This window comes from Mercenaria mercenaria, chromosome 4, assembly GCF_021730395.1.
Source record: "Mercenaria mercenaria strain notata chromosome 4, MADL_Memer_1, whole genome shotgun sequence".
NCBI classification, from domain to species: domain Eukaryota; kingdom Metazoa; phylum Mollusca; class Bivalvia; order Venerida; family Veneridae; genus Mercenaria; species Mercenaria mercenaria.
The window spans coordinates 72037491-72181669 of record NC_069364.1 but is presented as its reverse complement, the minus strand read 5'-3'; the positions used below and the strand labels follow the sequence as shown (position 1 = coordinate 72181669).

The 144179-nt window shown below is 36.3% G+C and overlaps 4 protein-coding genes and 1 long non-coding RNA gene across 7 annotated transcripts in view; 3 read left to right on the top strand and 2 right to left on the bottom strand.

The window, feature by feature from the left end:
• Positions 1 to 926, top strand: part of LOC128556457 (uncharacterized) — a 4048-nt gene extending 3122 nt beyond the window's left edge. Inside the window, exons 3-4 of the long non-coding RNA XR_008370684.1 lie at positions 316 to 363; positions 668 to 926. This is a non-coding gene — a long non-coding RNA (uncharacterized LOC128556457). The remainder of the gene's footprint in view (positions 1 to 315; positions 364 to 667) is intronic.
• Positions 927 to 6778: 5852 nt separating this feature from the next.
• LOC128556664 (protein unc-93 homolog A-like) lies at positions 6779 to 11856 on the top strand. The gene is made up of 2 exons (XM_053542272.1): positions 6779 to 9732; positions 9801 to 11856. Exons 1-2 carry the CDS (start codon positions 9447 to 9449, stop codon positions 10178 to 10180), a joined length of 666 nt encoding a protein of 221 aa, XP_053398247.1. The 5' UTR covers positions 6779 to 9446; the 3' UTR covers positions 10181 to 11856.
• Positions 11857 to 16983: 5127 nt separating this feature from the next.
• On the bottom strand, positions 16984 to 68265 carry LOC128556663 (superoxide dismutase [Cu-Zn]-like). Its single transcript, XM_053542271.1, has 5 exons — positions 68074 to 68265; positions 45909 to 45999; positions 33251 to 33320; positions 31407 to 31521; positions 16984 to 17325 (listed from the first exon to the last, which is right to left on the bottom strand). The coding sequence occupies exons 1-5, from the start codon at positions 68143 to 68145 to the stop codon at positions 16984 to 16986; spliced, it is 690 nt and encodes a 229-aa protein (XP_053398246.1). The 5' UTR covers positions 68146 to 68265.
• A 3551-nt stretch (positions 68266 to 71816) lies between these two features.
• Positions 71817 to 101035, top strand: LOC128556456 (probable 28S ribosomal protein S6, mitochondrial). Its single transcript, XM_053541673.1, has 3 exons — positions 71817 to 71975; positions 97357 to 97496; positions 99883 to 101035. Exons 1-3 carry the CDS (start codon positions 71928 to 71930, stop codon positions 100118 to 100120), a joined length of 426 nt encoding a protein of 141 aa, XP_053397648.1. The 5' UTR covers positions 71817 to 71927; the 3' UTR covers positions 100121 to 101035.
• A 10515-nt stretch (positions 101036 to 111550) lies between these two features.
• On the bottom strand, positions 111551 to 130917 carry LOC128556453 (heterogeneous nuclear ribonucleoprotein R-like). 3 transcript variants are annotated; one of them, XR_008370683.1, is made up of 13 exons: positions 130803 to 130917; positions 123375 to 123513; positions 121873 to 122096; positions 120849 to 120956; positions 120193 to 120369; positions 119483 to 119618; positions 119000 to 119208; positions 117791 to 117964; positions 117418 to 117536; positions 116570 to 116658; positions 116050 to 116162; positions 113742 to 114185; positions 111551 to 111825 (listed from the first exon to the last, which is right to left on the bottom strand). XR_008370683.1 is itself a non-coding variant. In XM_053541657.1 (12 exons), the coding sequence occupies exons 2-12, from the start codon at positions 123511 to 123513 to the stop codon at positions 115372 to 115374; spliced, it is 1830 nt and encodes a 609-aa protein (XP_053397632.1). In that variant the 5' UTR covers positions 130803 to 130917; the 3' UTR covers positions 114636 to 115371. The 3 variants fall into 3 exon arrangements, 2 of the variants coding, with proteins under 2 accessions (XP_053397632.1, XP_053397633.1); XM_053541657.1 differs by lacking the exons at positions 111551 to 111825; positions 113742 to 114185 and adding an exon at positions 114636 to 115713; XM_053541658.1 differs by lacking the exons at positions 111551 to 111825; positions 113742 to 114185 and adding an exon at positions 115518 to 115723.
• Between the last annotated feature and the right edge of the window lie 13262 nt (positions 130918 to 144179).

The following is a 144179-nucleotide window of genomic DNA, read 5'->3' as shown; positions in this document are numbered from 1 at the left end:
TTCACTTTCTTATGTTACAATTAGTCTACTCCTCATCTATAATAGCTCTACCCTGAAAACATTTTCATGATTTACTTCATTTTCTTCTTCCTTCAAATTAGTGTGTTTCCCTATATTGTTTCTTAGAATTATTTGTAATTTAAGAAAACCTAGCAGACTGAAAGAGCATAACAATAATGTTGCCTTTCCTTTATAAGGCCATTATATTAATTTTATATTGCAGGTCTCTGCGCTTTTTATAGGACTGACTCCCTAATATTATAAGTATTAAAACGTGTCGTGTTGTTAAATGTTACATTATATTTTATATTGCAGATCCCTGCGCTTTGATGACCTTTATGACGAACATGACAGCAACTTAAGGTAAGATGCATTCATGTATTTAAAGATATTTCCTGTCTGACTCCCTAATATTATAAATATTAAAACATATCGTGTTGTTAAATGTTATATTGCATTTATAGATTTGACATAAAGATAATTATTGATGGTTTGAATATTCTGTACAAAGTCGCCATTGCAAGTAGAAATTATCAGATATAAAGACTCTCATGATGTAAATACGTAACGAAAACCTCAACAGTTATTTTCTTTGAAATGTTTATTCCCAAAATGCAGGACATAACGCTTGTGTGAAATGTTCAAAGAAAATATATTTTTTTTTCAGACTGCAGTAGGCAACTAGACTATGGTCATTTGTCATTGACAGTTTTAAGTTACATTGACATTTCAGTATTACAAATCTTATAACATTGTATTCACCGCGGGGTACTGGATGACTGCTGGATACGGAAAGCTCGAGAAGGGCAAGTTCCAGTAAGATGCTACCATAGGCAACGAATCAATGTCGTATATATGTACATAAAATGCTTCAACCTTTCATATTAATCTAGTTCACTTACATATAAATCTTGTGCTTTGAGTAATTTGTGTTTAGCCTTTTTGTATTACCAACAATAAGGGAACAAGTCTATTTTCTGCGGCCAGAAGTTATACAGACCAGAAATTGTTATGGATATATGTGTGACCACCCAGTCTAAAAAGTAACTTATGGGTGAATAGAGTGCTTGTTTTTTTATCATACCATTACGCTGTAATGTAGGAAATATTACTCCATTCTACATTTTTTACAAGTAGATCTATGAAATATGTATTTCCTTATTCTGAAAGTTATTGTTTGAGCAAAAATAACTATATTTCCCTTTCACGTATAACATAACTTTTAGCTCAACTGGTCACATTCATTGACTATTGAAATACCGGTACTTTTCTATAGCTATCACAAATGTGATTCATGCCTTCACCTGGACTTCGTTGACATAGAGCAAAACAACACCGTACCAAAATCCAGGAAATTAAAGAGCATTTTAAAAAAAATCCCTTATGCACAACTAGGTATCAATATTGATCGTTGCTGAAAGTTTGAATAAATTATATGAAATAATGAATGAGGAATTCAGGCCACAAGCATTTCTTTATATATAATATAGATTGCCAGATTTATTGCAAACACGGCGTTCCATAAATGCGATAAGCCAATCGCATTTCGGTAAAAATCACGTGATATCACCCATTCCCCATGCTACACTACTCGCGCACGGTATTTGTAACAATAACATATTTATGTTATTATTGAGAAAAGTGGAATCGGGTAGTGAAACCATTATCCGTGACAAAATAGTTGTACTACTTTTGAATCGTATTGACTATAAAGAAAACCCTGATTTACCATAAAGTAAACCCTGATTTACCAATAAAGACATAATCGACTTTTCGAGAATGTTTTTGTTATCGTTTTCTATTTACCTGCGGTCTTCAGGCAATAAATGTGACATAATTATTGCGTAGTCATGTATATACATTCTGTTTAAAGTAAAAGGCAATATATTCATAAACATGTTAAAGTCAACAAAATAGAGTGATTCTATGGTATAATTTTATGTACCCTTCTGCATTAAGCTAAATTTAGGAAATCTTAAAATACACATAAATATATACACTTTACAAAACAGCGAATTTATAAGCAAGCCAATTTTGAAATTTGATTCTTTACCCTGTCTTACGTTAGAATAAATTTAAATTAATATGTATATTTGATCGAATATATGTGAAAAATCAATTTATGGATCTATATAGATATTGCTGTGTTCTTATAGATGGTATTTGCTAAAACACTACTTTTATGTGTTTTAAAAATGGGTACCGATCAAAACACGAATGAAATGACTTGGATATTTCTAGTGTTTTTCTTTATTTTGTAACAACTTTTAGACTTTTAGAACAATAAAAGATGTCGCTAAAAATTTAGAATGTTAAACATCTACAATTTTGTGTACATTAAAATAATCGCTCATTTAAGCTAGTCCCGTACACTTTCAGTTGAAAGCCTTCATGTACTCAGAGATTCGTAAAGAAAGTATCTCTTGTAATAAAAGAAGTGAAATTTCGCAGTAATTACTTGTCAAACGTCAAGTTTTGCCGTGAATGAGCGATCTGAAAAGAAGATACTGCTTAAAATATTTTTGTCTTTCTGTTTTTCTTTTCAATATAAAGGAACTTCAGTATTAATATCTTTTTAACAACAAACAATATTATCAATACAAAAAGTGGGAAACTGGGCTTGCCCTAAACAAGAAAACAATGGGCAGAACTAAACAAAACAGGAATTTAGAAAGTGGATCTAAGGTTACGGAGCCTGTATATCACAGAAACTGTCAAAAGACAAAATTAAAAAGCAGGCATCATAAATCCAAGGGGTGCCATTCAAGCCGAAATGTCCAAGCTGAAAAATTAAACTCGAATTATCAATGACATGTGAAAAATGCCATAACAGTTATTATTAAGAACCACAATGTAAGGTGTTTGATTTCAAACAATAATAAAATGGACTAGCTATAGAACGCCGAAATCACCGATGCCTGTTGCGTACCAACTTTACACTGAAATACAACTTTTTCTGAAGGTGTCGATTCGCCGTAAAATCAAACTCACTAATGACCCTATTCCCTTCACTACCGAGTTATACAGTTGTATTTATTCTCATCCCATTGAACGATCCCATTGCTAGAAAGCATTGACCGTATCTTCCGGTAACTGCATATTAACTCAATTCAAAGGTACTTGACAAATCTCTAGTGAAAAAGAAAAGAAATGTAAGTAACAATCTGGAAAAGGTGTAATGTGTTTAAAAAGATAGTTTTATCTTTGGGTACCACATTAAGTTATGTAATGAAGGACAATACATTGTCCTATATCATGAGCAAAGTTTTCACTTGTTGATATACTAAGGGGGATATCAATATGATGATCATCCGGTTTATAACTGTATATACACATAATGTGCCAGATAAACAAGACGAGAACCAAAGTATACTTATGGTAAGAGGGGTTGTTAACCTGCGGTTCTGGTTCCTACGTTTTTAGACCATTTTTGTGTTTTACATTCCATGCGTTGTGTTACCATTGCGTGTGTTAAGGATTCACTTGGGGTGGATTACTTTTATTTAAACTGTCCCGTGACTTGGAACATGGGGGGGGGGGGGGATAAGAGTGGGCGCACACCATAAACCGTTTAAGCTCCTAAGTGGTCCTAAGTGATGTTTTGTCACCGACCGTTCCAGTGCCGTGTCTCACTGTGTTCCTTTATTTGTTCGTTTTGTTCTCATGTATTTGCTTTGTGTGCGAGTTGCGAGTAAGTTTCGAAGTCACATGACAGTGTCACTAACACACTCGATGAAAGTCTCCGATGTACCATCAAGTATATGACATGGCAATCACAACATGTTTCAAAGTCACAGGTGAGTGTCGCTAACATAATCAATGACAGTCTCAGAGTTACCATCAAGTATATGACATAACGATCTTTCTATGTTCTGTAAAATCAAATGTTCAACACGCTGTATAAATTAAATGGTAGACAAAGTATACATGACAAGATGTAAAGTTCCATAGTTGTGTGAGTCTGTTCGACTGAAATTTAAATACATGTAATTTGGATAAATTTGGATAAAGTTGTTCGTTCTTGCTTTCGAATAAGTCATACCCGTTTGATTCATTCTTATCTTCTGAACAAGGAAGATCAACCTGAATGTGAACCATGTCATGCAACGCTTACTATCAAATATGTTTTAATCGTCTGTGTAGACTTCGCTCCACAGCGCAGTACATACTATGACGTTCAATCTTTGAATGAGTTGTTTGAAAAAGTTTCAATCAGCAATATGATATCCTTTTTATTGCAGGCATTTATCACAAAATCTGAACATAATATTTTTTATTCACATACTTTACAATATTATTGTTTATCACTGATATTTTAACCCTTTGTATATATATATATATACATTTTTACTTAAATGTTTTAGAGATGCTTTAAAATTTACGTTTTCAGTACGAAAACCTTGTGTATAAAAATACTGACCTTTTTGTGTCGATTCGCCGTAAAATACAACTCACTCTCACTCAAATCTAATATTCTTTCTTTTCCTGCTGAAACATCAAAATTTATTCTTTCTCTATTTATTATAGGTCAAATCAGTCTCCAATACTTAAAACTTTGGTATTACACTAGTGTAATACCAAAAGTATATGACCTTATTCCACTTCCACGACGTCAAACATGAAATAAAGCAATGTGTTTGTTGGGTTTCAAACTCACCCTTGTTGCGTTTAAGCATATGTGAAACCACTAAGCGATCTTTTTTTTTTCTGGTGGAGTCATGATTGGAGGGGATTGCCTTGGCATGGTTAGTAACGTCAGAGTTACTTCAGTGCTTTTTTAATAAAATAATATCCTTATTGGCCGCTGCCTTAAACACCTAGTTGCGTGAATCTGTCTCGTGTACTTTTTATCATTGCAGGCATTTTTGCCCAGGAAATACATTTTTGTCTTAATAACAAAATAAAATGACTTCATTATCTCCTTGTTGCCTTCTAACAAAGTTTTGTTAGGACATTTGGGGCTGTTTTGTTGCTGTCTTAGACGTACGGACGTACGGACTAGTGTCAATCTTAAGTTCCATCACACCGCTAAATTGGAAATATACAAAAAGGTGACCATGAAACATAAAACTATGAACGATTCAATAACTTCTTTTCAACAACCATTGTTATACTAAATGAAATTCAAATTATATATACATAATTATATTGCAGCACAATTTCTTTCAATTGATTTATTGATTAATTTTTTGCCATAGTAATATAAAATGAGTTTGGGCCTCAATAGTATCACGCACCTACCCGTGACAATAATTTCTTTTGGAAAACATATTTAATAACTGGGATGGATCTTGTCTTTTTGTACTTCTGACTTTAATTCGGCGTTGTCTGTTATCGGTTCTCTCAAATATTCTTCAATATTTTTAACAAATGAATAATTAATGGATATCATCCTCGTGTAAGGCGCATCTTTTACAGAAATCAAGAAAGACAGGTCCCACGGTTATCTCGGCACAAATTCGAAATGTGTGCATGCCTTCGACGAGATACAAATATAGTGGCCTAGTCTGGCTACCGACTAGATAATCTTTTTTCCGGCCGCAGGCCAGTATTGATCTCACCTTTACTTCCTGTAATATCTGGGGTGAAGGTCATTTAACAGCTTATTAACAACTGTACATTTTGATTGGTGGATGGAAACTTTTACACGTTTTCGTGGAATAGATAATATTTTCTTAAGGGGTATGCAGGTGCTCTGAACTGTATTGTTAAACAGCATAATCATTTGCAAGACTCCTGTGGAAATAGCTTACGTCATAAACCTGAATCCCCTCGGTAGTGAAACTGCTATGTACAAACCTGCCAACTCTGCCACTCTGATACGGAGTGATCTCACGTAAACGATTTACATTTTAGTCGTCCCCTAGTCAACTAGTCCCCAAGCCATTAATGATTAATATAATTATGATGTAAAATATGTATTCTGTAAATACGTTCTACATAAAAAGCATGAAAATTTTACTACATTTTGTTTTGCTTTATAAATACCCGATCGCATGTAAAAGTACAGAGTGCATGCACATTTCGTAGTAGCTTAAAGTGTGCATTGACTAATGCGGTCGTGTATCTTTTTCAAAAGATACTTCTTGTTTAGTTTTTGTAATCATTACTATTATTTATTCTGACTCTGATAAGCAATGTTTTGAGAAGAAAAGGGACATAATTATACAGAATTTGAATAGCCTCATCTCGACAGCCCGAATACTAAATAATAAATAAAACGTCTGCTCATTTTGCACAGAAGAGCAGATTGAAAATTGTTTAATCTCAGCCTGTTATTAAAATAAAAAAGATTAAATTTCTCACAAACTAAAGTCATTTGAAAATAAAGGAAAATTATAAACAAGGAAAGATAAACATCAACGTGGGATTAGAGCCTTTTTTGTTTAGATCTGAAATCGGACTGATCTACCTTCCAGGCTATTTCGCATCTTTACATGCTTTTGTTACATAATTTATGTACAGTATTCAAAGAAATTACTTGTCATTGGGTTCCATATATGTTCTCGATTGTTGAAAAATCAGTTCTTAAATTGTTTACCAGTTTTGATTTCCCGTTCAATTTATCTAACGCTTTCTTTTGTCAATAATCACCAGACTCAAGCTTTAACAGTGCGAATTAAATAATGTTCTCGTTTTATTTCCTTGAAGGTCATGTAAAAGCCACGTGTTTGTGTACATTTTCATGAAGTTGACAGCGAACTAGGATAGACGCACGGTAAGCGGTATTATTGTTTCATAATCTTTCCAGTGTTAAAAAAATTTAACGGTTTTTTAACAGATGAATATTATTAATGTTATCGCATGAACATAGTAAAAGCAGTTCCATAGCATATTAAATTATAAACTGTTTAAAGACACGTCACAAAACAAATGTATTCTTGTGTATTTCCTTGATGGTAAACAAGAGGTCCAAGATGACCCTAGGTCTCTCACCTGAGTAACATACCATAATAACGTTAACATGTTTGACCTAATGACCCAGTTTTGATACCACTTGACCCAGTTTCAAACTCGTCCGAGTTTTTAAGGAGATGAACATTCTGGCTAAGTTTCATGAAGATTGGAGCAAAAATGTGGCCTCTGTAATGTAAACAAGGTTTTTCTTCAATTTGGCCTAGTGACCTTGTTTTTGTATCCAACCTTAACCGAATTAACCCATCCAAGATTTCATTGAGACAAATATTTTCACAAATTTTCATTAAGATTGAACCAAACATGTGACCTCTCGAGTGTAAACAAGTATTTTCCTTGAGCTGACCTAGTGACCTATTTTTTTACCCCACATGACCCAGATTAGAACTCTTTCAAGATTTTATGAACATAAACACTTTTTCAAAGTTTCGTGAAGATTGGAGCATAAAAGTGGTCTCTAGAGTGTTAACTAGCTTTTCCTATGATTTACCCTAGTGACCTTGATTTTGACCCCACGTAGCACAGGTTCAAAATTACAAAGACTTCATGACAACAAAAATTCTGACCAAGTTTTATGAAGATGAAATAAAAAATGTGATCCCTAGAGAGTAAACAATCTTATCTTCTTCTTTTATTTGACCTAGTGACCTAGTTTTTGACCCCTAGTGCCCCAGATATAAAATCATCCGAGATTTCACGGAGACAAACATTCTAGCAGCCCCTATTGCATACACAAGGGTTTTCTTTTATTTGATCAGACGACCTAGTATTTGACCTCAGATGACCCATATACGAAATTATAATAGATTTCATAAGATTTGATCAAATTATACGCATATCCAGTCAAAAATGCAGCCCCTATTGCACACACAGAGTTGTTCTTTGAATTGACCGGGTGATCTAGTTTTTAACCCCAGATGACCCATGTTCGAACCTGACCTAGATTTTATCAAGAGAAACATTCTGAACAATTCTCATAAGTTTCAACTTTAAAATGTGGTCTCTAGAATGTTAACAAGATTTTCCTTTGACCTGGCCTAGTGACCTAGTTTTTGACTCCACATGACCCAGATTCAAACCTGGACTAAAGATTACCTAGATAGATATTCTGATCAAGTTTCATGAAGATAGGATCATAAACAGGCCTCTAGAGTGTTAAAAAGCATTTCCTTTAATTTGACCTAGTTTTGGACTCACATGACCCAGAATCAAACTTGATCTAGAAGTCATCAAGACAAACATTCTGACCAATTCTCATGAGTTTCAAACTTAAACTGTAGACCCTAGAGTGTTAACAAGATTTTCCTTTGATCTGGCCTACTGACCTAGACTTTTACCCCACATGACCCATTTTCAAACTTGTCCTGAACATTCTGACCAAGTAAAGACTGGGTCACAAATGTGGCCTCTAGAGTGTTAACAAGGTAAATATTGACGGACGACGCACGTAGCACGACGGACGACGGACAATGACCGGTCACAATAGCTCACCTTAATAGCTCACCTTGAGCACTTCGTGCTAAGGCGAGTTGAACACTGAAAAATAACAAGTATCTAGTTTCAAATTGACAGTGACATATACAAGACAAAGACAATGTCTAAATATATTATTGAATTAATGTAGTAGTTTGCACAGTACTTGATGTATTAAGGTGAGTTTAGACCACACTTTGTTAGATAGCTATTATTCTGTGTTTTTTTTAAACTACTGACAAGAGATTGACTGAATAACTTTGCAGATGAAGTTGTGAAAACACATTAATTCAAGGAGGGCCTAAATTGGCCGCCTGTCATCTTGTAGAATAACTGTATTATACCAGTACTATCAGAATGATTGGCATGAAGTTTATATGAGAGATAAAAGTAGGTCACTAGGTTGTGGTGGGTCTTTAAGCATGATAGTACTGGATAATGACATTAAGATTATGGATTAATACTATATGTACTCTAACGGTACAAGCAATTAATATTGTATTACACGTTTTAAAATCAGTTCTTAACATAATGCGAGAGTTATGAGCAAAGGATCAGATGTATGGAAAAGTATATTAGTTATGAATGTATTAGTTATGAATGATTTATTTTTAACAGTCGTCCGAATTTACTTTTTTTTTGCAACCTTCATTGTTAGCGTGCCAAACACGTGGTTCCGGTTGATATTTTTAGTTTATCGCATTATTCTTTCGTTGACTCATAAAGCAAAGTATTCTACGGTTTATTAAGTGAATCAAGAACACGGACACTAAATGGCATTTTGTTAAAATAACTTAGAGAATTATTTCTAACGTCTGAAGCTGTTAACATCAGTCATAACATTATAGATTATCCTAGACATTCTGACCAAGTTTCATAAAGACTGGGTCACAAATGTGGCCTCTAGAGTGTTAAAAAGGTAAATATTGACGGACGACACACGTAGCACGACGGACCTCTATAATTGGTATTCTTTTTACAGTTTAACACTAGCACCAATCAGAAGAAATAGTATAGATACCAGCTCGTATAGCACAGAATAAATACGTTAATTCAAAATGGATGTAAAAGCGACAGGAAAAGTATACAGAAATACATTTGTGTTGTCAGGAGCCTTTACAGCAATATTTACTGCATACCTTGCAATACAAAATCTTCAAAGTAGTTTGAATCAAGAGCAAGGCCTTGGAATCATCTCCTTGTCATGTATGTACGCTTGTATAATCATCTCTGGCATCCTCGCATCTGCCATCATTCATGTTTTTGGGGAGAAAAAGATTCTCGTTATCTCGTTCATATGTCACGTGATCTATATAGGAACTAATTTTATCCAACCTTTGCGACGTTAGTGCCGTCATCAGTATTATTAAGCCTCACGGCTGGACCAATGTGGACGTCTCAAAGTGTATAACTGGCTGATATGGCATGTTCCTACGCAGACAGAACTTCGAAAGATGGTCATGCTGTTCTTAGTAAATTAAATGGAATTTTCTTTGCAATGTTTGAAACCACGCAAATAACGGGAAACCTGATTTCATCTCTATTTCTTCAACATGGCAGCTACGAAAGTAGTTCCTCAGCCAATAAAACAACTGTAAAGTTTTGTGGTAGTGAAGATTGTCCAATGGCGGTCAATGGCACTATAATTGATGAACCCGACCGTCATATTGTGCATATCCTTTTAGGTATATTTTTGATATGTGAAGTTTTTGGTGTTTTTCTTACTTCCTGTTTCTTGCCGCCGATGAATAAACTTGCATCGAAACAGAAAGTGAATCTGTTGAAATCTTAATGTGGAAAGGGTCTCACAGATTTAAACCTTGTATAACTGATTATAAAAAAGTAAATATAGATAATTACAATTGTGATTTTTGCTGATAATATATTACTTATTCTACTAGTTGATCAATTTGTTAAATTTTGCTTTGTCTATGATTTTTATTTCAGCCTTGGTTGCACTGCTATTCCCGGAAAAGAAAGACTCCGCCTTAGCCAACTACCATACCTGGAAAGCCATTGGTTTTACATTCACATTTATTTATGGAAACCTGCTCTGTGTGTCAATAAAAATTGATAATCGCCATAAGTTTACTGATGGTGTCGATGATTTTATATTTAATTGTAGAAATTAGAGTAAAACAAAGTAAATCTAGTAATGAAAAAGAGACAGAAGAAGGAAACCAATTAGATCCAGACAGCAATACTTCAGATGGTTGAAATGCTTACAAAATTATATAGCACATTTTTCTCGTATTTTGTAGATAGTAACATTAACGAAGCCTATTATGTAATTATATCTATTTTCATTGCAGTGATTGATTTTAACTTTTGCACAACACGAATTGCTCAAAAATAAATTTAATAATAAATTTGTCTCAAGACATTAACGCCATCTACATCACTACAGTACTTTCACTTTATTTAAACATATATAAAATGCTGGCGTGTTTGACATTTATGTTTATTATACTCCGCAAATTCCAATATGTGCTCGTCAATTAAGTTCCCGTGATATGCAATTTATCATTACCGGTGCCATTATAACCAGTAGCATGTCCACCAGCAACTGCAATCATTAAATTAGAATGGCATCACATGTACATACCTAGAAGCTATTTAATAGTCATAGCAACGTGCTAGCGGCCCAGTCGATGTTTCAATAACTACGTATTCGCCGCAATGAAAGATCACCTGAACACCGTGAATATATTTTAAAACACCTCAGGTTTGCAGTCAATTCATAGCCGAAATATGGAAAACCCTTACATTCCAAATATTCTTTTCAAGGTTAATGTACTATCTTTTAAAATGTCTGTCATGTTTTGTTCGGTTCCAAGTCATTTGGTATTAATGGAAACGAGGATGCTGATACTACAGCAAAGAAGTCCCTTTCATTGCCGCGATTATTATTCCAGATTGCCATATACTGACTTTAAATCAAATGTAAAAAAGAAAATATATAACTTTTATCAAATTGGCAAATCGTCATGGAACAATACTTCGTTCCATTAACATCATGATATTAAACCTGCTTTAGGTGAATGGCACCAAGTGAACATATCTGTTCGCTGTTGTTCTTTCTCGCTGTCGAATAGGTCATACTCGTTTGACTCATTCTTACCTCTGAATAAAGAAGATCAACCTGAATGTATCCCATGTCAAACAACACTACTGACTATTAAAAATATTTCAATTCATTGTGTGGACTTACAGTTACAGCTGTACAGTGCAGTACATACTTTGACGTTAAAACTTTCAAAAGAGTTGTTTGAAACAGTTTCCATCAACGGTATTTTATCCTTTTTAAAACATACAGGCATCTATCGTAAAACACGAAATTTTAATTCACATTTGTTGCGATATCGGTATGTTTACAGCAGATATTTTTTAACACTGTATATATGTTTTTATATAATTTTTTACAAATGGTTTTCAATGTATGTTTCAAATAAAATTTTTTCTCGGCTATTCATGTTCTTTTTGTCTCCATTTGCAGTGAAATCCAACTTACTCACTTCCTAAATTATTTAAATGATGTCTTCGTACAGTTTAACGTCAATCGGTAATTTAACCTTAAAATAAACAAAGTTTAATCTAGGGCAGTCATGCGTGGTCTGGCATTAAATGACGTCAAATGAACGTCTAAAAGTCTGTAAAAATAAAATCTGTGAAAAATAGAACGCAACCAAACAACATAATAGCAGACTCGGTTTGACTGAGTCTGTTTATGAGAGGTAATGAAATGTGCAACACCCCTCACGCCCCCCGCCCCCTAGCACCGGCTTAAGCGGAATTCTGTTAAAGTAAAAATGAGTGTACTCCACGATCCCAAAGGATCAGAAATATAACAACACAAGACATTTGGAAAAAACTGACACAAACTTTTGAATTACTGTAGAAAACAAAAGTTTAGGCTTACATATCTTAAAAGATAGTTCAGTTATCCACTAGTATTAATTTCAATAATTTGTTATGGCATAATGTACTTATATAGAGTTTGTTCTTTTTTAATTTTCCAGAGAAATAAATGACAGAAGAAATCGAATATGTACCTTTAACCGAGACTACTATCTTGTTCGAAACGAATATTATTATTCTTCAAATGATACACTGTTTATTGATTATACAAGTTGTTCTGTGTACTTTCTATAGAATTAAAAACATAATTAAAATTACAGAAAGTTGTAAACAAAGTTGACGTTATGAAGACGTCGCTGACGTGGACCGCAATGTGTACCCCTTCTTTAAACAAATTATCACCGCACAAACAATATATGGTAACAATTTGAGATTTGGTATATATGTCGCAAAGACGTTATATTTTAAAATGATACAAACGTAAGTCGTCCTTGTTGGCAAGTTTTGAAGGCATGGCTTCAGTCTTAAGTACTTTGTGAACGACCCTAGTAGTAGTAAACGTATAGGAATTTCTTATCATCTTGAATAAGAGGGAGTTTAAAAGAAGCGATCACAAGGCTCCGTTTGCCATACATCATGATTCGAGACTGTGGCAGAAAACACGAGACAGTGCCTTTTAGTCTTAGGTTCCAAGGCAGTTCCAAGGCGGTTTCAAGGCGGTGCCCCGCTGTGTTCCTTTATTTGTTCGTTTTGTCCAAGTGTCTTTGCTTTATGTGAGAGTGTATGTTGGTCGTGTGCACGTCTGCGTGCTGGGTTAACGTTTGAGGAGGCTGTGTTTTCCCTATTGAATATTTATCATTGTTTTTTTCGGTTCATACCAAGCTGTATGCTTATATTATTCCCTAATATAGACTTAGGAATGATTATGCCGAGTGTTCAGATTTTGTACTGTACCCTGTGTTATCTTGGGTAGTAGCCTAGTGGTATAGTGGTAACACATTTGACTGTCAATCCAGAGGTAAATCCAGGGTTTGAATCCGGGTTCAGGGACTGGAAATTCTGACATGATCTTGAGTGACTCCAGTCCATCTAAGAGACCAGTACTGGTTCTTTCCAGAAAAGGGGGGTGTACGTTCACCGGGTACATTAAAGAACCAGACTGTCTATTCATAAAGTGCTAGGCCAAGTTAGTCGAACATTCTAAAATCTCTCTTTCTCTCTTCCTCTGTTCCGCGGCATTTGCCATGTTTCGTCTCTCCTGTCCGATCACTCCTTACCGGCATTGCTAGAGGATAATTTCGCGCCCTATTGTTGATGCGTGTAAAGCATCTTTGAACATGTTTATCATGAAAATTGTTATAGGGTATAAAATAATATTTAGGCAATGGATCCCCGTCAGTACCGGAGCAGGAAGTCCTTGTTATAATGCACACTGCTGTGTTCTGAACAAGATACAGTATGTCCAGTTTATAATATTGGAATAGGAACACCACTCAACTGGTTCATTGTAAAATCTTGATTGCACAGCAACTTTAATGACAATAAACAAGCGACAATGAGCTAAGATTAGTTTATACTATCCATTACTGGCACAGGTACAATTTAGTTGTTTATATGAACACTAGTAACTGTTGTTATCTGTCCAAAATAAAACATATATGTACATACAAAAGAAAAAAAGTCGTATATACCTCTGATGCACGCGGCGGAGTCAAAACTACTACCATCAGAACGAAAATGTGCTGACTAAAGCAAATATATTAGTAGTGTAAAAGGTACAGACCTGTAAATAGATTTACCCAGATTCATTGTTTAATGTTTTGAGTTACTGTGACTATCCCTTCTGTAAAACTGTTGTGGAATTACTTTATTTTGCAGAAAAATAAACTTAGTTACACACAAAGTCATCAAAATTTTATATCTAGTTCATGGGTTTCTGCCACTGACATCACTGTCTGCACTGTTATTTTATGTGGATTTATTCAAAATGGAACGTTCAAAATATTCATTATTTCAACAAATTATTAAAACCTGAAGTGTTTCTCCATGACCGTGTTTCTATATATAAATAGAAAATAAAAATATCTGGTAGGAGATTAGACACGAGCCTCGGAATTTCCCTAGACATAATTGACTTTTGCCGAAACTTTAAATTTATAGATCTGTAACCAAAAGATGATATCAATGTTATTTGGTTACAATTTAGTGAGCTTTGTGGTTTTCAATGTCCATTTAACTGGCGAATCATTTGCAATATTTCTGTAAAATATCACAGCGTGAAAAGCAGACGACATTAGTATTGAACTTATTACGTTAAGAATACAAATATCTACAAAGCATGAAAAAAAGATCAAGTACTACAATAACAGAGTAGTTATATAATTAGGTTAAGTCTTGAATGTGTAAAAGTAGATAACATCAGACGATTAGAAATTCAATACAACTTTCCTTAGTTTGTATTGTACATGTTTAATTGTTATAGCTTATTGCAATGTTTTCTTTTCATAAAAAGACAAAGGTTGTGGATTGCATGTTCTTGTAAGCTGTTTGGAGATTTTAAAAACATAAACATGTTCAACCCTTATCGTGCTGGACAAGATTGATTCTGCCTTTGCGACCAGTGTAGATCTTGATCAGCCTGCACATCCGTGTACAATATCATGTCTGTCTGTTTCGATAATGACCATCTGATCATTCGTTGATAACATAATATAATGTCGGCCGATATGCTAAGAGTGCTAAATACGACGAAATAAACAGGTAAATCACAAACAGTTATTTAATCACAAGAAATGTAATTTATTTAACTAACATAAAGATCCTTTACAATACAGTTTATTAAAGCCGGCTTCATTTACTTACATGTTCATATACGATATGTATATATAGAGCGGCTACGTAGACCTTTAGTCTAGGTTGCCGGAACCGGCTACGTAGACCTTTGGTCTAGGTAGATGGTACCAGCTTGAACCAGCTACCTAGCCACTGCCTAGGTACAAAAAGAGGGGTTTAAGGCCCGTCAGTATGGTCCATTTCTTAGGGACTCCTGATAGTCCCGCAGACGTTTGGGTGCGAATCATATAAATATGCCATATTATACCTCAATACATAAAAGATACTTTTTAATCAGCCACACTGATATCTGCATATAATTAGGGCTAAAACTTCACACACCCATTACATTACTCCCGCTAAATTGCTAATACAGTTAGTCAAGTGAGCTTTTGGTTAGTAAGTTTCAGCAGGTTCAGTTTTAAAGTCCAATTATTTTCCAATCAATCGCTCGTATACGGCCTTCTGATTATATCCGATTAATCGCTCGTATACGGCCTTCCGATTATATCCGATTAATTGATTATCCTTATGCTATCCGATTATCTCCACTAATTAATACAAGGCTTTGACAAATAAAATACTATACATCTTTTATCTATAAGTACCGCACTGTATTATGGCGTTTTTATTTTTAGCAACATGTAAATAAACAGTCAGTAGGTAGCAATCTCTTTTAAAACAAAAGATACTGGAAGTAAGATCAATAGTTGGCTTGATCACGCAGTAGGTTGAGTAGATAGAAGCGTAATCATTTTGCAGTTATAGTTTTGATGGTTCGAACCTTGCATCCGTCATATTTTTTATTTTGCATTTAATCTATATACTTTGTGTAAGTTTGTTTTTCTCTGGTTTCTAATTTATACACGAAAGCCTCAAAAACAAAGATCATATTAAAGATGAAGCGTATTTAAACATGATTACGTGTTAACAGTGGCATATTTAAGTTAGTGAAAAGGTTAGTACTAGATTAACAAACTTTTGTTTTTTTCGTTGAATCGTATTGAAAAAAAAGGAAATTAAATACAGATTTCAAAATACTTGTTTACGGGAATCGAACTCCCGACGAAAAAGTGTAAGACGGATACCAATACCGCTCGGCCAACGAGGAATTACTATCTGAAGCGTAAACGTTGTGTATTGACTTAAATTTATGGTATTGTTTTGTTTGTTTACATTTCAAAGCGCCTTATTACAGTCCATAAAATAGACAAACATGGACAGATCCAAACGGAAGGGGAAGAACAATTTTATAGAAATATTTCAATGGCAAAATAAAATACATATCGAAGCCCTGACCAACCTATAAACCGGGCCATAGGTAACAACACGGTTGACCCATTTAAACGAGTTGTACTGTTCGATACCTATCCATGAATATCGTTCCTTAGGCAAAGTATGTTTATCGAAATTATACTTACGCTAAGATAACACTATCTTGTTTGGATAACCAAATTATAAAAATACCTCAAGTGAAAATCAACTCAGTGAACATAAAATAGTATAAAAGATTTGTTGTTAAAATTTCGAACAGATACATTTGCTGAAAATATGATTTACTTCCTTTATGAGCGCCGAGTATTCCACCTATGATAAAAATATAAATGATGGTATCTTAACTAAAGATGTTTAACTAAAATTCAAAATTATTTATTGAAATTTTCGTGTACGAGGGGTGTTCGAAAAGTACCCGGAAAAGTTTCATAACTTATCTATTTATACGGTTATTAGAATGAGAATTCTAAAAGTGATACTTTGATATATTTTGTACATAATTCAAATGACAAAATGATACAAATTGCAATCTTGCAAAATCCACAGTCACTATGGTAACGTTGGGTAACGTTGGGCGGGGCAGACTATTCATGACGGGAAAATGGCATCTGAAAACCCTGCCTGGCATCTCTAAAATTTACATCTTTTCGAAATATTCGCCTTTGCATGATACACATTTCTCCAACCTACACATCCACTTGTCAAAGGATGACCTGAAATGCTCCTGTCATCAACATCATCAAACCTACTGTCGCGCAGCTCTGATATCAAGGTCGGAAAGAGCCAGAAATCTAACGGTGCTAGATCCGGGGAATATGCAGGATGCTTCACTGTGTCAATTCCCAACACTCTCAGTGTAATTTTTGTGACCACAGAGGAATGGGACGGTGTATTGTCGTGATGTAATAGGAATTTGCCATCAAGTTCCTGACTTTTCTTCTCCACTGCTCGTACCAGATCACGCTTGATAACCTGAAATTGTGATAAAATTGTCGTATCAAATGCTTTTATCATGGCATGAAATATGTATATATATAGAATTCGAGGAATCCATCGAGCGCATATCTTAGACATGCCGAGCTCCCTAGTAACTATTCAATGGACTGTCTACATGCTAAGTCCAACTTATAATTATTACAGTTGTTGATATTGAATTGTTACGTTATTGCATGATCTAGTTTCTTAATCCAACATTTGACAGTGTCATAGAACCGTAGTTTTGAATCAAGAATCCTAATATTTGTTAATTTCATTTTGAGAGCTTGTGTCAATTGTTAAATCGACTGTCGCTCTTAGAAGTCGACAAACGACAATGCAAAGTGAGATCTCAACACTACTATATGACTACGCGCAATGCAAAACGACGCTCGACAATGCGAAACGACGCTCGACAATGTGATGCGTCTGACGAAAATGCGACGGAATAATTTCACGATGTCAGTAGCACGATATATCGCAATGTCACCTCGCGCTCTTGTGTGTCCTATCGCATTGATGTCGTATCGTATTGTCATGCGTCGTGTTCTGCACTTTTCCTGGCCTCTACACACGAAAACACGATAATACACAGCGACATTGTAGTAATTATAGTGTCGCATTGCCTTGCATCTAGTCTGCGTCAGCAACACGCGAAGCGACACTCCACAACACGATTAGTGTTGAAGTTCGGTTACACAGAATTTATCTTACAATTAGATTGTGTTTGCAATATTCCTTCAGCCATGCCCCAAATAACTTGCATAAAAAAAGATAAGAAAAACATCTGAATTTGGTACTCACATATATAACTTACCAAAGTTAAATAGACCAGCGAGTGCGTCCCGTATATTTTGAGATTCGAGCGAAGTCTACAACGAATGCTTTCGTGGAGCCACCATAGTAAAACTGAAAACATCTAAAATAAAAAGATTGAAAAGAAAAGTCTAACAACAATTGCACAAACAACAACTTCAAACTACGGTATATCGGCATAACGGTTACACTGCTTATATAAAGGTTACTAAAGTAAAGTTCGGAAGATCTTCACAAGGGATTAATAACACAAGTGAAATTCAGTCTGTTTATTTCATTCACAGAAGAAAAATGTTTTCTGAGGAATTAACAGTTAGGACTTTGCTTGACCATCATACCTAATTATACCATTATCGGTAATTGTCAGATGGCGACGGTAATTTCCAATGATTAGACCATGCCATTGTGAACTTCGGATTACCTAGGGAAACATAGCGTGAAACAACGTTGGTGAAAATAATGCAGATTTTTTGCGTTTTAAATTTTTGCTGGATGAATATTTTGCTGGAAATATTTTTGCGATTCTACGGAGAGACCGCAGAACTATTCCCCCCGTAGAAATAACCCGCTATACGGGTATGGGAAATTATATGTCGTTAAAGGTCTGTAAATAATCTAGCGTTTTGTTATTTGATTTCGTACACTATTGATTTTATCTATAGAGATATAACTGAACTGTGAATACCGGAGGCAGTAGTCCAATATCAAAATTGTTGCAAATGTTGAATAAAATTAGTTTATGTAAATCACCTGATACCAAGACGAATCCGAGATCTCCCGAGAGGATTATTCAAGCATGACGAGGAGATTTTCGAAAGCTTTGCTCTTGGTTCAAACTACTTTGAAGATTTTGTAAGCAGCGGAAATTGCTGTAAAGGCGCCTGCTAACACAAATGTATTTCTTAGTTCGTTCCCTGTCGATTTCCCATCCATTTTGTTTAAATCCATTATGTGCTTCATACACGTACTCTTTTAGTAACGTTACATTTTTCTCGATTTAAAGCGTTGTTACAAATGTATGTCTGTATTTCCCTATCGATTGTTTATCTAATTTGTTTAAAGTTAATTATTATCTTTCTGATATAAACAGTTGCAAAGCTCGATCTGCGTCGAGGACTTATTGTTAGATAAGACAAAAACACGCACTAGAACTCGTCTAAATGTTTTAATCTATGCTTGGTTCGTTTTAGATATTGGCTTTCAGTTATCAGAGGCGGAAAAGGAGGCTGGTGGTCAAGACCTCAAGTTCCTGTGCTTTAAATGAGGACATTGTATATGAAAATAGTCATTATCCGCATGGTCATTTTTTTCCGCCCTTTTTGTCTATGTACATTGTTTGATTTAACCATATTTTATTGCTCATATATACATGCAAGTAGATACATAAAATTACAAAAATACAAAAGCAAATGGGTTGGGCAACAAGGTCTAACAACATTACATTAAGCCCTTCCCAGCAGTGAAAAATTACAGAAAAATACTAGAATGGCGACACAGAAATTGTTTACATGTATATGCAGTAATAATTAAATGTTATTTGTCATTTAATATTAGTTTGAAAGGTACATGTTTGAGAATGTAAACTGAAAAATGTACAATTTATAAAGTAAAATTACTGGTAAACTGAAATAAAGGTACTGAGATCCCTACCGGTCACTATCCACGGCCTCGTGCCCCAAAAAAACAAAGACAAATATCAAACAGGGAATGCCACGTACCAAAATCGCAGCCTCCCCAAAACGAAACCTACAGCACGCAGACGTGCACACCACAAACACACATACACAAACACGTGCACACACACAAAGCCAACACACGAGGACTAAACGAACAAACAAAGGAACACATACACGCGCATAAACACAAAGCTTACACAAGAGGACAAAACGAACAAACAAAGGAACACAGTGGGGCACCGCCTTGGAACGGCCAAGTTACTGAATTCCACCTGGTATTAATAGTGAGCTACAGGGTTTGTTGTTATAAGTACTCTGAACACTTAATTTGTGTTGTATTGAGATAAGTTCAATCATTCTGTATTAAAACGTTTTGTCAGTTTGATAAATTTTTGAACAGCTTCAAAAATAACTAAGTTGTCCTCGTATCGTAGGTTTTCGTGGCCAGATAGTAGAAGGTTAATATTCAATGGATGGTATGGTCTTGTTTCGCGGAATAGAGTAATTCTCTGTTCCTTAAAAAGCTTACAGTGGAAAAAATAATGTTCAGCGTTTTCAATCATGTCAAACTAAAGTCTTTCATCAAGGGACAATACCCTGTATTTACCGTTGATAAGACAAATTAGATATGCGAGTTTCTCCCCTTATCTACCCGTAAGGTAACATAACGTATCTTACCACCAATCATTCTGATTCATCAGATGTTCGACATGGTACCCGAGACGAACCGGAGAACCATGGTAGAGCTCTGGTATGCGAGAATGCTCACCAATAAACAGTGTTGTCATTATCATCCATAAAAGAATAGGAAGGACGGAATAGGAGTCCGTATATTTAATGCAAGAATTTTATTGGATAAAATATTTTCATGAGTACAAACTATGAAATGGACTAAGGCAGTCTGACAGTGGAAAGTTTTACTTGCAGCAATAAAAACACATGTATATACAAAATGTAACAGTACAAAAAAAATGACAATTTAAGACACAAGTCAAACAATTAAGTACTAAATTTTTAGGTTTATCTGACCACTATTTCATTTACATTTGCTTAGTTAATTAAGTATAATATGTTGCGCAACAGAACATCTGGTTGTATATCAGTACGGATAGCACACACTGCATGCAGTTATGTAAATTCGCATTTCTGTGATCAAAAGTATTCATAAAAATTTCCGAAAAAGTCAACGCTATAGGATTGATTTTTAGTATAGAAATATGATGATTTATTTAAAAATCTAGTTAATTTTCTTTCATTTCTTTTCATCATAAAGTTTTTCTTTTTATAACTGACCCATATACAGGCGCGGATACCTGCTGTGTTTACAGAAGTTTTATGGTATGATCATGCTGACAGCTACTATACATAACACTTTGCTATTAATCAGAAACACATTGCACGCTTATATATGTAAATACTAAGCAAAAAGCCAACCTGCTATATGCTATTTTATTTTAAAAGCAATATTACTGTAATACTAAAATCCATTTTAAATTAAAAGATATCAAGTTAAAAGATATATCATATCAGTTCATCGTTCACATTTACACTTAGATAAGTTTAGACAATTATTTGTTCAACTATAAGCTTCGTAAACCTGATAATGAAACTAAGTACTCGAATCTGTGTGTCAGTAGCATATTTTATATACTTCCAGTAGTGCTAAATTTATCTATCATTCAATTATATCATATAGCAGTCTTGTAACACATATACTAGTAATAACAAAAAAAAAATAATAATACAGTCTTATGTTCATATAGCTTTAATTTATTCTGTTATGCATTAATCCGATTCTGATGAATAACTATGGAAGCGAAAACTCTGTAAAAGCCGATAAAAATTCTGATTTTTTTTTATATTTTCTAAACTGAATCTCAGAAGTTATACTATTTTTATTTCGCAGGCACTAATATCTCATTTATTTCACTTTTACAAAAATGCAACCGATATATTCTGTTAGTCACAGTGTAGCGCGGATGTTAAATACAAAACTATAAAATGTGATTACTGACATTTCACATGTAACAATCTGTTACATTCTAAGACCCCGAATATTTTAATGACACGTGGTTGCGACAATTTACATTTTTGACCGCAACAATGACAAGTGGCTTTGACATTGATCGCATTACACGGTAATATTTGACACAGTAAAATGATATATATTACATAAAATAAACGATATGGAACGCAAAATGTGATAAAGGCAATATTTTATCTTTTATTTTTAAACAATCAGTCAAAAAACTTAAGCTATGCAATTGTATTCCAGCTATGATAATTCTAACATCTTTGCCTCTACTACGGAATACTTCAAGCAAGGCTGAGACTCTTGTCAGCTAACAGAACATAACTCGGACATTTTGGGCAGTGGCTAAAATGCAATTTTAGCCGTTTTTAAATGCAAATGGAAGCAAGATGCTATTGAATTACTTTAAATATTTTTATATCAACATTCTCTTTGTTTGTTATACTTTCACGTCATAACAGTGATAAAATTTGTTTCAGAGGAGAAACAGTATTTAATGTCCTTTAAAGTTAGCGAAAGACGTGGTTTGCTTGCATTTTATATAGGTTACACAGGGAAATACTACGGTTGATTTCAAATGAAATTGGAAGCAAGAAGAAATAGTGTAACATTAATAAAAAATACACCAGTGGAAAGATAAGAAAATGAATTTTATGGTAGGAACAGTGATAAATTTAAATATCAAAGCAGGAAATAAGAGTGGTCAAAACAAAATTTAATCCTTCTATATTTCAATGTAAATCAGAGGTCTGTCTGATATCAGAGTCTCTGCGGCGGCTGTTCTCGCATCCCGCTGTGGATAGCTTGATAAGACGCCTAAGAAGAAAAAAGTTGGGTATGATTCGAACCACACTGACAGTAAGAATCTTCTCTTAGGTGATTTCTGAACAAGTCATCATTTAAATTACTGCATTTGTTTCTTAGACGAGCATGCAATACTGATAAGTTCCTTTGACCATAGAGAAAATGTTTTGGTACCTCTGTCGCTTTATATTATTGTTTTAAATGTACATTGTTTGGACAGTAAAAGCTCGAACAAGAATGTGTTTGTGAAACTGAATCAAGATTAAGTTACTATATACGAAGACTTACCTCGAAGAAATGGTAATGAAATAAAACTGAAATAAATGCCCACTATGACAATCCATAAAACAACCTCAGAAACTGGTCATGTTAAAATAATATTTAGTGCGATAAACATAAACAGCGGAATCATGCGCTTTCACAACAGGGAACTCAATATAACGGTAATGTATTACAACCCATGTATTCGGTAGGACAATGCGATCTGCTGCAAAACTTACATATGATACTATTTCATTTATGTGATATTTTGTATAACACTCGAGCAATTGTAATTACTGACAATCATACAGAATTTATCCATTATCTTAGTATTAAATACTATTCATTAGAATTCTTGTATAGTTGATGTTGCACAGGCATGGCAATTAACTAGTAAGTAATTTTACGTATACAACTTCTGTGGAAACTTTCAGATTTCTAATAAGAAATCCGCCTATCATGTTACGATAGATATATTTTAATGCATTTACTTTAAAGACCTGCTCCAGTCCTACCTTTTAACATTAAATTGTCACTGAATAAGCATGAAAATCCTGACTATGAACAGTGAGCCTATCAAAATAGAGTCAGGGTATAATAGTTAATATTATAACTATTATATTATTATAATGTTACATATTGTAATCATGGGTTGCATACACACAATAGAATTTGAATAGCCGTGGAGCAGGGCTTTAAAACCCTTTACATGGATGAATTGTACAGCAACGCTAATGTAAACATATGAGGATTTTAATTGTACGCGTTGATCTTATATTAAGAGATAGCTTCACATCAAATGCACACACGTTATTCAATGATAAACTGAACAGGTCAACTCAGTTCGTTTTAAAATGCTAAAATATATTGGCTGTCAGTAAGCAGGGGCGGAAAAGGAGGTTAGCGGTCAAGACTGAAATTATTATCTGCATGAGCAATTTATTCCACCACTTTTTTTGCCAACATACCTAGTTTGGACTGTTGGTTCTTGTTCTGCTTTATAACATTCCACCCCTTTTTGCTGACATACCTAGTTTGGACTGTTGGCTCTGCTTTATAACACTCCACGCCTTTTTGCCGACATACCTAGTTTGGACTGTCGACTCTGCTTTATAACATTCCACCCCTTTTTGCCGACATACCTAGTTTGGTCTGTTGGCTCTGCTTTATAACATTCCACCCCTTTTTGCCGACATACCTAGTTTAGACTGTTGACTCTGCTTTAAAACAATATACTTGAAAGAGTGCTAACAAATAATTTATTTATGAAACTGAATCAAGATTACAATTAACGATATACAAAGACCACCAGTTCACTGGATGGTCATTCTAAATCCGATTACCAGTGGATAAATACGATATGTACAGTGATCAAATATAGCATATCCTAAGGAAACTGTCACCATGGAAACTTTAAGCCGACAAAGATTCGACAAATAGAATATTTGATGTTCAACTTTATAGATATTTAATGACTGTATGGTGCATTCTGTCAGTATTACCAGTGTTATACAAACTAGACACTAATCAGTAAGCCACGGCATAATGACGCACCCAGCTTTAAGACCTGACATTACATAATACCAGGCAGGCTATTTAGGGTTTTGTTATGTCCATATAATACAATTCATATTCGAACAATAGAAGAATAGAGAGTGGGATGGACTGATTCCGTCCGTCATCGCGTAGAAAAAGCCGGATAAAGCAATTGTTATCGGTTAAAGAAAAGTTCTGAAAAATAAAATCGACATATACAGTTCGTTTTCGTAAACATCGTGTTTGTAAACATTAAAGATTGCGTTTTGTTACCTTAACTCAGGGTTCCATATTTTAGTGTGTCTTGTATAAGAAAAACGTGAGCTCAAGCTAAACAAAGACATAATAAAAAAGGAGAAAGGTTATTTTGTAAGTAGAGAAATTTTGGTTTGAAAATGTGTAAACACGGATGACCTAGTAATCGAACTGCAATGTCTGTTTTGAATATGCATAAACGTTATTTTGACAACAGACGGTGATAAAAATTGTTCCCTTTAAACGTCAATTAATGTTTGGTGTATATAGTAATTTTCTATTAATTGTATAAGAGAATGGGTTTTAATAGAGGGACTATAGATGTTGGCGAGGGCAAACCAACTGCTAACGAAACTTGCGACATACTTACGTACTTATCCGATATAGAGAAATTTTAAACGTTATTTATAGTCTAGTGGGAACATATCATTCTTTCGATCAAAAGAACCATTATTCCATTTAAAAGACTAAAACTCTTATTCAAGACGATTGAAATGCATTTAAATGTAACAGACGACACATTGCTAAATACATGAATAGCATATACATCAATTTGAGTTAGTTATGTAGACATAAGATATAATTGTAATTAATTGTTATAGTACTTTAATGTGTGTTATTCGTAGTATTTCGCGCAATAAAGCATCATTAAAGTAACAAATCTCTAATATAATTCCGCCTTGCATCGTTTCATAATGGAAGTATACTACATACGCATCAGCCGAGCGGAAACTCTTTTTGTTTCAAGATTTAAGTACATCAGTTTTCCATTTACGAAAATCGTAAATGAACATGCATAAGACTGGCAAAGAAGAAAAAAAGATTTCATCCATTTTCCGCGAAACAGGTGAAACGTGCCCAGAACAAGGATAATGAACTATATGTATTCTCTAACGTATTGTAAATGAAACTATTCTCTTACACAAGCCATTGTTAAATTAAAGAAACACGCACTGTCCTTCTCACTTGTTCTTTCTGAATACAGTTAGGTGCTCCCCTACACCATTTCTCGTTTTATTCTCATGATACAGTAAAGGTTTTCTCCTGACATCATTTGCCCAATCTCTTTTATTGCTATGAACACAGTTAAAGTTCTCTCCCGACACCAGCTGCTCTTTCTCTTTCATCAACCTACTGTAAGCCACAAGATCTTTCATTTCATGAGAACTGGTCCTTGGCCAGTATTAAACCATTAGCGGGACATGACAAGTGATTTCTAGTCAGTGACAGGACTTGTCAACTTGGTAGGATTTGGTATTATGACTTAAATTCAATTTAATGAAGGGAAATAATTACAAGTGACCAAAATTGAGTACTTGTTCTTGTACACTGCACTTCCAGTTGATGGCCTCTGTCAGTGCTTTAAGTTAAAAAAAATCTCTTTCATAGATTTAGAGTTTTGTTCCGAGCAAGAGTTACATGAGTAAATTAAATAAACTGACTGACCAACAGAGCATACTAGTAACATGTTAGCACTAAATATGTTTATTTACTGACTGACCTAAAGAGCAGGTGACCTCAAAACCATTGAGGAGTTTTGGACCATAGAATGATAGAAAGTGAAGGGGAAGAACCGGCTCTTTATTTCAGAAGGTTGTTTTGAGTTTTGTCTGTCACTTGTCTAAACAAGAGGGCCATGAAGGCCCTGTATCCCTCACCTGACCTATTGACCTAAAGATCATCAAGATTAACATTCTGACCAAGTTTAATAAAGATATGGTCATAAATGTGATCTCTAAAGTGTTAACTAGCTTTTCCTTTGATTTGACCTGGTGCCCTAGTTTTTGAACCCACATGACCCAGATTCGAACTTGACCTAAAGATCATCAAGATTAACATTCTAATCAAGTTTCATGAAGATACAGTTATAAATGTGACCTCTAAAGTGTTAACAAGCTTTTTCTTTGATTTGACCTAGTGACCTAGTTTTTGACCCCACCTGACCCAGATTCGAAACTGACCTATAGATCATCAAGATCAACATTCTGACCAAGTTTCATTAAGATACGGTCATAAATGTGGCCTCTACAATGTTAAGTAGCTTTTCCTTTGATTTGACCTGGTGACCTAGTTTTTGATCCTACATAACCCAGATTCAAACTGGACCTTGGGACCATCAATATTAACATTCTGACCAAGATTCATGAAGATAAGTCATAAATGTGGCCTCTAGAGTGTTAAAAAGCTTTTCCTTTGATTTGACCTGGTGACCTAGTTTTTGACCCCAGAAAACCCAATATTTAACTTGTCCAAGATTTTATTGAGGATAACATTCTGACCAAGTTTCATTAAAATTGGGCCAAAATTGTGACCTCTAGAGTGTTAACAAGCTTTTCCTTTGATTTGACCTGGTGACCTAGTTTTTTGACCCCAGATGACCAAATATCGAACTCGTCCAAGATTTTATTAAGGATAACATTCTGGCCAAGTTTCATTAAGATTGGGCCAAAATTGTGACCTCTAGAGTGTTAACAAGCTTTTCCTTTGATTTGACCTGGTGACCTAATTTTTGACCCCAGATGACCCAATATCGAATTCGTTCAAGACTTTATTGAGAGTAACATTCTGACAAAGTTTCATTAAGATTGGGCCAAAATTGTGACCTCTAGAGTGTTAACAAGCTTTTCCTTTGATTTGACCTGGTGACCTAATTTTTGACCCCAGATGACACAATATCGAACTCGTCCAAGATTTTATTGAGGGTAACATTCTGACCAAGTTTCATTAAGACTGGGCCAAAATTGTGACCTCTAGAGTGTTAACAAGCTTTTCCTTTGATTTGACCTGGTGACCTAGTTTTTGACCCCAGATGACCCAATATCGAACTCGTCCAAGATTTTATTGCGGGTAACATTCTGACCAAGTTTCATTAAGATTGGGCCAAAATTGTGACCTCTAGAGTGTTAACAGTCAAATTGTTGACGACGGACGACAGACACAGGGCGATCACAAAAGCTCACCTATGAGCATTTCGTGCTCAGGTGAGCTAAAAAACATTGGTTAGAAATTAACATGAGGGTAAGGAAAGTAAATGTCTTCCAAGAATGTATTTAATAAACAGTTTTCAAGCTTTCAAAGTGGGATATAAAAGTTCTTGTAGAAAAGTGCAAGTTCTTGAAGAAAAGCGCATGTCTCCCCCAAAGCATAGTAGTAATAGGCACTTCCCCAAAGCATAGTAGTAATAGGCAAGAAGTCAAACAGGGACATGAGCAAAAATCTAAGAGACATTGATGGTTGACTTAGTGACTGAAATGCAACAGGGATCATCTACTCAGCATGTCCAATCATCCTATGAAGTTTCAATGTTTTGAGTAAAGTGGTTCTAATGTTATAGATTGAAAACAGTTTTTCATGTTCTGGACCCTGTGACCTTGACCTTTGATTGAGTGACCACAAAATCAATAGAAGAACCTTAGAAGTTTAAACATTCTGGGTCAAGTGACTCTCAACTTACTGATCAGAAATGGTTTTCCATCTTCAGGCCCCTGTGACCTTGACCTTTGATGGAATGACCCCAAAAACAATAGGGGTTGTCTACTCCATAAGCCGTACCACCCTATGAAGTTTGAAGGTTCTAGGTCAAATTGTTCTCCAGTTATTGATCGGAAATGAAGTGTGACGTATGTAGGTACGGACGCATGGAAAGGAGAAAAAATTTGTCTCCCACAGTAGGGGGGACATAAATAGGTGGGACAAAACTGAAACAACTTAACAAAGCAGTTCCTCATAAATAAGTGGTAATTCTGAAGAAATTGCACCAACAATTTTTTTAATTTGGTCCTTATAACAACTGGAGCAGTGGTGTTAAGTAATAAAATCCCTTTGTTAGTGGTTCTGGGGAGAACAAGAGGGCCAAGATGGCCCTAGGGCGCTCACCTGAGAAACACACCATAACAGTGTAAACATGTTTGACCTAGTGATTTCATGGAAAAGAATATTCTGACCAATTATCATTAAAATTGGAGCAAAAACCTTGAGTATAAATAAGTATTTTCTTTGATTTGACCTAGTGACCTAGTTTTTGACCCCAGATGACCAATATTCGAACTTGACCTAGATTTCATTAAGTCTATCATTCTGACCAACTTTCATGAAGATCAACTGAAAAATACAGCCTCTATTGCATACACCAGGTTTTTCTTTGATTTGACCTAGTGACCTAGTTTTTGATCCCAGATTACCTATATTCAAGCTTGACCTAGACTTCATCAAGGCAATCTTTCTGACCAAAATTGATGAAGAATAATTGAAAAATACAGCCTCTACCGCATACACAATGTTTTTCTTTGATTTGACTTAGTGACCTACTTTTTGACCCCAGACTACCCATATTAGAACCTGACCTAGATTTCATCAAAGCAACCATTCTGACCAAATTTTATGAAAATCCAGCGTAAAATGCAGCTCTATTGCATACACAAGGTTTTTCCTTGATTTCATCTAGTGATCTATTTTTTCAACCCAGATGACCCATATTCGAACTTGACCTAGATTTCATCAAGGCTATCATTCTGACAAAATTTCATGAAGATCAGTTGAAAATTACAGCCTCTATTGCATATACAAGGTTTTTCTTTGATGTAACCTAGTGACCTACTTTTTGACCCCAGATGACCCATATTCGAACTTGATCTAGATTTTATCAAGGCAATCATTCTGACCAAATATCATGAAGATCAATTGAAAAATACAGCCTCTATCACATACTGAAGGTTTTTCTTTGATTTGACCTAGTGACCTAGTTTTTGACCCCAGATGACCCATTTTCGACCTAGATTTCATCAAGGTAATCATTCTGACCAAATTTCATGAAGATCAGTTGAAAAATACAGCCTCTATCGCGCACACACAAGCTAAATGTTGACAGACGACAGACAGACAGCAGTGACCTACTTTTTGACCTCAGATAACCCATAATCAAACTGAACATAGATTTCATCAAGGCAATCAATCTGACCATATTTCATGAAGATCAATTGAAAAATACAGTCTCAAGCGCACACACAAGGTTTTTCTTTGATTTGACCTAGTGACCTACTTTTTTACCTCAGATGACCAATATTCAAACCTGACCTTGATTTCATCAAGGCAATCATTCTGACCTAATTTCAGGAAGATGAATTGAAAAACAAGAGCTGTCTCCATAGGATGACACATGCCCCCGATGGCACTTTGAATGAATAGTTATGGCCGATGTTAGAGTTCAGGACCTTTGACCTACGGACCTGTGTCTTGCGCGCGACAAGTCGTCTTACTGTGGTACATATTCATGCCCAATAATTTTAAAATCCATGCATGAATGACAAAGATATGGACCAGACACGCCCATCAATGCACTATCATGAAATATGACCTTTAACGTCTAAGTGTGACCTTGACCTTTGAGCTACAGACCTGGGTCTTGCGTGCGACACGTCGTCTTACTGTGGTACACATTCATGCCAAGTTATTTGAAAATCCATCCATGGATGACAAAGATATGGACCGGACACGAATGCACTATCATGAAAAATGACCTTTAACGTCTAAGTGTGACCTTGACCTTTGAGCTGCAGACCTGGGTCTTGCGCGCGACACGTCGTCTTACTGTGGTACACATTCATGCCAAGTTATTTGAAAATCCATCCATGGATGACAAAGATATGGACCGGACACGAAAATTGTGGACAGACCAACAGACTGACAGACGGTTCAAAAACTATATGCCTCCCTTCGGGGGCATAATAAAGCCTCTATCGCAAACACAAGGTTTTTCTTTGATTTGACCTTGTGACCTAGTTTTTGACCCCAGATGACACATATTCGAACTTGACCTAGACTTCACCAAGGCAATCATTCTGACCAAAATTGATGAAGATTAATTGAAAAATACAGCCTCTATCGCATACACATGGTTTTTCTTTGATTTGACCTAGTGACCTAGTTTTTGACCCAAGATGACCCATTTTCGAACTCGGCCTAGATTTCATCAAGGTAATCATTCTGACCAAATTTCATGAAGATCAGTCAAAAAATACAGCCTCTATCGCATACACAAGCTAAATGTTGACAGATGACAGACAGACGGACGACGGACATCGAGCAATAAGAAAAACTCACCTAAGCATTGCTCAGGTAAGCTAAAAACCTATCAATATCTGACCTCCAAGTGTGACTTTAACCCTTTCAGCTATGGGTCTGATTTTGCGCATGACACTGCAACTCATTATCGAGAACATTTGTGCCAACTCATATGATAAGCCCTTGCTAGATGGCAGTTTGGTCTGGACACAACAAAGATCTTTTTAACCTTTGACCTCAAAGTGTGACCTTGACCTTCAAGCTAGGCCTTTGAATATTGCTCGTGGCATATTGTCTCACTATGGAGAAAATTGGTGCCCAAAAATATCAAAAGCCTTTGATAGATTGTTCAGTTATAGACCGAACAGGAAAAGAACGACCCTGGATCTCTATGTGTGACCTTGACCTTTGAGGTAGGGCCTAGGTTTGCACATGTGCTATCTCATTATAAGGAACATTTCTACTATGCATTATTAAAATTTCTTGATGGACAGGACACTAGCTAGTGTAGAAAGATGGACAGAAATGCGCAACCCAACAGTCACCGGAAAGTGGTTGTCAACCTGTAGGGTACTAAAACACTATTTGACCCAGTATACTGATAGACAATAGTCAGCTGTTAAAAAGCATTGACTCACCACAATTGTTCTGCCAATGATAGAATTTGCGCCTGTAAGACTGATCATCTTATCCTTGATATCCACTCTGCAGTCACCACCAGCACAGGTTACATTACCAAGGTCGCCAACATGTCTGTATATAATATATTTGATATAACATTATGCTAAATGGTTAGTCAAGGATTAATATGCAAAGTCATTCTAAATAACTGGGATTGTAAAACTGAGGGCCAAGATTGCCCTTGATTGCTGACCTAAATTTCACAGCTAGCTTGAACACTGTAAGAAGGCAGGGGTTGGGGGAGGGAGGGGGTGCGGTTGTAGGAAGGATGACACAGTATGTAGAAATAGCAAGACATTTTTTCTGACAGGGTTAGAGGGCTCGTAATGATTTGGAGGGTAAGGGGTAGGGGAGTTAAGAGGGGGTGACAATGTGATAGTAAGAGATATCAATACTTGATAAATTAAAGATCAGAAAAAAAAATGTGGGGTGTGGGGTAAGTGAGAGTGGGAGTTAAAGGGCAGACTGGGATGATGTGATACAAAGAGACAATATCAAGATGCACAAAAAACTAAAAGTAATAATAAACAAATTGCAGGGGAGGGGGCCAGGAGGCAGGTGCTTGAACTAATTGGTTGATCAGCTAAATATCACATTATTTTGAATTTGGGTAAACAGTTTTAGAGGAGAATTTTTATCTTTTCCATACAGCCATTGTTACAGTCGCTTACGCATAGCCTGTATATTTAAAGCCAATCTCTGACAAGAGTCAGCGAGTCAACTCTTTGTATAAGTGGTTAGAGCATTGGACTAGCACCTGTGTTTGAATCCTGCCTTAGACTGCTGGGGCTTTTCGTCATGAAAATGCTCTCTTTAATTTCTGATTATGCCTAAAAGTCGTAAGATGGGGGCCCAGACCAGGATACGGACTTTATCTTGTGGCGAAAATGGCTCTTTTTATACCAAAATGATTTACACATCATCATAAATGATGATATCTTTGAAGTGTTATGGTCGCTTACGCATAGCCTCTACTTTTAAAGCCAATCTCTGACAACTGTGTCAGGGAAATGACTCTTTGGCTTAGTAGTCAGAGCACTGGACTAGCACCCGAGCAGCTTGGGTTCGAATCCCGCCATAGGCAGCTGGGACTTTTTTTTGGTCAAAGAAAATGCTATGCTCTTTCATTTGTTACTGCTAAAAGTCGTATAACCATACAGAACACAATAGCTATCAATAAAGGTGATCAATACCCACAGACTCTACTTTTATACAGAGAAAGTAAATTTTTTTGACCATATCCTTTGACCTTTTGTCCCTCCATGCAATATTTCATCACAGCAGGCACATGGGTAGAACCACCCACCTTCCATAAGCCAGCTGGATGGCTTCCTCACATGAAGAATTCAATGCCCAGAGTGAGGCTCAAACCCACAATTGTGTACTCCGCACATAGTCTTGTTAAGGTTAATAACTGATGCTAAATTGATGAAGAGTTTCTCAGAAATTTTGAAGATATGGAGTAGATACGACATTATGTTATATGACATTTGACCTACATGTCTGATCTTGACCTTGGTCCTAGTGACCTGGTACGCTCTGCATGTTGTATATCAATGAGGTAAAAAATTGATGCTTGTTTTGAAGTCCTGAAAGGGGCCAACCTGAAACAGCTGAATAAACTTGACAGAGAATCATGCCAGGATGCTACTGACAAAGTCAGTGCAATTCTGACAAGTACTTTTAATAGAGATGTCATCTGAAGAAAAGTTTGGATGGACGGACAGACATAGGACTGTGAGCATTTACTTCCTATTCAGGTGAGCTAAACAGACATTCTGTTGTCAATCTTTATGCTTACCTTTCAGCATCATCTGGACCTCCATGTTCTTTGCCATCTGGGTTGAAATGGGCACCTGCACTTGTGCAACCTGAAACATTACATAATAATTGAAGAGAAACAAGTGAACAATCAAATAAGAAAATCAAGTTAAATGCATTGAATCAATTTCACTGTTGCTCTGGAATGAAATTTTGAAAAATCTGCTGTACTAGTATACTTTTAACTTATTGCGTAACTGTTATGGCATATAGTGGGTTGAATAAGTCAAACAGAGTGCCATGACGGCCCTAAATCGCTCATCTGAGTTTCCGAGCTTACAGTCTGCCACTTAGGAAGAGGACTATAATATGCACCTGGTGTTGAAAGTTCCAAAAGGTAGCAGAAGTAAATTAGTGTGACAGATGACAAACAGTTCAAACACAATATGCTTTTAAGGTCTTTAAAGCTGGGTGGAAAAATACACACAGACAAATGATGTTTTGGCAGGTCTCTTTATAATAGTTTTCTGCATCCAAGGGTTCATGAGAAGAAGATGGTTCATACAGACTTTTCATGGAAATATTCAGGGACTTTTTAGAGACTTTTCAGGGACATTGTATCAATATTTAGGGCTTCTCAATTTATCAACTTCTTCAGAAAATGAGTAACAATTCTTATATCCACCTCTGTTTTGTTACACTGTTTTGTTGTTGTTGTTGTTCTAGTTTGCTATTGTGTAGCTGTTAACTCATGTGCGGCCACATCATTGTCATCCTTTGTACTTTTTTAAACTCATGTACTTAAACTCATTTGCATATATGTCACTTCTGGGAAGGAGTTTATTCTGATTCGCTGCTGAAGCAACCAGAATTTTGTATATATTGGCTGAAAACATCTATCAGTTCTCTCCTTGCCTCAACCCTGTTATCAGCCAGTTCTTTTACTAGGGTAGCCGTTGATATGTTACCACAATTAATGTTTTCACTGTATAGTATTGTCTCTATGTCTCTTTCAAGTATCTCTCTCTGTTGTGTAAATCTGGCACAATGAAAAATGTAATGTTGTACTGTTTCTGGAACCTTGCATTGGCTGCACATTGCTGATTTTGTTGGATCAATTTTTGACCAGTGTGCGTTTAATACTGAGTGACCTCTTAATAACTGATTGATAATACAAAAAATCTTCCTGTTTTCCTCTCCTACCAAAGACCTAACTTCTGCTTTCTGATAAACTTCCTGAATATTTTCAATGTTTTCTGACAGGTTGTACTTGTTCCAATCTGACTAAAGTACATATCCTATAACGCTACGCATAGGATCTGAGAACGACCTATTCATTGCCTCGTTCTGACGACCCTTTCGCTAACCAATCAGAGCCTAACTTACAACATCTTGCAAATCTACCTGTTGCCTTGACTTTTGATATTTACAATTCTTATATCATAATGTATCAGATAGCCGGTTAGCTCAGTCGGTAGGCCACTTGCTTTGTAAGCGAGGGGTCCCGGGTTCGAGCCCTGGAATAATTGCACATTTTTCTTACTCTTTGACATTCGAACAAGTCGTTTGATTGGATAAAATAAAAATAGCAATACTGGAAATCCAAAATATACAGAAGACGAATGTGAATGGGTCGTTTTCAGATCTTCGTTTAGAAGATCAAGTACTTAAGTCAGATTGTACTTGTTCCATTTTTCTTTTATTTTTTCTTTCATATTTTTAACAACTTCCCTAGCATCCCTCTTATTTGTGACCTCTGTCTCATCTTTGGAGCATATTTCTATAGCTGCAGCTTTTGCCTGTTCATCTGTCAACTCGTTTCCTGTTATGTTTTTCTGGCCTGGAATCCAATGAACTTCAATTTTGTACTTTTTATCCTGTAGGACTGACAAATATTTCTTGATGATTAGAATATTTTCAATCATTTGAGTAGGGACCTCTTTACAAAACACTGAGGTGATTGCAGCCTGACAGTCAGTGAAGATGTGAATATTTTTTTATGTAGGTGTTTTTACCTCAGTGAGGAATTCCAGTGCAATTTCAATACCTACGATCTCTCCCGCAAAATTATTTCCAAATTTGCTTACTGGCTTCTTCAAGAGGACTGCAGATGATTCATACCCATTTAGATAAATTGCTGCCCCAGCTCCTGTTGGGCCAGGGTTCCCTATTGCCGATCCGTCTGTGAAGGCTAAGATACAATTGTCTTTACAAGACCCTAATACTTCTTTTATACTGGCCGCCTGTATTTCCTTAGAGTCATGAAATGTATATATTCTTTGGCTCTAGACAGCCCAAAATGTTCTTTACTGTATTCAAATTCTTTTTCAATATGTTCTAATCTCACATCTTCTCTAACCTCATTAAATCTACTGACTAGTAACTGGAATGTTTTTGGTCTTCCTCTGTGGTTATGACATTCTGCCATCCATGCATTAAATTCTTCCTTCAAAGGATCTGTCTCTCGTTTCTCAGCTATTCTTATCAACTCTTGACAATGCCTTAATTTCATATGCAGTTCAATAGGGGTGCAATTAGTCAGAACTTCTAATGTGTCTGTACTGGTACTTGATACACATCCAGTTGCTTTCAGCATTGCGCTTCTCTGGATTCCATTAAACTGTCTGTAATAACTGTCAGTTGCTGTAACAAGTAAAGGTGCTCCATAGTCTATTACTGGCAATACCAAAGATTTGTACAATCTCATATAGTTAGACAATGAACAACCTGTATTTTGATTGACGAAGATGTCAATATTTCTCAGTGCTGCAAATGCTGATTTTGTTTTTTCAGCTATATGTTCTTGGAAAGTCAGTTTATCATCTAGGGTAACTCCAAGCAGTTTGCCACTGCGTTTAATACCAATTTTCTTGTTGTCTAGTTTGATGTTAATTTCTGTACATGTATCCTGTATTTCATCTCTATTTTTGCAAAAGATTATTGCCTGTGTTTTTTCAGGAGGAACTTTCATATTCCATTTACTGCACCATTTACAAATTCTGTCTAGGTCCTCAATTGTTTTCTGTATCACATCTTTTATCTCTAATGCTTGATTCAGTAAGCCTGCATCATCTGCATATTCCACATGTTTTCCTTCTACAGCATCACGGGAATCATTTGTATATAAATTGCATAATGTAGGACTTAAAACAGATCCCTGCGGTATTCCAACTTTTGATGTCAGCTCTTCAGATATGTAACCGTTAACCTTTAGGTATTATTGTCTGTCTGTTAAGAAGTTTTTGAGATACAACCAAAGTCTGCCCTTAATTCCTAGATCTGAAGCTTTCTTCATGAGACCTGCCCTCCACACTCTTTCAAAACATGACTCTTAGTCCATTAGTACTAATGCTGACTTTTCATTTTTGCTGTATGCATCTTCTACAAGGCTGATGATTCTAAGCACTGCTTGTATACACGGCTTGTTTTTTCTGTATGCATATTGTGTCCTTGCTATTCCTCCCTCCACTTCTAGAACTGTTTTGAGTTCTTTTAATTTTTCGATCAACTTTTTGCAACATTTGACCTACTGACCTAGTTTTTTGAACCCACATGACCCAGTTTCAAACTTAGCCTAGAAATCATCAAGATAAACATTTTGACCAAGTTTCATGAAGACAGGGTCATAAATGTGTCCTCAAGAGTGTTAACAAGCTTTTCCTTTGATTTAGCCGGGTGACCTAGTTTTTGACCCCATATGACCCAGTTTCCAATTTGGCATAGAAATCATCAAGATAAACATTCCGACCAAGTTTCCTGAAGATAGGGTCATAAATGTGGCCTCTTGGTTGTTAACAAGCTTTTCCTTTGATTTGACCTGATGTCCTAGCTTCTGACCCGACATGACCTAGTTTCGATCCAGGCCTAGAGATCATCAAGATAATCATTCTGTGCAAGTTTGTATCAAATCAAAGCATAAATGAAACTTCTATATGGCTGAAAGGGCCAAAATAGAAAATTTGATTGGATCTGACGGATTCATCATGGGCTCCAAGATTTATTGTTGTTGAAGATATTTTGCAAAGTTGTATCAAATCAAACCATACATGAAGCCATGGCTGCAAAAGCCAAAATAGCAAATTTTGGTCATTTAAGGGGACATAACTCTGAAAACCATGACGGGATCTGGCCAGTTTTCGAAAGGAAGCAAGATATTATGCCAATACAAGTTGTGTGTAAGTTTGATTAAAGTTGATTGCAAAATGTGGTCTCTATCATGTTCACAAGCCAAAATAGCAAATTTTGGCCCGTTAAGGGGCCATAATTCTGGAACTCATGAAGGGATCTGGACAGTTTTCGAAAGGAACCAAGATATTATGCCAATACAAGTTGTGTGCAAATTTGATTAAATTTGATTGCAAAATGTGGTCTCTATTGTGTTCGCAAGAAATTGCAGATGATCACAAAAGCTCACCCTGTCACTACGTGACAGGTGAGCTAACAAGAGCTGTCACAAGAGACAGCGCTCGACTATTTCGATGCTGGATAGTGAAACTGGGCACATCTGAGGAAACTAGAGCTGTCACTGGAGTGTTTAATGACTCCAATGAAGGATAAAGATATTGCACACCAATAGCTTGAGTCTGTGTCAAAAATATTAAGTAATAAGAGAGGTAAAGATAAAGTGTATCGGACACTAAATAAGTTTAATTCTAAGCAAAAAGGGGGCATAATTCATAAAATATTGGTGCAAGAGTTATGCACCTTGTGTCATATGATGTGGTAGATGATGTGGAACAACTGAGAGTAATGGAAATGATGTGGAACAACTGAGAGTAATGGAAAAGCATAGAAATGTTAAAAAATACACTGTCACATGGAAACATACGGATTCTAGTCCTATCACATGAAAAACATTTCTCAACCAAACTCTTAAGCTATCATAGATGATCAATATTCCAACGAATGTACACTAGTGTGCACTAGTGGTAAATATGCCGCCAGGTTTACAAATACTGGTATGTAGTTTATAGTCATGAACTGTTTATGTCTCTTAATCCTCCAGGTACTTTCGAGGTTTACGACATCTTTGTGGCCTAGACTGTGGAGTTTCATCTATACCTTCATCAGAACGCCCATTGTCCAGAGGAGGGCTTTCATCAATTTAGCCAATTAACATTAATATATTTTGGGGTTCAGAAGGCTCACGAAGGACATTGTCATTCAGTAATGGTGTAGTTAATGTTGGAGGTACTGGAACCATCTCAGAAATGCACGTGTTTGATTCAGTGTCCTCATTATCACTCTCGTTTTCAAAATCTTGCAGACTTAAGGAATAATTAGAATGAATCTTACTCTCAATGTGGTAACATTCAGACAGTTTTATTTTGTAAGATGTAGCGCGTAACTGATTTCCAGTGAACTTTTTTATAAAGCACCATTCACCATCAATAGAAACAACAAGGTATCTGTCCCTCGCACGAGATTTCTGCTTATCTGAATATAAATATACTAAATCTCCTACACTGACCTGGTTTGAACTGTGTGGAACATTAGGACATTTAGTTTTCTCACTGTATTTATGATTCTTCTCACGTAAACTATGTTGATTCAAAACGATGTCATGATCTATTAATGGGATCTGTTCACGTGTGAACTGATCTCTATGAGTCAATAGTTCACGCGCTGACAAGCCCTGATTGAGAATACTTGAATTAAGTCGTGAAACACAGACTGAGAGATCTAAACTAGACACCGGTCCCCCTCTTGGTTCAAAACGCAATAGTTCAGTTTCTAGCTCTGCAATGGCTTTTTCAGCAACAGGGTTTATGTTGTGATTCTTAACCCGTCCAATCTGAAGTGAAATGTTATACTGTTCAAGAAGTTTGTTATCATTCAACGAAGTGAATCCTAGAGCAGGATCTACACGGACGACTGCGTTTGGGCCATTTAATGGATGCATTCCAACCATTAGGCTGACTAAGTTATCGCGTAATGTGTCACGTTTCTCATCTGCAATAATGCAAGCTGACGTGTAAGATGTGACTGTTTCACAAACGACGAGTACAAGTTGGCGGTTTCGCTTTAAGACATCTGCCGCGAAGTTGATACCGACATGCTCAGGTGGTTCCTCTGAGGATTGTTTCACAAGACTTTCAGGAAATTGCTTGAGTGAAGCACACATATGACAACTCTCACACACTCTTTTGAGAGATCCAATGCATAAAACTGACGCTTAAGAACTAATTGTAACTGATGTTTGGTGGGATGACAAAGTTTTAAGTGTAAAGCGGTGACCAAACCATTCAATACACTGCGCGGTACGATAATTAAGTCAGCTGGAGGTAACAATGGATCACTGCGTCTAACAATGAGTAAACCATCATTAGCGATGGAAGCAACACTGAGATATCTCTTTACGTCTTTCACTTTAGTTTGTTTCTTGGACGGACACGTGCCTTGCTTCAAATGAGCCATAGTGCGTCGTAAATCAGGGCACTCTGTCTAAGGGTCTTACTAGGCTGATCTTGATGTGAACTGTAAGCGACTGTTATTTTCAATAATGTCCTGAATGCTAACTGATCTGACTACTGAATCCTCAAGACGACTTATAAATGAATACACTTGACACTGTGGTTCCAAGCATTCGGCAGCATTTCTACTCGCGAAATCTAAAGGAAAGTTAGCTGACCCAGCAACATGTTGCATACTCACTTGATACCGACTAACCACGGAGAGAAATGAGGTAACGCGGGGACTTGCAGAAAATTCACCACGACCAAGTTTCAGTATAGCCTGTACGCAAGGTTTACTATCAGTTAGTACACACGGCTTATGTTTAGACTGAATTATGAAAGGAGCAAAATGCTTAATCACGGCCGCTATGCTCAAGGCTTCGATCTCGCACGGTAACCATGACACTTGGTGTTTCTTAAGTTTGGCACTGAAGAATCCTGCTAGTAACAATTTGCTGCCCCGATTAACATACAAAGTAGCACCTATACCATGTTTTGAAACGGATCCATCAGTTACAATCCATAACTGATCATCGGTCTTGGGAAGCGTTATAGATTTGTGTGTGCTCAAGGCATTTGTGCAGAACTGAAGTCTGAACGTAAGCTATCTGTCAACACTTGTTTATCACGTGACTCTTTTCCAGATGAAGCCGCTTCCAATGACACTAAGTATTCTGCACACCCTGGTAAGACTCTTGCAAGCATCTTATAAGCACCTATGAATGCACGAAGATCACGAACAGAAGTTGGCGGTGGACATGTTGACAATTTTAGACCGCAACCTTATGTGGACTGGCGGAGATTTGGCCATCCTTCCAAACCCAACCAAGTATGATAGTTGAATGCGGACAGATGATTGTTTTTGACAGAGATAATCTAAGGTTGCACTTCCGAAGTGCTTTTAGGACTCTGGTCCAGTTACAAATAAGTTCTTCAGGGCTGTTCCCCCCACAGTATAAATCACCAGCTAACTTTGCGACACAGCCATCTTGTAAACAGTCACCTAGTACGCAACACATTAATTCCTCTAGAGCCATTTCAGAACCAGACATTCCCATGGCACTTTTAGTGTACACTCGAACCCAGCGGAATGGTGTAGCAACACCGCAATATTTCAACGATGAACACAATAATGGTATCTGATAAAAGGCACTTGTAAGATCAGCAACAATGACATATTTCCACTGACCAACAGTTCTCAAAACAGAGTCTACATCTGACATTAACGAAGTTGTGGTTTACTGTACTGTCCAACTTCAGCAAAAGCAGTTACCAAACGAAATCCACCAGACGACTCCTTGACCAGAAAGGAGGGATTTAGATACTCAACTGAGACACCAACATCCTCTGGTCGCTTGAATACACCCTGACCTAATTCATCAAATTTTTCTTGTAGCTCTACTACCTTATCGCGATCATACTGAGGAAGATGACCTTTGCGTTGTGGGGGTTGAGTTGGTCCCATATTAACAACAGCTTCAAAAGATCCTTCCGCACCATTATAACCCTGCAGGTCAGTACTGAAAACTTCATCACGTTCCCTTAACAGTTCTTGAAACTGATGAGTGTCACTAGGAAGGATTTCATCAGGATCAAGCTTGACAGTGTCAGAGTAATACTTAGGAGAACTTGCTGCAGATACATGTTACTTATTAGTGTCATCATTGACAGAAGGAACACATGTATTCAAAATTTGACAGACATGATCATTTTTTCGTAACTGTTGTGGTTGGCAGGTATCGTTGCACAAACGAATTTTTTCCGCGATCGATACAGTAATACGAGGTCTCGGCCAATCAACAGTTCCAACTGGAGCATTGTCATTACGCGGTTCAATAACTATGATACAGTCCTCCACAAAATCTGATGGAACATCAAGTTCAACATAGTCCCCTGGCCAGATGGTACCGACTTTAGCTCGTAGGATGCTAGCTTGAGCTCGTCTCATGCAATTTTTGTTTTTATCACTAATGCGAGTTAAAAACGTCGCAACTATCGATGGTAATTTGCTGTTTAGCCGGTCTGACAGAAATGTCATTACACGTTATGAAAGAAATTCCGGCAAATATGTCACTGTTAAGATCGCCTACAACGAGAGCTTCCAAATACATGTCTTTATCTTGTCTGGATAGAGTTAGTCTTGTTTCTCCAATTACCTCTAAGGGTGTGAACCCATCAGCCTGACAAGCGCTTTGATTACTGTTAGTAACAATGGCACCAATACGCGCAGCAGTTGAAACCTTAATCATAGATATTTCAGCCCTAGTATCAAGCGCAAGATGTAATGGGAAGTGCTTATAAAATGCTTTGAAATATGGCGACTGCTTAGTGCTAACGCGTCCCGACATAGCGGCTACCCTAGAATTACTAGTGTTATCTGTGACTTGAGTTGTATCATCATCACTAACCTCCGACGAGGAGTAGTAGGAAACAGTCTGTCGTGCTTTACTTATATACAGTCTAACCTGTCTTAAGCAGCCAGCCAAGGGAAGCAGACAATTTGGCCGCTTAAGCCAGGTGACCGCTGATCGGAGGTGCAGCCAGTATATGTATTTTTCAGACTTCTGACCAGTCTATAGCCTTTAGGCCCATTTCTTTTTGGGTTTTCTTTAATTATTTTACCAGGATACAACGACGTGCATTTGCCTTCGCAATACGAATGGTATTCTTAGCAATCTAAAACTCCGGCGTGGTTTTTTTACTACAAAAATTGTTACAGACAATTTTCCAACTTCAAAACAAGTTTGTTTACAATTTTCGCCATTTTGGTAAGGGACGCTACTCTCGGCGCTTATTGTCTACGCTAAATCTAAGATTGCCGTTACGTTCCGTAAAAGATAGAGTGGTTTATTTTTTTTTTTTTCAAACACAATTTCGTATAAATTTAAAAGTATTTTGATGACAAAAGTATACAAAATCACAAATATTATGCTACTAATTAATTATCGAGTATTATCTTTAACCAAGGTCAAACTGTGAACAACAAATTTGACACGAGGTGACACGTTAATTGCCGATAATTACTGGCCATTTGATCATAACAAAAGGGGATTACACCTTTGGTTATCAGTTTTAATTGAGAAGCTCATGTCATTTTGTTGTTCTTATGGTGAAGTCACGCAAAACTTAGCAACCACGTGCTTCTCAAAATCGGGTATCTTCGGCGATTATTGCCTAAAAATAATTCGTTTTGGAAGAAAAATGGCCGCTGAAAGGGGTCAAATACGGCGGTCGGGAGGCAATTTCGCTGGCCGCAGACGACAGGTGGCCGCTGAATAAAGTGATAAAATAGAGGAAAATCCGTCGGGGGCGTCATAAAATGGCCGCTGAACGGAGGTGACCGCTGATCGGAGGTGACCGTTAGTACAGGTTAGACTGTATAACCGATCTTCCTCAGGGAGGTAGATACATGCACTCAGATAGTGTTGAGCAGGCCGTCCTGCTTGTTTGCACAGTACACAATCACGTTTTGGATGGTCTTTTGGATTCAGAGCTGGAAAATTTTTCTTGCCCTTATATGATGCTCTTAATACTTTAACCTCCGCGACAGAATGAATTTCGTCTAACAATGTGTCAAGAGCCAGAGATATTTCTGGCTTCAGAGAGGCAAGTGTCTGCAACCGTAGTTCTGTACCATATCTCTGTTTCACAAGCGCAGGAAGTTCTGGGTGAACTAGAGTTGTCACAGGAGTGACGAATTATACCCCCACAATATGGCCTTGTCACAGAACTAAGCCAATGTCAAAGCCGAACTTGCTTGACCTTTGACCTATTGACCACAAAATCAATAGAGGTCTGCTAGTCATGATCAACCTCCCTATGAAGTTTCATGATCCTCCGCCCAAGCGTTCTCAAGTTATTGTCCGTAAAAGGTTTAAATGACCTTTGACCTTTGGAACTCAAAATCAATATGGGTCATCTGCTTGACATGACCAACCTCCAGATTAATTTTCCTGATCCTAGTCCGAAGCATTCTCAAGTTATTGTCTGAAAACTGTTTAAATGTTCCGGGTCACTGTGACCTTGACCTACTACTCAAAATCATTACGGGTCATCTGCTAGTCATAACCAACCTGCCTATCAATTTTCATGATCCTAGGCCCAAGCATTCTCAAGTTATCATCCGGAAACCGTTTAACTGTTCCAAGTAACCGTGACCTTGAGCTTTGACCTACTGACCTCAAAGTAGAATTTGACCTGTATTTCACGGTTATACCCGTGTACCAGAACTTATGATCCTAGGCCCAAGCCTTCTCAAGTTATAATCCGGAAACCATTTAACTTTTCTGAGTCACTGTGACCTTGACCTTTGACCTACAGACCTCAAAGTCGAACCTGATCTGCATTTCATGATGTTACACCTGTGTACCAAAATTTATGATCCTAGGCCCAAGCGTTCTCAAGTTATCATCCAGAAACCATTTAACTGTTCCGAGTCACTGTGACCTTTGACCTACAGACCTCAAAGTTGAACTTGACCTGCATTTCATGATGTTACACCTGTGTACCAAAATTTATGATCCTAGGCCCAAGCCTTCTCAAGTTATCATCCCGAAACCGTTTAACTGTTCAGGGTCACTGTGACCTTGACCTTTGACCTACTGACCCCAAATTCAAACTTGACCTGTATTTTCTGATGTTACACCTGTGTACCAAAAATTATTTAAATTAGTCAAGCCTTTCTTGAGTTATCATCCTGAAACCATGCAAAACCAACAGACCGACCAACCGACCGCCAAGCTAGCTCACTCCTATTATACGCCCCACCCCCCCCCCCCCCCCCCCCCCAAACTTCGTTTTGTGGGGGTATAATAAGCCTCAGCCAGGTAAGTACGATTAAATTTTCAATGGTAGGTGAAATGTCCTCGTCACTGTCCGGAACCTCACCATGATATTTTATTGACCCATCAGCACGAAGAAGATTGTCTTCTATAAAACTGGTGAGTCGTTGAAATAAATGTTCCGGTCGTTCACCTGGTTCTAGTTTCAAGTTATTAAAGTTCATGAAATGCCCGCCAGATGTCTGGAACCCGAAATGTAACCGAATAGCTTGCCAGATACTGTTTACCGAAGTGGAATTTTTAACAATGGTGTTCCTAGAAATTACTGGGCAATAATTGGCTATTTGTCCCAACATTAGCTCAAGATGGGTACACTTCTGTGCAGCAGTGCATCTTTTTACCTCAGGAACAGCCTCACCATCATCATCAAAACCTCTTAAGTGGATGAGTTACGGTCTTCTTTGCCCAGGTGAAGCCATCAACAAGAAAACTGGCAAAATTTGGATCGAGGGATAGTGTGTAATGAAGATTTTGTGTCAATCCTTCAAAAGAAGTTATTGTTTCATTTTTAGTCAGGGATCACTGTTTTGGCGCCCTTACACCAGCCGCAGTGGTCAATTTGCGTTTAACAGTCAAAGAAAAACTGCCTCAGCAAATTGTTTTGTGCACTAGTTCAAATGTCCATGACCTCGCTCGTCCTCAGTGTGTAGGGGAAGAACGTGGGTTTGTTTTAGTGCTGCCACCACGCCAGTTAACAAGGAACAACGGCAACGATGCAAATCAACGTTTATTGGCAAAGAAACGTAAATCAACTCTTTTTGATTACAAATGGAGGAGATAAGTAAAAGGCCACAACCCTTGCAACATAAAGCTAACGACTGTATGCCGTACTAATACCGTACAACTGTGTATACAGTGGCGATGGAAGTGCATCAAAACTTTAACCGGAAATTCTAAGTAAAAAGGGGGGATAATTCATGAAATATTGGTACAAGAGTTATAACCCTTGTGCCATATGATGTGGGTGATGATGTGGAACAACTAAATTCAGTTTGAATCAAATCCATTTAGGAATAACTGAGATAGAGTGCAAGTGCATCAAAACTTTAACCTGAAATTCTAAGTAAAAAGGAGGGATAATTCATGAAAAATTGGTGCCAGAGGGACGCAGAGTGATTTGAGTAGCCCACCATCTGATGATGGTGGGCTAAAAATCCAGGTGCCCATTCGTTCATTATTTCATCACTGGCGGGCACCTGGGTAGAACCACCGACCTTTTGTAAGCCTGCTGGAGAATTCAAAGCCTGGGTGAGGCTCAAAACCCACATCGGTAAGGGCCAAGTGATTCAAAGTCAGCGAACTTAACCACTGGAACTCACTGGCTTTAGTAGCCAGTTATGGACATGATGGACAATTGTGTCCAATCCCTGAAAGTAACATACAAATATTTATACATACATACCATTAGTGTTGTCTCCAAACTGATGCACATGAAATCCATGCTTGCCATCTTCTAGACCTTTTATATTCCCAGTAACATGCACACAATCATCCTGTAAATAAAGTTTGTCATTGCCTGTTATTGTGATCTGCTTCACTATATGTTTTAACGTTTGACTTAATCTAATCTGTAAACTTTTAAAACACTGCTTTCAAGATGTCTGAATGACAATTCTACTAGTCCACATTAACATTGATTAAGGGGCAAAAAGTACTGTACTCCTGGAATGCACTGAAGTCCAATGATTCAGTCAGTTAAAAGTGGTTCATTTTTTCTCTACTTTGTCTTGCAATTGATAACATAAATGCATTGATTTAGTATATACAGGATATCTTCGGTCATTTTTCAATTATAACTCATGTCCCAGTAAAGTAAAATTTACCTCTATAGTTAAATCTAGCTACATCTAGCTAGAAATAGCTATACAAGAGGGCCATGATGGCCCTATATCGCTCACCTGAGTTTAATGGCTTGCTTGAACAAATTTCTTTGCTAAAGCTTCAAAAACAAAATAAACTAGAGATGCATTTGAGAAAAGCGCATGTCTCCCACAACTGCCCCTATGAAAAATGTTAGTTTCTCTAGATGTTTTAGACGAGTGGATCCAATTAGATGGTCTGGATGAGTGGTTCCAGTCAGTAATTCAAGGGCCATAAATCAAAAGTGCCTGGGCGGATTTGGCTAGTTATCAAACTTGGGTAAGGTCTTATGGCCAAACACATTTTGTTCAAGTTTGGTGAAGATCAGATGAGAAATGTTCGACTTAGAGAGCGGACAAGAGTAAACAGACGGATTTTTTCGGTAATTCAAGGGCCGTAACTCTAAAATGCCTGGACCGATTTGGCTAGTTATTGAACTTGGCCGAGGTCTCATGGTCAAACACATTTTGTTCAAGTTTGGTGAAGATCGGATGAGAAATGTTTGACTTAAGAGTGCGGACAAGAGTAAAAAGGCCGATTTTTCGATAATTCAAGGGCCGTAACTCCAAAATGCCTGGACCGATTTGGCTAGTTATCGAACATGGCCGAGGTCTCATGGTCAAACACATTTTATTCAAGTTTGGTGAAGATCGGATGAGAAATGTTTGATTAAGAGTGCGGACAAGAGTAAAAAGGCCAATTTTTCGATAATTCAAGGGCCGTAACTTCAAAATGCCTGGACCGATTTGGCTAGTTATCGAACTTGGCCGAGGTCTCATGGTCAAACACATTTTGTTTAAGTTTGGTGAAGATTGGATGAGAAATATTCGAATTAGAGCGCGGACAAGAGTAAAAAGACCGATTTTTGGTAATTCAAGGGCCATAACTCCAAGACGCCTGGACTGATTTGGCTAGTTATCGAACTTGGCCGAGGTCTTATGGTCAAACACATTTTGTTCAAGTTTGGTGAAAATCGGATGAGAAATGTTCGACTTAGAGTGCGGACAAGCTTTGTGACAGACACACACACAGACACACGGACACACAGACAGACTGGAGTAAATCAATATGTCTCCCACACCACTGTGTGGTGGGAGACATAACTAGGTGAGAAGGTCATTGTAAAGATTCTTCAAGATAAGTACTGAAATCTGTTAAAAAAATACAGGTGGTCCAAATCTCTTTGCTGTAGCTTCAAAAACAAGGAAGTAGGTCAGTAGGTCAGGGTTAATAATATTTAAGATGAGTATTAAAATCTGTATCAAAAGTTCTACATGTGGTCCAAATTTCCATGCTGTATCTTCAAAAACAAGAAAGTAGGTTAGAAGGTCACGATTAAGACTATTCAAGGTGAGTATTGAAATCTGTATAAAAAAAATTATACAGGTGGTCCAAATTTCTGAACTGTAACTTCAAAAACGAAAAAGTAGGTCAGCAGGTCATGATTAAGACTATTTAATATGAGTATTGAAATCTGTATCAAACATTATACATGTGGTCCAAATCTTTTTGCTGTAGCTTCAAAAACAAAAAAGTAGGTCAGGGCTAAGAACATGAAAGATGAGTATTGAAATCTTTATCGAAACTTACTGACGTGGTCCAAATTTCTATGCTGTTAAGATCGGTGTGCAAAACTGTATTATGTCATTCAAATTTCAAGGCTGTATCTTAACAAGAGCTGTCAGTTGACAGCGCACTAGACTATTCTCAGTGCTTCATAGTATAATACAAGAGGGCCAAGATGGCCCTAGGTCGCTCACCTGAGAAACACACCACAATACACCATAACAGTGTAAACATACTGACCTAGTGATTTAATGGAAAAAAATATTCTGACCAATTATCATTAAAATTGGAGCAAAAACAAGTATTTTCTCTGATTTGACCTAGTGACCTACTTTTTCACCCCAGATGACCCATATTCGAACACGACCTAGATATCATCAAGGCAATCATTCTGACCAAATTTCATGAAGATCAATTGAAAAATACAGCCTCTATTGCATACACAAGGTTTTTCTTTGATTTGACCTAGTGACCTACTTTTTGATCCCAGATGACCAACAATCAAACTCAACCTAGATTTTATCAAGGCAATCATTCTGACCAAATTTCATAAAGATCAATTGAAAAATACAGCCTCTATTGCATACACAAGGTTTTTCTTTGATTTGACCTAGTGACCTACTTTTTGATCCCAGATGACCAATAATCAAACTCAACCTAGATTTTACCAAGGAAATCATTCTGACCAAATTTCATAAAGATCAATTGAAAAATACAGCCTCTATCGCATACACAAGGTTTTTCTTTGATTTGACCTAGTGACCTAATTTTTAACCCAAGATGACCCATATTCAAACTTGACCTAGATTTCATCAAGGCTATCATTCTGACTTAATTTCATGAGGATCAATTGAAAAATATAGCCTCTATGGCATACACAATGTTTTTCTTTGATTTGACCTAATGACCTACTTTTTGACCCCAGATGACCCATATTCGAACCTGACCTAGATTTCATCAAGGCAATCATTCTGACCAAAATTCATAAAGATTAATTGAACAAGAGATCACAGAGTGATCTTGGCGCCCACCAATGTGCCATTTTTGAGTGTTCCAAATTTCAAGACTTAATGACTAGCTCAAGGTCAAATTTCATTTCCGTACACAACACTGTGCATGTGGTCCAAATTCGAAAGATGTAGCTTGAGAAATGTGAAAGTAGGTCACTAGATCAATTTCAAGGAAAAAGTTCTTTGTACACAAAACTATGCATGTGCATCAAGTTTGAAGGCTGTAGTTTGAGAAATTTGAAAGTAGGTCACTAGGTCAATCTTAAGATCAAAGTTTATTTCGGTACACAAAACTATGCAAGTGGTCCAAATTTGAAGGCTGTAGCTTGAGAAATGTGAAAGTAAGTCACTAGATCAAAATCAAGGTCAAATTTCACTTCACAACACAAATTTATGCATGTGGTCCAAATTTGAAGCCTGTATCTTCAAAAATGTGAAAGTAGGTCACTAGGTCAATGTCAAGGTCAAAGTTTGTTTTGGTACACAATCCTATACATGTGGTCTAAATTTGAAGCCTGTAGCTACAGAAATGTGAAAGTAGGTCACTAGGTCAATCTTAAGGTCAAAGTTCATTTTGGTACACAAAACTATGCAAGTGGTCCAAATTTGAAGGCTGTAGCTTGAGAAATGTGGAAGTAGGTCACTAGGTCAAAATCAAGGTCAAATTTTATTTCGAAATACAGAACTATGCATGGGGTCCAAATTTGAAGCCTGTACCTTCAAAAATGTGAAAGTAGGTCACTAGGTCAATGTAAAGGTCAAAGTTTGTTTCGGTACACAAAACCATGCATGTGGTCCAAATTTGAAGGCTGTAGCTTGAGAAATGTGAAAGTAGGTCACTAGGTCAAAATCAGAGTCAAATTGTATTTCAGAATACAGAACTATGCATGTGGTCCAAATTTGAAGCCTGTACCTTCAAAAATGTGAAAGTAGGTCACTAGGTCAATGTCAAGGTCAAAGTTTTTTTCAGTGCACAAAACTATGCATGTGGTCCAAATTTGAAGGTTGTAGCTACAGAAATGTGAAAGTAGGTCACTAGGTCAAAATCAAGGTCAACTCATGTCAAGGTTCATCTTGCCACTCAAAACCATACATGTGGTCCAAATTTGAATGTTGTAGGTTATTGACAAGAAGTTTTTAAAAGCTTTTCCCTATATATGTCTATATGAACCATGTGACCCCCAGGGCGGGGCCATATTTGACCCTAGGGGGATAATTTTAACAAATTTGGTAGAGAACCACTAGATTTCAACAAGGTAATCATTCTGACCAAATTTCATGAAGATCAGTTGAAAAATACAGCCTCTACCGCATAAACAAGCTAAATGTTGACGGACAGACAGACGACAGACAGACAGATGCCGGACATCGAGTGATCAGAAAAACTCACGGTGAGCTAAAAAGCTATGAGTAAAACTTTAAGCATATTCTAATTCGAAAAGGGGCCATAATTCAGTCAAAATGCTTGATAGAGTTGTCTGCTCCTGTTTACAGACTGGGGTCTTGATGGTAAACAAGTGTGCAAAATATCAAAGCAATATCTCAATGGACTTTGAAAATATTTGGGGTGGTACACAAACTTTAACATTACAATAAGCATATTCTAAGTCGAAAAGGGGCCATAATTCAGTCAAAATACTTGACAGAGTTGCCGTCTCCTTTTTACAGACTTGGGTCATGATGGTAAACAAGTATGCAAAATATCAAAGCAATATCTCAATGGACTTTGAAAATATTTGGCGTGGTACGCAAACTTTAACAGATGTGTGATGCTCACACTCATGCCGGGGCGAATAGGATAGCTCCCCTATTCTTCGAATAGTCGAGCTAAAAAACAAAAAAGTAGGTCAGTATGTCAAGGGACCCCTAATTACTTGGGGTCATCAGGTAATTATAATTAAACAGTATAGGAAATATGATAGATAATTTTTGAAGTATTTTTTCCTATATAACTCATATACAAGTGACCCCCGGGGCGGGGCCTCCTTTCACCCCAGGGGCATAATTTGAACAATCTTGTTAGAGAAACACTAGGCAATGCTACATACCAAATATCAAAGGCTTAAGCCTTTAACTTTCAGACAAGAAGATTTTTAAAAAATTGTCCTATGTAAGTCTATGTAAAACTTGGGGCCCCCTGGGCAGGGCCTTTTTCACCCCAGGGGCATAATTTGAACAATTATGGTAGAGGACCACTAGGCAATGTGACATACCAAATATCAAAAGCCTAGGCCTTGCATTTTCAGGCAAAAAGATTTTTTAAGTTTTTTCCTATATAAGTCTATGTAAAACTTGGGACCCCTGGGTGGGGCCCCTTTCCACCTCAGGGGCATAATTTGAATAATCTTGGTAAAAGACCACTAGGAAATACCACATACCAAATATCAAAAGCCTAGGCCTTGCAGTTTCAGACAAAAAGATTTTTGAAGTTTTTCTTACATAAGTCTATTTAAAACTTGGTACCCACTAGGCGGCATAATTTGAACAATCTTAGTAGACGTGTCAGGACTGTTAGGCAATGCTACATACCAAATATCAAAGGCCTAGGTCTTTTGGTTTCAGACAAGAAGATTTTTTTTAAAAATTCCTATATAAGTCTACATAAACAATGTGACCCCCGGGGCGGGGCCATATTTGACCCTAGGGGGATAATTTGAACAATCTTGGTAGAGGACCACTATATGATGCTACATACCAAATATCAAAGCCCTAGGCCCTGTGGTTTTCGATAAGAAGATTTTTAAAGTTTTTCCTTTCTGTTGCCATTGCAACCAGAGTTCTGTGTGGAATTCAATTCTTTGAACAATTTTGAAAGGGGGCCATCCAAGGAACATTCCTCTGAAGTTTCATCAAAACTGAACTGGTGGTTTAGGAGGAGATATTGTTTAAAGGAAAGTGTGGATGGATGGCCAGACGGCCGACCGCCTGACAGTGAGCGATCACAATAGCTCACCCTGTGCCTTTGGCTCAGGTGAGCTAAAAACCAACAAGAGCTGTTGGAGGACAGCAACGCTCAACTATTCAACAGCTTTGTCAACTGAATAAACAGAGCTCCAGATAAGCTTTTGGTGCAATTGGGTATTTACCCATCACTTTTTGTCTGAATTGGGTATTGGAAATTTGAACTGGGTAAAAATAATATCATTACCCAGCCTTTTTAGAAGTAATTGGGTATTTGCTAAAACCAGTTGGGTATTTTACCAATCTCGCACTAACAATTGAGTATTTTTTGCTTACAGTATACATGGTATATATCATTAAACAGGATTGACTAAGTACCTAAGTACTTTAATAGTGCCCTTCAGTATTTAATACAAAAATGTATTTAAAATTGTAATGAATGTTCCATACTGTTGTTTTCTTTTTCACTTTTAATGCAGTCGGAGATCAGTTCATCCAAAATATCCCGAACGATGTGATCTCCGCAATATGCATTCTCCCAAAAGATGTCATCCAGTATCGGTGACACTACATCGTCACAAACAGATAACTGTCATTGTTGAACAGCAAAATATCCCACTAATTTGTCTGTTTGTGCTGCAACAATGTTTTTTCTGCGACCTCTTTTACATTTTATCGGCGTAAAATTGTTTACAAAGCATCCAAATAACACCGATCAGCAGACTGAATGGTCCTGTGATTTTTTCGATAAATTGCAACCTGTTCTGCGGTAACGTATAACCAGTCAGTCAAATCTAGCGTTAAAGTCTCGTACCCGTTCTAGTAATAAGGAAAATGTGATACGCAAGCAATTTTTTACGAACTGGGTATTAGGAATTTGACTTGCGTTTCAGTATGCACACTGTATGAATTCAATTGGGTTTTCTGCAATTTTATTTGCGTAAATACGTAAATACGCAGCTTATCTGGAGCTCTGGAATAAATGTAGAAATTGAACAAGAGATCACAGAGTGATCTTGGTGCCCACCATTGAGCCATTTTTGAATGTTCCAAATTTAGATCAAGGTCAAAATCAAGGTCAACGTTCATTTCGGTACACAAAACTGTGCATGTGGTCCATGCATGTGGTCAAAATTTGAAGCTGTAGCTTGAGGAATGTGAAAGGAAGTAACTAGATCAATTTCAAGGTCGAAGTTCATTTCTGTACACAAAACTGCATGTACTTCAAATTTGAAGGCTGTAGCTTGAGAAATGTGAAAGTAGGTACTAGGTAAAAATCAAGGTCAAAGTTCATTTCGGAACACAAAACTATCCATGAGGTCTAAATTTGAAGCCTGTACCTTAAAAAATGTGAAAGTAGGTCACTAGGTCAATCTCAAGGTCAAATTTCATTTCGGAACACAAAACTATGCATGTGGTCCAAATTTGAAGCCTGTAGCTTGAGAAATGTGGAAGTAGGTCACTAGGTCAATCTCAAGGTCAAAGTTCATTTCGGAACACAAAACTATGCATGTGGTCCAAATTTGAAGTCTGTACCTTCAAAAATGTGAAAGTAGGTCACTAGGTCAATGTCAAGGTCAAAGTTTATTTCTGTACACAAACCTATGCATGTGGTCCAAATTTGAAGGCAGTAGCTACAGAAATGTGAAAGTAGGTCACTAGGTCAATCTCAAGGTCAAAGTTCATTTCGGTACACAAAACTATGCCTGTGGTCAAAATTTGAAGGCTGTAGCTTGAGAAATGTGAAAGTAGGTCATTAGGTCAAAATCAAGGTCAAATTTCATTTTGCAAACACAAACCTATGCATGAGATCCAAATTAAATGTGAAAGTAGGTCAATAGGTCAGTGTCAAGGTCAAAGTTTATTTCGGTACACAAACCTATGCATGTGGTCCAAATTTGAAGGCTGTAGCTACAGAAATGTGAAAGTAGGTCACTAGGTCAAGATCAAAGTCAACTCATATCAAGGTTCATCTAGCCACTCAAAACTATACATAAGTTCCAAATTTGAATGTTGTAGGTTATGACAAGAAGATTTTTAAAGTTTTTCCCTATACAAGTCATATATAATTAAACCATGTGACCCCCGGGGCGGGGCCATATTTGACCTTAGGGAAATAATTTGGATAATCTTGGTAGAGGACCGCTAGATGATACACATACCAAATATCGAAGTCCTAGGCCCTGTGGTTTTGGACAAGAAGATTTTCAAGGTTTTTCCCTATATAAATCTATGTAAATTATAAAAATAAACAAAGAGCCATAACTCACTCAAAAATTGTTGAACCAGTCTGATTATCAGGGGGACACAACAAGGGTACCATAACATCATTCTGACAAAAGTTTGGTCAAAATCCCCCTAGTAGTTTCTGAGGAGATGCGATAACGAGAATTTGTTAACGGAAGGACAACGGACCACGGACGCAGAGTCGCATCTGATGATGGTGGACTAAAAAGGGGCACAATCTTGTAAAAATGCAAAATATTTACATTTGCCCTATTCTATTCCATTGAAAATTGTGACTTTCATTTCCTATTAACAGCAAAACGAAAAAGGCGAAAGTTACGTCAATGCTGCTTAGTGATAATGGGCTGCTGTTTTGACGACGATTTTAATGTTAAATGCAACAAAATGTGTGCAATTTATAATTTAATCTTGTTTACAAATTGAAAGGAAATATAATTTAAATATAAGAAATGAAATTTTTTTCCGTGTTCATGTGAAATGAAGGACAGAATATGATCGACAAATTAAACATAAATATTTCATTTCTTAAGAAGAGTTATGGTATGAGAGTTATGCATATGGGTGGTTTTCAAAATAATGAAGCAAAAGTGTGACATAGGGGTTGAAAATTCAAACTTATTTGTTAGGGTGGTCACCTATTTTTTATGATAGCAAATACTTCAGATTTAAAGGAAATAACTCTCGGAAAGTGTTGAGAAATGCCAATAAGAAAATATTTCAGCCTTTAATTCGAAAGTTCAGTGAATTTCCCGTAAGATGGGTGATAAATGTTGCAGTGTTTTATGACAAGGAATTATGTATAACAGTAATTTTTTCAACATAAATGATAAGTAATGGGTGTATGTGTATGGTTTGAAACTTATTTACTCAAATGTTTGTGGACACTGGTTTTTAAAATCACAATTTCTGCACAAATCTGACATGAAAATAAAACTTTACCTAGAAAAATTGTTGCTAAATGCAAAATAACTAACATATAATTATTAAACCTATTTTTTTCTCTCACTTTGCATGTTTATAAACCACATGCCAAATTTCAAGAATGTCCAGTAATTCTAATTTCTAGAATTGTCAACTCAAAATTGAGTTATTGTACAGATGCACAGGGGACACATACTAAAAATCAGTGTAATATTCATCCATTATTAGTTTTCTATTCATAAAAGACTAATGGTGATCAACTTTAGTCAAATCCTATTAAAAAATTGATTTATTCCACAAAATAACTACAAAATTGAAAATTTTCACTACAAAACATGAAAATTCAACTGAATGTAATGCTTTAAAAGAAAAAATAAGTGACTTTATACATAACTAATACACTGAAATCATTTAGTTTACATGCAATGCTTATTCATAGTAGACAAATGACGAAATGCCATGCATGATAAAATGGAATAGTAAAATTCATACATACTTTATAATGTTACTAAAAAGGGTGCACAGGGGACAAATTGTATCAAAATATTTATTCATAGAATATGTTCATGGTAAGTAAAATTCTTTTAACTACACAATATTTACTAGTGAACATTAGATATTTAGGTAAATTTAAAGAGCTTAAGAAGCAATAAAATTGATGTATCCACTTTTAAACTTGAAAATTGGCAACTTCAGAAATAAATGCAAACAATGAATTTTAAATTGTCCAGGGTTTCTTATATAATGCTAAATTATCAAGTAATGCCTAAATTTTGCTTTCACACTGTTAAGAATATAGAACTGCCACCACAAATTACAGTAATGCTATGAAAATTGATATATGTCAAAAAAGGGTGCACAGGGGACATCACTTTTGGCTCTGTGAATGTTTAACAGTCAGTAATATGTGAAGTTGAATGCTGCTTTTGTATCTGTTGTAACTCCCTTTCAAGGAAAATAAAGTAAAATCCCATTTTATTTAAAGAATATAAGAAATCTGACACTTAACAACTGAAAAGGTGCACAGGGGACATTTTTAGGTGTATAGACATCCAGCAAGTTTCTGAGAAAGTTGATTTATTAAAGAAAAAAATCATACTGTGTCTTCACAGCTGAAGGGATAAGGATCTTAGAAAAACATTAAGACTTTAGAAAAGTAATAGGGTTATGAAATTGTAGTGTTCAACATTTAAATTTAGTATTTTTTTCACTATTTTTTGTGAAGGGGGTACCATCACAAGATGTGAAATATTGGTAACAATAAGATGTAGGTAATGAAAAGAAGTATTTTATTTAAATGTGCAGAGTTTAAGTTACACGAAAAAGCCAAAGCTGTTACAATAAAGCATGGTTTTAAAAAGTAAGCCACAGTTGAAAACTATACTTCATGTAAAATGTCACACTTTTTTGGGTGCACAGGGGACAAAATTAGCTATATAATTTAATATAACTTTAAAACTGTTTGATTCATTAAGCTGAAATTGCACACATTTATTGACTACATTGATTTGGATATAATTTGCCCCAAAATGCATTCTAAAGCTAAACTGAATTAAAGTAAGGTGAGAGAAAAGAAAAAGCTTCATTATTTTGAAAACCACCCATATAAGCTCATGACAGTGAAGTTTAAATCCATTCCCATTAGTGGGTACTGATATACCACCATCTTACATTTAAAAACTTAACCAAAAATTTGCAGTCAAAAACGGGGCATAATTTTGCAACAATGCAGAGTTATGGAACTTGTGCATTCGTAACAGATCATGACAGTGTGTAAAGTTAAAACTGTTCCAATCCATTTCCATAAATGGGTACTGAGATACCAGCTTACATACAAAAAATGGCCAAAATTTTGTAAAAAAGCAAAAATAGAGTTATGGAACCTGTGCAATGAAGGTCAGTTTATCACAGTGTGTGAAGTTTCAATCTATTCCCACAAGTGAGATACCAGCTTACATACAAAAACTTAACCAAATCAGAATATGGCTGTTTCAAGATAGGAACAGAGATCTTATGGTGATACAAGTTGCGTGCAAGTTTGGTGAAAATCCAATCATAAATGTAACTGCTATTATGCAGACAAGACCAAAATAGCCAATTTCTGGCCCTTTCAGGGGCCATAACTGTAGAACACATGGTGGAATATTGCTGGTTCAATAAAGCATCTGAGATCTTATGGTGATACATGTTGTGTGCAAGTTTGGTTAAAATCAAATCACAAATGAAACCACTATCGTGCAGACATGACTTAAATAGCCAATTTTTGCCCTTTCAGGGACCGTAACTCAAGATGGGATATGGCTGGTATACGGAACCAAGACCTTATGGTGATACAAGTTGTGTGCAATTTTGGTTAAAATCTAATCATAAATAAAACCACTATCATGTAGACAAGAAATAGCTGACAGACGCAGGACGGAGATCAAGTTGTCACAAAAGCTCACCTTGAACCTTAGGCTCAGGTGAGCTAAAATGAAAATGTTAGTTTAAATCTTGACAATATCAGTATTCAGTGTGAAGATGATGTGGTACTTCAGGCGTAACTATTGACAGGGCTCCAGATAAGATGCGTATTAGCGTAAATTATGCTTTGAAATAATGCATATACGCATGTCTGCTAAATTTTTAACATATAAAAACGTACATGAAATTACAGAAACGCATGCAATGACTTTTTACTAGTGTAAACAAAATGTGAATCGTCTGGATGCTTTACCTAACAGAGCACGATCGGCATTCATTCTGCCACATTGAACGTACACAGGCATTGAATGGTACTCTATAAACCTTTAACTTAAAGGTGGATAATCAGATTTTGGCCATGTAACGGATTTGTTCGAAACTTTAGCATCTGATTATTTACACTCATTTATGTTCACTTAACTTAATACAAATTAGATTTTCACTGGAGGTATTTTTAAAATTTCATTTTCCTATCCTGGTTGCCCAACCAAGATAAGAGTTATTTTATCATAAGTATAAATTTGATAAACATACTTTGCCTAAGGAAATGTATAAATATTAGACATATTGTAATATATTTGTAAAATATTTGCATTAAAAATTATGTATTTAGATGGAATTCATTAGAAACGCAAGTTTGAAAAATTATTATTACCTCCCTTTGCCTATCTTGGTTGCGCAACCAAGATAGATTGGAAATAAATGAATTCAGAAGCTACACACAGCTTTTAAACTTGCTTTTTGGTTCAGATTGTTCAATAGTTGATATGTCTATCAAATGCAAATGTAAAACTAGACATTGTATCGAAATAAAAAGAAATACCCAACTTTTTATATACTTTCATATTAAAGGGGAGTAATTACAAAATTTTATAAAAATAATAAAATATACATTTCAAATAGGAATCTAACTCTATGTAATCGGTCTTTTTGTTCCTTAAATAATTTTCTACCAGAATATACAAAAAGTAAAAAATGTCATTAAATGTTGTTTAAATGTGACTGACAACCTTTAAACTATATTATACACTCAATTCGTGCGTAAATCAAATTGTTGGGAATTAATATTGATGGTAAGGTAGTGTATTTTAAAGCGGTGTTGATTTAAAATATCAACTTCCAGTGTGGAGTAAACAACAACATGTCTCTTTCAAACAATGTATTAAGTGAACAAATGTGCTATGCATTCTTTAAACCAACAAAAAATGATTCCCAAAACATTGTTAAAGGTATATTGAATAATCTATTGGATTTGGCAGTGAGTGTGAAGCTAAAGCAAACCAGTGGAGAAAAAGAAGCAAAAACTTGAATGCTGAATTGAAACTGAACCTGCAAAAAAATTCATGGGTGTTACACCCAATAAATATGTTATAAAACTAATTTCTTTTTTTTTTTTCTCATTTAAAAATTTTCAGGAGTAAAAATACTTCTAGTTAATTTCAGACTTTACCATTTTACTCATTCGCAAGAATTATGATGAGTAAATACTCTTAGGCCAAAAAAATTATCTGCAGCCCTGTATTGACTAAGCTTAATTTGATGCACATGTTTGCAACGTCTGTAAAAAGCCTTCAAGGCAGATAAATGTCCTAAAAAGAAATGGAAAGTACTTAAGCCGATAGGGGAAATTAAGCATTTATCACTCATTCATTTTATCAATTTTAACTACTGTCCCCCTTACTTGGCACTTTTGTGGAGAGGTCAACACCTAAAAGATTGAAAAGAGTCAGGAAAGAGCACTCCGTTTTATTTAGTGATTAGTAGCAACCACAGATAATCCAATAATCCCTTTAGAATACACAGTAAATTCACGGGCGATTGTCTTTAATAAAATATATAATATATGATTACACTTCCGAGTATAATACATTGAATGCCCTCCTTAAAAAATAGAAGAATGAGGACCATAGCTCTTGTAGTCTTTAAAATCACAAACAAACAAGGGCCAACTTATTTACATGATTTTATCAATATTACAAGAGGGCCATGAAAGCCCTATATCAATCACCTGAGTTTTGTTGCTTGCTTGAACAAATTTCTTTGCTTAAGCTTCAAAAACAAAACAAGAGGGCCATGAAGGCCCTGTATCGCTCACCTGACCTATTGACCTAAAGATCATCAAGATTAACATTCTGACCAAGTTTCATTAAGATATGGTCATAAATGTTGTCTCTAAAGTGTTAACTAGCTTTTCCTCTGATTTGACCCGGCGACCTAGTTTTTGACCCCACAGGACCCAGATTCGAACTTGACCTAAAGATAATCAAGATTAGAATTCTGACTAAGTTTCATGATGAAGTCATAAATGTGGCCTCTAAAGTGTTAACAATCTTTTCCTTTGATTTGACCTAGTAACCTAGTTTTTGACCTCACCTGACCCAGATTAAAACTTGACCTACAGATCATCAAGATTAACATTCTGACCAAGTTTCATTAAGATATGGTCATAAATGTGGCCTCTACAGTTTTAACTAGCTTTTCCTTTGATTTGACCTGGTGACCTAGTTTTTGATCCTACATTTTTGGCCAAAATTGTGACCTCTAGAGTGATAACAGTCAAACTGTTGATGACGGACGGACTGACGGACGACGACTGACACAGGGCGATCACAAAAGCTCACCGAGCACTTCGTGCTCAGGTGAGCTAAAAAAAACTGGGCGAGTTGGTCATGGTAGAGATTATTCAAAATAACTACTGAAATTCATTAAAAATGGTACAGGTGGTCCAAATCTCTTTCCTGTACCTTCAAAAGCAAGAAAGTAGGTCAGCAGGTCAGTGTTAAGAATATTAAAGATGAGTGAAATCTGTATCAAACATTATACATGTGGTGCAAATTTCTTTGCTGTAGCTTTAGAAACAAGAAAGTAAGTCAGAGTTAAGAATATTAAAGATGAGTATTGAAATCTGTATCAAAAGTTATAAAGTGGTCCAAACTGTGTCACTCACCTGAAGAAAGTAGGTCAGTAGGTCACATTCATGGTCACTGAAGTCAGTTTTAAGATCGGTGTGCAAAACTGTACATGTCATCCAAATTTGAAGGCCGCATCTTAAAAAGCAAATAAGTGGGTCACATTCCACATGACCCAGATTCAAACTTGACCTAAAGATCATCAAGGGTAACATTCTGACCAAGTTTCATAGAGATACAGTCATAAATGTGGCCTCTAGAATGTTAACTAGCTTTTCCTTTGATTTGAACTGGTGACCTAGTTTTTGACCCTACCTGACCAAGATTTGAACTTGACCTAAAGATCATCAAGATAACCATTCTGACCAAGTTTCATTATGGTATGGTCATAAATGTGGCCTCTAGAGTGTTAACTAGCTTTTCTTTGATTTGACCTTGTGATCTAGGTGTTGACCCCACCTGACCCAGATTTGAACTTGACCTAAAGATCATCAAGGTTAACATTCTGACCAAGTTTCATAGAGATATTATCATAAATGTGGCCTGTAGAGTGTAAACAAGCTTTATATTTGATTTGACCTGGTGACCTAGTTTTTGACCCCACCTGACTCAGATTTAAACTTGACCTAAAGATCATCAAGATTAACATTCTGACAAAGTTTCATTAAGATATGGTTATGAATGTGGCCTCTGGCCTTTGATTTGACCTGGTGACCTAGTTTTTTACCCCACCTGACCCAGATTCAAACTTGACCAAAAGATCATCAAGATTTATGTGGCCTCTAGAGTGTTAACTAGCTTTTCCTTTGATTTGACCTGGTGACCTAGTTTTTGACCCCACTTGACCCAGATTTGATCTTGACCTAAAGATCATCAAGGTTAACATTCTGACTAAGTTTCATTAAGCTACAATCATAAATGTGGCCTCTTGAGTGCTAACAAGCTTTACCTTTGATTTGACCTGGTGACCTAGTTTCTGATTCCACTTGACCTAGATTTGAACTTCACCTAAAGATCATCAAGATTATCATTCTGACCAAGTTTCATACAGATACTATCATAAATGTGGCCTCTAGAATGTTAACAATCTTTACATTTGATTTGACCTGGTGACCTAGTTTTTGACCCCACCTGACCTAGGTTCGAATCTGATCTAAAGATCATCAAGGTTAACATTCTGACCAGGTTTCATTAAGAGATAGTCATAAATGTAGCCTCTAAAGTGTTAACAAGCTTTACCTTTGATATGATCTGGTGACCTAGTTTCTGACTCCACTTGACCTAGATTTGAATTTGACCTAAAGATTATCAAGATTAACATTCTGACCAAGTTTCATGAAGATACAGTCATAAATGTAGCCTCTAGAGTGTTAACAAGCTTTTCCTTTGATTTGACCTGATGACCTAGTTTCTGATCCCACCTGACCTAGGTTCGAACTTGATCTAAAGATCATCAAGATTAACATTCTGACCAAGTTTCATGAAGATATAGTCAAAAATGTGGCCTCGAGAGAGTTAACAAGCTTTTCCTTTGATTTGACCCAGTGACCTAGTTTTTGACCCCAGATGACCCAATATCGAACTCGTCCAAGATCTTATTGAGAGTAACATTCTGACCAAGTTTCATTGACACTGGGCCAAAATTGTGACCTCTAGACTAGTGTTAACAGTCAAATTGTTGATGACGACAGATGACGGACACAGTGCGATCACAAAAGCTCACCTTTGCAGGTGAGCTAAAAATAGGGGGTGGAGCCAGCCAAACAAGAGCTGTCACAGGAGACAGCGCGCTCGACTATTTCGATGCTGGATAGTGAAACTGGGTACATCTGTGGAAACTAGAGCTGTCACTTGAGTGTTTAATGACTCCAATTGTGGATGAAGATATTGCACAATAGCCTGAGTCTATGTCAAAAATATCAACTTAAGGTAATAAGAGAGGTAAAGATAAAATGTATCAAAACACTATATAATTATATCCTAAGCAAAAAGGGGCATAATTCATTAAATATTGGTGCCAGAGTTATGCAGCTTGTGTCATACAGTGTGGGTGATGATGTTGAACAACTATTTTAAGTTTGAATCAAATCCATTCTGTAATAACAGAGACAGAGTGAAAGTGCATCAAAACTTTAACCTAAAATTCTAAGTAAAAAGGGGGAATAATTACTGAAAAATTGGTGCCAGAGTTATGTAGCTTGCATCATATGGTGTGGGTGATGATGTTGAACAAATATTTTAAGTTTGAATCAAATCCATTCAGTAATAACAGAGACAGAGTGAAAGTGCATCAAAACTTTAACCTAAAATTCTAAGTAAAAAGGGGAAATAATTCATGAAAAATTGATCCCAGAGTTATGCACCTTGTGTCATATGATAAGGGTAATGATGTTGAACAATTGTCTAAGTTTGAATCAAATCCATTCAGTAATAACAGAGACAGAGTGAAAGTGCATAAAACTTTAACCTAAAATTCTAGGTAAAAAGGGGAATAATTCATGAAAAATTGTGCTAGAGTTATGCATCTTGTGTCATATGATGTGGGTGATGATGCTGAACAACTATCTTAAGTTTAAATCAAATCCATTCAGTAATAACAGAGGTAGAGTGAAAGTGCACCAAAACTTTAACCTGAAATTCTAAGTAAAAAGGGGGAATAATTCATGAAAAAAGTGGTGCCAGAGTTATGCACCTTGTGTCATATGATGTGGGTTATGATGTTGAACAACTATTTTAAGTTTGAATCAAATCCATTCAGTAATAACAGAGATAGAGTGAAAGTGCACCAAAACTTTAACCTGAAAATCTAAGTAAAAAGGGGGAATAATTCATGAAAAAATGGTGCCAGAGTTATGCACCTTGTGTCATATGATGTGGGTGATGATGTTGAACAACTATTTTAAGTTTGAATCAAATCCATTCAGTAATAACAGAGATAGAGTGAAAGTGCACCAAAACTTTAACCTGAAAATCTAAGTGAAAAGGGGGGATAATTCATGAAAATATGGTGCCAGAGTTATGCACCTTATGTCAGATGATGTGGAAGATGATGATGAATAAGTATTTCAAGTTTGAATCAAATCCATCAAGTAATTACAGAGGTAAGTTGAAAAAAGAGAAAGTGCACCAAAACTTTAACCAAGGTGGGGACGCGGAAAGACGCCGACGCCGATGCCGACGCCGGGGCGAGTAGGATAGCTCTCCTTATACTTCGTATAGTCGAGCTAAAAATAAGAGGTGCGCAAGTTTATATCATGATAAAGACTCATGCAAGTTTTCATCAATTTATATCAAATACTTTTTGAGCTAGGCGCATCACAAGGTGAAAATGTGCATTTTTGACTATTTCAGGGGCAATAACTCTGGAAATAGGGTCGGAGGCAGAGGCAGACGAAAAATAGGAGGTGCGCAAGTTCATATCATGATAAAGACTCATGCAAGGTTTAATCAATTTATATGAAATACTTTTTGAGCTAGGCGCGTCACAAGGTGAAAATGTGCATTTTTGACTCTGGAAACAGTGGGTGGAGCCAGATGAACAAGAGCTCGTAGAACACAAAATGCCCCCCTTGATGCCTTCAGTAATTGCACAAGGAACAGAAATTATTTGCTCACTGTAAAAAAAAAAGTTCTACTGTTCTGGTTCAATGTGACCTTGACCTTTGACCTATTGACCTCAAAATCAATAGGGGTCATCTGTTGGTCATGAACAACCTCCCTATTAAGTTTCGCGATCCTAGGCCCAAGCGTTCTTGAATTATCATCCGGAAACAGATTGGTCTTCATACCGACCGACTGCCCGACATCTGCAGAACAATATACCCCTCCTTCTTTGAAGGGGGCATAAAAACAGGAGGTGCACAAGTTCATATCATGCTTAAGACTCATGCAAGGTTTCATGAATCTATATCAAATACTTTGAGCTAGGCACGTCACAAGGTGAAAATGTGCATTTTTGACTATTTCAGGGGCCATAACTCTGGAAATAGGGGGCAAACCTAGACGAAAAATTGAAGGTGCGCAAGTTCATATCATGATAAAGACTCATGCAAGGTTTCATCAATTTATATAAAATATTTTTTTAGCTAGGTGTGTCAGGAACTTCGGACGGACGGATGCACATACACTGACCCACCAAAAGTGACGACTATATCGAGCTCACTGCAAGTGGGCTCAACAAAAACCAAGATCTTTGCGGTCACATTTTCAATAAATGCAGAAATATTTTGCGATAAACCGTCACTTGTGAGAAACATTGTTGCATAAGACAAATTCATATATGGTCCAAAATGTGCACCCCTGCACAAATGTGTCCATTTGTAACCATACTATATGCATTTGGTTACTAGGGTAACTTACTCTATTGCTTTGGTTACTTAATCTTCCAGCGTCAGTGTTGTAAGTGATCAGACAGGTTTCCATTTTTGACCCACTACATACCTTTGGTTACTAGGGTTACTTACTGTATGACTTTGGTTACTGCTGTTTGTATTACATTGAATACTGAACTTTTATCATCGGTTTCATTATGTATAAACGTATGCATAAAGTTTTCAAAGAAATTAATCAGCAGCGTTTACACATATCTAGACAAATTTTGTAATGACTTATCGCAGAAATTCGCAACATGTACTGAAACTGAAACTTCATAGATCTCCATTCTGTGTAATTGTCTTTTGCCTCAAAAACCTTTGGATTGGATAATAACTGTTTCATATTCGATATTCTACATCTACATCGTACGAAACTCTGTCATCGGTTTGAACATTATGTTTCGGCTAGTGGCAAGAAAAAGTGAAAACGCAATTAAGGTAAACAGTATAGATATAAAAGAATAGGCAGAAATAAGCATGTTCAAAGTAAGAGAATATAAGAGATAGTCCCAAGACTGCATCGGTTCCTCAGCGACAGACCAACCAAGCTAGCGTAGTGCCTAATGGGAATTCACCAACCGGTACAGCTGACCATCCTAGGTTCTTCGAACAGTCTGGGCTGATAGCTGCATCTAGATGGTAATCTTGGTAAGCTCCTGCTTGAAGTGTACCAAGTCAGGAGCCTTGGCTACTGTTGCCGGTAAAGAATTCCAAGTAAGTACAGTCCTTGGAAAGAAACTGTACTTATAAGTGTTGGTTTTCGATGGTAGTTGCCGCAGTTTCATTGCATGTTGACACCTTGTAGGCAGAGGCGTCTATATCGTCTGTGTCCCGGCTCTGTATAGTAAATTTGACTGCGCAACATCAAGCTGGGATCAATTCTTGAATTCCTTGGACAAGCTATTTGTGTTGAAAACGCTCAGAGTAAGTTGTCTTTAGTTTTTCTGAGCATTGATAGAATATGCGAGTTTTTTAAACATGTTATAATGGTAACAGAAGTTGTTGTATGACCGAGACATGTGCTCAAATAAGACAGGCATGAAAAATCGCTATTTTAATTAAGTTAAATAAGTAAGTTTACAACATCATTTATCCTAGAACCGGAGGCTAGGACTACGGTACCGTAATCTATCTATCTAATTATACTGCAGCACTCCTCTCTGCGAGTATTATGTGCAGCTGCGCGCCTGTACAAGTTAAAAGTAGATTGGATAGGAGGATAAAAGTAATACACGGTGTGTATTGCAGTATAAATACAGTTGATAGTGTTAAAAACAAGAAGGATTTACAGATAGAAGCAGTTTAAGAACAGGTCTATCATGTTAAGCATTGTGTACAAGTTTGGTCACACCCTGCTTAAACTGATTCAGGGTGGGGGCTTGCACAAGTTGTACTGGAAGGGCATTCCAAAGTACTATGGTGGCTGGGAAGAAAGAGTACTTATAGTAATTACAGGGAGTGAGGATCTGGGTATAGGAGTGGGGATGCATATGTCTAGTTAGACGGGATGGGGGGCTGACATGGGGGGGGGAGTGGCACAGCAACCAAACCATTCACTATCTTGTAGAACATAAGGAGGCGTGAATCAGATCTCCTATCTTCAAGGGTACGCCATCTCAGCTGACATCCGCTGAATCATTTCGATCTGGTGGATGTTTTGTTGGGTGTAAGGGTTCCAAAACACAGCTAGCATATTCTAGCTGTGGCCTGACTAGTGATTTATAAGCTACTTCTCGAACTTTTGGGTTCTTGCATGGGATGTTTCGTTTAATGAAGTTTAGTGTTCGGGTAGCTTTGGACGCGACTAAATTGATGTGTTTATTCCAATTTAGATCTGAGGATATAGTGACCCCAAGGTACTTCGCATCAGGAACTGTTTCCAAGACTTGGCCATGGAGTGTGTACTTTGATTTACAAGGGTTTCTTGACCTTGTTATGTTCATAACAGTGCATTTTGAGGTGTTAAACTCCATGTCACACTTACTTTCCCATATCTGTAACCTATTTAGGTCTTGCTGAAGGATGGTTTCTTGGGCAGGACTATTTACAGTTAAGTAGACAGCAGTGTCATCGGCGAATAACCGAACCTGTGAAATCAGATTTTCAGGCAGGTCATTAATGTAAAGTAAGAATAGAAGGGGGCCTAGGACGGAGCCCTGTGGGACTCCGGACGTTACTGGAACTTCTTCTGATGTTTCACCATTCACAAGGACAGACTGGCGCCTGCCAATCAAAAAAGACTTGACCCATTGCAACGTGGTGCCCTGAACGCCATGTTGATGAAGTTTATACTGAAGTTTTAGATGGTTAACCTTATCAAATGCTTTAGAGAAGTCCAGAAGGATCAGGTCCGTCTGGTGGCCTTGAATTAAGTTCCGGGATAGATCTTCTACAAGTTCGAGTAACTGCGTTTCGCATGACCTTTTCTCTCTGAACCCATGCTGTAGGTCATAGAGGACATTGTTAACCTGGAAGTGCTTGGTAATATTAGAGGCTATGATGTGTTCCAGTAACTTACAGAGGATGCAAGTTAGGGATATAGGCCCGTAATTTGCAGGATTGCTTTTGTCACCCTTCTTAAATAAAGGAGTGACATTGGCCTTGGTCCAGTCAGCTGGGATAGTGCCCGTGTCAAGGGACCTTTGAAAGAGCTTAGTGACTAGTGGTGAGATTTGTTCACTAAGATTTTTAAGAAGGATCGGCTTTAGACCATCGGGACCACATGCTTTATCTATTTTTAGGGACGAAAGGAGTTTCTGAACACCATTTATGCCTATAGTGACCTTTGGCATTTTGGGATAATTTGGTTGGTAATCAGTTGGTATGGAGAGAAGAGACTGCACTTTCATTTTACAGAGCTGGCCCAGTTTGAGAGGTGACATTGGGGTGAACACAGACTGGAACTGACGATTGAGGATATTGGCCTTCTTTTATCATCCGTATGAATTTGACCGTTTTCTAGGAGTGGGGAAATGCCTTGGGAGTCTTGCTTGGCATTTTTGGCAAGGGAGAAAAGTTTCTAATGAGAGAAATTTTGACCTGTTTGTGGGTTATCCGGATCATCTTGACATTCTAGGACATAATCTAGCTAATCGTAGCCACTGCCATTTTTTAAACATATTGAAATGGTAACAGAAGTTGTTGTATGGTCGAGACATGTGCTCAGTTTGATTTAAAAAGCGAAAATATATTGGCTGAAGGTTGACAGGGGCGGATTAGGAGGAGGTGCTGACCCCCAGGTGTCTGTGACTACGACTGTGTTTCGGAAATTATATCGATACCCCACCCACAAAGATCAAGTCAAACTATAGCTGTACCTCCTGGGATAGCGTAATGACACCCTCAACTTTACCGTCTCCCTTCAATACACAAACAGCTTTGACTGTCATTTTCAGGTTATTGAGAACTGTCACGCCTGAAATAAACGGGTACAGGTTGTTTCTGTTTCGGTTCTGTTAGGTAACCCGGTGACTTGTTTTTGCACACGGCTCAAATGTGTTTGTTATTTTCATGTCGGTGTGCCTTAATACAGTAATGTATATTTATGGAAGTAATGATGCAAAATGAGGCGTAATGAGGCGTAATGCTATATAAAGTATGGGGGAATTGGGCGTAATGTATATGTTACGCGCATATAGCCAATCTGCGCATTTGGTAAATCGCGCAGCGCAAATAACCAATTTGTTATCTGCGCAACGATTTGTAAATCGGGCAACCTTATATATTTCTTATATGCGCAGGGTAACTGTCTTGCGCGTTTGGTAAATGAGTCTGCGCTTTTAACATATGGATGATATCTCCCGATAAAATTGAATATCATTAGAGGGTTAGACTTGTAGGCCTACATAAAACTGTTTAATTTTAAAACTGATGGTGATCAGGCACGCGTAAAGGTGTGAATTGACTGTGCTTAATTTGTAAAGAACAAGAAAAACATTTTTTTTAAAGTAAATGAGCGTATTTATGCGGTAATTTCAATGAGATGCTCACGTCCCTGGTAGTTTATGGACTAAAAATTTCTGTTGACGACGGTATTAAGAGTCATTTGTCATAGGTGTTAAAAAACTTTAAAATGATACAAAATATCCAAAGTATATTTAATAACACAAGTTTTTTATTTTTTTATTTTTTTTAACTTTTAAACACCGTAGCCTGTGGGGGATGTCGATCCAGCACTAATATCAGATCCTGAAATGACACCGATATTTCAAATATATATTGATCATTTCTTACAGATCGTATTGATATTTTTTAATGTTTTGTAGTACAAAAGAGTAATTTTTCGCCAGAACGTGAACGAATTTTTGTTGCTGCGCAAGATGTGTCCTGCACTAATAGAAAGTCTGGAAATTACTCTGATAATATGAATAACTGCCATAAACCATGCTAACTTTTACATTGTTTAACAATAACAGACTGATATTGCAAATCTTGGTTTTAAAAATGTGTCATAAATTTATTTCAGCATCAGTAAATTCATGCGAGTCGGTCACCAGGTTTCAGTATCTGCAGTATGATACAATATGCAATAAAACTCAAACATGCGTGAAGGTGTGATTTCCTTCGGAAAGCCACATCGTCCTGTCTATTCTTTTTATAACTAAAGTATTTTTACTTCATTCGATCACACGCAGTCATTTTATACCGAATATAGAACATAAAGGAGACTTACATAAAAGACTGAATTGCCACATACTTACCATAATTCACCATATCGCATTTTTTCATCATATTGAAAAAGCGCAATTCTTTTTTACCAACGTGAGCATATCTCTTGACATGGCCAAGATTAAAAATAAAACAAAAATAAGCAGAATTAAAAGACGATTCTTACAGATCTTTTATACTTATATAATATTTTAATGTTTTATAGTAAGACAAATAGAATAACTAATAAGTTTCGTCAAAATGTGAACAAAATTTTACATTTTGTAGGTGCGCAAGATGTGTGTCCTGCGTTAATAGAACTCTGAAAATTACTCCAATAACTTGAATATCTTTTATAAACCATTTTAACTTTTACTTCGTTTTTCGATTACAATCTAAAAATGTAGCTTTTGAAAATCTGAATATAATGTTTCATCCGTAGCCTGCGCGGGATGTTGTTCCTGCGCTAATAGCAAATTCTGAACTGACGCCGATATTTCAAACATATTTCAATTCTAAAAGATACTATTTATGTAACTTCATAAAAAATGTTTTCGGAGTAGAAAAATAAATAGAAAGAAGCATGATTTCTGTCATAACGAGAACGAAATATTACATTTGTTATCTGCACAAGATGTGTTTGCCCTGCGCTAATAAAAAATCTGGAAATAATCCTGATAACTTGGATATCTTTCATAAACCATGCTAACTTTATCATTGTTTTGTGATTACCGGCTGAAATTGTAGCTTTTGCCAAATGAATATTTTGTTACATCTGTATCTTGCACGGGATGTCGGCCCTGCGCTAATAAAAAAAATCTGGAAATGATCCTGATTACTTGAATATCTTTCATAAACCATGCTTAATTTAACTTTGTTTATGGTTACAGACTAAAGTTGTAGCTTTTGCAAAGACACGTGTAATTTTAATTCTGTAACCCGCGCGGGATGTCAGTTCCGCGCTAATAGTAAATCCTGAATTTAAATATATTTAATTTATAAAACATATCATTTATGTACCTTTTAAAAATTTAGTAGAAATAATTAGAAACCAGAGTGATTTCCATCATAACGAGAACGAAAAATTATATGTTTTATCTGTGCAAGACGTATGTCCTGCACTAATAGAAAGTTTTAACGTTACTCCGATAATTTCATATGATATGACAAATTTAATTTTGTAATTACAATTAAAGACTAAAATTGTAGCTAGAACATATTTCTGATCAATTATTGAGAGATAAGGATTTATCTTTCATAGAAGATGTCATTTTGTATGTTTAATATCACATGTATTTAATTCATACATACATTACGCTTCTATCAGTATTATTGGCCACCATTACGCCGACTGGAGCTTTGAATGCTATCTAGATAATGTGTTTTACCATATATAAAAAATAAAATCTTTTCAAAATATGATAGAAAATGTTTTATATGCAATAAACCATGCCACTCTTCAAGTATTTTCGCTATAATATTAAATTTATATATACATTACGCCCCATTTTGCGCCATTGTTGTTGTTGTTGATCTTGAAGTTTCCCCCGTTGATTTTGCGAGGCACCCAAGGGGTAATCCTTGGTAATTGGCGAAGACAATGAATGGGTTAATCCAATGAATACATCACATATATCCAAGCAGAAAAATATATACACATATATACATACACTATGCAGATAACTTGCAGCCTGATTTCACTCTCTTCAAGATATTAAATAACAAATTTTCTGAACTTTTCAAATAATTTTCACTTGTATTTACTTCAAACTTCACTTTTCCAAAATTTTCATTTAATATTTCACAACTATTATAACATTATTATTTTCCTCATTTCTTTTCAATGGCACTCCTTATTTAACTATGTGTTATCTCCCCAGATAAATTCAATACTGATAAGTTAGGTTCTCATCCAGTATAAGTTTTATATGAATTGGTAGAAATTCTTTGTAAACATTATTTTACATTTTATGTCAATTTCCATACTTCTTGTTTTATGTTGTGTGTTAAATCACTACAGAGATATTTTGTTTTTGTCGTATTATTATTCCTATACTAATCCAAATTGTTATTTTATAAGTGAAAAGTGGTTGTTTTTCTTTTTTCCCCCAGTATTTCCTTTTTAAACTGTTCCAATATTAAGTCACTTGGTTTAATGTTTATTTATATATTTATTCTCTTAGTTTTTTTGTTTTTTTTTTTAATATACTGAAATGTATATTCACTTTGATGAGTACAATACACATGTGTTTCTCCCATGTCATTTCAAGCTTTGGGTGGGTAACAATTACCAGGTGATGCAGTTTTCTAAATATATTTGAATTCTTTAATCCAGTTCAATATGTTTAAGAAGCCTGAGTCTAGTATAATGAAGATTTTGTATTACGCATCATTTTGCTACATTACTGTACATTACTGTATTAGACAGACCCTTTTCATGTAAGGTTAAAAATTACGGTTTCGCCGTTTATATGAACCGAATTTTTTTTTTCGACCCAAAGATTCTCACCAAAAAATCTGGAAAATGCCATCTTATGAAGCAGCTTTAATAATAAGATCGGCTTTAGACAGGGTAATTTGAGAAGACTAAATTTCTTGCTTTTGCTAGCAGCCCTACATCTTGTGTTCATGAATTCATTATTTTACAACAATGTCATATGATTTCGCGAACAACCTTGAACAGGTCCCAGAAAAGGGGTGCACGACATTTCGTCGAAACACGTTTGGTCGAACAGACAAATGGACGAAAAGACATTATGCCTAATGGGCATTATGCAGAATGCGACAATTAGTCGATAAAATTAACAGGCCACGACACTTGGTCGAAAATAAATTATTGTTGATACTCAAATTAAACGATCAGTAAACGCCTAAAGGTGTTGTTTGTTGTTGATTCCCTAAAGTCCTTTTGATTAGAAAGAATATTAGACGAATTATGTTCACAAACGAAAAATCATAATCCGGTCTTGGATTTTCTGAAGGGAATAATCTTTAACATCAAATATTGACTTTATGGTGTATCTAGACAATGTTATTTAAATGGAATTTCAAGTGCTGCTATCATCAATTGTAATGTAACATGTGATTTTTTAACAGTATATTGTGTACTGTTCGAATAGAGTTGAGGTTAAGTTATGATGAATAAATATTTGATGATGAATCAAGCCGAGTCTACTTTAATCGAGTTGAAAACTGTAAACATATCGGCAAAGTGGGTAAGTTAAGTTCGACTAAATTCGACGAAAATTCTGTTAAATATTCATTCGACATAAAGTCCTATGAGACCAATTGTACACTCGACTAATTGTTCTTTCTGTCTAATGTGTTTTCGACCAAATGTCTTTCGACGAATAGTCATGGAAGCCCAGAAAAGTCACAAATTAGCTATATAGCTAAATCTAGCTAGAAGTAGCTATACTAGAAGTAGCTATAAAACCAATACCAATAATGCAAAATATGTCAAAACAAGATGCAAAATGGTCATAATTACGTCCAAAAGGTTTATAAGATGAAAGACAATAAATTATACAAATCCAAGATCTTTGTAGTCACATTTTCAGTAACTGTGGCAGTATTTTGCGATAAATCATCACTAAATTTTTCACTTCTGATAATTATGGTTGTATAAGACAAATTTATAAATGACTAATCGCAGAAATTCGACACATGTATTGAAACTGAAACTGTATAGTCTTCTTTCACTGCTTTTTAAACTATGTACATGTATAATTTTATTCTTGCACTTGACGCGCACCTGCTAGTTTACCCGAAAGGGGCTTAAGCAGTATGAAAAGATAGATAGATAGCATAGATCTCCATACTTTGTGATTGTCTTCTGACTCGTAAACCATTTGAATGGGATAATAATTATTTTACATTTAATATACACATTAATGATTTTGAACAATTGTTATTGGTTTTATAGCTATTTCTAGGAATTCCAGACGTTTCACCCCCAAGACTTTTCCTCCCCTAGACATTTCACCCCCAAGACATTTCCTCCCAAGACTTTTCACCCCCAATTTTACAAACCCTAGACTTTTCACCCCCAATTTTTAATATACTGAAAATATTGTGAAATATTTTGTTATTTGATATTTAAAATCTTTTTTATATATTTTGTATAGGTTGTTAGGGCATTTATGAAGATAATTTGTTACTTTACGGACCATAATTCTACAAAATATACACTGAATTTAGGGTATCATACATGTAGTCAACTTAATCAATTGATCTTCTTCAAATGGATTCAAGTTTTAATTATGTAATATAATTATGAAAAATATGAGTAGATTTAGATTACAATAGTAGATGTAAATATTAACTAGGGGTTAGAATTAGAGGGTATATGTTTATCCTTTAGTATCATAATGATGGCCCAATTGTGATAACATGTAATATGGTTATTTATAAGTGCAATATGATGTGGAATTTATTTTTATGATATATTTTTATATATTTAACAAGATATATAGTCTCAGGTAACTCAGTATTGAGTCAGAGTGGCAGCATTCGATATGTTTAATGTTATTATATGTTATACATGTATGTACTGTGATGTTATTTATGTATGCTGATGAGACTGAAATAAATAAACTAATATTACAATTAGAAAGTCATTCATTTCATTGTAGGTCAATATTTTAAACTCTTCATAGGTATTGTGTTTAATCAACACCTTTTGATTGACAGAAATTGTCAATATTTTAAACTCTTCATAAGTGTTGTGATTTAATCAACACCTTTTGATTGACAGGAATAAGTGTTAAAATATAAATGGATTAACTGGCTAACCTACAGTATATTAAACTTTAATTAATCTAAACCTTGACTGATCTTATGGAAATCAAAAAACAAACAAAATTATACTCACTCAAAAATGATGTTGCTTCAAGAATGAAACTAACTTTCAATATCTTGTCTAAGTCTATTTGCAAAATAAATGAATTTTGACAGATTCAGTAATTCCTTCCTATTTTCCGTAGACATCAGATTTACAGAGTGGGCCATCTACAGTAATATGGTTTTAAACATTTTCTTCATAATTCTTTATACAACGGACATACAAGAAGAAAGTGGTATTCATTTTCTAAAGAACTAAGATTACAAAATTTACATTTTATATCATTTTGATCCGTGTTGTTATAATAATATCTACCTCTTACTATTTCAAAATTATGTTATGATAATCTAAATCTACTAAGAGCAATTCGAAATTTTTTTCTTCAATTATGTTTAAGTATTTTTCAAGATTAAAGGAATGTTTAAATCTACTATAAGAGAGTAATCGTTGAGAATTGTTAATGTTAGCATATCAAGTTTAATAATAATTGTCCAATATTCTCTGTAGAAAAAGAATTACTGTTACTATCTTGACCTATCCATATATCCAACAATCCCAGGTTTTCTAACAGCATTTTTATTTGAAACGCCCAGTTTGAATTATTATATGTACAGTAATGTTATTGTTTGCATCGTTGCACAGCATATGATAAATTCTTTTTTGTAGTGAGTTTTCATTCGAATTAGCATATTTATCTTTTTTTTTCTTATTCTATTATACTTAGTATGCATGCTTGTAAAATTAATTCTATTTCTCTCATTTTTGTCTTTCACAAATGTATTTCTTGCTTTCTTGAAATTATTTTTTGCTATTATGTAACAAGATTCATCAAACCATTTCCACTTATTAAGATAATCGAGAATTTGTTATTATTTCAATTTATTGATATAACTTGAACATGTACAGTTTATCATTTTAAGGACAAAATATACTAAAACATGCAAGAGAATGCTGCCAATTAATTAACGGTTGATAGACTTAATTTATCTTGCATCACTTGCCTATAAAGGATAACAAAAACTAACAATTAAGTTGTCGACAACAAACGATGTGCAATATAAACAATATTATTAATATAACATAACATTTTTTTCCACAATAGATATATTGCTTATTTCCTATACAAAATCAGCATAATATTTGGACAAAATTAATGAAAGTCCGAAAATCCCCAAACTTTGTTTTAATCATCCAAATCATTAATCTTCTTACACTTGATTGACTTATATAATTTATTTTCTCACAATATAACAAACAAGACAAATGGGTCATGTTTTTTTTTATTCAATCTTATTTTTTACCATTGATAATTTATTGTACAAAATTTGCATATATTTACATATTTCTATACTATGATGTAAATTATTTGATAGCGGCTTTTAGCAATGCATTTTTTTTATGTTCCAACACTGTTAATTGATAGCAAACTTTCAAACCTTGAACAACAAGGCTAATTTTAACATCAATAAAATATTTTACTTTGTAGTTATTATTATCAAAAGTACTTTTATTTTTTTCAATCACTGAACATCAAACAAAGGGATTAAAATATTTTTTTAGTTTTGTAACTATTGTCAAAAGTACCTTTAATCATCAAAGTCACATTTTCAATCATTGAACAAACAAATGAATTAAAAGATAACCTTGTAAATAACTTATGTTTAAAGTTTATGGTCATCTCTACTAACAAACATCATAAAATATTTTTTTTTAATGTATTAACCTAATTATAATACATATGAAATTATTCATAACTATACAACCCCCTCCCCCCAAAAAAACATTATAATCATATTTAATAATAAAAACAAATAGGGGGTGAAAAGTCTTCATATGCTATAAAACACCAGACTTTTCACCCCCAAATTGGGGGTGAAAAGTCTTGGGAGGAACAGTCTTGGGGGTGAAACGTCTGACACCCATTTCTAGCTATATATAGCTAGATTTAGCTATATAGCTAATTTGTGACTTTTCTGGGACTTGTTGAAAAGGCAGTTGTTTCTATCTTTCTGTAACATATTACTCCTGATTTCTCTTTAAATATAAACAAACTCTCTGGTGATAGTAGGTTCATAGGTAATTTCCAACAGCCGTGCTGATTAGTCAAACTATTAAGCGATCCTAGGAAATATTGAGATTTTCTCATATGATATGGTAACGATACAAGTGTTAGAGATTTCTGATAACGCAGTACACATCTGTCACAATGTATTCATAATTTTAACATGTCCAAAACATTGCGGAATGATACTAATTTCACTTGGGTAATGCAAAGAGCTATAAAAATAAATAGATCGGCAACTTGAAAGTCATATAGAGCAAATCTCGCCAACATCACATTGGAACTGAATGAGGTTTCGTTTTACCAGTGTATAAACCAGGCAGTAGAAGGATAAAAATTTGTGTCATGAAAAACTTTGTTTATATTGAAAATATTCATGACGAGTAACCCGTCAATTGCCAAACGAACTAGTGTAATTCCAGGTATCAGCGATCATGATGCTGTCCTGGTACAGTCAAATGCATCCGCCCAAAAAAAGCCCCAAAAACCCAGACAAATCCACCTCTATAAAAAGGCTGACTGGGATGGTCTTGGGTCACATGTAACAGAACTCCGCAACTCCCTTGCAATGTCAAACTCCTATGAAAATTTATCAGTAGAATCTCTTTGGAAGACCATCGCCAGCTCTATTGAAGAAGGCATTAAGAAATTTATCCCATCTAAAATGTCATCAACCAAAGATAAATTCCCCTGGATCAAGGTTAACCTAAAACAACTCTACAGAAGACGGGATAAAGCCTATAGGAAATATAAGGCAAACAAAATTCGCAAGGAACCTTATCTCGGTCTCAAACACCAATGTAGGAAAGAAACTAAATTATCATATAAAGAGTACCTTGAAGATATCCTTAATGTGAACGCCGAAACTGATAAAACGCAAGCACAACATAACAGACCAAATACCAAGAAATTATACAGCCTTCTCAAGCATTCGAAACAAAATTCCTATGACAGTCAGGGGTGTAACTGTTTTAAGTTATGCTACCTATTTCAGTTACTTTTTCAAGCATTTTATAACCTGTATTAGTTATAAAATGTAGTTTAACTCGGGTAAGTTATTCAAGAAAAGTCTTTTTGCTGTTCTCACAAAGTGACCTTTAAAGTGAAATTAGTAGCTAACTGTGGTTAATCAAATTCTCTTTTAGTCTGAGCATGACCTGATAAGCATAATGGGATATTAAGAGTTTTATAGCTTTAAAACTTTTGCGTAATACTTCACCAGCCTTGCGTAAAAATTTTTACTGCATAGCTGGAAAGATAAAAGGTCAAGGATTCAGGAAATAATTGCATTAGTCTCATTCAAAATGAGGAATTGGCACAGGAGAGCTTTGTAATATTTTATGATAACTGAAACGAGTTATGTAAGTTTAAGCAATAACTCAGATGGGTTATAAAGTGCGATAACTTGAAACAGTTACACCCCTGACTGTATGACATTGACCCACTCAAACATGACAACAAACTTCACACACAGGACCCTGACAAAGCTACAGTTCTAAATAAGCAGTTTCAATCAGTTTTTACTTCAAAGTCTCCTCTCTCTCATAAATCTTTGGCTGATATGAAGGTCCAGGATAACGCAGATACAGGTAAAGAGATCCCCGGAAAAGAAACATACATCCCACACCTGCTGCCTAATACTGAAATTTCAACACAAGGTATCGAAAAACTTCTCAACAACCTTAATCCCCATAAAGCTGCAGGGCCCAACCAAATAAGACCGGTCGTACTTAAGAATATTAGCCGAGAGATCTCCCCTGTTCTTACAAAACTCTTCCAAAAATCCCTGCAGTTCAGTACTCTGCCAGATATATGGAAAAGGCAAATGTTGCTTCCATCATTAAGAAAGGCTCAAGGTCAGACCCAGCCAGCTATCGCCCAAATCTCTTACCTGTATCTTGTGTAAAACCCTGGAACACATTGTATCCTCTAGCACAACAAAACACTTCATAAAGAATGATATGTTCTATGAATTGCAGCATGGTTTCCGAGAAAAGAGGTATTGTCAAACTCAGTTACTAATGTTAGTAGAAGATATCCTTCAATTCTTGAACCTGAAAAGTCAAGTTGACCTCATACTCCTTGACTTTTCAAAGGCGTTCGATATGGTCAACCATGAAAAACTACTCTACAAGCTGCATTTCTATGATGTAAGGGGCCAAACTCTTAAACTGATTAAAGCTTTCTTTGATAACAGGTCACAGGCAGTTGTAGTTAATGGGTCCACATCAGGCACCATGCCAGTCTCCTCAGGTGTTCGGTCCTCGGGCCGCTCTTATTTCTTATCTATATCGATGATCTACCTGACTTTGTTAAACACTCTAAAGTTCGACTCTTTGCCGATGACATGGCTATCTATCTTTCTCTGACTGTCTCTTCTCATTCAAGCCTACTACAATAAGACTTACAACAACTGGAACTCTAGGAAACAAAATGGGACATGAAATTCAATCCAACCAAATGCCAAGTATTACAGATCACTAAGCGCAAAACACCAGTACCAACACAGTACCTTTTACACAATACCATCTTACAAACAGTACCATCTGCAAAATACCTTGGCATAACAATATCACACAACCTTACATGGAATGACCACATTGACAGCATCACCAAAAAAGCAAATCAAATATTGGGTTTTCTAAGACATAACATCAAAGTGCACTTAGAAGGGTTAAAATCACAAGCATACAAAACACTTGTACAGCCCACGCTGGAGTCAGTTCCACTGTGTGGTCCCCCCACTCTGATACTCTCATTGATCAGCTTGAGTCTGTGCGCTGGGCCAAGCATGATTACGGCCATACTTCCAGTGTAGACAACATGTTGAACTCCCTAAATTGGCGATGCCTTGCACTCCGTCGCATTGACCAGCGCCTGGTTATGTTCTAGAACATCTTGCATAACCAGGTCGCCATCCCACTACCGGACTACCTAACACCCAATACTAGATCTTCCAGAACCAGAACCACTCATTCCCAGGCATTCGTTCAAGTACCGCCCTCATCTAACTATCACAAAGTTTCTCTCTTCCCTAGTACAGTATATCATTGGAATGCCTTGCCTTCAGATGTTGTCAACTGGTCTGGGCCAGTGTTCAGTCAGGCTGTAAGCCAGATTGAGCGCATCTCACCTTAAATACACCTGCCCTGTTTTTAACCCTTCTCTTTCTTGCTTTTTAGCTCACCTGAGCCAAAGGCTCATGGTGAGCTTTTGTGACTGCTCAATGTCCGTTGTCCGTCGTCATGTGTCGTGTGTCCATCAACATTTTCTAAAAAAATCTTCTTCTTGAAAACCACTGGGCAGAATTACACCAAACTTCACAGGAATGATCCTTGGATGGTCCCCTTTCAAAATTGTTCAAAGAATTTAATTCCATGCAGAACTCTGGTTGCCATGGCAACTGAAAGGAAAAACTTTAAAAGTCTTCTTGTCCAAAACCGCAAGGCCTAGAGGCTTGATATTTGGCATGTGGCATCATCTTATAGTCCTCTATCAAGATTTTTCAAATTGTGCCCCTGGGGTGAAAAGAGGCCCCGTCCGGGGTCACAAGTTTTACATAGACTTATATAGTAAAAAACTTTAAAAATCTTCTTGTCTAAAACCACAAGACCTAGGCCTTTGATATTTTGTATTTAGCATTGCCTTGTGATCCTCTACCAAAATTGTTCAAATTATGACCCTGGGGTGAAAAGAGGCCCTGCCCTGGGGGAGGGTCTCAGGTTTTACATAGACTTGTATAGGAAAAAAACTTTAAAAATCTTCTTGCCTTAAACTGCAAGGCCTAGGCTTTTGATACTAAGTATGTTGCCTTTCTTAGTATTTCTCTGCAAAAATTATTTAAATTACGTTCCTAGGGTGAAAAGAGGCCCTGTCCTGGGGGTACCAAGTTTAACATAGACTTATATAGGAAAAAAATAAAGATCTTCTTGTCTGAAAGTTCAAGGCCTAGGCCTTTTATATTTGGTATGTAGCATTGCCTGGTGGATCTCAAACAAGTTTGTTCAAATTATGCCCCTTGGGTGAAAAGAGGCCCCACCCTGTGGGTCACTTATTATAATTATGTATTATATAGCAAAAGTACTTCAAAAATTATCAGATCTTATTTCCTAGACTGTTTAATTATAATTACCTGATGATCCCAAGTGATTAGGTATCACTTGACTGTGACCTTGACCTACTATCTTGCTTTTAGCTCACCTGTCACAAAGTGACAAGGTGAGCTTTTGTGATCGCGTGGCGTCCGTCGTCCGTCCGTCGATCCGTAAACTTTTGCTTGTGACCAAGCTAGAGGTCACATTTTTCATGGGATTTTTATGAAAGTTGGTCAGAATGTTCAACTTGATAATATCTAGGTCACGTTCGAAACTGGGTCACGTGCCTTCAAAAACTAGGTCAGTAGGTCTAAAAATAGAAAAACCTTGTGACCTCTCTAGAGGCCATGCTTTTCCTGAGATCTTCATGAAAATTGGTCAGAATGTTCACCTTGATGATATCTAGGTCAAGTTCGAAACTGGGTCACGTGCCTTCAAAAACTAGGTCAGTAGGTCTAAAAATAGAAAAACCTTGTGACCTCTCTAGAGGCCATATGTTTCACAAGATCTTCATGAAAATTGGTCAGAATGTTCACCTTGATGATACCTAGGTCAAGTTCGAAACTGGGTCACGTGCCGTCAGAAACTAGGTCAGTAGGTCTAAAAATAGAAAAACCTTGTGACCTCTCTAGAGGCCATATATTTCACAAGATCTTCATGAAAATAGGTCAGAACGTTCACCTTGATGATATCTAGATCAAGTTCGAAAGTGGGTCACGTGCTGTCAAAAACTAGGTCAGTAGGTCTAAAAATAGAAAATCTTGTGACCTCTCTAGAGGCCGTACTTTTCAATGGATCTTCATGAAAATTGGTCAGAATGTTCACCTTGATGATATCTAGGTCAAGTTCGAAACTGGGTCATGTGCCTTCAAAAACTAGGTCAGTAGGTCAAATAATAGAAAAACCTTGTGACCTCTCTAGAGGCCATATTTTTCATGGGATCTGTATGAAAGTTGGTCTGAATGTTCATCTTGATGATATCTAGGTCAACTACGAAACTGGGTCAACTGCGGTCAAAAACTAGGTCAGTAGATCTAAAAATAGAAAAACCTTGTGACCTCTCTAGAGGCTATACTTTCAATGAATTTTCATGAAAATCGGTCAGAATTCATCTTGATGATATCTAGGTCAGTTTCGAAACTGGGTCAGGTGCCGTCAAAAACTAGGTCAGTAGGTCAGATAATAGAAAAACCTTGTGACCTCTCTAGAGGCCATATTTTTCATGGGATCTGTATGAAAATTGGTCTGAATGTTCATCTTGATGATATCTAGGTCAAGTTCGAAACTGGGTCAACTGCGGTCAAAAACTAGGTCAGTAGGTCTAAAAATAGAAAAACCTTGTGACCTCTCTAGAGGCTATACTTTTCAATGAATCTTCATGAAGTTTGGTCATAATGTTCACCTTGATGATATCTAGGTCAGGTTCGAAACTGGGTCACATGCCGTCAAAAACTAGGTCATTAGGTCAAATAATAGGAAAACCTTGTGACCTCTCTAGAGGCCATATTTTTCATGGGATCTTTATGAAAGTTGGTCTGAATGTTCATCTTGATGATATCTAGGTCAGGTTCGAAACTGGGTCAACTGCAGTCAAAAACTAGGTCAGTAGGTCTAAAAATAGAAAAACCTTGTGACCGCTCTAGAGGCCATATTTTTCAATGGATCTTCATGAAAATTGGTCAGAATGTTCGCCTTGATGATATCTAGGTCAAGTTCGAAACTGGGTCATGTGTAATCAAAAACTAGGTCAGTAGGTCAAATAATAAAAAAATCCTTGTGACCTCTCTAGAGGCCCTATATTTTTCATGGGATCTGTATGAGCGTTGGTCTGAATATTCATCTTGATGATATCTAGGTCAAGTTCGAAACTGGGTCAACTGCGGTCAAAAACTAGGTCAGTAGGTCTAAAAATAGAAAAACCTTTTGACCACTTTAGAGGCCATATTTTTCAATGGATCTTCATGAAAATTTGTCTGAATCTTCACCTTGATGATATCTAGATAAAATTTGAAACTGGGTCACGTGTGGTCAAAACTAGGTCAGTAGGTCTAAAAATAGAAAAATAATTCAAAACCTTGTGACCTCTCTAGAGGCCATATTTTTCAATGGATCTTCATGAAAATTGGTGAGAATATTCAGCTTGATGATCTTTAGGTCAAGTTCGAAACTGGGTCACGTCTGATCCAAAACTAGGTCAGTAGGTCAAATAAAAGAAAAACCTTGTGACCTCTCTAGAGGTCACATTTTTCATGGGATCTGCATGAAAATTGGTCAGAATGTTCATCTTGATAATATCTAGGTCAAGTTCGAAACTGGATCAACTGCGGTCAAAAACTAGGTCAGTAGGTCAAATAATAGAAAATCCTTGTGACCTCTCTAGAGGTCATATTTTTCATGGGATCTGCATGAAAAATGGTCAGAATGTTCATCTTGATGATATCTAGGTCAAGCTTGAAACTGGGTCACGTCCATTCCAAAACTAGGTCAGTAGGTCAAATAATAGAAAATCCTTGTGACCTCTGTAGAGGCCGTATTTTTCATGGGATCTGCATGAAAATTGATCAGAATGTTCATCTTTATAATATCTAGGTCAAGTTTGAAACTGGGTCAACTGCGTTCAAAAACTAGGTCAGTAGGACAAATAATAGAAAATCCTTGTGACCTCTCTAGAGGTCATATTTTTCATGGGATCTGCATGAAAAATGGTCAGAATGTTCATCTTGATGATATCTAGGTCAAGCTCGAAACTGGGTCACGTCCAGTCCAAAACTAGGTCAGTAGGTCAAATAATAGAAAATCCTTGTGACCTCTGTAGAGGCCGTATTTTTCATGGGATCTGCATGAAAATCAGGTCAGAATGTTCATCTTTATAATATCTAGGTCAAGTTTGAAACTGGGTCAACTGCGTTCAAAAACTAGGTCAGTAGGTCAAATAATAGAAAATCCTTGTGACCTCTCTAGAGGTCATATTTTTCATGGGATCTGCATGAAAATTGGTGAGAATGTTCATCTTGATGATGTCTAGGTCAAGTTCGAAACTGGGTCACGTCCGGTCTAAAACTAGGTCAGTAGGTAAAATAATTGAAAAACCTTGTGACCTCTCTAGAGGTCATATTTATCATGGGATCTGCATGAAAATTGGTCAGAATGTTCATCTTGATAATATCTAGGTCAAGTTTGAAACTGGGTCACATGCGGTCATAAACTAGGTCAGTAGGTCAAATAATAAAAAACCTTGTGACCACTCTAGAGGCCATATTTTTCATGGGATCTGCATGAAAATTGGTGAGAATGTTCATCTTGATGATGTCTAGGTCAAGTTCGAAACTGGGTCACGTCCGGTCTAAAACTAGGTCAGTAGGTAAAATAATTGAAAAACCTTGTGACCTCTCTAGAGGTCATATTTATCATGGGATCTGCATGAAAATTGGTCAGAATGTTCATCTTGATAATATCTAGGTCAGGTTTGAAACTGGGTCACATGCGGTCATAAACTAGGTCAGTAGGTCAAATAATAAAAAACCTTGTGACCACTCTAGAGGCCATATTTTTCATGGGATCTGTATGAAAGTTGGTCTGAATGTTCATCTTGATGATATCTAGGTCAAGTTTGAAACTGGGTCAACTGCGGTCAAAAACTAGGTCACTTGGTCTAAACATAGAGAAACCTTTTGACCTCTCTAGAGGCCATATTTTTCAACGGATCTTCATGAAAATTGATCAGAATGTTCATCTTGATAATATCTAGGTCAAGTTTGAAACTGGGTCAACTGCGGTCAAAAACTAGGTCAGTAGGTCAAATAATAGAAAATCCTTGTGACCTCTCTAGAGGGCATATTTTTCATGGGATCTGCATGAAAATTGGTGAGAATGTTCATCTTGATGATGTCTAGGTCAAGTTCGAAACTGGGTCACGTCCAGTCTAAAACTAGGTCAGTAGGTAAAATAATAGAAAAACCTTGTGACCTCTCTAGAGGTCATATTTATCATGGGATCTGCATGAAAATTGGTCAGAATGTTCATCTTGATAATATCTAGGTCAAGTTTGAAACTGGGTCACATGCGGTCATAAACTAGGTAGTAGGTCAAATAATAAAAAACCTTGTGACCACTCTAGAGGCCATATTTTTCATGGGATCTGTATGAAAGTTGGTCTGAATGTTCATCTTGATGATATCTAGGTAAAGTTTGAAACCGGGTCAACTGCGATCAAAAACTAGGTCACTAGGTCTAAACATAGAAAAACCTTTTGACCTCTCTAGAGGCCATATTTTTCAATGGATCTTCATAAAAATTGGTCAGAATTTTTATCTTGATGATATCTAGGTCAAGTTCAGAACTAGGTCACATGAGCTCAAAAACTAGGTCACTATGTCAAATAATAGAAAAAACGACGTCATACTCAGTTCATGTGGGGACAGGTGAGCGATTCAGGACCATCATGGTCCTCTTGTTTTTTTATAGCTCTTTGATCCATATAATGTTTCAAATGAAACTTCTAAATTTTTTGGTTTGTAGCTGAGCATCATCTGTGGCATATGCAGTCAAAAATGTGATTTGATTTCTGAAACAATGTTATATTTATTTCTAAAGTCACTATATGTTTATTGTAAAAATACCTTGTTTTACCCAAGTGGAAACTGGCAGGTACTTGAAAATGCAGCTCTCTGATTGGTCAGTTAAAACTCCTGCTGTCATGATAAAGTTATGAATAACTGATACACAAAAATCGGAAATATAAACTTACAGATAAATTGAAAAGTTATAAAAAAAACTTTAAAAATTGATAAAATGTGCAACAATCTCACTTAATATCCATATATCTTTAGGAAAAATAAATTTGTAATATCCTAATTTGATTGATTTCCGCCTTTCAACATTTTATATCGTCACTGACGCGCCAATCTTTCATAACTGGCATTTGGTCATAAATGTAAATAATCATTACACAAAAACTATATGCATATTTGTGCTAGATCAGTATAGATCTTCTATACATTTTCGTACACTGATCGACAGATTTTCCGAATATTTGGGTCAACGTGGGCGTAAGTTGTAAAGAGCCAGCCTTAACGAATGAAAACATGACTTAAATATGCGTAAATATCGGGTCATAATGGATTTCCAAATGGAACGGGAAGCAAACATTGCTTCAAATATTTTGGCGGGAAAACTGCATGTGCCTTCCATGATGCTACTTTGGTATTGACCACATGTTTACAGAAACAGGGTCAGAAACAGCAAACGAACATATTTTTAAGGGTGTCCTTAAAGCGACTAACCCCCACATTGTGATGTCAGATTTGAAATAATCAAACTTTTGCTATATTCATCTATATGCTGCATATTTGATGTTCTAACAACATATTTTTATGAAGTTCTGTTGAAAATCATTGTTTTCCTAATAAATTTAAATTAAGATAAAAACATTTAACAATTTCTGATTTATAAGGGTTTCCCTGTTAATAAAAAACAAGAGGACCATGATGGTCCTGAATCGCTCACCTATCCCCACATGACCCAGTGTTGAATTGAGTATGATGTCGTTATTTCTATTATTTGACATAGTGACCTAGCTTTTGAGCACATGTGACCTAGATATCATGAAGATAAAAAATTCTGACCAATTTTCATGAAGATCCATTGAAAAATATTACCTCTAGAGAGGTCACAAGGTTTTTCTTTTATTTGACCTAATGACCTAGTTTTTGAAGGCACGTGACCCACTTTTGAACTTGACCTAGATATCATCAAGATGAACATTCTCACCAATTTTCATGAAAGATCTCGTGAAAAATATGGCCTCTAGAGAGGTCACAAGGTTTTTCTATTTTTCGACCTACTGACCTAGTTTTTGACCGCACATGACCCAGTTACGAACTTGACCTAGATATCATCAAGCTGAACACTCTCACCAATTTTCATGAAGATCCATTGAGAAATATGGCCTCTAGAGACGTCACAAGGTTTTTCTATTTTTAGACCTACTGACCTAGTTTTTGACCACACTTGACCCAGTTTCGAACCTGACCTAGATATCATCAAGACGAACATTCTGATCAATTTTCATGAAGATCTCTTGAAAAATATGGCCTCTAGAGAGGTCACAAGGTTTTTCTATTTTTAGATCTACTGACCTAGTTATTGACCGCACGTGACCCAGTTTCAAACTTGACCTAGATATCATCAAGATGAACATTCTGACTAATTTTCATAAAGATCCCATGAAAAATATGGCCTCTAGAGAGGTCTCAAAGTTTTTCTATTTTCAGAACTACTGGCCTAGTTTTTGACCACACATGACCCAGTTTCAAACTTGACCTAGATATCATCAAGGTGAACGTTCTGACCAATTTTCATGAAGATCCATTGAGAAATATGGCCTCTAGAGAGGTCACAAGGTTTTTTTTTTTTTTAGACCTACTGACCTAGTTTTTGACCCCACATGACCCAGTTTCGAACATGACCTAGATATCATCACATTCTGACCAATTTTCATGAAGATCCATTGAGAAATATGGCCTCTAGAGAGGTCACAAGGTTTTTCTATTTTTAGACCTACTAACCTAGTCTTTGACCCCACTTGACCCAGTTTCGAACTTGACCTAGATATCATCAAGGTGAACATTCTGACCAATTTTCATGAAGATCTCAGGAAAAGTATGGCCTCTAGAGAGGTCACAAGGTTTTTCTATTTTTAGACCTACTGACCTAGTTTTTGACCACACATAACATTTTTCGAACTTGACCTAGATATCATCAAGATGAACATTCTGACCAACTTTCATAAAGATCCCATGAAAAATGTGACCTCTAGAATGGTCACAAGCAAAAGTTTACGCACGGACGGACGACGGACGCCACGCGATCACAGAAGCTCACCTTGTCACTTTGTGACAGGTGAGCTAAAAACAGAATTCCCGTCAGCAAGCACCTTGCAAACATCATGTGACAGTGAGAGAAAGCGCTCACGTATAGCTATCGTACAATATTACGACGTTTTGCAATATAGACAAAAAAACAGTAACATAAAATGAAGTCAGTACATTTAGCACGTTTACGATGCAGTCAGTGATTTCTCATTGGCCAAGCGGTTAAGGTATTCGTATTATACTTTTTCGTGGTAAGTTCAATTCACAGACCTGTTAAATTTTGTCTTTAAAACTGTATTTAATTTCTTTTTCTTCAATACAATTCAGAGAAGACAAAACGAGTTAGTAATATAGTATGTTCTAACATGTTCACTAAAATTATGTATGTCACAATTGACACGTAATTATGTTTAAATACACTACACCTTTAATATAACCTAATGTTTTTTGCTCAAAGGTGAGCTTTTGTGATCACCCTGTGTGCGTCGTCCGTCCGTCCGTCAGTCGTCCATCGTCTGTCGTCAACAATTTGACTGTTAACACTCTAGAGGTCACATTTTCGGCCCCAAACTTAATGAAACTTGGTCAGAATGTTACCCTCAATAAAATCTTGGACGAGTTCGATATTGGGTCATCTGGGGTCAAAAACTAGGTCACCAGGTCAAATCAAAAAGGAAAAGCTTGTTAACACTCTAGAGGTCACATTTTTGGCCCAATCTTAATGAAACTTGGTCAGAGTGTTACCCTCAATAAAATCTTGGACGAGTTCGATATTGGGTCATCTGGGGTCAAAAAACTAGGTCACCAGGTCAAATCAAAAAGGAAAAGCTTGTTAACATTCTAGAGGTCACAATTTTGGCCCAATCTAAATGAAACTTGGTCAGAATGTTACCCTCAATAAAATCTTGGATGAGTTTGATATTGGGTCATCCGGGATCAAAAACTAGGTCACCAGGTCAAATCAAAGGAAAAGCTTGTTAACACTGTAGAGGCCACTCTTATGACTGTATCTTCATGAAACTTGGTCAGAATATTAATCTTGATGATCTCAAGGTCCAGTTTGAAAGTGGGTCATATAGGGTCAAAAACTAGGTCACCAGGTCAAATCAAAGGAGAAGCTAGTTTACACTGTAGAGGCCACATTTTTGACCATATCTTAATGAAACTTGGTCAGAATGTTAATCTTGATGATCTATAGGTCAGATTCAAATCTGGGTCAGATGGGGTCAAAAACTAGGTCACTAGGTCAAATCAAAGGAAAAGTATGTTAACACTCTAGAGGCCACATTTATGACTGTATCTTCATGAAACTTAGTCAGAATGTTAATCTTGATGATCTTTAGGTCAAATTGGAATCTGGGTCAGTGGTCATCTGGGTCAAAAACTTGGTCACCAGGTCAAATCAAAGAAAAAGCTATTTAACACTGGAGGCCACATTTATGACGATATCTTAATGAAACTTGGTCAGAATGTTAATCTTGATGATCTTTAGGTTAATAGGTCAGGTGAGCTATACAGGGCCTTCATCGCCCTCTTGTTAAGCTTTCCTAAGACATTTTTAAAGCTGTACGGGTTAGTTTTATAAGTTTTATAACAATCTTACAAATCACTTTAATAAAAGCATTGCAGCCCGGCCATAATTTCAGGATCGATTGACTGAAAGCTACTACCAATTTTATATGAAAATAAGAAACAAAACAATAAATTAGAAACCAGAGAAAAACAAACTGACACAAAGTACGTAATGCAAACTGAAAAAAAAACAAGAGGGCCATGATGGCCCTATATCACTCACCTGTTATCATTGCACTTGAGGACAAGAAGGTCCTCAGTAAAAATATTTAAGTCCAAAGGACAGGAACAACAATGGGAAGAAATTTAACCAAAAAGAAAAAACAATTCTTACAAGGTACAGATATGTCAAAATGCACCTAAAAGTTGGAGGTACCATCCATGTTGTACCACAGAAAAGTGGTCTCGGTTTTTCCCTAAGGCCAATAATAAAAAAGATACTAAAATAAGCTATTTATAGTAACGTAAAAGGGAAGTAATTAAAAAAAATATTGTAAGTGAACAAAAGAAGGCTCTGCCAAATAAATCTGTTGACATAAATGAAATTTCAGATCAGTATCTTCATTAGTTACGGAGATATACCCATTTTAATTTGAAATAAAGGGAGGTAATTTGACATAAAATCAGTCCATAGTTATCTACCCTGATTGTCTCAGTCCAACTAATGACAATTATGAAATTTCAAGTAAGTCCTATAAGTACTTACTGATATAAATCCATTTTGATTACAATCAGGGGAGGTAATCAGATATAAAATAACTCTGGAACCTACGATTGGATCTGATTTGTCATGGAATCTAAGATTTATTGTTGTTGAAGATATTTTGGAAGTTTGTATCAAATAAAACCATAAATGAAGTCTCTATATGGCTGCAAAAGCCAAAATAGCCAATTTTGGACCTTTAAGGGGCCATAACTCTGGAACCCATGATGGAATTTGGCCAGTTCAAGAAAGGAACCAAGATCTTGTGGTGATACAAGTTGTGTGCAAGTTTGGTTAAAATCAAATCATAAATGAAGCTGCTATTGTTTAGACAAGGTCAAAATTGCTAAGTTTGGCCCTTTCAGGGGCCATAACTCTGGAACCCTTAAAGGAATCTCACCAAGTCAAGAAAGGAACTGAGATCTTATGGTGACATAAGTTTTGTGCAAGTTTGATTAAATTCAAATCATAAATGAAGCTGCTATTGTGCAGACAAGGTCAAAATAGCTAATTTTGGCCCTTTCAGGGGCCATAACTCTAGAACCCTTAAAGGAATCTCGTCAAGTCAAGAAAGGAACCAAGATCTTATGGTGATTCAAGTTGTGTGCAAGTTTGGTTAAAATAAAATCATAAATGAAGCTGCTATTGTGCAGACAAGGTCAAAATATCTAATTTTGGCCCTTTCAGGGGCCATAACTCTGGAACCCGTAATGGAATCTGGCCAGTTCAAGAAAGGAACCAAGATCTTATGGTGATACAAGTTGTGTGCCAGTTTGGTAAAAATCAAATCATAAATAAAGCTGCTATTATGCAGACAAGGTCAAAATAGCTAATTTTGGCCCTTTCAGGGGCCATAACTCTGAAACCCATAATGGGATCTGGCCAGTTCAAGAAAGGAACCGAGATCTTATGGTGATACAAGTTGTGTGCAAGTTTGGTTAAAATAAAATCATAAATGAAACCACTATCATGCAGACAAGAAATTGTTGACGCACGGACGCACAGATGACGGACGAAGGTGATCACAAAAGCTCACCTTGTCACTATGTGACAAAAAGGTATAATTTGAATACCGTAACGTTTTGACTTACATTTATGTTACTGTTTTGTTTTTACTTCTAAACGACATAATACTGTGTGCTACCTATAGTTTGGTTTTGAGGTCAATTGTTCGAACAATTGATAAGTGGAATAATTTGCCAGATGATATCGTCAGTGCTACAAATGTACTGGTATTACAATTCAAAACTCACTTGGATACATATCATGGTGATACTAGATTTGATTACCACAAACATTTATTAATCAACCATCATTATTGACTACTGTTTAAACTCATTTAACACCAGGAGTGTAACATTAAATAGGGAGAAAACATAAATTAATGTGGAAGATGAGTACCAGAACTCAAGAATATTCTACAAGTTCCAATACAAGACTAGGCTAAAGACTGTCCAAAAACATGTGCACAAACAAATCATGCAGACGAGTGGGGATTCAAGCCCTAGTAGGGTCCTTTCAGTAGGGAGTCATGCCCTAGTAGGGTCCTTGGTATCTGTATGGATCTGTGCATATTACAATGCAGAACCAATTTTGGTATTAAGGTGTCTGGGGTGGTATTAAGGTGTCTTGCGAGAGTCAATTTACAGCTCTCCAAGCAACACTATTTTAGTTTATTACACTTTTCTATGTCCTCCCCCACCCACCACACACACCACAGGGGCGTCGGAAGTGGGGCCGCAGGGGCCGCGACCGCGGCCCCAATAATTTGCCCAAAAACGATTTTTTGTAAATTCATAAGTTGGAGTCGCAGGTCCGCGGACCCAATATTTTGTATAGTATATTAAATTTTGCTTCGCGTTAAACAATACACGCTGTCCAGATTAGTGTGTTACCGTGGTGACGGTGACACGATCGGAGGTGTTAATTGGAGTCATACACACGTGTCCGTGATTGGACTTAATTACGCATGAACAAATCAGCATGTTTTAATTGGCATGTCTTTAGTCAATGGAATGTTTAAGCTATACCCAGCCGCAAAGATCTAAGGTATTAACTTATAAAATTCAGAAAAATAATTATCATGTTTTTATTTAATGAAAGAGGTAAGTGTTAAGATTTATCACACCGCTAAGATGTAAGGAATTAGTTACATACATTGTTTTTACTCAAAAAATGATATTTCAAACAAAAATAAGAAATGAATGTAACATGAATGATTATTGTTCAATACATTAAATGCAAAAAAAACATACATGCATTCTTTGTATTGCGTTATACATTATTCATTCTGATAAGAGTTTATTAAACTTTATTTTGCTTATAGTCATGTAAATAGTAAGAAAATACTGGAGACTTGAGATGCGATTCAGTACCCTTAAAATGCACCAGAACTCGCCATTTATGATCCCGTTTTAATAAATTTTCAGGGGGAGGTCCCCCTTACCCCCGTTACGGGAGGGGGATGCCCCCTCCCCCCCCCCCCCCCCCCCCCCCCCCCCCCCCCCCCCCTCGCGGCGGCCCCAATATCAAACACCTTCCGACGCCCCTGCACCACGTACCAAACACACTGAGACCAATGAATCAGCAATTTCAATGATATATATATTCTGATTCCGTGAGTAAATTTAAGCACTAAATTGCCTTCAAAAAAACATCATTCTGATTTATGAAATTATTTATATAATTTACTTAGATTATAATTATATAACCAATCTTCCAGACATGAATGAAGCTGGTTGGGGAAATAGCTCATGAGCTGATGTTTTTTTTTTGTTCTACAGGTTTACACGCTTCTTCCTGTCAAATCTCACTTTCAGTGAACTTTCTTTTTAATGAACAACTTAACTTGGTCTGTAGCATCAATGTCTGAATCTTTCTCATATTTAATCAAATGGTTCAGCTTTATTACATTCAAGTACCACTAGAGCTTAAAATAGACAACTTTAAAAGTGACTTCTTACAAACTGTTTGAGAGATCTTTATATTGTAGCAGTAATCCCCTAAAAGTGCTTTCACAAATTTCATAATAGATATTATCTTTTAAGGGCCACTAGAGCAATAATAGATAACCTGTAAACAATTGATGAACCAATGGATCAGTCTTCACCAAACTTTGTCTGTAGTATTCTTCTCAAGTTTGTTCAGATGGTTCGGTTTGATCTCTTATTGTGGCTGCTAATTTATTTCTGGCCTATTCAATTGTAAACTCGTGACTATTTAAATGCAAAAGTCTTTCTCAACACGGCAGCAGAATGTTTGCGTGATTGCTATGCTATAAAGAAGTCAGATTTCCTCTACATTGATGTAAACATTTATCTGCAGGTTTGGATCGCAATTTTTCCTGAAATGTAGAATTTGATTAAACCGTGATTTTTTCGAAATTTCAGAATATACTTAGAAAATCCGGCAAATAGAAAAAGACGTGTGCTTGATTTTTTGCTAGACCGATTTGAAAAAACTGGACCTCACACAATTTTTCATAACGGGAGTCTATGGGAAAATCGCAAATTTCATAACATTTTCACAAATAGAAAGTTTTTTACAATGTAGATTTTAAAGAAACTGCTCACAGCTGTAAATAAACATATGGTCTATAATGTGGTGAAATAAAATGTACTTATTTTCAGCTCCACTATTTGGACAATAGGGGTGCTATTCTACTCGCCCCGGCATCAGCGTGAGCTTCCTTGGTTAAAGTTTTTCGGCAACCTTTGTTTCTATTGCTTATATGCTTATATCTTACTGTAACTTCACATTAACAGTGTTCAGCATGCAAACAAAGTATGTGCAGGGGCTGGGCCCATTATACCCAAGGTCAAGGTCACCAGGGTGATATACTTGGGTTGTTTTTAAGGTTAAAGTTTTTCGGCAACCTTTTTATGCCCCCAGCATCTACTGATGCGGGAGGCATATAGTGATTGTCCTGTCTGTCCGTCCGTTCGTTCATTTGTTCGTCCGTCCGTACGAGGTTAACCAAATGGGACCGTTTCGTCTAGCATCTATACCCCTTACTAGAATGACTTCATACTAATGCAGATGTAAACTGTGACCATCTTCAGACATCACCTGACCTCAGTTTGACTTTGACCTTGACCTCATTTTGGACTTTGGTTGCTTTATATGGGCCATCTCTTGGTTAACCAAATGGGACCGTTTCATCTAGCATCAATACACCTTACTAGAATGACTTCATACTAATGCAGATGTAACCTGTGACCATTCCTCGTCTTCAGACATCACCTGACCTCAGTTTGACCTTGACCTCATTTTGGACTTAGGTTGCTTTATATGGGCCATCTCTTGGTTAACCAAATGGGACTTCTAGCATCAATACCCCTTACAATAATGAATTGATACTAATGCAGATGTAAACTGTGACCATTCCTCATCTTCAAACATATGGTAACCTGACCTCGTTTTGGACTTAGGTGCAAAATCTATCGACAAGGATGCCACTGGGGGCATCAAGCGTTTATTGAAGGCAGCTTCTTGTTTTTTCTGTCATATCTTTGTTACTATTGCTTATATCTTACTGTAACTTCACATAAACATTGTCCAGCATACAAACAAAGTATATGCAGGGGCTGTGCCTATTATACCCAAGGTCAAGGTCACCAAGTTGTTATACTTGGAATTATTTTCATGTTAAATTTTTTGGAAAGCTTCGTTTATAGACATATCTTTGGTTACTTTAAAAGATAATGACTTGAAATTAAAACTATTTCTTTATAATCATCATCTGTTTGTGTGGTTACAATCCCCATAGCTCTAATTGTATTTTTGACAGAATTATGCCCCTTTCATACTTAAAGGTTTTTGGCAATCTTCACTTTCTGGATATACCTTTAACCCCTGTTAGTAGTAGGGTCTTTTTATGCCCCACTTCGAAGAAGGAGGGCTATATTGTTTTGCAGATGTCGGTCTGTCTGTCTGTCGGTCGGTCAGTCTGTATGTAGACCAGTCCGTTTCCGGATGATAACTCAAGAACGCTTAGGCCTAGGATCAAGAAAATTGATAGGATGGTTGGTCATTACCTGCAGATGACCCCCATTGATTTTGAGGTCAGTATATCAAAGTTCAAGGTCACAGTGATCCGGAACAGTTAAATGGTTTTCCGGATGATAACTCAAGATTGCTTAGGCCTAGGATCGTGAAAGTTGATAGGGAGGTTGGTCATGACCAGCAGATGACCCCTATTGATTTTGAGATCAGTAGGTCAAAGTTCAAGGTCACAGTGACCAGGAACAGTAAAACGGTTTCTGGGCCATAACTCAAGAACGCTTGGGCCTAGGATCAGGAAAATTGATAGGGAGATTGATCATGACCAGCAGATGACCCCTATTGATTTTGAGTTCATTTGGTCAAAGTTCAAGGTCAGATTGGCGAGGAACAGTTAAACGGTTTCTGGACGATAACTTGGGCCAAGGGTCATGAAAGATGATAGAGAGGTTCATCATGACCAGCAGATGACCCGTATTGATTTTAAGGTCAGTAGGTCAAAGGTCAAGGTTACAGTGACCCGGAACATTTTAACCGTTTCCAGACAATAACTTGAGAACGCTTGGGCCTATGATCATGAAACTTGAAAGGGAGGTTGGTCATGACCTGTAGATGACCCCAATAGATTTTGAGGTCTGTAGGCTAAAGATCAAGGTCACATTGGCCCGGAACAGTTAAAACCTTTCCAGACGATACCTTGAGCACGCTTGGGCCTAGGATTACTAAACTTAATAGGGAGGTTGATCATAACCAGCAGATGACCCCTGTTGATTTTGAGGTTAATAGGTCAAACGTCAATGTCACATTGAACCAGAACAGTAGAACTTTTGTTTACAGTGAGCAAATAATTTCTGTTCCTTGTGCAATTACTGAATGCATCAAGGGGGGCATTTCTTGTTCGACGAGGTCTTGTTATATCTTAATGTATCTTCCTTTTAAAGTAGAGGTCTCTTATTGAGACATAAATTCATTTTACTGTCAAATCGCCAAATAGTGGAGCATGCTGTCTTACGGACAGCTCTTACTGAGATATATTTTGAACATGATTAAAGTGAACTGCACATTTCAAGCTAATTTTAAGACATTATTTTGAATTAAAATTTAACGTGTTAGATGTTATAATATTATGTTTTAACTTTAGAAAGATAGTAACCGTGCCATTGTAATAAATTTACACATGGTTTTCCATTAATTTATTAAATGATTTTTATTTCCGTATGCCAAATCCTGGCTTTATTCTACGTTTTCCGGACAAATGACGTTACGCCATCACTTCCGGTTTATCAAACATGTACAACTACTTTAAAGACTTGTGCTGTCTGGTATGAGATAACATGTTTATATATCATATATATTCTATAAAATCTTTCTGTAGATGAAATATTTTAAATTTAAAATATTTCTTTGTTGTGTTGTTTCTTGTATGGGATGTATCTTTCTTATTTTATTCCAAATGCAATAATTGTTCCTTTGAATGATACAATGTGTCATGACATATATCCAGAGTCAGGTGAGTAACTTAGGGCCATTATGACCCTCTTCTTGATTTTTAGCTCGTCTGATTTTTGAAAAAAATCTACGAGGTATTGTCATTACTTGATCGTCAGTGTCGGTTAAAATATTTTTTTAGGTCCACCTTTTCTCAAAAACTATAACAGCTACAGCTTTGAAACTTTGCACACTTGTTTATCACCATTAGGGGACTGTGTAGGCCAGAACCGTAACTCTGATACGCAGTTTGTCAGAATTATGGTCCTTTTTATACTTAGAAATGTGATGGTTAAAATTTTTGTTTAGGTCCACCTTTTCTCAAAAACTATAAGAGCTAATTTTAGCTTTGAAACTTATCACACTAGTTTATTATCATTAGTGGCCAAGAAACATAACTCTGATATGCATTTCTGAAATCTGAACTATTAACTCTTTTCTTACATGTTGTCCAGCACTTGCAGAGGAGCGTTGGCACCCGTAGGCGGTGCTTTAAATTATAAACTTGTTTTTTATCAAGGCCCTCTTGTTAAATTTTTATCTTGAGGCATGCCCCTTTGAGTCCGATAGCAAATCTTTTCATAGAATTCTTCAGGTTTCTTTCTAAGTGGTTGCCGAAAAACTTAGGAAATGCCCTAATGAAGTTATAGCCAGAAATAAGGGCACTGTTCACTTAAATTTAATTAACTATTAAACTGCTGGGCAGCAAGTGATTCTGCCTTTGTGAACCAGTGCAGACCAAGATCAGCCTGCACGTCCGTGTAGGCTGATCATGGTCTGCACTGTTCACTATTCAGTCTGTAAATTTTGAGAGAACACCCCTTCAAATAATAAAAGGGTAGTGCCCAAATTAAAAGATAGACCAGTCCATTTTAGAAATTTAGGAGGATAAAGGGTGAAGAAAATCCTACCTTTATTACATGTTTTTCAGTGAATGATTTGTTACTGTAAAATCATTTAATTTCGTGGGCATGAAATTTTGTGGTTTTGATCAAAACGGCAATTTTGTGGGGATATGAATTCGTGGATTTCAACTTTTGAACATAAAATGATTGGGAATTTTACTTGTTCATTGGGATTAAATTTCGTGGATTGACTCAACCACGAAATCCACAAAAAATAATCCCCCCCACGAATATTAATAATTTCACAGTATACCGGTATATGTGAAATATATTTAGCAGTTACATAGAGAAAAATATCAAACATGTTTTTCACTGATACGGAACTACAAAATTAATGCTAGCTTAATTTGAACCCAACATTAGAATATAATGTGGAATTTTTATATTTACATGAACTGTCCTTTTAATTTCAGCCTCAGTTGAAAACTGTTGTGAAGGCAGCATGTCAACAGATTATGAATGAGGGTGGTTTGATAAAGCAGCTGGAGAATCTAGGTCACAGAGAATTGCCGCATATTACACGGGCTCACAAACTGAAACACACACATGGAAAGTAAGTATTGTGTTGGAACTTTGCCAAGTTATAATGATTCAGAGATCTTTGTAATAATTATGTTGATTTAAAATTATTTGATAAATTTTAATCTCCACCGCATGGGCTGTCAGTATGTAAAATCCGGCAACGTATTAATGTTTTCATAAATGGAAAAGATCCTTGTGCAGAGAATGATACATTTTTAGCTCATTTGAACCAAAGGTTCAGGTTGAACTATTAGTATAGGCGGATGGTCTGGTGTTCATCGTCCATTATCCACTAGTTACATAAACATCTAGACTTCTTCTCTTAAACCACTAGTCAGAATTACACCAAACTTGGTCTGTAGCTTCTCTCAGATTTGTTTAAATAAGGGCACTTTGCTCTTTTAATGAGCCACTAAAGCTAAGAATAGAAAAACATTTACACAGCTTCTTCTCATGAACCAATTGATGGATCTTCATTAAACTTGGTCTGTTGTATCATTATAAGGTACTCTCCTAATTTGTCCAAATTGGGATGCTTGGTCCCTTTTAGCATGTTTAGGGGCCACTACTGCTAAAAATGGAAAAACCTTTAAACTACTCACTGGATGGATCTTCACCAAACTTGGTCTGCTGCATAATTATAAGGTCCTTTCCCAAATTTGGTCAAATGGAGATGGCCCCTAGTTCTAAAAGAGACAAGTCATTAAACAACTTCTCATGAACCACTAGATGGATTTTCATTAGACTTGGGCTTTAGGATCATTATAAGGAGCTCTTCCAATATTATGCAAATGTGGGGATTTTGCCTCTTTTAGGGGTCATTAGTGGTAAAAATAGAACCATTTTAAAGAGACCTTTCAAAAATATCCTCAGCCTTAGGCCCTACTCTAGTTGTCTATGTGTGTGTTTTTTTTTCCCCCCAATTTTAAAGACTGAAGAAGCATATAGTGTTTGAACTATTTATCATCTGTCTCACTAATTATGCCCCCCTTCGAAGAAGGTGGGGTATATTGTTTTGCAGATGTCGTCTGTCCGTAGACCAATCCATTTCCAGGTGATAACTCAAGAACGCTTTGGCCTAGGATCATGAAATGTGATAGGGAGGTTGGTCATGACCAGCAGATGACCCCTATTGATTTTGAGATCAGTAGGGTAAAGGTCATGGTCACAGTGACCCAGAACAGTTAAACCATTTCCGGATGATAACTTGAGAACACTTGGGCCTAGGATCATGAAAGTTAATAAGGAGGTTGGTCATGGAAAGCAGATGACCCCTATTGATTTTGATATCAGTAGGTGAAAGGTCAAGTTCACAGTGAAATGGAACAGTTAAAACATTTCCGCACGATAATTTGAAAACACTTGGGCCTAGGGTCACGAAACTTTATAGGGATGTTGATCATGACCAGCAGATGACCCCTATTGATTTTGAGGTCAAAGGTCAAGGTCACAGTGAACAAGAACAGTTAAACCATTTCCAGATGATAACTTGAGAATGATTGGGCCTAACATGACGAAACTTAATAAGGAAGTTGATCATGACCAGATGACTCCTATTGATTTTAAGGTCAGTAGGTCAAAAGTCAGGGTCATGTTGACCCAGAACAGTAGAACAGTGCACAGTGACCAAATAATTTCTGTTCCTCGTGCAAGTATTGAATGCATCAAAGGGGGGGGGGGGGCATTTCTTGTTCTACGAGCTCTTGTTTATGTATTTAAATTCTACTGCCTCTGGAACTTTCGACATTTGGAGCAAATTATGATCTGGTATAATAATGATATAATATATTTTTAAGCTCTGCTGAGGAGAGCGATCTATGGCAGTCATGGCCCTCTAGTTAATATGTTGCCCCGCTTACTTTGAAGATGTTTAATGACTGGTAATATGTTTTGTATTTCCAGGCAGGGGATGTTGGTTACTCTGTTACAATTTCTTGTTTAAAATTAATTTGGGTTCCAGCCTAGCTTGGAGTGTTGCATTCTGCATGTGAGTAAGCTATCTAGCTTTCTTACTGTAGGTCTGTTGCTCTACACAGGTACTTGCCATTGATAAAATAATGCCCAGAGGAGCACCTGGGGTCTTTTTCCACCATCAAAAGCTGAAAAGTCATCATATAACCTATGGTTAACTTGTGTTAGTGTGATGTGAAACCCAACAAAGAAAAAAATAAAAGAATGAAATTAAACTGATTTTTAGACATTTTAGAAATAGCTGTCTGAGAAGTTTAAATGTCAGTTCCATGGAAAATCCATCTACATGTATAGAGCTTCTATTGATGTCAGTTTTTAACCATTTATGCCTGCTACTTTTACTTTTAACACATCACCATGTCCTTTGGGGACTTTGACCCTGCTATGGTTTTAAGCTCACATCTTTCTGACTGGAATGACAGTAGATATTTTGTTCAATTTTTCAGTTATTTCTGTATCCAGTTTAATAGTTCATCAGACGCAATGTGCGGTATTGCCCAAAAGTACAAACATACAAAAGAAATAGTTCGCTATGGTATTCTTAAGAAGGAAGAGGAGCCGAGGCGACCATGCCTTGATGGACCTTGTTTATTCGGGGAATTACCAAATCCAGACCATGACAGGGCAGTTTATTCACGGAAAGTGTTAAGGAGATTCAAGAACAACAAAATGTCTAACGTGTAACAATGTAAATTAGTGTAGTTTTTAACATGTCTGTAAATGATGATGGTTCCTGTTGATATCAGCCATTTTGATCATGAATTAATGTTTCTTTCTGTTCAGAGTTCTTTTATTATCTGTCTAGAGTTCTTTTTATTCAACAGAACATTTTGAAGCTATTTGCTATAAAGACTACGTACAATATTCTCTTCCGATCAAGGCCAGTATTCTCTTTGAAGGTTTGAAAGAAAACTGTGTCTGAAATAATCCATCGTCAACCTCTCATTTATGTTGGGAAGCTGTGGAGAACATGTAAGCACTGATAGAGGTCAAACGTCAAATTCAAGAATGAAATAAGTACAGATTCCAAGGACTCGATACACCTGAAATGCATCTGAAAAATGGTGCTAAACACAACAAAATAGAATATTCAGCTGTATACGTGACTTGAAAATGTTGCAATTTCTGTAGGCAGGTATTTTAATCTGAATAAGACTGAGTTTTGCCAAAAGTGTATTTTTGTGAGCACTTTGGAAATTATAAGTGAATTTAGGATATACCAGAATGCTACATTTACATTCACATAACATTTTGTAAGGGAGGAAAATAGTGTTTATTTTTGTATAAACAATATTGGTGTAATAATATAAAGTTCTTCTTGCAAATCATCAAAGACTTGCTGGCGCGATTCATGTTTGCAAGAAGTGCAAATGTGGTTTATACCAGTATAAACGCAATAAAAAGCATTTAATTCTTAATTGTGTCTGCTTTAACAAAGGTAATCTACATGTTCCTTTAGAGGTAACCATGTGGAATAGTTTGCCTTGTGTCAGTGCTGAAATTACCTGTAGACTTTATAAGAGACTTAAAAAGTCCCTGTAGAGCAAGATTATGTTGCTGTTATGAAATTAGACCCTACAATATTAAACATTATGATTATATCTGTGTATATGTTGATTCATTTGTAAATTATCATACTTTTTACGATAACTTGAGGGCGCTTGGTCCTAGGATAACGAAACTTAATAGGGAGGTTGGTCATAATTAGCAGATGACACCTATAAATTGATGTTGAGGTCAGTAGGTCAGAGGTCAAACTCACAGTGACCCGGAACAGTTAAACGGTTTCCGAATGATAACTCAAGAACGCTTGGGCCTAGGATCATGAAACGTAATAGGGAGTATGATTTGGCTGGGTGTGTGCCATGGAAGACTAGGCAAGTCGCATAATGCAAACCAAACTTGCCTAGTCGATACAGTCAAGTCCTCTAAAGAAGTTCACAACAGTTTACTGCTGAATGAAACCGGTCAGGGAAGATGTCTAACCAACAAGAGAGCATGTCTTCCATGACTCACACCCAGCCAAATCGTACTAGTAACAAGCCCACCTGGGCCATGGGGACCTGCTCCGCAGCAACTCCAACTACGAATCCCACCTCTGGGAGTAACTCCAGCATCGGCAACAGTTACTGTCTATGCAACCTTACACTTGCCTCTAGCTCCGCCAGCACAATAGTTACAGCGGGCACTAACAATATAGCGCCGCAGAACAGAGAGTGAAACTGAAACAACTCCAAAGATGAGGATAACCCTAGACATATCCAATATACGGATGCCTTTTTACAAAGAAGCAATATAGATCCTAAGTAAATATGCAGAATCTCAGTGCACTGAAGACTACACACTAAACTTACAGCAATAGTATGATATCAAATCAAAAATCATTGAGATCATGCATTGTGACCCAGAGACCAAATAACACAAAAATATAAGATGTAACAGGAAATACTTTCAGATCCACGAGCTTCGTACTCTCAACCCAGTAGGGATCAATATTTCCGGATAGAATGGGAATACTCAGCAACGTCATTTAAACTTGATAGGGAGGTTGATCATGACCAGCAGATGACCTCTGTTTATTTTAAGAAGAAGAAGAAGAAGAATATTTTATTAGACTCTATAAACTTTACAGTTTCTGTTCTATAACAATATATACAATCATATATACAAATATAAATAAAGGTCAATCAAAGGTTAACTATCTATATACACGAGGGTGGATCAACATCTGGTTATCTGAGATCGATTACCATATTTGGAAACTGTACTACAGTTAGGTCAAAAATCAAAGTCACATTTACCCAGAACAGTAGAACGTTTGTGTACAGTGATCAAGTAATTTCTGTTCCATGTGCAATTACTGAATGCATCAAGGGGGGCATTTTGTATTCTACAAGCTTTTGTTTATTATTGGCTGTAGGATAAAAACCAAGACCGCTTCATTGGTACAACATGGATGATACATCAAATTTTAAGGTCTATTTTGACATACCTGTACCTGATAAGGATTTCTTTGGGATTGAGGAATGTGTTTTTTAGCTCACCTGTCACATAGTGACAAGGTGAGCTTTTGTGATCACCTTCGTCCGTCGTCAGTCCGTGCGTCCATCCGTCCGTCAACAATTTCTTGTCTGCACGATAGTGGTTTCATTTATGATTTTATTTTAACCAAACTTGCACACAACTTGTATCACCATAAGATCTCGGTTCCTTTCTTGAACTGGCCAGATCCCAATATGGGTTTCAGAGTTATGGCCCCTGAAAGGGCCAAAATTAGCTATTTTGACCTTGTCTGCACAATAGCAACTTTATTTATTTGATTTTTGCTAAACTGGCACACAACTTGTATCACCATAAGATCTCGGTTCCTTTCTTGAACTGGCCAGATTCCGTTATGGGTTCCAGAGTTATGGCCCCTGAAAGGACCAGAATTAGCTATTTTGACCTTGTCTTCACAATAGCAGCTTCATTTATGATTTTATTTTAACCAAACTTGCACACAACTTGTATCACTATAAGATCTTGGTTCCTTTCTTGAACTGGCGAGATCGCAATATGGGTTCCAGAGTTATGGCCCCTAAAAGGGCCAAAATTAGCTATTTTGACCTTGTCTGTACAGTAGCAGCTTTATTTATGATTTGATTTTTACCAAACTGGCACACAACTTGTATCACCATAAGATCTTGGTTCCTTTCTTGAACTGGCCAGATTCCATCATTGGTTCCAGAGTTATTGCCCCTGAATTCGAAAGGGCCAGAATTAGCTATTTTGACCTTGTCTTCACAAAAACAGCTTTATTTATGATTTGAATTTAATCAAACTTGCACAAAACTTGTGTCGCCATAAGATCTCAGTTCCTTTGTTGAACCAGCCAGATCTCTTAAAGGGTTTCAGAGTTATGGCCCCTGAAAGGGCCAAAATTAGCTATTTTGACCTTGTCTGCACAATAGCAGCTTCATTTATGATTTGATTTTAACCAAACTTGCACACAACTTGTATCACCACAAGATCTTGGTTCCTTTCTTGAACTGGCCAGATTCCATCATGGGTTCCAGAGTTATGGCCCCTTAAAGGTCCAAAATTGGCTATTTTGGCTTTTGCAGCCATATAGAGACTTCATTGATGATTTTATTTGATACAAACTTCCAAAATATCTTCAACAACAATAACTCTTGGATTTCATTACAAATCAGATCCAATAGTAGGTTCCAGAGTTATTTTATATCTGATTACCTCCCCTGATTGTAATCAAAATGGATTTATATCAGCAAGTACTTATAGGATTTATTTGAAATTTCATTATTGTCATTAGTTGGACTGAGCCAATCAGGGTAGATAACTGTGGACTGATTTTATGTCAAATTACCTCCCTTTATTTCAAATTAAAATGGGTATATCTCCGTAACTAATGAAGATACTGATCTGAAATTTCATTTATGTCAACAGATTTATTTGGCAGATCCTTTTTTTGTTCACTTACAATAATTCTCTTTTTTATTATGTCCCTTTTATGTTACTATAAATAGCTTATTTTTAGTAACTTTTTTATTATTGGCCGTAGGGAAAAACCGAGACCACTTTCCTGTGGTACAACATGGATGTTACCTCCAATTTTTAGGTGTATTTTGACATATCTGTACCTTTTTTGAAATTTTTTTTTTTCTTTTTGGTTAAATTTCTTCCCTTTGTTGTTCCCGTCTTTTGGACTTTTTTCTGAGGACCTTCTTGTCCTCAAGTGCAATGGTAACAGGTGAGCGATATAGGGCCATCATGGCCCTCTTGTTGTGGACTTATAATTTATTTTAGAATAACTTCCCTTTGTTGTTCCTATCAATAGCTTATTTTGTATCTTTTTAGCTCACCTGAGCACAAAGTGCTTAAGGTAAGGTATTGTGACTGGTCATTGTCCAGGATCCGTTGGTGTGCAGCGTCCATCATCCATCAACATTTGCCTTGTGGAAGCGGAATATGATAATTTACTATAACATTTACAACAAACTAAATGTGTTGGTATATTTATTCTAGGAAAATTACATACACCTGTCACCAGTTTGATCCAAATGGTTAAGTGCCGAAATAATTAATCAATTACATCAGAAACGCTACAAAACATGGTTGGTTAAAATGATGTCATAGTTGTTCTGATAGTGCATGATTTTAAGCATGATTTTTTTATTTAAACTAGCTTGAAACAGCAACTATTTGCAGAAATATTTTCACCACTCTTGTTTTGATTAATGATATATATCTTAATACATGTATATAATGAAATGGCATATGGAATGTAAGCAGACGATTATTTGTGACAGATTTAACAGGGACATTGGGTGGGTGCAAGGTTGATTATCACAGCTGGTTTTTTTTCCCTACCTTAGAGGGTCATGAACGTTAAAAACTGTTTAAATTTTTAGCTCACCTGTCACAAAGTGACAAGGTGAGCTTTTGTGATCGCGCAGCGTCCGTCGTCTGTCGTCCGTGCGTGCGTGCGTCCGTGCGTAAACTTTTGCTTGTGACCACTCTAGAGGTCACATTTTTCATGGGATCTTTATGAAAATCAGGTCAGAATGTTCCCCTTGATGATATCTAGGTCAAGTTCGAAACTGGGTCACGTGCAGTCAAAAACTAGGTCATTAGGTCTAAAAATAGAAAAACCTTGTGACCTCTCTAGAGGCCATATTTTTCAATGGATCTTCATGAAAATTGGTCAGAATGTTAACCTTGATGATATCTAGGTCAAGTTCGAAACTGGGTCACGTGGGGTTAAAAACTAGGTCAGTAGATCTAAAAATGGAAAAACCTTGTGACCTCTCTAGAGGCCATATTTTTCATGAGATCTTCATGAATATTGGTCAGAATGTTCACCTTGATGATATCTAGGTCAAGTTCGAAACTGGGTCACATGGGGTCAAAAACTAGGTCAGTAGGTCTAAAAATAGAAAAACCTTGTGACCTCTCTAGAGGCCATATTTTTCAATGGATCTTCATGAAAATTGGTCAGAATGTTAACCTTGATGATATCTAGGTCAAGTTCGAAACTGGGTCACGTGGGGTTAAAAACTAGGTCAGTAGATCTAAAAATGGAAAAACCTTGTGACCTCTCTAGAGGCCATATTTTTCATGAGATCTTCATGAATATTGGTCAGAATGTTCACCTTGATGATATCTAGGTCAAGTTCGAAACTGGGTCACATGGGGTCAAAAACTAGGTCAGTAGGTCTAAAAATAGAAAAACCTTGTGACCTCTCTAGAGGCCATATTTCTCAATGGATCTTCATGAAAATTGGTGAGAATGTTCAGCTTGATGATATCTAGGTCAGGTTCGAAACTGGGTCACGTGGGGTTAAAAACTAGGTCAGTAGGTTTAAAAATGGAAAAACCTTGTGACCTCTCTAGAGGCCATATTTTTCATGAGATCTTCATGAATATTGGTCAGAATGTTCACCTTGATGATATCTAGGTCAAGTTTAAAAGTGGGTCACGTGCCTTCAAAAACTAGGTCATTAGGTCAAATAATAGAAAAACCTTGTGACCTCTCTAGAGGCCGTATTTTTCAATGAATCTTCATGAAAATTGGTCAGAATTTTTTATCTTGATGATATCTAGGTCACATGTGCTCAAAAACTAGGTCACTATGTCAAATAATAGAAATAACGACGTCATACTCAGTTCAACACTGGGTCATGTGGGGATAGGTGAGCGATTCAGGACCATCATGGTCCTCTTGTTTACTTTAAGGGACACAGACGAGATTGTCATGCACTTCAAATTGGTTTAAAGCTTTTACTTTATGGGACAAACACAGACATGAGATTTTAGCAGCAAAAACATTTAATTACAGTGTTATGAAATCTAGGTCAAGAACAAAATAGGATAAGCGGAGGTTAAAAAATATGCCACAAGTCATTGTCAGAATGCATGTCTCTGTGATATCAGGGTCAGTTACAAGAATTGTATTACCCGAGGTCTTAGATCCAAAGGTCAAATGTTGACATTCATAAGGCCACCTTTTAAGTGCTGCTAAAGCTAAAAATTGGAAAACTTTTAAGCATGAACAACTTACTGGATTTTCATCAAACTTGGCCTGTAGCATCATTGTAAGAACCTCCTCCAAATTTGTTGAGATGGGGATTCTTGGCCCTTTTCAGGGTCTGCTAGAGTATCTTCTAACAACTTCTGGAACCACTGACTGGATGTTTATCAAACTTGGTTTGTAGCATCGTTATAAGGTCCTCTCCCAAATTTATTCAAATAGCGGAATTTGGAATTTCTTGTTAGGGTGGCTAGCGCTTAAAATAGAAAGACAACGCTGTTGATTCTGTAATTTCCCGTTAGTGTTCAGCAGTAAATTTGTAGAAAGTCTCTCCTAATTATTCTGAAAAGTTACGTATATTTATTAATATTAATGAAGTTGGTCTATCATCCACTCCTTTCTGATTAATAACTGGAGATTGCCTTTGTCTAGACCATTGTACACTTCATGTGATGAGGATATGTTCCCTATTTTTGTTGTGGGTCAAGTGTGTCAGAAGCCAAGAGCATTGTAACCTCGGCACTAAAAATTGGTTCCAATCATTGACTGGAGAAAATTGGTTCCTGCCATCAAACTTCATACGATTGCATCAAGGCAATAGATTACCCCTGTATCGAGTGTCATAACATTTCTAGTCAGTAACTGGAGAGCGATAAGACTACAGCTTAATTTCTTAGGAAGGTAGCCTTTGGTCAGTATATAACCCCTCTTGTTTAGGAAGTCAGTACTGTACACACTTTAATATTGAATGACTTGCCATCTAATAGGAAAGACTATTGGCCTGGAAGTTGGGTAGAAGTTTTGACTATTAACTTTCAAGTCATTCATTGTTATATTACAGGAGATCTGTAATAACAAGAGCTCGTCGAACACGAAATGCCCCCCTTGATGCATTTAGTAATTGCACAAGGAACAGAAATTATATGCACACTGTAAATAAGTATATGTAAACCATGTGACCCACAGGGCAGAGCCATATTTGACCCTTGGGGAATAATTTGAATAATCTTAGTAGAGGATCACTAGATGATGTCATATACAAAATATCAAAGCCCTAGGCCCTGTGGTTTTGGACAAGAGGTTTTTCAAAGTTTTTTCCTATATAAGGCTATATAAACCATGTGACCGTAGGGGTGGGGCCATATTTGACCCCAGGGAAATAATCTGAACAATCTTGGTAGAGGACCACTAGATTTTGCTACATACCAAATATCAAAGCCCTAGGCCCTATGGTTTTGGACAAGAAGATCAGAAACCATTTAACTGTTCCTGGCCAATGTGACCTTGACCTTTGACCTAATGACCTCAAAATCAATAGGAGTCACCTGCTGGTCATGACCAACCTCCCTATCAACTTTCGTGATCCTAGGCCTAAGTGTTCTTGAGTTATCATCCGGAAACTGTTTTACTGTTCAGGGTCACTGTGACCTTGACCTTTAACATACTGACCTCAAAATCAATAGGGGTCATCTGCTGGTCATGGCCAACCTAACTATCAATTTTCCTGACACTAGGCCCAAGCGTTCTTGAGTTATTGCCTGGAAACCATTTTACTGTTCCTGGTCACTATGACCTTGACCTTTGACATACTGACCTCAAAATCAATAGGGGTCACCTGCTGGTCATGACCAACCTCCCTATCAACTTTCGTGAACCTAGGCCTAAGCGTTATTGAGTTATCATCCGGAAACTGTTTTACTGTTCAGGGTCACTGTGACCTTGACCTTTAACATACTGACCTCAAAATCAATAGGGGTCATCTGCTGGTCATGACCAACCTACCTATCAACTTTCATGATCCTAGGCCCAAGTGTTCTTGAGTTATCATCCGGAAACCGTTTTACTGTTCAGGGTCACTGTGACCTTGACCTTTAACATACTGACCTCAAAATCAATAGGGGTCATCTGCTGGTCATGACCAACCTCCCTATCAACTTTCATGATCCTAGGCCCAAGTGTTCTTGAGTTATCATCCGGAAACCGTTTTACTATTCAGGGTCACTGTGACCTTGACCTTTGACATACAGACCTCAAAATCAATAGGGGTCATCTACTGGTGATGACCAACCTCCCTATCAACTTTCATGATCCTAGGCCCAAGCGTTCTTGAGTTATCATCCGGAAACGGATAGGTCTATATTCCGACCGACCGACCGACCGACATCTGCAAAACAATATACCCCTCCTTTTTCAAAGGGGGGCATAATAAAGGTTTGTAGAGATCTTCTGACTGAAAACTGTTTAAAAAATGCTTTGGACATACAAGCTTAAAACCCGCAAATGTGTGTTTTTAGCTCACCTGTGCCAAAGGCTCAGGGAGAGCTAGTGATGGCTCACCGTCCGGCCGTCACACTTCCTTTAAACAACATCTCCTCCTAAACCATCAGGCCAATTTTGATGAAACTTCACAGGGATGTTCCTGGGATGGTCTTCTTTAAAAATTGTTCAAAGAATTGAATTCCATATAGAACTCTGGTTGCCATGGCAACCGAAAGGAAAAACTTTAAAAATCTTGTCCAAAACCACAGGTCATAGGGCTTTTATAGTTGGTATGTAGCATCATCTAGTGGTCCTCTACCAATGCTGTTCAAATTATTCCCGTAAGGTCAAATATGGCCCCACCCTGAGGGTCACATGGTTTACATAGACTTATATAGGGAAAACTTTGAAATCTTCTTGTCCAAAACCACAAGACATAGAGCCTCAATATTTGGCATGTGACATCATCTAATGGTCCTCTACAGATTGTTCAAAATATGCCCCTGGGGTGAAGAGGCCCCGTCCCAAAGTTTTACGTATGTTCTACCTTGTCATATAACTTTATCAGGATGTTCGTCTCTTACTAAATCTACTTTAAATTTGCAAAAGGGTTATCCAAGGTTAATTCGTCAGAATGTCTCAAAGATACGTAGGTAAAGTTCAAAACTGGGTCTTTTATACAAAGTTAAATCAAAAATAACCTTGTCAACACTTTAGAGGCCACATCATTTTCTACTCGATTTTCATGCTTGGTTCAGATTTACTGTTTAAAATGTAGGGATATTTGCATCTTGTGTAAACAAGAGCTTGTAGAACACGAAATGTCCCCCTTGATGCATTCAGTAACTGCACAAGGAACAAATTATTTGGTCACTGTGCACTGGACATTTGACGTATTGGCCTCAATCCTAGGTGACCTCTGTATCAAATTAGAACTTAAACCAAAGCATTCTCTAGTTATTTGGCAAATAAAATTCTCATCTGCTGGTCATGATCAACCTCCCTATTAAGTTTCATGATCCTAGGCCAAAGCATTCTAAAGTTATCAGACGGAAACGGTTCAACTGTTCTGGGTTATTGTGACCTTGACCTTTCACCTACTGACCTCAAAATCAATAGTGGTCATCTGCTGGTCATGACCAACCTCGTTATCAACTTTTACGGTGATCTTAGACCCCTTCCCCACCCCCAAGTTCATCTGGAAACCAATTGGTCTTCATACCGACAGACATCTGCAAAACAATATACCCCTCCTACCTAAAAAGGGGGGCTTAAAAACTGGGTAACCATTGAAATTACACAACACATGATCAGATAGTCTCTATGAAACAAATATGTAAAGGGGCAAATTAAAAGTGCTGTCCCAATCACTTTCAGTGGTTTTATTTTCTGGTCTTTAATCTGGGATGTTGCTCTCATAAAACAGTCTGCTAGTATTTTTGCCTGCTTCCAAAAAGCGAGTTCTTTACCATCATAATACTTACTTCCTTTTGGATCTTGAAGTCTTACTAGAGCTGCTTTTGAGGAAAGCGCACGTCTCCCACAACTGCCTAATCCTCTTGAATAGTGTCAGTTTTTATATACTGTTTACTCACTACAAATATACCTTTGAGGAGTAAAAAGGCCGATTTTGGGTAATTCAAGGACCATAATTCCAAAATGCCTCGGGGGATTTTGCTAGGTAATGAACTTGGACGAAGAGTTATGATCAAAAACATTTGGTTCAAGTCTGGTGAAGATTGGATGAGAACAGAGCATAGACAAGAGCAAAAAGGCCGATTTTCGGGAACTTCAGGGCCATAATTCCGAAGTGCCTGGGCCCATTTGGCTAGAATCGAACTTGGCCGACGACTTATGGACAAACATTTTGTTCAAGTTTGGTGAAGATCGGATGAGAAATGTTCAACTTAAGAGCACGGACAAGATGTAACAGGTTTGAAAGGTTCCGAATATTGTATATTCTATAAATTCATTGTTTAATATGCTACGTAGAAAGATGATAAACTGTAATACTCGAATCTAAATTGAAAAGCTGTATTATCAAACCCGTCGCAAAAGATGTAGCCTAAGGGTTAAACAGGTATACTTAGTTTATACCATTTATTTCCGGGATCAAAGTTGAATATTTTTAAGGAAAAGGCATGACAAATTGCGTAATTTTAAATAGCGGCTAGACTGCTTAATTAAATATATATGCTGAAATAATTATCTGGAGTTAGAGAGTTATCGAGAAAGATGCATTAGAAATGCTAGATTGATAAGGTCACATTCACTTGATGATATCTAGCTAAAAATGTTAAGTTTAAATATTAAAGACTTGCTATGTTAAATAAAACTGGTTAAAAGGTTATGTTTGTTGTATTAAATGGCCACGCTACATTACAGAGTAAAAAGGCCGATTTTCGGTAATCCAGGGCCACAATTCCAAAGTGCCTGAGCCGATTTGGCTAGTTATCGAACTTTGCAGAGGACTTACTAGCAAACACATTCTGTTCACGTTCGCATGAGAAATGTTCCACTTAAAAACAGTGCGGACAAGATTTGTAACAGACGGACCGGAGTAATTCAGTACGTCTCCCACCACAGTGGTGTGGAAGACGGAAGTGTGGAATCCAAACAGTCAAGATAAACACAATTTTTTGGTTCAAAACAATCTGCACTCCAAAGGAAACGTGTAACATATTACATCAAGTTGACTGTAAGCTGGCATCCATTTGGTCAACCAACAAAAGCAATATACTTGTGCCAGACTACCATGGCGTTGTGTACCAATGTGGTCTGCAGTTTGCAAGAAAGCAGCTTCAAGGATTTATAAAGAACAAGCATGCACTTGAAATTTTATTTCTATTTGATCATTTCATACAAATTTCTGTGGTATTAAATGAAACACTAAATATATAATTATTTGTATTTTAAACCAGATTTTTGGTCATGAAAAATTACTTTGTATACATTTTGTGGCTTTTCTTTTCTGTGAAGGTGTTTCAAAGAAATAAAATGTCAGTCTTTCACATAAAGCAAGTGCAGTTGTGATAAATGTCTATAAACACTGGTTGCTCTCCTCTCAAAACACCTCTGCTGAGACTTGAACTAGCCATACCTGAAATAATTTCAATGAAAGATTTAATCAAAATGTACATCAACTTAACTGAAAATCATCTCAGAAATACTATGTTTTATACTTTTATTTTGAAAAATAACAGAAGTAAATGAACTTTTTATATTGATTTACATTACAAATTTATTAAGTAAAACAGTTCACTTAATTATCTTCTCTTACAATTTTTGTTTTTTTAACAGTGCTGTTCTAAGTTACATGTAGGCAATACCTTACCTTCAAATTTGGAAAAGTTTTTGTTACAGAGAAATTTAAAAAAGATCAAACCTAAACTCCCGTACACATTTCCCCATTTTGTAAAATTCTCTGTAAATAATTCCAAAATATAAATCCACATTTATCTTGGTCTGTGTTAAACTCCAAAATTCCACTGATCCAAATAATTCACTGATGCTTTCTTCCAATTTCTTCTGGTAATAATAAACCAGTTCTGTCTAGTTTCTCAGAATAAAAAGCACTTCTTTCTCAATAATTTTATTTCCAAACTTTTTAACTTTTCTTTTTACACCAATTTTTTGGTTTTCTTCTCCAAAACTATAAAAAGGCACAATTTCTGCTTCGCGCTGCAAATTTCTGCTCCAGTATCTTCAATGCATGGCTGTTACTTTCTAAGCAACTAAAATAACCCAAGCACAGGACTTCAATGAAGCTTTTCAGTTTTAAAATATGCAACTGTTTGAAATTTCAACATCAAACGTGCAACTTTTTTTGTTACACTGAACTAGTTACTTTTCTACAGACAACAGAAAATATAAAGTATTTCAATATTTGGAAGGTTAGTTTTATAATCCCTTTGTGACTAACACAAATCCCTCAATCACTTTTCTATTCCAGAACATTTAAAGTGCAAGGCAATTTAATGCACAGGTACATACTTTCAGCAAGGTACTTCAAGGCACATTCTCACTAAACTCATACACCCAACAATTTTCCTAATTCCACTGTTTCTTTCAATTGTTACCTCTTGTCAAATTAGAGACACTATTAAATGAACATTGTAAAACGCAATAACAACTGGACATAAATTCTTTCAACCACAACACAGTAGCACCCAAAAATCATATATCACTTGAGCAAATCTATGACAAACATAGTACTTATAAAACTAATTCAATTATTTCATACCCTTTTTCATCTTGGTAAGATTACAATGAACAGTGAATTTGACATATAGGAGGTTGGCAAATGGCACTACTTTCCACATAGCCACCAGCGACTAGTTGCACTTATGAATCAACATCCAACCGTTATTGCAATAAAATGTTTGTTTGCATGACCAATTTTCATGGAAATATGTCAGTACAATAAAACTTTCATTAAGAGACTGTTTAAGCAAAAGGCAGAAAGTTGTCATTCAACACAACCAATCTCTTAGCACAACGTATGTTCTGAAACACAACTGAAAAAGCTGTCTAAGGCAAGTGGTCTCTCAAGAAAGTGGGACTGTATTTGACAAGAGATATCCACAAAAACCAAGTGTGGAATTAGAAATGCTGTTAAGTATATATATCCAATAACAGAAGCCAATATTCGGTCCATTTTAAACCTTGACCAGTTAGGCAGGTGAAACAGTAGTTTTATTTTTGAAATTGAAATTTCTTTATATAATGCACAGGCTAAAGTACTTTACTTTTTACTCCATTATTAATGAAACATTTATGGGATGGAAGACCTTGTATGCAATGTACTTGTTCCATCAGCAATCCGTTTATGAGCAATTTAAAGATAAATCTTAGAACAGTTCTGCACAGTTCTAATCGAGTTAACTTTCCTATTTTGAGATACTTTTATCCTCCTAGTACACTACTAGATCAAATGACTTTATCGTGTGAAAAGCTTCAAACAAGCCCAGTGTAAACATCCATTTATGACCCACTAGTGCAAAGCACCAAGTTTACCTTATAACTGATCAGCGTCTGGTATCCTGCCGATCGTCAGTGCTGGTTACCTCGGTAGTAACCCCTTACCACATGCCACATTACATTATTATTTTAATGAAGAAATAAGAACACAATGGACATCCATAAAATTGGATGTCCTCTAAAAATAACATGTATCCAAAGTTTAAACATGTTTTGCTCAATTCGAGCAAAGACTCGCAGGATTATAACATACTCGGCTAGAAAAGTATATTCAAAAATACAAGATAACTTTATAAAAAGAAAAACATTTTTTCTCTATTTTGAAGTTTTAGACAACTTTTCGATAACTATTTTCATTTTTTGTTTTCTTAAGACAAAATTTATTAACTTCTTTTTAAAATAGATTTTAGGAATTTCTCGCATTTTTAGATGGCAAGAGATGGTAGAATGCCTGTGCGATGCAGTATCCTTCCTCAGTTTCTAGTAAGAAAGAGAGAAAGAAAAATGTTACAAAAATGAAGTGATAATTACAATATAAATGAAAAGATAGAACCATATCCTGGACTCTTCTGGGTAGTTTACTCCTCCAGTTAAGAGATATTTTTCCTTTTAATATTTTAAAACATAATCTGGGTTTGTTTTCTTTTAATCAATCAACTGCAGTCCATTTCTTGGTTACAAGAGTCCAGAAATGGTGAACAAAATGCATTGTCATTTCTATCTACCAAGGTGAAAAGCTCTAGTTTTCATTTTTTCCCTGCCATATTCATGAGCTTCTGCAATTCCTAATGTAACTGAAAAATTTTCTGCCGTTTAATATATGTACCGTGATGCATTTTTTAGTACTTTAGTATTTTTAGTTTTACTAATTTTTTGTGACAGAAGTCAAAAAAACAACAAATGTCCACAAGGAAAGAATTTAGAACCATGTTTGTATTCCTTTGAATGACTTTATTGTAAAGTTTAATGAACTTTCACACGATTTACATATCAAATAGAAAAAAACAACGATGCCAAATGTAACAACAGTGATGAATACGTACTACATGATCTATGACGAAAAAACTACACTAAACAATGCATTTGATATGAAAATCTGAACATGTGACAATATTTTAGCAACAAATGGTCCTTCAGAAGTCAATCATCAAGTGCATTTAACTAAAAAATCAATTTTTAACCAATACAATTTTGGGTTAATTTTTCGATACCTTTCGATAAAATTTCTATTTACAAATCAGCATTCAATGATCAGTTTTTTCTGACCCAAATTAATGCTGCCGCTAAGGACGTGGATCTGCCAAAGTTATTTAAAGAAAAAGTATAAAATTCGAGGGAACAATCACTTATCCAATTTCTAAATGCCAGTAAAATCCATTTCTCACTTATATATAATTGGTAGACTCCAGCAGATGATGCAAGGTTTGTAAGTTAAAAAGACCATATGCAGAAGATGGCCAAAAAGTTCCAAATGGATAAAAGTCACAAACTTGGCATTTAAAATGCCAACCCTTTCAGGGGTCTATACATAAACAGGCTCACTGAAGTAAAACCACACTGACTGTTAAAAATTTCCTAAAGGTATGGCTATTTACAAGTGGTGCTCTATCTGTCTCAGCTTTTTACTTTGAAATTTTTGGGTTGCTAAGTTATTAAAAATACTCATTCAACCCCAATTTTGACCATACGAGTCCTGGTACCACTGAGCATCACCCTCACCACTGTAACCTGCACCATACCCACTCTGGCCCAGAGGTTGTTGGGCAATGGGTTGAGCACCCCAGTCAGCGCCGGTGGCTCGTCGTTTTGCCTGTGCTCCAGCTGTTGCCTCGGGAGCCTTTCTCTTGGCCCCTCTAGGAGGAGTCTGCTGGCCTCTACCTGGTCCTCCAGCCCCTCTACCTCGCATCATGGCAACCCGGCCTCTGGCAGCTCCACGCATACCCGCGCCAGCAGCTGGACCCCCTCTAAGTCCACCGCGCGGTGGCACCCCTCCTCGGCCTCGACCGGGCTGCCAAAGACAAAACACAAATTTTAAATTAAAGCTAAGTTTCAAAGTAAATAAACATAATAAATACATGATGACTAAATCACAAAACAGAAGGTATGAAACATTGAATCAGATGAAGGAATTTCTTTAAAGTTTAAATGATCTGTGGAAAGTAGAAGGAATTTCTTCTTTCTTTAAGTTTAAATCATCTGGGGAAAGAACTAAGAAAGGAATGACTGTTTAGTGTTAACAGCTGTTCACTGTTACTTCTTGTATTCTATACACTAGAACTTAACCTGCCTTTCAAATTAGATTCAACAGAATGCTGAATATTCAATGTTGGAGTTGGATACTTACTGGTGGCATAGGTCCACCACGACCACCACGTCCACGAACTGGTGGTGGAGCATAACCGCCGTAGTAATCAAATCCATCATCGTAGTATCCATAGTAGTCATCATAGAAATAATCTGAAGAACAAATGTATAACATGTCCGTCAATGAATTATGGAAATATTAAGGAAAAATATTTCCTTTTTATTTCAGCAAAAATTATTCCATTTTTCATTTGAAAGGAACTACAAAATGGATAAAATTTAGTTAAAACATCAAACATCACCAGAACTGGTTTTACGTTTGAGATCAAAATACCTTTTGCTTATTAGCACCATATCAAAGCCACTTACGAAAATATTGCATCCGATATTAAATCCATTAAAAAAAATACTTTATTCATTACACAAACAAATATCCTACATGCTACAAAATGAAATTTATAGTTTGGTTTCCCGGTCAGCAATGTTTTTGTACTTTTAATAATGGAATGATCCTAATTTTTATGTTTTGTGGTTAATCACACAAGTATTTTTCTATTTACCTGGTGGTGGCATACGACGTCCCATCCCGCGCATCAGTGGTGGAGGTCGTGGCATCATCCCTCCTGGTGGCCCATAGAAATCATCAAATCTATGAAGGAATTCAAGTTAAGATTTAAACGAAAAATTCAGGACAGTTCAGCATTAATTCATATATATAAAGAAAAGTGCAGAGGTGTACTACACCAGGAATTTCATTAATAATTGTAGGCTTAATTTTCAAAGTAGCGGTTGTTTGGGGTTCTCTCACAGTGTGGTTGTCCCCCATCATCTCCCAAAGAGAAAATCTGACATTTGGCTGTTTGCTTGGGTAAAAATAAGCTCTCATGTGAGCTTTTTTTAAACATACCATTTTACTTTTTTGTCAAGAGTAAATGAAGACTTTCTCAATGCACTTTTCAAGTAGGAAACCTTTTTATACTACCACTTGTCTGAAGTATATAATAACTGTTTTAATTCCTGTGAATTTAGACATTAATTTAATTACACTAAAATTTAAACCTGGTATGAAGTATTTTCGTAGCAGTCTTCACATCATTATAGAAGCTACAATCCCACCATCCCAAACTCAAACCCCTGTTGAATGATTTTTTTCCAGCAGAACAAAGTTTACAGATAATTTAGTAAAGAGTAACGTGTTAACCCTTACCATGCTGGACACAATTGATTCTGCCTTTGCGACTAGTGTAGATCATGATCAGCTTGCACATGTGTGCAGTCTGATCATGATCTGCACTCAGTATCTTTTTGGTAAGCATCCCCTTTTAACAGTTAATGGTACTGTCGAAACAGGAAGATGGACAAGTTCATTATAGAAATTTAGCAGGGTAAGGGTTTTTTTTTTTATTACCCAGGTCCTCTCATTCCTCCCATCATCCTCATCTCACGGCTCGCCTGTCTTTGCTGCTTCTTCTTATTTTCTGCTGCTGGTTTTGCAAGAGAAACTTCAATAGCCAGCTTTCCTAGTGTCTAAAATACAACATAAAAGCTTTAAATGCCTATACCAGATAAACAAGACACCAAATTTACAAATTCTAAACTCTTTTATCAATATGCTCAACTGTCAAAGTCAGTTAATCTCTTACTTCCTACTTCATTAAGAATGATACCTGCGATCAGCACTTGCAATATTTTAGACTGCAGCACCACTCCAGCAGGGTTTTAAACTCCTGGTCAGAACTTAACACAAACTATAAAGTTAATGCAACAAAGCTGATGCAAACCGTTCCATTGAGAGCTTCCATAGCTGCTGTTGCACCATCTCGTTCTTCAAAGTGGACAAAGCCATAGTCCTTGATCTTTTTCACCCGTTCAACTGCTCCATGTTTCTCAAATGTCTCTTTCAACGTCTCCTCTGTAACATCAGCTGTGAGGTTTTTCACATAAAGTACTTTAACCTGTCAATGAAACATCAATGTTTTCCAATACTATCACCAAGACAACCTTTGCAATAAAGATACTCTAAAAACTTAAGAATACCCATGAAAGCATGGAAAAAAACAAAACATCTATATAATGTATGATTCAGTAGTATTTCTGCCATCAAGTAATGCCCCCAAAGCACCACCATCAGACAAGAATCCACACTGCTCTACACAGATAGCAGCCTACATATCTACAAAGTTGTGTAGGACCTGGACTGTGATGCCACCATCAAGGAAATGTAACAAAAATTCAAATAATTTTCAAGCACTTTCTCTCTCTCAAATTTTCCAGACTACAATACTTTTCTCAAAACCATGTCTGAATTTCTACCAATCTTTTTCAATCACTCAATAAGAAGAATGCAAAATTTCAAAAGATTAAACAAGCCTTTTTAATCTGTGCTGCTCTTTCATCAACATTCATGTTTTGTCAAATGAGTAATTCAAGTTACGGACTTCTTTTATATTCTTTTTAAAAAGTATTAACTGATGGCAAAATATTTTTGAGGAGTATGGTACTAAATTCAAGCAGAAGTTTTAAAATTAAAGCATCTAAAGCCCTGGCTTTTCAGATTCAAGTCTTTTAAGGTCCAGCATCAAATTCAAGAACATTTCCAGGTCTGTACAAACCTTATAAAGAAAGAATACTGAACAAGGGCTTACCCTGGACAGTCTCATTAAAGTATCATCTAGATTTTTAAGAATTTCTTTCAATTTATCAAGAAGCTTTCTATAACACTTCACCCCCCTCCCCACAAGACATTTTTACCTTCAAGCTGGAATTTAGTTTGTCCTCAACAAATTCATACAGAAGCACCTTTAAATGTCCCATATATACATAATGTACGATTCTATACTTAGTATTTTTGCCATCAAGTAATGCTTTCAAAGCACCACTGCCAGACAAGAATCCACATTGCTCTACACAGATAGCAGCCTACATATCTACAAAGTTATGTAGGACCTGGACTGTGATGTCACCATCAAGAATACTGACACAATTTTTACCTTAGCCATAGTTTCATCATCCGGCTCCTCTACTGGATCTGCCCAGTCTACAATTATATCACAGTTCCATACTTTCACTCTACCAGACATTAACTTCCTTTTGGCTGTTGAAGCACTCTTGTGTGAATCATAGTCCAAGAAAGCAAAACCTCTGTTTTTCTGGTTATCTTTCTCCACAGATCTATAGATGATCACATCAATTAAACCCTCTGAAATGATAGAACTTTCACTTTCAGTGCGATGCATTTTCTTCAACATTTCAATTTCCTCTCAACAAAGCACTAGCCTTTTTACAACTTCATGCTGCACTGTCATCATACAGAATCAAGTATAAGATACAGGTATTTCAGAAAGTAAGATTTACCAAGGTCAATGCAAGAATGATGCATATATACCAAATTTATACATATTATCTATCAACTCGCTTGTTAGCGTATGAATTGCGATTACATCAATGCCTTTTCGAGATAAATTTTGACAGACCTGTTCTTTTCGAGAATTCTTCTTTGATTTCTTCCTGTGTCTTGCTCTTTGGAATGTTGCCAACAAATAATCTCTGGTTGGCTATCGAGATATTTGCCTTTAGAGTTTTACCCTTCTTAATTTCGTAACCCTCCAACTGAAACAGAACAAGTCAACTTATTAAAATGTGGGTGAAGGCAGTAATTTAGTAAACTTGCATGTCAAAATACTTGGACACATAAAACCTTGTAAATTAGTTTCAATTACTTTATATTTAGTCAAGTACAGCAGCAGCTGCTGGCATGACTACTTGCAGTTTATTTTTTATTATTTATATTTTTGTCAACTTTAAAACACTGGCTTCAGGTCTGGGTAAATGCTCATCGTGTGTTCTAGAGGTCATGCTGTAACTGAATGTTAGTAGATATGAGCCGTGCCATGGGAAAACCAACATAGTGGGTGTGCGACCAGCATGGATCCAGACCAGCCTGCGCATCCGCGCAGTCTGGTCAGGATCCATGCTGTTCGCTAACAGTTTCTCCAATTCCAATAGGCTTTAAATGCGAACAGCATGGAGCCTGACCAGACTGCGCGGATGCGCAGGCTGGTCTGGATCCATGCTGGTCGCACACCCACTATGTTGGTTTTCCCATGGCACAGCTCATACATTTTCCTCAAGTGTTCCTTCACTACTGTGTCACATAATTCCTTGCAATCACTTCAACACAAACCTTTTCAACTGCAGCCTTTGCACTTTTTTTATCCACAAATGTACAGAAAGCATAGCCCCTGCTGAAACCAGTCATGGGGTCCATCATGAGCCGAAGGTCCCATACTTTCCCACATTCTTCTACAAGTGGTATAATCTCATCCTCAAACACATCTTTGGGAATTTTGCCAATAAAAACCTGAAAGAAATTTTTTACATATTTTCTTTTATATTTATTTAGAAATAATTAGAATGTGTTGTTTCAAGGTTTTCCTATTTTTAGCTCTGGCGCCTTCTTAAAAAGACACAGCACAACCATTTAAAACAAATTTGAGAGGACGTTAAAAGGGTGCTTCAGACAAAGTCTGTCGAAGAGCCAGGGATCGAATTTAGCAGTTGCCAACTAGCGAAAATAGAGTAAGAATCAAAAATAAAAGTAGGAAATAATGGCACTCGGATTTTTTTGCGATCACGTACGAAAATCGACGAATTCGCTCAAACTGTCCTTTGTGCTTTATAATCTCCTTTGTGGTATTTATTTTACCGATAATGACCTGACCACTTGTACATGCTTTTAGCTTTATACAAATGTAATTATCAGAATATCTAAGTATTCAAGTTCACAGACTTTCAATCCTGCAAGAACCCTAAATCATTTCAATAAGATTAAAGAATTACCTCATGCCCTGGGCCAGGCTGGTTGCCCTCCCAACCTGGCGGAGGTCCACCATACTTTCTCTGACCTGTAGTTACATCCAGTGTGTAGCCAGATCTGTCAAGGATTTCCTTGGGAAAAAAATAATGAGTTTTTCATTTAAAATAGTAAATGTTGATAATCTTGGGTTCCCACTGCTTGTTTTGGCTTGGGAGGGCATTTGCACCCAAGAAACTTGCAGGAACAAAGAGAGTACATATGGGTAAATACGAAGTACAAATTGTAGCCGTGGGAATTCTTGGATCCCCTCAATTTGAAAATGTGTAGGCCTTTACTAGTACCTTTGTCCTCATCCCCCACCCCCACTCCCCCAACTTGGTAGCATGATCACTCTAGTGCTTGTCGTGGATTTGTATCGGTTTCCTGGCCATTTCTGGGCCAAAGTCTCCTGATTTACAAAATACACAATGTGCTGGTAATGCAAACAGTCTGACATCAGTACTAACCACATATTCGATACTCAGATGCTCCCTCTGCTTTACAATTTCTTACCTTCCATTTTAATAATTGATGAAAACCCGAATAGAAACTGTATTCATTGCCATAGCAAAAAAAAGTGCATATTCTCTACATACCTATACAACCAAGGAGCAAGTTCCATGAAAAAAAAATCTTTCTGAATTTTTATTGAAGGATCCTATTATAAATCACACTTTTTTGACCAAATTTTTACTATCTTCTGACAAAGCAACCACATTTTAGCCACAGCAACACAAGGACTAGCATATTCTCCACACTGCTATCTATGTACCAAGTTTTATGAAATTTTTTCTTGTACTTCTAAGTTATTGCAGGATCCCATTTTGTGTGAACAATGACCGACTTATCGTTTACTTCCAATCCAGTGAAACACAAAGGAAAAATACATTTTTTGGTACAATACATAACTAAATAGTTAAGAGGATACTAAAAATATTCTACGCGAAAATAAGTATATAATTTTTAAACTGTGATTCATACTCTACTATAATGACAAAATAAACATACTTTAATTTTATCTGGGTCAGGACCTTTAGGAGCTGCATTTGGTCCCCCACCTTTACTTTTTTGTCTGAATGTTTTCATCTGACCACAGAGGAAAGCACTTTTGTTTGTCACATGTTCAAGGCTGCTTTCTGTAAATTGTTGTAATACTTTTACGGCATCGTCTGGATTAAATTCTTCAAGAGCATCCAAGGCTCTTTCATCAAGTTCTGAATGTGAGAGTTTTCCTGAAAGTATAGAAGGAATTATATAACAGCCGTGAGCAGAAATAGCATGCTGAACAATTCCCATGCCTGTGAAACAGACCATATCTGAAGAAACTAGAGCTATCACTGGAGTGATTAATACCCCTTTACTACGTCACAGGAAACAAAATATTTCGTAAGTTTCTGAATTGACGAGATGTATTCTGGCAGTAATAAGGTTATTCTTCCCCAAACTTTGGTAGATAATCTTCCCAAAACAGCCTGTTAGTACGACCAAAAACAGATTTTGTTTCATCTGTCATTTTTCCATTGGGAAAAGATAGTCTGGCCTTGTTCCTATCATAAAGCTACTAGCAAAGCAACACACTAGTAGCCCAAGTTACTTAGACCTGTCTAACTGGTCAAGTGTTGTGATCTGCTTAAGCCTCACCCTTCCAGAAATCACTTTAATAGTTTTTACAATTTTTTTTATAACACATTATAAAACATCTGCCTCTTATCTTTACGAGATTTTTCTGTACATGCATTTGTACGAGTCTAAAAAATAAAGTTCTTTATTTCTTTGTTGAAAATACTCTTCGAACAAGGGCCACAACTTGGCAACATTATGAGGCGAAAATTAAAAACAAGTTTGTTTGTTGTCTCCCTACCTACCCGCTCAAAATGCTGCGCCCGGAAAGTTTTTATTGGACAATGCTGATCAAATTTTTATTTTTTTGTTGCAATATGACCAGTGCCGCATATATTTCCAGGCTTTTTTTTATGCTGATTTTAGGGCCGAAATTCGGCCCCATTCCCCAATCTAAAAAGTATACTTTTTTCCCCACCTTGGCCAAAAATTCCCCATGCAAAAAAAAAATGAAATTAGTTTTGATTTTCAGTCCTGATTTTAACAACTTTTCAGCAAATATATTCCTTCAAACAATGATTACGCGACGTAAATTTCCCCTCCAAAAGGGACCTGGTACCCTTCCCCAAATTTACAAAAAAAGGGCAGATTTCAAGTAAGCAAAATAATGAGTAAGAAAGTTTAAACTGTATTATTTAATTTCATCCTTTATACATTATAATACAGATTTGTCTTATTTTTACAGAAGAAATATTCTGTAAGAAACAATCATGCTCTACTAGTAAAAGTATAAACCCCCCACAAAAAAAGAGAAGAATTTCCCACCTACCCTACCTACCTACCCAACTTTAAAAAGAAGGGTTGGGAGACAGCAAACAAGGACTTTTATAAATGTGGCCTGATATTATTACTGGTATAACAGAGATGACTCTCCACGCTGCATTAACTACCTGTAGTGTAAATTTTTTCAAGTTCAGCAGCCACTTTTTTTGAAATGCCATATTCTACCAAGAATTTGTATTCATCAGAGTGTAACAAGTTGTCCTCTTCTTCCTGGTCCATTTCTGTTTTAACACCATTTTCAGTCATCTGGAAGATAAAATCAACATCTATAGATGCAACACGCTTGTATTTTTGGGAGGTAGATCACCTATTCTTACCCTAATCATTCTTATCCGCAGAAGACCCTTACAAAGATGTTTAAACCCATGCCCTTTAACTTCCAAAAATTTATTTTCTTAAGGTTTTCGGACACAAATACCCCTATAGTCAAACACAGGTGGAAGTAAGGCATCTGGGATACAGTATGGGTTCACGAGCCATGTACACTTAAATATATTACAATGATGTGTTTTCTGGGAAAACACTGTCAATATGCAATTTTGAATTGCTTTTGCCTGTGACAATGAGCCATTAGCAAGGTCATAAACAGCATTTCGACATGTGCACTGCTTACAGGACCGCAATTTTTTTTTTAAGAAATGAGAGAAAACATTTTGTGGGCACACTGGTACCTTTAGAATCTGATTGCACATATACGGATTCATAACAGGGTTCATACAGCCAGACTGACAAAAACTTCAAGGGGTTTTCAATGACTTTTATTACGTTTTCAAGGATAAGCAAAAAATTGAACAAGCACTTATTACACACGAAATGACTGGCTTACAATTGGTGAACACTTCTTACATCCAAAATGACTATCACGTGATATAAGTTTTTCTATAAAGTTCCAATTTGCAATTGATCAACACTTTATCACATACAAAATGACTGGCAAACATTTGATCAACACTTCTTACATCAACAGCGACTTATCATGTCATATAACATCAAGTTTTAGGTGCCTCTGGCTGCTGGGGGCGATGGTGGAATAGTAAACACATCAAGAGTGGCCGTGGGTGACCTTCAATCTGGTACATTTTTCTTGTGCTTCTCAGACTTGAAGTGTGATTTTAGTGCCGATTCACCCATTGAACTAATGTCAATAACTCTGTTACAATATTTGCACATGGCTTTCTGTTTGTTTTCGTGCTCGACCAGCCATGGATAGGATACAAGCCACTTTTTGTTGAAAATACACGACATTTTCTTCAATATCGGTAACGGAAATGGTGTCCGTAATTTTTACACGTTGTAATTTTCCTAGTCCCAGTCTATTTAAAACCCGTATCGTACGGTACACATAGCAGCATGCCCAGTCACGCAGAATCCTGCGGTTTTCACGCAGAAAACACAATGTGCACGCAAATTTTTCGATGGCCGTGCGTGCAGGAACGCATATTTGTTGTGGCCGGCAAATAAACGAATTCGGCTCAAAAATTGATGGTCGCTAACCTAAAACCCGGGAAACGCTTGCTTTTGAACAGAAAACCAATAAGCTTCCAGCGGCAAACATCTGCGCAATCTAGATTACTCCAAATACGTCACTAACAAAAATGGCAGACGAGCATGAAAAACTTTATTCTGGGTGGAAATATTAAATTGACCTCAGTGCCATATGAAAGGCCGGGTTTTCACTACCTGCAGGTGTACTGTTTATAATGTGCAGAACAGAATGGTCATTGAGTACTACTGTAAGCAAATGCCTAAGCCAGAGAAAAAGCTGCTGAAGCATTTAGGCCTTAGACATTCGAAATAGTTAAATACTGTTCTTTATGCCTTAGCAGCATATAGTAAACAGGCTAGGCCTATATAAATACAGTATGACTGAGTTTACTGAATAAATACTGTAAACATTATCTAATATCTGTTGCTTTTAGTTTTCATACCAGTACATATGTTCATGTTTTGGGAAAATTCAGTGTACCCAGATATTTTAAGCCTGTACCCACTTTTTCCAAAAGTAGTGGGTACAGGTACCCACTTTTTAAAAATCCTGTGGGCATGCTGACATAGGTTATGTAGACATAAAACATGGCGATGCGTACATATAACAACACGTCTTTTACGATCTATTTTTATTAAGCTGACCAAAATTTCTGAAGAAGGAAATTCAAGGACTTTTATCATAAAATCAAGCACTTTTTAAGCAGTTTTCAAGGCAAGAAACGAATTCAAGGAGTTTTAAGGAGGTTTTTGCAAATTCAAGCACTTTTCATCTAGCAGCTTGAAATTCAAGGAGTTTTCAAGTCTGTGCGAACCCTGCATAACCTCTAGTCAAGCCAAGAAAATTCTGTCTACTTTTTTCAGAGCGTGCCCACTGGCCACCTTGAAACCCTACATCAAATAGCGTAGTCCAACTCACGATATTGTGATAATTTTTGCACCTAGGTCAATATCTCTCCTCCACGTACAACATAGGAAGGACCTTTTCTGTGGTGAACCTTCCGCAACAATTCAGTCAGGGTTTTTTTTCCCTATGAATCTACCTCCTGTAAAAGGAGGTAATCCCAATGCCAAAAAGTATGTTTTTTCCCCAAAGTTGAATTTAAAATTCCCAAATGATTATACCTTCTAGGGTTTTTGCTGTTTTAAGATAGTTTTGCTAATATGTATGTATATTTAGGTAAATTATAATACTGTTGAACAATTACTGAAATGTAATTCATTAATATTTCACACAAAAACACATTTATGTAGATTTTGGTAATTTGCAAATTGTCCCAATTAAGATAATTTCCGAGAGCATTTTTCCAATTCCAACGGTGTTGGTGGCATTCCCAAATTGATGAAAAAAAAGGCCTGACTCTATGCATTTTAACTATTAACAAGAGGACCATGATGGTCCTGAATCGCTCACCTCTTCCCACATGATCCAGTTTTGAGTATGACGTCGTTTTTTCTATTATTTGACATAGTGACCTAGTTTTTGAGCTCATGTGACCCAGTTTTGAACTTGACCTAGATATTATCAAGATAAAAATTCTGACCAATTTTCATGAAGATCCATTGAAAAATATGGTCTCTAGAGAGGTCACAAGGTTTTTCTATTATTTGACTTATTGACCTAGTTTTTTAAGGCACGTGACCCAGTTTCAAACTTGACCTAGATATCATCAAGGTGAACATTCTGACCAATTTTCATGAAGATCCATTCAAGGGTATGGCCTCTAGAGAGGTCACAAGGTTTTTCTATTTCAAGACCTACTGACCTAGTTTTTGATCGCAGTTGACCCAGTTTCAAACTTGACCTAGATATCAAGATAAACATTCAGACCAACTTTCATACAGATCCCATGAAAAATATGGCCTCTAGAGAGGTCACATTTTTTCATTATTTGACCTACTGACCTACTTTTTGAAGGCACGTGACCCAGTTTCAAACTTGACCTAGATATCATCAAGGTGAACATTCTGACCAATTTTTATGGAGATCCATTCACAAGTATGGCCTCTAAAGGTCACAAGGTTTTTCTATTTTTAGATCTACTGACCTAGTTTTTGACCGCACATGACCCTATTTCGAACTTGACCTAAATATCATCAAGATGAACATTCAGACCAACTTTCATGAAGATCCATTGAAAAATATGGCCTTTAGAGAGGTCACAAGGTTTTTCTATTATTTGACCTACTGACCTAGTTTTTGACGGCACGAAACCCACTTTCAAACTTGACCTAGATATCATCAAGATGAACATTCAGACCAACTTTCATACAGATCCCATGGAAAATATGGCCTCTAGAGAGGTCACAAGGTTTTTCTATTATTTGACCTACTGACCTAGTTTTTGACGGCACGTGACCCAGTTTCGAACTTGATCTAGATATCATCAAGATGAACATTCAGACCAACTTTCATACAGATCGCATAAAAAATATGGCCTTTAGGGAGGTCACAAGGTTATTCTATTATTTGACCTACTGACCTAGTTTTTGATGGCACGTGACCCAGTTTCGAACTTGACCTAGATATCATCAAGGTGAACGTTCTGACCAATTTTCATGAAGATCTTGTGAAATATATGGCCTCTAGAAAGGTCACAAGGTTTTTCTATTTTTAGACCTACTGACCTAGTTTTTGACCACACGTGACCCAGTTTCGAAACTGACCTAGATATCATCAAGATGAACATTCAGACCAACTTTCATGCAGATCCCATGAAAATTATTGCCTTGTGTGAGATCACAAAGTTTTTCTATTAGTTGACCTACTGACCTAGTTTTTGATGGCACGTGACCCAGTTTCGAACTTGACCTAGATATCATCAAGGTGAACGTTCTGACCAACTTTCATGAAGATCTTGTGAAATATATGGACTCTAGAGAGGTCACAAGGTTTTCTATTATTTGACCTACTGACCTAGTTTTTGATGGCACTTGACCCAGTTTCGAACTTGACCTAGATATCATCAAGGTGAATGTTCTGACTAATTTTCATGAAGATCTTGTGAAATATATGGCCTCTAGAAAGGTCACAAGGTTTTTCTATTTTTAGACCTACTGACCTAGTTTTTGACCGCATGTGACCCAGTTTCAAACTTGACCTAGATATCATCAAGATGAACATTCAGACCAAATTTCATACAGATCCCTTGAAAAATATGGCCTTTAGAGAGGTCACAAGGTTTTTCTATTATTTGACCTACTGACCTAGTTTTTGATGGCACGTGACCCAGTTTCGAACTTGACCTAGATATCATCAAGGTGAACATTCTGACCAACTTTCATGAAGATCTTGTGAAATATATGGCCTCTAGAGAGGTCACAAGGTTTTTCTATTTTTAGGCCTACTGACCTAGTTTTTGACCGCACGTGACCCAGTTTCGAACTTGACCTAGATATCATCAAGATGAACATTCTGACCAATTTTCATGAAGATCCATTGAAAATTATGGCCTCTAGAGAGGTCACAAGGTTTTTCTATTTTTAGACCTACTGACCTAGTTTTTGAAGGCACGTGACCCAGTTTCGAACTTGACCTAGATATCATCAAGGTGAACATTCTGACCAACTTTCATAAAGATCCCATGAAAAATGTGACCTCTAGAGTGGTCACAAGCAAAAGTTTACGGACGCACGGACGCACTGACGACGGACACCGCACGACCACAAAAGCTCACCTTGTCACTTTGTGACAGGTGAGCTAAAAAATCAAAAATATTACAGGCCTGGGATTCAGTCAGAAATCTCAAGCCTGAATATCTTCATTCTCAAGCCTGAAATCCCTATCTTCAATAGTTATATAGGGAAATTCTGGCAACCAAATGCCTGAAATCGGGAACAGTCCTGAAAAATCCCAGGCCTGGTATTAGTGAAATTTGAAGATACCTGGAAAGAATATCCATTTTTTCCTTCCATTCAATTTATGTTTATATGAATAAACGTCAAAACAGGAGTTTGTCAGTGTTTTAAATAACGCACCCTAGTTTACACACATTTTACATGGCTCCGCTTGAAGCCTTCATATCACAGAGATTTTTTAACCATTTCAAAACTGGGGCCCGGGGCCCTATCAGTTGGGAAAAATGGTGTGTAAAACCTGAAAATTGGGAAATTCAAAAAATAAGTTTTATCATCATTACAACCTTTATTTCAGCATTGTTATTGTTGGATATCATATTGCATGTCTTTTTGTTTTATTTTTTTGTCTTTTGAAAGTGTCTACTAAATTTTCTGATATTTATTCAGTGAGAAGCTCTCGTACAATAAACGATAAACAGTAAAATTTTGGGAAATTTAAACCTAAGAATTGGGAAAATAAGCAAATTTTTGCAATTAGGACGGGGCCCATATTCGGCCCCAAAATCAGCCTTAAAAAATCCCTGTATCAGATGACGAAGTCATATATTACTACCTACTTTTTGCCACAATCAGCAAACAACTACCCATTTCATCATTACTGGAGGCTTATGGGAAGGTTGGTTATGTCTTTGGGAGAGCAGATATAGATTTCATTAAATAATATGCATCCAAATGGTTGGGCAGGGGGTATTTACTGTAAATAATTCAGCAAAATTTGCCATTTCTGGGACGTTATCACCCTTTCGTATTACTTTTGAATCTCATCACCTCTTTCAAGTAAACTAACATAATATACACATTATCGCTTTGGTATGAACCAGCTTCGTTTACGAAATTATGTCAATTATAACAAAGATTGTTGTTGTTGTTTTTCCTGTATGTCATTATACAGCTGACAATAGTCTCTGGGTGTATATTTTTCTCTTTGTGGAAATTATTCTCTAGGTATACTTAACACTTAATAAGTCACTGTGTGAAGTTGGTCGCTTTAATTTTTAAAATCTTCTGGTGTCTTTAATAAATTGCTGAAACAGCTTCTGAATTTCTGCCCCAAACTCCCTCCTCCCCTCTACATTGCCTATCAGAACTTTCAGGTTTATGTCTGCCACCGGTTCACTGTGTCTGTTTGAACAGGTCCCAGAAAAGTCACAAATTAGCTATATAGCTAAATCTAGCTATATATAGCTAGAAGTAGCTATAAAACCAATACCAATAATGCAAAATACGTGAAAACAAGATGCAAAATGGTCATAATTACGTCCAAAAGGTTTAGAAGATGAAAGACAATAACACAAATCCAAGATCTTTGTAGTCACATTTTCAATAACTGTGGCAGTATTTTGCGATAAATCATCACAGAATTTTTCACTTGTGATAATCATCGTAGTATAAGACAAATTTATAAATGACTAATCGCAGAAATTCGCAACATGTATTGAAACTGAAACTGCATAGATCTCCATTCTTTGTGATCGTCTTCTGTCTCATAAACCATTCGAATGGGATAATAATTATTTTACATTTAATATACACATATGTTAAACAATTGTTATTGGTTTTATAGCTATTTCTAGCTATATATAGCTAGATTTAGCTATATAGCTAATTTGTGACTTTTCTGGGACCTGTTGAAGCCTCTTCAACTTCTGTTTCTAGTTTCTTTCTCTGTGTTTCATATTCTGGACATTCAAATATGAAGTGTCTGGTTGTCTCTACTTTGTCACAATTTGGACATGTCTCTTGAACATCCTGGGAGTGTCCTGTTATAAGCTGATTTATAATACATTCTAGCCTTCTTTCAGAATTATATAATAAGGTTTCCTTGGCTGTACTGTTGGAAAAATCTCCATAAATCTTTCATTACCTTCTGTGTTTTCATATCTTCTCTGCCATTTTTGCTTCACATTTGACCTTAAGTCTTTTGCTAATTCTTTCTTATCTACTTTCCTAGTGTTTTCATTCTCTTGCTTTCCTATCATTTCAGTTGCTGCCTCCTTTGCTAGCTTGTCTGCAATTCGAGTGCGGGAGTCGGCCGCGACATAACAAAGAACTGGTCCGCCATTTTTGTCTCTGCGAAATAAACATTCATTTTTCGCCAAAGACTCGCCATCGGCTAAGAATTCATCCATTAATTTAATACCATTACAAAGGGAAAACTCAATATAACCGAAATAACATATTGCTATACTCACTTTTGAACAAGTTAAAGCGAAATTCGAATAAATTTGGATGGAATCTTTCTCTGTGTAAAATGCAGGCCAAAAAGCGTCGGAAAGGGCACGCTATCGAACGGGGTTTTCAAATTTCAGCGCACGGAAATTTAATTACGAAATAAAAATAAAAATATTTTTACTCGCAAAACGATCATTTCTTTTTAGATTTTCAATTTACAGATTGTAATGTTAATAAATATCATAAAGATATATCGGTATTAATGAGAAATTTCGAGATTGCGACTATGTTCTCACTCGTTAGAAATTGAAACTGGTAGATATACAAATATTGAAAGAAATAACAGACTTTGTAAATGTTATAATTTAAAAATAGTTGAATCTGAGTACCATTTTATTTTATGTTGCCCATTATATAGAAAATTAAGACATAAACATAATATTAATGTACCATTCCCGTCCATCCAGAAATTTACCAAAACATTGTCAAGTACGAATACTAAAACAATTAGAAACTACACTATGCTATGTCAAAAAGGCAGGAAAGCTTAACATCATACGTGCTTCTTAGTTACTTAATTAGTATCTTTTGTATTGATACATTGAATATTGCACATGTATTATGAAGTAAATGTTGGCCATCTGTATTGTATTGAAATTGTTTAATGGCCAAAGGTGATTTGCCAATAAACTTTGAATTGAAAATTGAATTAGTAAATAAAAATTCCAATGTCTAAGTCTAATTTCTTGAAACTCCATTCCATAATGTTAAGTTCCAGTAACTTCAAGACCAATATCAATTTGGAAAATCTCGAAATATTACGAGACTCCGTGGTTAATTTTATAACTACAAAATATTTCTAACAGTATTATCACTTGTCAACTAGTGGTAATCATCTTCCGATGCAGACAGGAAATTCACAACTTCTCATACGATAATAATGGAATTTATGTTCTCTTAAGAAATAAATCTATGTTATTTTTCAGTAGGTACGCAAGAGCTATAATTTCTGCTTCTATTACTCTAATCCAGTCCATACAATATAACATGCCTCGATTAATCAATGTCACGCACGAGCAGGTCACGGGTGTGGTCAATTTGATCATTTTATATTTCAAACCGGTTTATTCCTTCACAAATAACTAAGCAGACAAGTCGATAGTTCGTGTACAAAAATACCTTCATCACATGTTTAAAGAGCTGGCGTTTTCCAGTAAAGTTGCCACAGAGAGGAGGATGCAAGAAAAATGCAGATATGTTTTTGAACAAATTGTCTTTTTCATTTATAACGTATTTCATTAAATTAAAGATGAATGAAAAGTTAAATTGGCCTCTAAAGCTCTTGAATACAATGTAATTTTAAATATTTCCATGTGTTTTTTATTAATGTCCATCAATAATCGGTTATTTACGATATATAAAAAAATATGATTGCAAATTTGGGAATGAATGAACGCATCTTTCTATGGTTGTTGCCAATAGCAGTTGAATACTTTGAAAGCGTAACAATCTTCACTAAACTCGAACAAAATGTGTTTGACCATAAGACCTCGGCAAAGTTCGATAACTTGCCAAATCGGCCCAGGCACTTTGGAATTTTGGCCCTTGAAACTTGTTTTTATAATCAAAGCACTGAAAGTCTGATAAGGCAGTCCGTTATAATCAAAGCACTGAAAATCTGATAAGACAGTTGTGGGAGACATGCGCTTTTCTCAAAAGCATCTCTAGTTTAAGAAATATAAATCATGGTTATTTACTTATTGTTCTGTTTATATAATTTTGATGGTATCCTCATGATGAGGATGTTGATGGCGACGTTGTGCTATTAATCATACCTTTAAACACAAAAGTAAAATATGATGATGATGGTGGTGGTGCTTATGATGATGATTATTAGTCTATGTATTTTACTGTACATTGGGTGATAATTACAGCAGTACTATATTGACCTTCCGAAACTGGAAATAGTTTAAAAAAATAATCATGCATTAAGTGTTAGATTGTGTCGCACTTTTTTCAGTATACATCAGTACAATCTTTTGCTTTGTTTTATTTCTAAGCAGGTATTGAAGGGAAATTTCTTTGGGGTGATGGGTAAAGAAAACATACAGGTGGACAATAAAAATTTATGCTGTTATTTGGTAAAGTTGTTAAAATATGTTATTTGGTAGCAATACCTGAAGGTAAGTAGTCAGGTAAAAGCTATATGTTATTAAACCGACGTCTTCGGTCTGTTTTGCTCTGCCATCTAAATCGGTTTGTGACCAAATTATCTATTTAAACGCTTGTTATCAAAAACTGTTTTGATGTGGTTGTTGTAGAAGCGGAGGATAAAATTTCGATGTTATCGAAACGTTGTTATTGGTCCGTTTTGTTCTACCGTATGTGATACAGACTATACATGCGTTTGTGTCTGTAATATCTATGTTAACGCTTGTTATTAAACTGTTTTCCTGCGGCTTTTGTAAATCAGGTTGTCTATGGAGGTTAAATTGATCGAACTGATTTGAACGGCATATGTCATACAAATTTTCCTTTCGAAATGCGACTTTGCTTATTCGGTGCTAGATGCTTCTTGTGCATGTATGTATTACGTATGAAAATATTTCGTATTATACTGCCAATGACTTAGTCGTAAGAAATAGCAATAACAATGATTCTTGAATATTGCGTCAGTATGATATCTAACTACGTACTACGGAAGCCCTGGAGGGACATTTATTACTTATTACCTATAATTTACAACTTTTAACTTATAACTTAATACCTATAATTTATAACTTATAAGTTATAACTTAAAATTTATAAGTTATAATTTATTAGTTACGGTATACAGCTGGCGGGAAATATTCGAATTATGCCCCTGGGGTGAAAAGATCGAGGCCTGCCCTGGGGGTCACTTGTTATATGAGTTATATAGGAATAAATACTTGAAAAATTATCAGATTATATTTCTTAGACAGTTTAATTATAATTACCTGATGACCACAAGCGATTAGGGGTTACTTGGCCGTGACCTTGACCTACTGCCCTAGCTACTTCCTTTTTTTTTAAATACAGCGTTGAAATTTGGATGACATATACAGTTTTGCACATCGATCTTAAAACTGACTTTCAGTGACCATAAATGTGACCTACTTTTTAATATTTTTGTATCAGTGTACCATTTTAAACATGTGGCTCATATTACTCAGGTGAGCGATTCAGGGTCATCATGACCCTCTTGTTTGAAATTTGGGGTTCGTCTGGCATTCTCCTATGATTTATGCTTAAAATTTGTTTTAAATATGAGGTTTAAGTTTTTATGCATAAAGGTTTTGTGCTTTTGTTTTAAAAGTTCTTTACAGTTTTGACAGTTGCTTTATTGTACCCCCTGAACAACCAAGTTGAAATGAGAAATACTGGTTTCAGGTTTCTGTCTGTCTGCCCATAGACACAATCTTGTGTGCACCAACTCTCCTCATCCCTAAAGAAACTTCAAACAAGTAATAAATACAGTAGTTGTGCATGGTGCATTCAGAGTTACTTGACTTTTATTTTTTTTTGTTAATGTAGTATATACATAAGAGTCTGCATATGCAAGCTTGTGCAAGCCTAATCTCCTGAACGCTTGCACACAATTTAACGAAACTTATGCACACAATTTAACGAAACTTAATAAAAGTGAAAAGTAGTAATTTTGTCGTGCATGGGGCATGTTAGGTTCTTTTAGACAAAAAAAATTGCACAGTCACGGGACTTTTTTTTATTATTTTTTGTTAATTTAATACATACAGACAGTCTGCATATGCAATCTTGTGGGCGCCTAATCTCCCGAACCATTGCACACAATTTGATGAAACTTCACATAAATGATCAGTACCAACCCAAGTTGTGCATGGTGCATGTTACGTTCTTTTAGATGAATATTCTGCAGAGTTGTAGGACTTTGGGGTTTTGTTTGTTACTTTACTATATAAATTGAGTCTGCATATGCAATTTTGTGTACGTCTAATCTCCAGAACCCTTGAAAACAATTTAATGAAACTTCACACAAGTGATCAGTACCAATGCTGGTTGTGCGTTGTGCATGTAAGGTTCTTTCAGAAAAAAAATCTGCAGAGTTATGGGACTTCCTTTTTTCGGCGACGCCGTCTAAATTCGTTTTCGTTACCTATGCCACGTGACTTCAGTTTGCAAATCAAATTACTTGATAACGCATTATAGATAATTTATCAAAATGGAAGATTTATGCAACACTCTGTCTGATTGGACGAGAGTGTCAATTTCTTTCACTCTGTTGATTGTGCTACGCTGAGTGAAATGTAGACAAAGCGTTTATCCTAAACGACGCTGTTAACAGTTTTTAAGCTAACTTTGGCTCAGTATATATATTTAGCAAGAATATTGATATATCTCAAAATGATAAGTAAGTTTGATAAATATGATAAAAACCTGTTCAAATACCAACATATATCAAATTAAAGAAAGAGCTGAATACGGTCTGCGTATCACATGGATAAGGGTGTGATAAGAGTCTTTTTATGTAGAGAAGTGCTTTTTAAAAGCTTTTCCTTGTTACAGTTGTCGTCTGTATATGAAAAGGTTTCTTGCTTTTGTGACTTATTCAGATTGCATATTAAAATGAGTACTTGTTTGCTTTGATTTATTTGTTATAAATTATTTAACTGATTTATTATATATGAATATTTTTCTTTAGTATGGTATGCAAATATTGAACTCAGTTGAAATCTGTTTTATTATATATATGCTATATAATGACTGAATCTCATTACACTGAAATGAAGGTACGCTGCATACAGTTTATCTATGTGATATGACTACGGTCAAACATTGCTTATGAAACAGAAATATTGAAATAATTGTATGTTTTGCTTGACCTTCACTTTTTATAGGTGTGACGTCATTGTCCAAAGATTCATGAATAGCGAATATGCATTTGTTAAAGCAGGATCAGTTGGCCTATTTTAGAAATAAATAAAAATAATAAATAAAAGAATCCTTTAATTGATTTTTTCTCATGTATTCTAATCAAACTTGATTTGTAGCATCTTTATTAGGCCCGCAGCCAACTTTGTTCAGCTGGGACATTTAACCCCTTTCAGGGGCTGCTATAGCTAAAACTAGAAATGCCTTTATACAGCGTCTCATGAACAGCTTGGTGGATCTTTGTCATACTTGGTCTGGAGCACCATTATAAGGTCCTCTTCCAAATTTATTCATACATGAACTTGGGCCCTATTAGGGACCACTATAGCTAAAAGTAGATATGCCTTTCTTCGCATTAACCACTAAAATGTAATGGATTTTTATCAAACTCGATGTGTAACAATATCGTAAGGTCTCCTCCTCCTTTTTTACAAATGGGGATAGGGACAAATTTAGCTAAAAATATAAACACGTTTAATGACCTCTTCTCATGAACCGCTTCATGAATCTTCATCAAACTACTGCTGTAATTATTCGTCTAAGGATAAACGAAACAAAATTGCAACCCTACGAAACCTTTGCGAAAAATTAAAAGAGAACCATTTAAATTGTTAAAGTGCGGTGTTTAGTTTTGCAATTTGAAAAATGTTAGATGAAAGATGAATGTTAGATGAAAAATTCATAAACTTCTTTCCTTATTACAATTCGCCGATCATCATTTTTAAAGATATTTCTTGTTGTTTCTATACTAAATACATACAGTCTACGTAATTATGCAATTCTGTGCGCATCAAATTGCAATGTACTGTGTCATTGGGCAGGGGACGGGGGTAGATTCATCACCTTCCGTCATAGCTTTAGTTTTGTTTTGGCATTGTTTAGGCGTGGAAAAACCCAGAATTTGAGAAGAGATGTGCAACTGCCGATTTTCAGATCTTTTTCAACCTATATGAACAAAAATATACATATTTAAATAGTGGCGGATTTAGCATTTTCGGGCTATTTTTGAAATTTTGGGATTCGTTGGGTATTATCTTATATTTATAATTAATTTTGAATATGGTATTGTTGAAGTTTTTATTCATGAAGGGTTGGTGGTTTTGTTATAAAAGTTCAATAAAAGTTTTAACAGTCAGTTGCTTTATTTTGTTTTGGCTCAGCCAGAGCTTGAAGTGGGAGTTCCTTGAACATGGAACACCATATTCTTACCATGTTTCAAATTTTTAGCTCACTTGCCATTTTGTGACAAAGTGAGCTTTTGTGATCATTTTTTGTCTGCTGCCCGTTGTCTGTTCATCCCTCAACTTTTCCTCCTGAACTCAAGAGGTCAAATGTTTGGTTCAATATCACCTTGATGATCTCTAGGTCAAGTTCATATCTGGGTCATGTGGGTTTAAAAACTAGGTCACAAAATAATATCATAGAAAAACCTTGCGAATACTTAAGAGGCCATAGTTTTGGCCAAAGCTTCATGAAATTCTGTCAGAATGTTCACCTTGGTTATATCAATGTAAAGTTTTAATTTGGGTCATGTGGGGTCAAAACCTAGGTTACTAAATTTAATCGTAGTAAAAAAAACTTGTAAATACAATAGAAGTCACAGTTTTGGTCCAACCTCCGTGGACTTTGGCCAAAATGTTAACCTTGTTGATATTTGTGTCAAGATTGAATCAAGGTCATGTTGAGTCAAAAACCAGGTTACTGGATCAAATGAAAGAAAAAGGTAGTGAACACAGTAGAGGCCACAGATTTGGTCTCCATGAAACTTGATCAGAATGTTTGCTTTTATGATATCTAGGTCAGTTTTAAAAAATTGGTCATGTGGGGTCAGAAATTAAGTCACTATGTTAAATCATAGAAAAATCTTGTGAACTCATAAAGAGGCCACAGTTTTGGTCCAATCTTCATGAAATTTTATCAAAATGTTTAACTTGGTGACATCTAGGTCATATTTGAATCTTTGTCATGTGGGGACCAAAACTTGGTAATTAGGTCAAGTCATAGAAAAACCTTTGTTACACAGTTGAGGTCACAGTTTTAGTCACATCTTGATGGAACTTGGCCAGAATATTTACCTTGATATCTAGACAAAGTTTCAATCTTGGTCACGTGGGGTCAATAAGCAGATCACAAGGTCAAATCAGAAAAAAACATGACCACAGTTTTCGTCAAATATTCATGAAACTTTGTCAGATTTTTCAGCTTTATAATATCTAGGTCAGCTTTAAACCTGGGACACATGGGTTCAAAAACGTAAAATAATAGAAAAAGCTTTTAATAGTCTAGAAACCATATTTTGATTCATTCTCTTGTAACTTGACCAAAAGTTTCATCTTGACCCTATATAGGTGAGGATTGAAAGTGGGTCATGTTTGGTAAAACAAGAAATGCTTACGAACAGCATAGAGGCCTTAATTTTGGTTCAATCTTAATGCATCTTGATCATCTCTTGATCATCTATAGAGGCCAAAATAAGCAGTATTTTGCCTTGTCCTCCACTGAAATGTCCCATGGCATTTTCGAGTTTTTATAGCAAACTTGCACACAACTAGTATCATTAGTAGATCTAGTAATCCAGGTTTACGTAGATAACCAGTTATTAGATTGGGGTATGTCGGCGGGCGGGCATCAAACTGTGGTTTCCCCGCAATAACTTTAGTTTAGAACATGGTATGGACACCAAACTTGGCCTGTAGATAGATTATAAGGAGACGAAGGTTGAGCTTGCATTTGGGGTCATAATGATCAAGGTCAAGGTCGCTGTTTCTAAAAACAGAAAAATTGGGTTCCACACAATAACGTTAGTTTACATTGCTGTATTGAAATTAAACTTGGCCTATAGGTAGCCTGTAGAAAAAAAAAGGTTGGGATTGTATATGGGGCTTTAGTCAAGGTCAGGATAACTTATCTTTACACTTAGAAAATTCCATGGTGGCGCAGTGGTCTATATCTATTTTTTTGTTTTTGTTTTGGTCAAGGTCAAGGTCAAAGTTACTAAAATAGATTTTTTTTTCTCGTAAAGTAGATTTTTTCTCTGTATGATTATCAAAAAGGTGATTTCCACTTTATAAAATTAGTTTGAACTTACATACTGTCACCAACTTTTGTGTACAGCCAGTATATCTGAAGAATTAGCTTTGGGTGGTATTTGGGGTCACTGTTACTAAAAATAGAATAATGGTTCCCACTCAATATCTTTAGTTTGAGTACACTTATTGTCAGTATGCTTGGTGTGTAGATAGCTTTTATTAAACACGAAAGGTTGGGAATGTATTTGAGATCACTCGGATCAGGGTCAAGGTCAGTGTAGCTAAAAATAGAAAAATGGGGTCATATTTGAATTAAAAAATAGATTTTTGTGCTATGGAATGGAAAGGTGTCGGTTCAAGTCGGTTCAAATCTCACTGCGATCCAGTTTCAATCCCCCTCCACCCTTCGAGGAAAGAGGGGTATATTGTTTTGCAGATGTCGGTCTGTAGGTCGGTATGTAGACCAATCCTTTTCTGGATGATAACTCCAAGAACGCTTGGGCCTAAGACCATGAAAGTTAATAAGAGGTTGGTCATCACCAGCAGATGACCCCTATTGATTTTGAGATCAGTAGGTCAAAGGTCAAGGTCGTAGTGACCAGGAACAGTAAAACAATTTCCGGATGATATTTTAAGAACGCTTGGGCCTAGGATCAGGAAAATTAGTAGGGAGATTGGTCATGAGCAGCAGATGATCCCTATTGATTTTGAGGTCATTAAGTCAAAGGTCATGGTCACATTGGCTAGGAACAGTTGAACGGTTTCCGGACAAAAACTCATGAAAGCTTGGGCAAAGAATCATGACCAACAGATGACTCATTTTGATGTTGAGGTCAGTAGGCCAAAGGTCAAGGGTACAGTGACCCGAAACAGTTAAACCGTTTCCAGACGATTACTTGATAACACAGGCCTAGGATCACGAAACTTGATAGGGAGATTTGTCATGACCAGTAGATGACCCCTTTCGATTTTGAGGTCATAATGCCAAAAAGCAAGGTCACATCGGTCCTGAACCGTTTAACCCTTTCCGGACAATAACTGGAGAACACTACGGCCTAGGATCATGAAACTTAATAGGCAGGTTGATCTTGACCAGCAGATGATCCTGTTGATTTTGAGGTCAATAGGTCAAAGGTCAAGGTCACACTGAACCAGAACAGTAGAACTTTTGTTTACAGTGAGCAAATGATTTTTGTTCCTTGTGCAATAACTAAATGCATCAAGCGGGGCATTTCGTGTTCTACGAGCTCATGTTTTTCTTTTTCTTTGTTTTTTATTTTGGTGACAAATAGGTCTTTTTAATGCCATTGGGTAACTAAAAATAGAAAAATATGGTCATGGTTGTAATAAAAAATATATACATATATATAATAGAATATGACCATTTTTAAAAAGAACCTGTTGGCATGGTGCAATTGGAAACCTGGTTTTCGTGGAATTTCCTCGTTTTTCGTTTCCCATCTTGATCTTGCCCGATCTTATCATGCATTCAAGGCATTGTTTTGTCTTGTCTGCATAATAGTCGTTCCATGTTTATGATTTGAACTAGTCTTGCACACAGCTTGATGCAAAGTGTAATGCACAGGATCCAGGTCCAAGGGCACACTTCGAAGGATAAAAATTTGGTCATTTTTGTGTCCAGGCCATAACTTCATGCATGAAGGGAACCTGAGATAACTTGGCACAAATGTTCACTATGATGAGGTAGTTTGAAATGTACAAGACTCATGTCTCTAAGTCTTAACTTCAAGGTCACATTTAGAGGCCAAATTTTGAATGAATTGGTTTCGGTCCGCATCACAACTTCCTCATGCATAAAGGGGATCTGAAATAACTTGGCAATGCGCCATGCCTACTTCCAAGGTCAAGGTCACATTTAGAGATCAAAGGTCAAAAGTCAGATTTCATTATTACAAAGAATAACATAGCACCAGGTAGATGAAAATTATAGAAAATTTGTGGGGATTTGAATGAGGGGGTTGGGAATATAGAGGAAGGGACAAATAGCTCTGTAGTTGAAATTTTGTAGTTTGTTCGGTGGCAGTTTTGTTTTCTGCTTTCGGTGTTAACAACTCCACACTTACAGTTACTAGTATTTATTTTTATTCTTTAAGAAGGATGCCTGGCGATTTTTAGAAAGTGCTCAGTATCAACAGTTTTCCAAAGAAAGAAAACATTTCCAGAATTATATTACTCAGGAAGTTTCTCTAATTTGGTGCAAAGAAATTGATATACAATTTTTTAAAATGGCATGCATATAAAAACTGAAAATGACCACCGTGACTTTGAGGTCCTATTCTGCAGTTAAAGTAATACAAGAAACTTAACGTTCCTGCATGTAAGACTAAAGATGTTTAAGATCTAACCATTTTATGACATTTTCCAGATTATATTACACATACACAATATCATATTTATAGTGATAACTACGTCCCAAAACACTATGGTTATCGTGAATAGGTTTCATTTGATGAACATAGTCTATTCGTTTTACCCCATCATATTTCTTGTTCGTATAGACTGATCAGTTCTTCATATAACTTGAAACCATCATCTGCGTTGCACGGAGCCTGAAGATCTGGTTTAAGGATATATGCTAGTTCACGAAACTCTGCACAACCTTTTTGTTTTGGCGAAGTATACATTTCTTGACAAAGAATTAAATCAACGACATCAACGTTTTTACCCATTTCATATCCACCAAACAATTCGGGAACGTTAAACAAGATTTCGGGTTTACCTGAGGGAAGCTCGTTTACACTTTTCTGAGGCCGAATATTGTGCAAATTCCAGTGCTGTGCTATCCGGTCAAGTTCTGCTTGCAGCACATCCATAAGACAAAATCTGACGCATTTTATGTGACTCGGATTGAGTGCGTTAAATCTGCCCGAATCTCGGAAATCGTTTAGTTTATTTATCCACCAGTGTATACCTTGGCGTCTAAGGTAGCTCCACTAGGCTTCAATTCGTTGATTGGAAGTACTTCTCCCGAACATAAAGCTCTTGATTCCCGCCATGGTGTCATTGTGACTCAGTCGAAGTAAAGGCTGTATGTAACTGAGGTACGTGTTTTCAGTGCCGCAGTCAGCTCTGATAATCCGTGGAGCACGCGTCAAACTCTTTACTGTTTCCAGATAATAATTTGCAATGCATTTCGGGTCGTTGTTACTTGCTCCAACCTCTATTCACATTATTCTGCAACTTTACCCATCTATTGCTGCATGAATGCATAAACCAGATTGTTTAAGATTGTCGTATCCGTCGACATGCCAAATATAATTTGGACTTTGTGCACAGTATCTTCTTCTGTTTAGCCTGTGAGCCCTTCTCAAGCTTACTCCCTCAGGGTCTGTTTCTTTCATCAACCTCATAACATCAGTTCTCTTAACTTTCAATTTATAATCGTACATTAATCGACGCCACATACTTCTACAACCAACACAATTTCTACTGAGTTAGAGTTCCTTTTCTATCAAGTCTTTTACTTCTTCTAGCCGCTTATACACATCCCCACGGCGACGCAAATTATTTGCTTTCAATATTCGTTTTAATTGTCGAATACTTATTTTAATATTGTGTTGTCATAACAGTATAAGAGCAATTTCAAAGTATCTAAAACCAGCGTAAAAGTATTCTTTCACCAGTGTAAGTGTAGACTGCGTATTTCGACTTGCTGGCGGCAAATATGGAGGCGCGACAGCTCCTACATTACCTATGGTCCTCATCATAACTGTCGAAAAATGTACAATCACAGCACTCCGAAGCATTTTTCCAATTACTTGTACATGTATCTGCAATTTAAAATAATAGTTTTAGACACTTACACATAAACGACAGATAGTCTATGCATTTATCCCTTTCGTTCAGCAGTACGGCCATCTATTCATAAGCATTTTCTATTAGGTTTTCGTTCAGTTGTTATGACTACATCTTATACGGTAGCTTAACTATATTATTATTTATAACTTATTATCTATTACCTTTTATTTATTATTTATAATTTATTAGTTATTATTTATAACTTACTAGTTATTATTTATTACTTATTATTTATAACTTATTAGTTATATCTTATTCCTTATCATTTGTTACGTAGAACCTATTACATGTACATATAACTTACAATGCATGTCTCGTCTTCTGTCTTGTCTTGTGTCTCATTTCTTGTCTTTTCATGCCTAATGTCTTGTTTTGTGTCTAATCTTGTCTTGTCTGGTGCCTTGTTTTGCATCTTGTGTTTGGTTCTTACGCTTGGCTTCTGTCTTGTACTGTGTCTTTTATTTTGTCATGTGTCTTTTCCAGTTTTGTGTCTTGTCTTGCGTCTTGTCATGAGTAATGTATTTAATCAATATTTACACTGTATGTTTTCAACTGATATATGATTAAAAGTAAACAAATTGAGGGAACTTCAATTGGGTCGTTCTTTATGGAATGCCTTCGAAATGTCGAACCGAACGTTGTCTGTCTCGTCCATTTTATTGCTGGTCTTCCCTTAGTCTTGAAGCGGATTGACCAAACCCTAGTCGGGAACTACTTTATTGAAAGCTTTACTGTAATTACCATAAGTTTTGGGACAGTAAAGATAACGAATTATTTTTCTTGTCCCAATATATTTTAGGGTCATAGTAATAATGTAGAAATCAGCAAAATCACGCAATTTAAAACCTTCTGTTTCTATTTTGCTTTATAATATAAAAAGTTATCCAAATAGATCAACGATTCATTCGAAAATGAAACATTATTTGTAATTAAAACATTATTCGATGGTCACAAAAACTTAAAGCAAAAACTATGTGTACCAAAATTTAGGGAATTCTGAATGCAAAGGTGTCAAAAAACTTATGGTAATTACGGTAAGTTCTTATATATTTCAATTCATACTTTTTCTAGGTTTTTGTTCAGTTGGTATGACTACACCCTATACAAGCAGCCACTGTGGTTTCATTTCATCAATAATCTGGACCAGTTTCAGAACATGTCCCTGAATGCCTCCTCTAATACATCCGCTGACAAAGCTCGTAATATTTTTTGAAAACAAATCATGTGCCAAACGTTTTGCATGCCCCTCGTAATACAATAAATTTATTTTCATCTCTAACCTAGCTGGAAACAACCTTAATAGACCACCTGCACTAGGCCTTTCTGATTTTCACGGGTGTCGAAAACTTGTAATACTGCCTGAATATTATTCTATGAATTGCTTTCTTCACAGTAAAGCATCTGGCAATAGACACATTGTCTGCGATATGAGTACCACTTTGACGGCAAATACATGTAGGAGTTTTTGGGGTCTATCAGCAACACGATTGTATACTTCGTATTGCTCTTTGTTTAATGGTACTGGTTTTACAGTCTTAAGCCTGAATATCAATTTTCACAGAAATTACATGGTATAGTCTCATGGGAAAAGTGGGCAAAATTACAATGACATTTGGGAAA

Coding starts and splice junctions, on each gene's coding strand:
- LOC128556453 (XM_053541657.1), bottom strand. CDS start 123,513: ATGACTGAAAATGGTGTTAAAACAGAAATGGACCAGGAAGAAGAGGAC. Junction 119,619..120,192: donor CAAAGGCTGCAGTTGAAAAG/GTTTGTGTTGAA, acceptor GTTCTGTTTCAG/TTGGAGGGTTACGAAATTAA. Junction 117,965..118,999: donor ATGATGAAACTATGGCTAAG/GTAAAAATTGTG, acceptor TTTCATTGACAG/GTTAAAGTACTTTATGTGAA.
- LOC128556663 (XM_053542271.1), bottom strand. CDS start 68,145: ATGACAGTCAAAGCTGTTTGTGTATTGAAGGGAGACGGTAAAGTTGAG. Junction 33,321..45,908: donor GTTTGGAGACAACACTAATG/GTATGTATGTAT, acceptor GTAATGTTTCAG/GTTGCACAAGTGCAGGTGCC. Junction 31,522..33,250: donor GGTCCAGATGATGCTGAAAG/GTAAGCATAAAG, acceptor TATTATATACAG/ACATGTTGGCGACCTTGGTA.
- LOC128556456 (XM_053541673.1), top strand. CDS start 71,928: ATGCCATCTTATGAAGCAGCTTTAATAATAAGATCGGCTTTAGACAGG. Junction 71,976..97,356: donor TAAGATCGGCTTTAGACAGG/GTAATTTGAGAA, acceptor TTTTAATTTCAG/CCTCAGTTGAAAACTGTTGT. Junction 97,497..99,882: donor CTGAAACACACACATGGAAA/GTAAGTATTGTG, acceptor TCAATTTTTCAG/TTATTTCTGTATCCAGTTTA.
- LOC128556664 (XM_053542272.1), top strand. CDS start 9,447: ATGGATGTAAAAGCGACAGGAAAAGTATACAGAAATACATTTGTGTTG. Junction 9,733..9,800: donor TTTTATCCAACCTTTGCGAC/GTTAGTGCCGTC, acceptor AAAGTGTATAAC/TGGCTGATATGGCATGTTCC.